We start from the raw sequence: 143,299 nt of genomic DNA, 5'->3' as shown, positions 1-143,299 counted from the left end.
TCTGGAGACCAACTTCCAGGAGATCTGGAAGTCTGTCAAAATGCTTTCATGGTCCCCAGGCGCTTTGACCTACTTGTTCCTCTTGCAAGGCAAACTGCGGAGACGTGCAGAAACAGAAAATAGTTCACAGCTATAAAGCATCCAATCATCACCGCCAGCACGGAAAAGTGAGTTCACCAAAATCAAGTTAAGGCAACGCACAACATATTGGTGTAAAACGTGCTGTAGGTTACTAAACCAACCTTTTCTTACTAGCTTTTCCATTCTGCTCTTTTGTTTTTGAAAGTGAGATAAAAGATGCATGTTCATTTAGATTTGATATAAGATAATACCAGGAGAATAAGATCTGCAAAATCACATCAGATAAGGCTCTGCTGCTGTTTTTGCCAGGCATACAGTGATTGTAAGATTAAATAAAATAAAAAATAAAACCTAGGAATTCTGGCATCTTTGTTTTAGCCAATAAGCCAATTTCTGACATTTTGCAAATCATACATTACATTCATTACAAAAGCATGAAATATTTTTTGCTTTCGCCATTTTTATTGAGGGGATCTCGGAACGGAACTGGAACACAAATAAAAAATGAATAAGTGCTGATTAGAGTCTAAGATGATCCATAAAGGCACATTACTATACAGCTCCATAACAAGGAAAAACGACTGCAGTTTCATTTTTTTTCTCCACTAAAGTTTGCACCACTTCCAGGAAAAAAAAGCTAAACTGCTCCCATCCAGCCTTACTTACAAATGGCTGTGATTGGGGACGAAATGTAAAGGTCACATTTCAAACTTTGAAAGGCCACAGCTGCTGCACCCTTGGGTCTCATTGTGATGAAGCTCGGAGGGATGATGAGTCTTGTTACAGACTGGCTCGAGCAAGGCCTGCATTATACAGATAAAAAAAAATTAAAAACATTAATTTACGTAAAGACCCTGCCTGTATATAACGTAAAATATATAGTATATATATGCCACGCTAGCAGCTAGATGAGCATTATAACGTGTGTTCCAAAGTGACCACGTTTGTCTCTGAAGTAAAGGCTGGACTACAATAGAGCTGTTTGGAGCAGTTTGTGAACAGTGTTTTCTGTTGGAGATGGTAAGTCCCTTTGGGGGGGACTTTGGGCTTTTTCACTTTGTAAACCTAGAACATGCACAAAAAGATAGAGAGAGATATATATATATATATATATATATATATATATATATATATATATATATATATATATATATATATATATATATATATATATATATATATATATATATATATATATATAACACAAAGGAAAGGGAAAAAGCCAAAAAGCATAATATGGGCACTTTAATCAATATAGTGCCTTATAGAGTCTACTAATTAATAATTAATACACTATCGTGGCTTTACTTTACAGTGAGACACTTGGATTTTAATATTGTTTTCCAATTATGGAGTTGCCACGTGACACGTAGCCACAAGCAATATTTAGTAAAGGTTAGTCTCACGTTGGGTGGATCACCCGCCGCATTTCATCTAAATGTCACACCTTTCAAAAGGAGGAAGAGTAGCGCCTGACGGATCCTCGGGGGTGATCTTTCAATGTCAAAACATTTAATTGCATCACACGTTCTGATGGTGGTTTTGTGCTTGTTTAAATCAGTGGCTATGATTTTTTATTTTTTTTTTAATCTCTTTTCACAATCCTTTTGTAGACACACGCAAGCATAGGCGGAAATCGCGCGGGGGGTGGTCAAAGGGGTCAGGAGTTTACCCCCGTCTTCAGTTTTAGAAACATTTTGAGTCCCCCCTCCCTTGCCTCATAGTGGTTTGGTCCGCTGCCTGCTTTCCCCCAAAACGTCCAAGGTGGTAAGCGAGCATCCGCAAAGCGTACCTCCTATGGACCTATGCCATTACCTCCCGTTAGCATCCCATTGACTGCCATTCATTTTGACAGTGAATAACTTGACATCTGAAGCGTGTAAAGACTCGATTTGTCCATTGTTTATTTCTAAAGAAACACGACAATGTATAAAAGGCTCCATTACCTTGTACCTCACGTTATGGCTCCGTAGCAGACGTTTTTGTAAAAATAGGCTAACGATTGTGTCATAACCACACGACTTACTGTCGCACAGTAGAGAAATTACCGTATAGTACAGGAGAAGTGCGCAGGCAGTTTGGACTTACATTAGCTGTTTCGTTTAATTACTAATGTTAACTAGCATTTTAGTTAGCAGTAATTAGCCTGTGTCCATGTTATCTCCTTACATATACCTACGCTCTCAGTCTCTGCAAGATTGGGAATGATTGAGATTTCTCTTGGCACAGCTACCAGAAGACTTCCAACTTTCAGACAGGTTGCTCACGTCACATCTACGTCGGCAAGCTCAGTTTGAGGCTGCGCAGTAACGCTCAGCCATCACCGGAAAAGTGACTTCACTGGTCTCCGTGGAAGTCTACGGCGTCGCTTTGTCCATTCATTTTACTGTCTTATGTTTACGTCCCCCTTCAGCGGCCTCAGTTGAGTTTAGCCGACAAAAGGTGACTGTCCTGCAGCGAAGTTTAGGCACCAAAACGACTAGTTAAGATTTGTCTCGCATTGCCAGACCTTCTTCCACAGCGCTGCGGAGGAAGGATGGAGAGCAGAGACCCCCTCAGTCCCATATACTGTAAATACACACACAGATGTCTTGCTTCAAGCCATGTCACTCACTCACTCACACACACACACACACACACACACACACACACACACACACACATGCACGAAATCGGACAAATACTAGCATTAATGCCAACAGACAGAAAGGGGAAGTGCAGGGTGTTCATGGGGTATGATGGAAAAGGCTGGGAGCTAAACGGGAGCAGTGAAAAGGTAAAGTGGAATAAGAGAGTGATAGAGAAAGGAAGGGCGACGGGAGGAGAGTAGAACAGAGGGAGGGAGGGGTTGAGTGCCAAATAAGCTGCCCTCTCTTCTCCCATGCACATCTCAGTCTGTGAGCACTGGAGCACAGCGTGAGCTCTGGAGCGCATTCTCGACATGTACACCTGTAAGCCCTATTCATTCAGTCATTCAGGGACGCAGTGTTCATGTGTGAGTGGCAGCCACAGCGTTGAGACGTTAACGGCAGCACAGAGTGTTTTAAATCTGTTTTGATGAAATCATCTGAGCTGGGAGGCAGAGGCAGCGGAGGAGAAGGCGACATGCGGAGAAGTGGATGCTGAGCTCCTCCACTCTACAATTAAGGTCTGGATCCTTTTCTCTCCTTTTATCTGTCAGCCTTTTGAAATACGGACAGGAGGAACATGCTCTGTGTATGAATGTTTTTGTTTGTTTTTTCTGGGTCATGTTGACCAAGATGGGCTACAACGGAGATGAGTTTGTCAGACCCCCCCCGCTATCTTCCTGGCTGAATTACTGAGAACTTTCATGTTGATAAAAGTCATTTTGACTGTTGATAATCTTCAGATCAGAGCGCAGATTTGTTAAGGATCTGTGCTTATTTCTTGGTTCCTTTGTTGTCACGCCAGCATGGAGTCTCATCTAATTGTGAAATACTGTCACTACGGTAACATGAATCATCCAGTTAAAAAGACCACTATGATCTGTGTTTTGTGTAGTCACGGTCAGACTTAAATTTTCTGGGATGTGTAATCCTTGGCTCTGCTCAGCATCTTTTAATTAGACTTTGGATGATCTTCAAGAGGTCTTTTTTTGGCATCTTGCTGCCAAACTGTCTGGAGTGAACTGTGATTTATCTCACACTGCTTTCCCAAAAATACTGACACTAATGAACTTGAATACATATTAACTCTTCTGCATAATGTTTTGCCACAAAAAGTCCATCTTTCTTTTACAAAAGCTTACATTTATTTAGATAATAATAAAATAGAATATAACTTTATTGAGCATGGTATTGGTCTTGGTCTCACCCTTAAAAACAGCACAATAATTTTTTTGTTTAATCATCAGCAGTACTACTAATATATTTATATTATATTTATTATATACTAATATATTTGCAGTAGTTGATACAACCTAATGAGCCCTCCCAACATGGGGATATTCTAGAGATGTTGTTTCAGAGTATTAATGACAAGCACTCACAAATGTGGTGCAAATCAATTGCTAGCCAGAAATACCAGCATTATAAAAATGTGGCCAGAGTGATATATTATTACAGATATTACACACTTTGCAGTTCGGTAAACTGACTTTTGCATCCTTGATTCAGACCTCAGCAGCAGCATGAATTGTGCTGTTGTAACCACTTCTTTGGTTTGCAAAGTTGAATCCAGTGTAAAGCCTTGTCGGTCCAAATTATCAGCACAGAAAAAAAGCCAGGGTTTAACTCCTTAAGCTGTTCTTTAAATGCTCCTCGAGTCTCACTGTTGACTTACACAGGGATGCATGAGTTCACATGGAGTAAAATAAAACCCTCAGACTAGACCAGAGAGAGTAACTAGAAGGAGATTCTTTTTTTCATTGAAATGTGTTGCAAAAAGTGAAAGTGTTTTTCACGCTTTACAAGCAGTTTAGAAAGTGAGAGAAGTCCTGACAATCTTTCTTTGTGCAGGGTGTAAAACACACTCTCGTCTGTTGCCGGTGGAAAATGTGCAAAGTCTCCCATTGCCAGACCCTCCTCCACAGCGCTGCGGAGGAGGGTCTGGCTAGTCCACACAGCATTCCGAGGTAGCTGAAAAACGTGCTCTGGTTTATTGGCATTTCTTTAAACCAATCACAATCGTCTTGGGCGCGGCTAAGCGCCGGACGGAGCCACGGTGCCTCTGGAAAATAGCCTCAGGGAAGGAATTTGTTTTGGTGTGTTCGTTCAAAGGTTGTTTTAGTCGTGCGACAGAAAACTCAGATTGGACAGATAGTCTAGCTAGCTGTCTGGATTTACCCTGCAGAGATCTGAGGAGCAGTTAACCATAGTCCTCAGAAATCCACCAGAGTTTAGAACGCCAACACAAAGGAAGTGGAAAGGGACGGACATCCGGCCAAAAAGAGGGACATCCAGCAAAATTTCCAGGGGCAACGGAGTAATCCCTGGAGTGGAACGTCGTGGATATAGACTATATCCAGTGTAAAGCCTTGTCGGTCTAAATTATCAGCACAGAAAAAAAGCCAGGGTTTAACTCTTTAAGCTGTTGCCGGTGTAAAACATGAACCTGTGCTGCAGGCACCTCAGTATTCCACAGCTATGTGTTCCATGGCTGCATCAGCTGTGGATCCTAACCATGTTATCTTTTAAAGACATTTGTAATGAAGGCCAAAGATTTCACGTTCAGATTAGTCCCCCGCTTACTGGTCCGTCCATTAACAAATTGCTCCCAAACAGTCCTTTGCTGAAATAGTTTGATGTAGAATTAGGAGCTGCTTACGGAATTCATCAGGGGGCCTATTTCGTGAAGCATTTGAAACCCTTCCCAACAATTTTGATTCTGCATCAGTTCCTGTGTAATCGACATTGAATGCATCTCAGCAGAATTGAGAGTGGCTCAGAAGGATAGTCAGGAGAAAATCATTACGCTTTGAACTAGCTCTGCAGGCTTGCCTTTTTTTTTTTTTTTAAATCTGCATACTCTGCTGTGCTCTTGATGTACATTACAAAAAATGCCTTTGAGTCAGATTGTTTGAGGTTGTTTTTGCCCACTTGAAAGCTGGTTCAGATCAGAGACAAATTCTCACTTCAAGCGGAGGGAACGCTGCATGAGCAGATCAATACACAGAGCGGGTCCTAAAACAAGCTCTATCATCCTACGAAGCAGGATGCTGACTCCTCTGATGTTCCCCCTCAACTGTAATCTTTCATGCCAGATGTACAGGAGGGGATCTGTAGACTTAAGTCGAACAGGAATAGTATCATTAATGCTAACCGTGGCAGTGTTCTCTGTGCAATGACTGACTGACAGTTAGTTTCATATTAATTTGAAGTACACTCTAAGGAATAACTGTATTAACAGTTGTGTGTCTGCGTATTTTAACAGAAATTGTTCATAGAACTTGATTCACAGTTGTATTATTTAGTTTTTTTTACATTTCGAATTGCATTATTTGTGGTCCGACAACTTTTGCCGGCCACTGAGGTTGGTTTTAGGAGTTTAAAGTGTCCATATTATGAGAAATCACTTTTTCTGATTTGGGGTGTTTTTGTGTCTCTGGTGCTTCCACGCACATACAAACTTTGAAAAAATCCATCCATGCTGTTTTGAGTGAGATACGGTTTCTGAATGTATCCTGCCTTCAGTCTCCGGGTGAGCTGTTCAAAATCAACAGGGCCGTCTACGTCATTGGCCGAAACATTTGGTGTGTGCTAACCGCTTTAGCTAATACCACATCAGCTAGCTGTTTCTTCAACTTCGGTCAGTACAAGGCAGGATTAGCCGGGAGACTTCTTCTAAATGAGGGCGCACTTCCAACTTTGCATTGAATACCTGCAGAACAGGGACATGGAAGTAGTTCTATAGTGTTGTAGCAGTGTTTTGCCATTGAGAACGAGGTGGCTAACCGCTAGCAGCGCTAGCTTCTAACTAGTAGTCCTTACCTAGCTACTACGCATGTGCGACTCCCAACAAAGATGGGATAGAAGTGAGATGTCACACTCTGTAGCTAAAACAGAGAGCTCAACACACAGGGTGAAGAGGAGCTGCAGCAATGTGCAGTACAACAAAAATATGGTGTTTTTTGAAAATAAAACCATGTAAACCTATTCTGATACAACCTCTAAATACAATTATGAACCTGAAAATGAGCACAATATGAGCACTTTAATGAAGTCCACGGTGTCACTTTTTTTCCAACGTTTTTGACACTTTTTCCTTCGTTTGTCATTATTTCGACATTTTGGGCAATATTTTTGACGTTTTTGTCGCTTATTTCGACTGAGACTTGTTCCGACGTTTTTGATGCTTTTTGACATTTTTTTTTTTCTTCGTTTTCAGAACTTTACTAACTGAGCAGCTTTGTATGATAATTGTTTTTACAGGGCCATCAGAAAATGTTCTCTATTTTAACTGTAGCTACAAACTTTCCTGTTTTTTTTTATTACGGCGGGGGGGGGCAACGTCCGGGTAATGAGATACCAGAACTTTTTTATTTGGGTACTTTACAGATTTATTTCTTAGAGTGTAACCAGTCCACAGATAAGCATGGATTTGGCTTAAGTGGTTGTAGATGTACAATAATGTATTTTCTTTCTACTTTCTTAGAACTTGTCAGGCAAAGTTGTCAAATGAAGTAGGCATCAGCAGCAGCCCACATTGTGTAATTCAGTATCAATTGTGCAGCATTTCCCACCTGTATGGAAACCTCTGTGACTCAGCTTTGGCAACTGCCAAGGAGATGCAGACTCAGAATGGGCTATGGGCTAATGAGATCCACACTCCTCTCAAAGTGAGACACACATTGAACCTCTGCATGCATGGGAGTAACTTGTAACGGGAGTGAGGAGTGAGTTTTTAACACACTTTGACTTCATTGCACCGAGGACACACAGTAGGTGCAGACAAAGAACAGGCTTGTCTTCAAATAGAAGTCTTGCAGGCATTCATTGATGCCAGGAAGAGTCCTGAGACAGGCACTAAAGCTGTAAGATTTTAATGCAAAAATACACCTTTTTATTAGCATATATATATATATATATATATATAGTTCAGTTATTGTGGGGTTGCATGAGCTACTTCTCCATAGTCAGAGTGTTAGCTACAGTAGATGTCGGTCGGCGCACCCCCAGTTTGGAGAAGCAGGCAGGAGTACCAACACAGAAGCTATAATGTACTGCTGACGGGGGCAGCAGCTAAACACATTTTAGACACCTACAAAATGGCCCACCAATGTAAATCAATTTTAGTTTAAGGAACTGAAGCCGTGAAGCCACCAGACTCCTTTGACAGTAATTTACCTCACAGAACACAGAAGTTGCTGATCTACCACTGCCTTGATCGGTTAGTTTGTTTTGTGTTATTGTGACTTTGGTGAATCCGAACTAACCCTTTAAAACACCAAAGTCACACAATAACACTAACTAACTAACTGATCGAGGCAGTGGTATAGCAGTAACTCCCATGTTCTGCGAGGTAAAAATGACTTTTGTTTTTGTCAATGGAGTCTGGTGGCTTTGAAGAGAGCAGAGATAACAGCTTAGCTAAACTGGCTTAGACTTAAACATTGCTTAGCTTCTGTCTCGGTACTCCTGCTACAGGAAGTGATGAACAGTTGGTAAGTTAGTATGTTAAATACATAGATCGCTAATATATACATAACGGTATGGTGTAGTATCATAAAACACAATATGTGGTGCATTTTTATTCAAGAAATGTTGTGGGCAGATATGTCCTAGTTGATGATGCCAATTAGGACGGTTGAATTCAGCAAACCATTTCACACATGTATTTTTACGTATCATAATTAACGTAAGCACAACAGAAGTACAGTGGTATCACCCTTTACTGCTGGCGCATTTCCTGAGTTTGGCCTCACTTTATTCGAACACACTGCAGGCTCCCACACAACCTTCCATAACAACTCTTCGCTGTAGACCTCCAACCACGCACTGATAAATAAAACGGACCAGTCATAAAAACATAAAGACAATTTGGTGTACAAAAGCCATTGTAGGTAGGAATAGTAAAAAAACATTTTTAAACGAAATAAGACAGTTGTGTCTCTACTGCTTTATCTTATACTCGCATGCAGCGGTGGACTTCTTGGACGTCATTCTGTTAACGAGGAGTGAATAAACACCTGGTGCAGCCCTGATATAGTGCAATTATATGAAGCGTTACTAACTCAGCATAGAAACAAAAGCAACAAATCGATCACTGTCTTCCTCCATTAGTGTCAGTGGGCTGGAGCTTCAGATAGTGGAGGACATAAAATGAAAGAGCAGCCGTGTGTGTTTTTTTTTTTAACTAAATGAGCTCTTCTGATGATGATTGGACTAGTCCCCTTCCCAAGATAAACATCCTTAACAACTGAATAACTAGTAAGCAAGTTAGTGTGTGCGTGCGTGCGTCAGTAATCAGCATGCGTGGTGTGCTGTATAATATGGTTGTATGGAAGCCGCTCTGCCTGTGTGTGCCGTGCATTCACATCATTACTGATTGTGGTTGCTGATTGTATACGTGGCTGTGATTGTACTTGTGGGGGTGTAAAATACGTTCAATCAGTGAAGTGTGATTGAATGCTGATTTACTCAAATTTAACAAGGAGGTTTGTACGCATGCATGAATATATACATTTCGCCTTTAGTTTCACTTTAAAGTCTGCATTTAAAGCAATACTCTCGATCGCACCAGTACGTTTTGTAGGTTATTGCAAAGTCTCAAAATTAAACCATCTGCTACCTTGAATCATACACAAAAGACACTAGTGTTTGCTTTGATTTCCCACTAGTCTCACATTGCCAACTCTATCTGCACAGCACTGTGGAGTAACGTCTGGCTACACCACACATACATTCTGGAATAGTAGAAAATAAACGCTCTGGGTTGTTTGCATTTCTTTAAACTAATCACAATCGTCCTGGGCGTTGCTAAGCTCCGGACACAGCAGCGGTGGCTCTGTCTCGGGAAGGAACTTGTTTTGGTGGAACATTTGCACCCCGCAAAAGAAAACGCCACATATAATATTAAATGAAGTTAACTGTTGACACAATACAGTAACGTAAGCTATTTAAATTAGCTGGATACATGGTTAAAGGTAATTTGATCTTACCAGTGTATCTCTGTGTGTACTTCGTCCACAGCAATCCCACCAATCAATCCCCAAACATCATCATGGGGTATACTCGCCACAGTCGACCTGTCGAGCGCCAGTGTGACGTCATGGGAGCGCCGTAACTATTTATACGCGCGACACTATTTGCAGTCTTCTCCTGAACAGAGGTGGCACTAATGAGGAAAGGCTAAAGACTTTGCTATTTCTATGGACTAGAAGAAGAAGAAAAAGGTAAACAACAATAGAACTAGCAGCAGCATTGACGTCAATGCTTCGATTTGATTCGATGACCTACTTCGTCGGATCAAGCCTTTAGTTTGCCATAAAAGAACTCATCTTAACCCAGTAAGTTTACAAGAGAGACTTGCAGTCACTCTGAGTCCTGGCATCTGGTTGCCCGCGATCTCGCCCATGCTTCTGGTTCGCCCTCTGGTCGCGCACTCAAAATCCTGGCGCGCCAGCGAGATCTACATCATTTTGACGTCACATTGGCGTGCGCCAGCTCGGCTATGGCCACTGTAAAACGGCCTTTAGAGAGGAAAGGCCGTAAACATATTCTTTGTAAATCTTTACAATCATTCCCCGAAAGAACCAAGCAGGCCTGTCTTGTTGCACCATCCAAATTGTCTTCAAAACTTGCCATTTTCAGCGCGTAGCTCGCTTGCTGGAAGTTTGTTGTTGTTTCCCGAAGCGAACAGAGTTTGAGAACGGAATCGCCACTTTTAAGATTTACCTTATTTTCGTCTTTCGGTCAAATGGCCTTTTGAATGGGAGTGTTAGGGACACTTCTATGCTAGCCTCAAAATAGCTATTTTTAAACACTAAAAAGGCTCGACACAACATGAAACTTTGCTCGAAGTATCACCAGGGGCTCTACACATGAACGCAAGCATTGACAACATTGTGTACCCAGAGTTTACTAAAAAAGGTTTTGAACAACTCACCGTAGCTCTTGTTGTTTCCGGCCGCTACCACCTCGGCAGTCAAAACGAGTCGATATGCGAATGAACAGACTCCGTATGAGGCCCCTTTTTCAACTACGAGGTCAATATTGTTTTTCAATAACGACAAAACAAGAAATAATCCGTGCATTTATATGGAACTAAGCTTTAGGAGCTTTCCATCTTTACTCTCCTTCCTGTTATGTTGCATTCGGAAATCGATTGTTTTTGACTGATAAAATGGCTGCGGCCGGAAACAAGACCTACGGTGAGTTCTTCTTTTTAGTAAGCTCTGGGTACACAAACAATGTTGTCAATGCTTTCGTTAAGGTGTAGAACCCCTGGTGATACGTCGAGCAAAGTCTCATGTTGTGTCGAGCCTTCTTAGTGTTTTTAAAAATAGCTATTTTGAGGCTAGCATTGTAGTGCCCCTAGCACTCCCATTCAAAAGGCCATTTGACTGAAAAACGAAAACACGGTCAATCTTAAAAGTGACGCTTCCATCCTAAATATGCTTTTAAACAAAAGTTTGACTCGGGTACATTCACAAAAAGACCCTAGGTTGCATTTTGGCGAGAGTTACGCTTTAATTTCCCACCAACTACATACATTTCGTATTTGTGAACATTACCACTTTTCTTTTAAATGTAGAGACCAGACTATTGTGACACCACTTCAAGGCAAAATGAGAAGCAGTTGTTGCTTCTCGCTTTGATCATGAGAATAATTGGATTAAGCTCATTACATGCCCAGCTGAATGTGACTCGTGCTCAGCGGCCGTGTATACACTGAGTTTGGATGAATTGAACTGATTGTCATTTGCCTCTGGCTGCTGATTTGAATTCAATTACAAGAATGCCTCAATTACGACATGGTCATGTAAGCATCTTGACATAATTATTGCTTTGATTATGGTCATATTTGGTGAATTGATATTGTGAGAAGACATGCATTTTGATGAATGCTGATTGCCTCAAGGAAAACAAGCACATCATTATTTACCTCAACAAATGTAATATGCAAAATGGCAAGGGAATATTAAACTGAGGGAACAGCGTGATCAAATTCTTCTCAAACTCTGAGTACATGCAGTAATAAGATTATAGTGTGCCCATAACCAAAGCTAGTGAATGATAATGGGTGCAGACAGGACACGTGGTTTGGGGATATATTGGTTCATGTTTCCGAAAAGTTATAAAAGTTTGAAATAAGTGATGTGAGTGTGACATAAAGTTCAAAACTGTACTGAATTAGCCTCCAGTGCAGCAGTGTTTAGGAGCATGTTTAGGATACAGTATGATTCTCACCTGGGAGCACAATATGGAAAATTGCAAAATATTCAACAACAAAGTGTCAATTTATTTGTTATATATATATATGTGTGTGTGTGTGTGGGGGGGGTTATGTTATCCTCAAGTGTAAATGTATATTTTATTTTGGATACAATTGTATGTTGTCTGCATCTTTCACGTTAGGATATTCTTGTTTTGATTTTTCTTTTTCTTTTTTGTCTTTTACACTCCAACTGGTCTGTACGAACTGTCTTGTTTTGTTTCAAATATGAATAAAAATTGGATCACAAACAAACAGTGTAAATTTGAACGTGATATAACTTTGACAATGAAAGTGGATTTTATTTTTGTGAGATGGGACTCCTCGTGCATGAAGAGAGTCGCGGCGGTTTATTGCGACACTGCTTACTATAAACGTCAGTGAGCTGAATTTGATTGGGTCCTATGACTTTAACGGCCAGCACAGTCTCATCCAAACCAGACCACGAGCTAGATGCACATTTCATTGATGATCTCAAATCACTGAGACATATTATGTTTTCATACTGCATTATATGTAAAGATGTTACACTGTCATCTTCCTCCCAATATTCTGCTGTTTTATTGCTCCTATCTCTCTTCAAGTCTGAAAAACGGCCCTGTTTGTGCTGGAATATATCTGCACATTACTGGAAGAATTCAAAACTAAGACAATAGTAAATCCATCAGCAACCACATGTCTTTCATCGTGAGTCAAATTTGAATATGTATGCTACTGTATCGGTTTTCAATCTACATAAATGCCAGCAAAATGAATACAATGGTTTTGTGGTATCTTCATGCACAAACATTTGGGTAATTGAGCTGACATAATTGATTTCTGTCCTCGAGTGTATAGGGCTTAATTGATCCAAATATGGTTTCACCGTGCTAGTATTCACTTTTTCATTTATTAATTAGTTAGTTAATTAAAAAGGAAAACTTACTTAAAAGGAAACGGACACTGCTGCTCTGTCATATTTTTACGGAGCTTTATTTTTCTGTTCTTTTCTGTTTATTGAACACATTTGTGTTTAAAGTGAGACTGTGTAGCTTTTGCTGAGCAGCTACAACTGACAGTTAAGGGATGACGATGATGCTTTTAATACTGAATTAGCATTTAGCTCAAATGCTAAGCTATTGTAATATTGCAAATAGAGAGGAGTCATTAAGTCAGCAAACTGACCCAGTAATGTCTCTTATAGAGCAATATTTAGTATTATATATATATATATACTTAATATGTAAGTTTTCTAACATGATCTACTGGTACTGGACCAAGTAAGTCTGTAGCAGCAAAGCCCCTGAGTGTATTACTGTAATTTGAGCAGTGTTATTGCTTATGAATTTAACTTTTCATTTGTAAGAGGAATCATGTTCTTTCTTATCTCAAAGGTTACATAGTCTCACTTTAGGTTATTGTTATTACCACTTTTCCAAAAAAAAAGGTTACTGCTCATTCTCAATCTCATAAACTAAGAATAGAATAGAATTTTAAAAAAGCCTGTATTGTCATTGTACAGAATATAGTCTATATCCACGACGTTCCACTTCCATGATTGCTCCAGTGTCGCCGGAAACTCGGCCGTATGTTCTTTTCGCACGGATGTCCATTACCTTCCTCTTTCTTTGTGTTGGCGTTCTAACCTCCGGTGGATTTCTGAGGACTATGGTTAACTGCTCCTCAGGTCTCTGCAGGGTAAATCCAGACAGCTAGCTAGACTCTGTCCAATCTGAGTTTTCTGTTGTACGACTAAATCTACTTTTGAACATGAACATGTTCCTTCCTGAAACTATTTTACAGCGGCACCATGACTCCATCCGGCACTTAGCGCCACCCAAGACAATTGTGATTGGTTTAAAGAAATGCCAATAAACCAGAGCACGTTTTTCTCCCATCCCGGAATGCTGTGTGGACTAGCCAGACCCTCCTCTGCAGCGCTGTGGAGGAAGGTCTGGCAGAATACAACTAAGTTAGGAGAGCTACTGCTGATCAGTGAAATAAAAAGAAAAACGCCACAAACGCAAAACTACTAGAGCATACAAGCATTTACAGCCGACAACACAGGTTCAAAAATAAGTAAAATACATAAATGCAATGTCATGTTGCAGTAGAATAAGAGTATTTATTGTACTAGTATGAATCTAATTATTGCAATAGAGTTTTTTTTATTGCACAAGATCCAGTAGGTTTGTCATAAGATTTTGTTGTGGTGTATCCCAGCTGCAGTTTATTGGGTTTGGGTTTAGAGTGGTTTCTTTATCAAGCCAATATATACAAGAAGATCCTAATTGCAAATGCAAACTGTGCAGTAAGTGGGAACATTTTCCCTGTCAGAGCTGTGAAATGCACTGTTGGCACAGCGCTATGTGGTTCTCATTAACACTTTCTCTGAGATGTTAGACTTCACACCGTCTTTACTTGCAAACACTCACAGTAGAAAGCTGTGATTGCACATCAATTTGTAATGAATCTTTCACTCACTATACTTTTTTTTTTAACTAACTCAACTTCTAAAGAACATTCGTGAAATTAAATGTCTTCATATCGGCAGATACTTTTTGAAACAGACTTTGCTCAACCCATATTTCATCCAGAAGCGATGAGAGTGTAAATTTAAACACCAAATATCACATTGCCTGATATGAGTTTAGTTTTAATGATTTTATATTGACATGCTCTGCTGAGTGCATGCTGGGAACAAATCAAATAGATTCATTCTGGAGCTTCCTCTTGACAATAAAGGACATGCTGGGAATACAAGCTAATCTTATTGTGTGTGTGTGTGTGTGTGTGTGTGTGTGTGTGTGTGAGGACAAAATATGTTCTTCTTTCAAAAAGTCACAGTCTCGCTTAAAGTTTTAAGACTTAAACAGAAGTTTGGCAATGTCACAAAATGTAGAAGTCCATACTTGGTAACACTTTACTTGAAGGTATCTACATAAGAGTGACATGACACTGTCATGAACACATGACACTGTCATGACACATGAACCCTAACGCCCTTTAACTAAACGCACTTGGTCGGGACTATTGGCGTCCCTTTTCACGCAGTTATGTTAATGAAAAGGTCGTGGGTGGGCGTACGTTTCCGTGACACGTGGGAAGAACGGGGTGGTTGGGTTTAGGAAAAGAAGAAAGTGACTTTAGGAAACGTGACACGCGGGACACAAACCCCGGTCTCCTGGGTGAAAGTCTTGTGTTTGACCCATCCACCACCCCAACCAACCTCTCTATGCTGAATTTCGGCCTTACATACTACTCGCTACTGTAGTTGCTCTTAGTGTTACATCATCTTCAAACCCTGTGTAGATGCTGCTCTCCCCGGTCCGTTATACAAACACGCCGAAGAGCGCTTTTTTCGTCACTTCAGACGCTGACAGCCACTGTCCAAACGTCCGTATTTTACGAGTTCGGAGTGAGAAGAGGTTGAGCCCTAACCCTAACTTGTTATGACAAAAACCGAATGACACTTAATGACAGAAGCGTTATGTCAAAAATGTTTATGACTTGTTTATAATTATAAATAATAATAATAATCTTATGTAGATACTAGTGCCTTCAGTTAAACGCGTTATTAACGGCGTTAACGCAAACCCATTTCAACTGCGTCAATTTTTTTATCACAAGATTAACGTTCTTTTTGGCCTAGCAAACTTTGTAGTTTTTTTCACATGCTGTTGCAACAACTAGTAATGTTAGAAAAACTACAACACCACACCGGATCGAGCTAGACCGGAAACAAAACAGGCGCGCCACACACACTTGTTTGGGCTTGCGAGCCGGCCAAAGAGTAGTAGGCTAACGTTACGTTTTGAGTGGATGGCGAGCACGAGATGCCAAAATGGATGCCAATAAGATTCTGAATGGAAAGTTTACTTTTAAAAAGTTGCCAAATGGTCCCATTGACAAGACCAAAGTGATCTGTGTGTTTTGTCGTTGTGAACTGAGCTATCATCGCAGCACGTCCAGTCTGAAATACCACTTGATGGCCAAGCACACAGCTGATGCCAATTCTCCGCCCCCTCGTCAAAGCCGTTACATTGTGTGAGAGATTATTTGCTCCAAGTGAGAATGTTAGTGTGAAATTGAACACTACAGTATGCCAAAGTTGTTTTCAATAAAAAAACATTTGCACAAAGCAAGCCGATCCACTTTTCCATGTTGATAAGCGCATTAAAATGAGAAAAAATAATGGGACAAAAAGAAATCAAGGGACATTTAGAATAGATAAAAATGTGCGATTAATTGAGAGCTAACTGACATTAATGCGATTAATCGCGATTAAATATTTTAATCGTTTGACAGCACTAGTAGATACCTTCAAGTAAAGTGTAACCCCATACTTTACGCGTCATCTCTGTGTTGTGGTGGCAGTTTTGATCGTGTTAGGAAGTATAGATCTCATCAGAGCTCACACTGAAGAATGTCAAGGCAAAAGAAAGAAAGCCAAAACTAATGAAGCACGCATGAGAGGTGCACTCTCGATGCCCCTCCGCGGTCCAGAATAACACTGAGGCCAGGTTTCAAAAGCAACACTTATTGGTCCATGAGGTGTCATATTGTGTGTAAACCAGGATGTGAGAAATGACACACCAGTGATAGAGCTGTTTAATTAATTATCACCAAGATGATTTTCAAAGAACCCACCACACTGGAAAATAAAGGAGTTATGCTTCACATTGTTTTTATCACATACACATCCATGTTGCCACAGCCATCTTTAGAAGCTATTAATTAATTTGAATGATTTGCATTTTAAAAGCACACTATACACTTCTCTCTGTATGTGACACCTTTGAAACTGCATCACGGACATTAATCACCCATCTGTCAAACACTGAATGGCATTTCTCTGAGCCTTAGCACATAAACAGATGCAGACCGAATATTGATAGAATGATGGAAGTGATTAAGAGGAGAGTGAGAGCACATGGAGAACTATCAGTGGATCGTTTGGAGTCCAAACTTCTAGGTTATTTCACTCAAAAGTTACCCTTGTCAACAGATTTATTTCTTGCTGTGTCTTTTCTCTGTCGCGTCATGTGAGGACAAGGCAGGTTTAGAAAGGATTCCTGTTGGGTTGATAGTGGGTTTTTGGGGGTTTCTGCTGGATACAACACCAGTCAGAAAAGAGGTGTTGAGCTGAGAGCAGTTATTCTTTTACAATGAATCTGTTTACATGCACAAATAATTTCTAATAGCACCGCAGATCATAATGCAGCTAATATGCTTGGTCATGAAAGCACCAACTTATTTGGCTCCCTAATAATATACAGTATGCATGAATAAACTGTCTATTTCCTGAGGAAAATAAGGCAGACTCAGACTATGAAAACTCAGAGGTGGTCAGGTGGATATATCTCCAAATAGTCTAGAAATGTCATATATCGATGACTGATTTAAATTACTAGGAGAATGATAACACACCATTTTGCTTGCGATCAAAGAAATAAAATAGGAAATTGAGGTTAGGACAGTTCGAACGTGATCGGAAGCAGGAATAGGAAAGTAAACAGAGGAGGGAGGCTGAAAGTTAAAGCTTTAGTGCGTAACTTTTTGATATTAATGAACGTCCGTTACATTCAAGCCATTGCCAAATGAGTTGCTACAAAGCTAATTAAGACTATCAGCTCCACACAACTCTCTCTGGATTTCTCAGTATGGCTATGTTCAGAAGATTGTGGCGTCCGGGGACTTTCACGCGCAGAAACATCATGTTTTTTTTAATCCTCCGTGTCCTCCCTGGCTACTAGCAACTGCATTGCGCGGTCACGGAAGGCTTATATCATGTGGACACGCCAACAGTGTTGTTGTCATTACTTAGAATTCCTCATGGGGGAGACAGAAAAACTCACTATAGCTTTAAAGACGAATACTGATTCACGTCTGGCTGTTTCCTGACCACTTTAGAAAGATGCAGAATTTCAGTCCATTTGAGATACAAGCTAAGTAATGTATAGAATATGTGATAAATCAGCATATTGATGATACTGTTGGTTAGCAAAAGACTGCAGATATGCTGTGTACTGAGCAGTCATGGACATTTTATAGATTTAAACAGGAAGCAACATGGCCTATCAAGACTCTAGCAGCGACCTCTTTAACACTACACCTACAGGGCCGCCCTGAAGAAAAGTGCTCATGATATTTCAATAATGGTATACTGTTCATTTAAAATTAGTCAATTTGTCTCTCCTTAAAGGAATAGTTTGACATTTTGGGGAAACGCGTTTATTTCGTTTTCTTGCCAGGACTTGATGAAGATGAGTTTGATACTCTGTTGTCTATAAAATAAATATGCGGTTATAGTCAGCAGCCAGTTAGAACAGCTTAGCACAAAGACTGGAAACAGCTAGCCTGGCTCTGTCCAGAGGTAACAAAATCTAGCAGCCAGTGCTTGAATCCCAGACTCTGACTCAAGTCCAACTTATGTCACTATTCTCTGGACTCATGACTCGACTTGGACTCGAAACTGATGACGCTCGGACTGGAGGATGAAATCGGACTCGGAAGTTGGATGAAAGTTCTGACTACTTTTTTGTGTAATAGGCAGTGATGGAGTACTCGAGTCCTGGACTCAGACTCGAGCTCGAGTCGCTATTCTCTGGACATGTGACTCGACTCGGACTCACACTCAGGTAATGGGGACTCAACTCAGATTTGACTCTTCTTTGGTGACTCGGACTCAAACACTTGGGACTCGAGACTTGACTCAGACTTGACCGTTGACTCGACACTGCTACGAGCACCTGTAAAGCTCACTTAATAACATTACACTGCTCCAAACAGGCCACACATACCATATCTCACAATTCCCTCTTTTTTTTTTATTTATTTATGTTTTAACCTTTATTTATCCAGGTAAGTCGAATGAGAACAATTTCTCATTTGCAACGACGACCTGTCACATTCACACAGTTACACATTCATACCTGGAAGCTTTAAAGATGCATCAATGTGTGCAATATCAATGTCAATATAATAATAATAATAATAATGTGTGTTTACTTATTATATTTAGCTTTTTTACTGTTTTACTTTCCTTTTTCTACTGTTTACGTATTTATAATATCTTTTAACTGATGCTTCTTGTCATTCCCCTATGTTGCTGTAACACTGCACATGTCCCCGCTGTGGGTTTAATAAAGGATTATCTCATCTTATCTTACTTTTTCACCAGGCTGGCTGTTTCCCCATATTTGCAGTGTTTGTGCTTAGCTCCTTTTAGAATGAGCCGGAATGAATTTATTAGTGCTAATATTGGATTTTATTCAGATATAACTTCCAGAAATTGTGGTATGTTGACACTTTCGTACTTCTTTTTGCCAAGTGGGAGATGTATCGCTGGGATATCGCTGTCAGAAATTCACAATATCTCTGATTCGGAATTACAAGTCGGACAGTGGCATGAAAGGTTTCCCCCTCTCAGCTGCTGAACGATATGATGTGAACGTGGCATTACACGTTATTTTCCTGCTATAAGTCATGTCTGACAATTTGCTATTTGCTACCCTCAGAATGCCTTCATGCTAGTGGAAAATTTATCTTTTCCTTGACTGTAATACAGTAGGTGTGATTTCAACTGACCTAATCTTCCACAAGCTTGAAAGGTCACAGTCACTCATCTAAACCGCCCCTCTCTGAGCAGTATACAGCCACTGCACTTTGTCATGCACTCCTTTCATAATATGCCTGTCAGGAAATGAAAGCAAAATGAATAGAAATACCCTTACTGTCTGACTGGTGGACCATGTGAGTATAGCTGTTTATGCCTCAGATAAACAACACCCACGTTATGCATGGCTCTCTCAATTTTTCAAATCCCCCCAGTAAGAATTCCATTTGTGCGGCTGTGACATTTTTCATGTGATTTATTCTATTGTCCTAAGTCCGCCGGCCATAGCTGCCCCTCCACCCCGTCCCCTTGCCATCAGCTTTGACAATCCCAGCCTTTGTTTTTGCAATGAGAAGCAGCATTCTTCCAGAGGGATGACCTCCTCTGTCTCTACAGGGGCTGGCACTGAGGACGCGACCCTACCCGAGGATTGGATAGCACCCGCCGGATGCTGTGAACCAAATCCGCTAGTTGTCACCCCGACTCTGGTGCTCATATGTGCAGCAAACGCGCTCTCCATTCCCAGGAAGAGAACTTGATGGATGCCTCTGTTCATCACAGCTGGCACATCAGGGCCCAGCTCCATTATTAGCACCTTCATCATTAACACAGCACAACGGGAGTAGACTGTGACCAAAGTGGATCATTACTTATTTCTGTAAGTATTTATCACTTACACTTAATTATTCTTATTGTATTATTGAATTAACATTGTATCGCGGTTAATTCAATGGACTGTCAATGCTCAGTTATATCATTATTGTTAAACAATGGTCAAACAGGGGGAACTAAACAACTTTCCCTTGGCCACAAAAGCACAACAGCAAAACACACAAGTTGAGCAGCACCAGAAGGAGAGAAGCCGAGACGAAAGGTACTGAAGTGAAAAACTATTTCCGAGAGACTCATCCCTAAAATCCCACAGCACCTGAATATTAGAATTCCAAACCATCCGTTCACCAAGGCACCAGGCTCAACTTTTAGATCTAGCACCTGTTGAAAGGGATAGCACAAACATCCGAACATCAAACACCAGAAACCTTGATACATCAGATTACCTGCAGCTGTCTAACGTACTGTATACTGTACACACACACATGCACGGGCCACATTAGGATTTAAGGGATTAACAACAGCTGGCTGGTTTCAGATTGCAGTAATGAGGACTTAATGACATAAAAACACTGTCCTGATCATCTCTCTCTCTCTGCTGTGAATTTATTTGCAACTAAATATGATATTTCTATCACTGACAATGCTATTAAATGAACTGCAAAAAGGATGCTTTTTTATTTTTTGTGACTCTGTCTGCCACCTGGAGGACTAGAGGATGTGCGTGGAACTGCTCTAATGGCTTTTATTGGGGAGACTGTGCAATATTTTCGTGTAGGGCATCATGCAATATGGTATAATGTCTGCTCTGGTGTATATGGATCTCTGTGTGTGTGTGTTACTGAATATTAACTGAGAGGCTTTGTGCTGCTATGTTACCCGTGTTCTCTCGAATGCCAAAGACAAATGTATCCTTTAAGGGAAACTATACAGGTTCATCCTTTCTTACACTGTAAAAACAAAAAACACGAAAATATAAAAGAATTACAAAAATAGACTGAATTTGCATGTCTATGGTAAAAGAACATTGAAAGCATGTAAATGTGAATAACCATAACATTTCCTTCTAAAGAAAATGTATTTGTGGTCACGTTACATGCGAAATACATAAGCAAATGTATCATAATTTCACCAGTATTTATCAAATTATCTGTTAAATATTTCTTTTATTTAGTAGATTAAACTGTTAAATTCAAGTGTAACGCTGTAAATGCATTTCTTAAATTAGATGAATGTAGTGAATAGAGAAAATGATATTTTTCAGGTATAAATATCCTTTATTAATAAACATTAAAAAGCCATAAATAAAAACACAAGATTGCATGTCAAATTAAAGCTTCAAACTGTCTTTTAATTAGGAAAAATTACTGTATTATTACAAGAAAGTTATTTTAAAGTGTTTTTGGCATTCCAGCAGCTGAAATAGCACCCTTTTTTTTTGTACATGTTTTCTTTTTTTTACAGTGTAAATATTATCTCTTTTCTATCTATCAGCACATCTGTCTTTGTGCACAGTGCTCTCCAGGAAGACTCATGAATATTCATTAGGGAACTCATTCCTGAATGGCTAGTACTCGTTATCTGCTCTGGTTGGGTTGGTTAGGTTTAGGCAAGAGGAGTGGGATTGGTTAGGGTAAGAATGTCAGGGCGAGCCAATCAGGGATGAGTCTTCCACCAACCATCCTGCAACAAAACCAAATTCACCTCCAGGCAGGGTACCCTTTACATGGAGGACCTGTCATGATGCAGCCTGCCTTCAGTTGGTATCTGCATCACAGCTATTTGACTGCCATTAGCAGAGACAACATTAGCATAGATTTCCCAGCTGAGACCGGATTTCAAAGACACACATCTCTGAGACGTTTGATATCAAGAGAAACCTATTTATAGTTTTCATGAGCTGTGCCATATATTTTAAACGCACAGTGAGAAGACTTTGATCTTTGTAAGTGCTGAGTAAGGCTGGAACCATCTTCCACTCGTGGCTCTTTGATCCAGCAGACGTCTCTGTCATTAGTGAGCTCTGGGTTGGGACCTGCCAGGTTAACGCTGTATGTGTACCTGTACTGATTGGTTATTTATGACCGTTTAGTTGTTTCTTATGAAGCCATTTAAAAAAGCCACAACGATAGACAGCCTTCGTATTAGAGAAAGCAGCTTTGGAGAGCACAATCACAGCATTGTACACAAAGAGAGAAAATGAAGACAAAACCAAGAGTTAATGCCGTGGAAATGTGTATAGGTTTGTTTTGTGTCTTTTAAGGAAATGATTCCTCTAATGGGCTTAAAGGTATAGTAAGTGATGTTAAAGGGATATTTCACCGTTGGAAAGATGAATATATCTTTAAATTGGGTCACTTCTGTAGTAGAAATGTGAAAAGAATTAGCGTCTACTCCCAAGCCACGCCTACTGTTACAGACAGACAGTGAGACAGTCAACTCAACTTTAGTGTGTTTTATTGTCATTTCAACCATATACACGAAACAACGTTTCACCGTGGCTCAATTGGTTACACAATTAAAATATATGAAAACGACATACGAAACGGGCTACATTTAGTGCACACACATGATATGCTCCGTGAAGTTCAGCTAACACATAGCTAGCTACTAGCATTAGTGCTTGGTGGGCTGTATCAGAGTATACAAATTTGCGTGTAATGTAGAATGGTCGGCATTTAACAGTTACAAACTCCACCAGCAGTTAGTTGGATACAAGCACCCCCATTTCTGCTCCAGGCAGTCCGTGTTAACACAGCTCACTTCCATTAGCTAGTCTTACCCGGCGACAGAGCAGCCTGTCTGGTAGCTAGCTGGATAGTCCGATACAGCAATTGTTTCCACAACAAAAACACAGCAGTCTCTGAACTCGCGTTGGGAGTTTCGTTGAAGTTGGATGTAGTCCAGTTTGTTGTCTAATGAGCAGACACTCGCAGGCAGGATTGATGGAACAGGTGGCCGGCTAGCGTTAGCTTTCCACCCGCAAACTCGTTCAACGTTCCCCGCTGATGATGTCCCTTTATCGGCTAGAGGCTTCGAGCAACACCGCTGGTCTCCATAGCAGGCGGGCGAAGCTGCGTCGAGTATTCGGTCTGTAATAAATTTTCCAGCATATTCTCCGATCTGTACCAATGTATCCCGGTGGTACACGTGTGCAGTAGCTTGAATGCACATAATTGTTCTTCTAAAATTTACTTTGGGATGAATAAATCTGTTTCTGCTGAGAAGCTAAGCAATGATTCAAGATGGCTGACACTCGTTTTTACCTTGGCAATCTCCGGAAAAAGCCGAGGTCCAAAACCCTGTGGGCTATGCGGAAGTACTGGCTGTAGTCCTTTGCCTCTGGAAAAATGTATACCAATGACGTAAAATGACGATTTTTGCGTCATCGGTATATTTTTCCAGACCCACAATACAGAGATCTCCCCTCTCAGGGGGACATGAGGGAGGGAAGCACGGTCATTCAAAAATACTACCATGTTTCTGCTGATACAAAGCTTAACGCTAAATCGGTGAAGTATCCCTTTAATCCAATACACGTTTTGTCAAAATCAGTGAATATCTCCTCACGGTTTAGGTTTATTGGTTTGCACACATTCATGGAAAAAAATAACTATACAACATAAATCACAACATATCTCTTTCACATAGAAAGAGAGAGTGTGTGCTGGTCACCTAGTTCTGTTTTCTGTGTGCGTGAAAAAAATCCAGTGTTAAAAAAACAAGCAGAAGGAGTTCAAGACCCACAAAACACTGTTCCAGCCAATCCGTAACAGGCGGCGTCAGTTGATGGTAGGGGCGGGATGGGGGGGAGGACAGCTGTTACTGCCCGATGTTTATCGAGTACAGATGTGAGTTGCGCATGCTCAGATTTAAATGGTTTACGGCATAACGTGTCATACCAGCCCAGTCTCATGGCAGTTCGTGAAATGGTTACGTTATTGAATCTATTGATTCGTGAACAGGACACGATTATGTTGTTTTTTTCGTGTGGTGATTATGAATTTTAATTTAATGTATTTAAATGGGAAGCATATTTCGTAATCACAGCACAAAAACAGTAGGGAGTAGTATGAAAAGCAGAAAATCCACGTAGGGAGGTTGGTCGGGGTGGTGGATGGGTCAAACAATACAGGACTTTCACCCTGGAGACCGGGGATCGTGTCCGGTGTGTTGCAGTTCCTTTCCGCGTTATTCTCTTCCTAACCACAACCGTCCCGTTGTTGTCGGCGTGTCCTGCGTGTGACGGTTCCTTTCCCAGTATCTTCTTTTCCTAACCACAACCGTCCCGTTGTTTTGGCATGTCATGTCCCCGTTCTGCGCCTGGGAGAAACGAGAAAATCGTGACCTGTACACAAATCAATAAATCAAAATAACGTGACCATTTCATGAACTGGCGTGAGACCGGGTTGGTCATACTGAAATTTGTGAAATCCATAAAATAATAAACTTTTCTCATTACAAACAATAACAGAAGATGGAGATCATTTCAAAAACGTTTAAGCTATCTATGATTGTTTGATTGCTTACGTTAGCTCAAAACACCACTCAAGTGACAGCCCTTGTGTTTGATTGCTAACTTGTAGCCGGCAGTGAACGAACTTCGTTACGTAGGTCCATTTTTATTGTATTGACATTACAGAAGTCTCTCATTAGCAGGTTCCTGTAGGCTACTTGTCGCAAAGTGACGCATGCGCAACTCACATCTGCATTCGACTCACATCGGGCATAGACACAGCATTTGAATGTTGCGGCCAGAAGTTATCTCTGTGAATCTGGAGGGGCGGAGCTTATGAAGCTTAGATTTGTTTGGCAGTTGCGTTCAAATATCAACAATTTTTGCGAAGCACCTTTTCAAAATGTTTGATAGGTGTTTTAAAATGCAACTCTTATATTGGCTTCATGGTTCAGTGCTTGCACAAAATAAAATTGCCAGCAGAAGAAAAAAATTGCTTTGTAATGCAGATGCATCATAATTAATTTAATAATGATCAAATATAAGAAAATCTCTTCGCATTGCAGTTGTACTGGATGCTGGTGTTCCAGTTTTTGTGTGCCCCCTCCAGAGGTCAGTGACACGTAACAGGCCCCCTGTTTGATGCTTATGGAAACAGGCTTCTGTGAAATTTCATTGTGTGCCAAAGTGAAGTCTAATAAACAATCAACACCAGATCTTACCTTTTAAAATTCATCATCAGGCAAACAAATGACACCAAACAGGCTTTCAGTTGAAGTTTTCACTTTGTCAGCTATTTGGGCTACAAATAATGTTTCAGAGGGTTATAGTCCAGAATGCTAACGGTGAAACATGACATTACATTTATTTAGCTTGTATCCAAAGTGATTTACAATAAGTGCATTTGAATATAACCCAAACATTAGAAGAAAGTGCTACTTTTAAAGGTCCAGTGTGTAACGTGTTTAGTTGTTCATTATCAAAATCTGTGTTGCCCGTTCACAAACTTGTCCTTTTTCATGAATATTTACCACCACCATCAATTCCAAGTATTCCTTTTGGCTTGAAATTTTACATTTGCATTCACATGAACTGCGGTAGACGCTCCATATTCATGCTCCATCTTGAAATACATTAGCCGTTAAGGGACATACAGGACATACTGCTCCTCCTTTCACGTTTTCACTGTCACATGATAAACTCACAGGTGCTGCTAATGCTGCTAATGGGTATCGTAGCTTCCCGGCCCCGGCAAGTTTGAAGAAGGAAACGTGGAGGACTTCTTTTTCGCCCAGAAAAAGAGAAAGGATATTGAAAAGAGCAAGAGACCGGCTTTTTGAAGCGTGAAGGCTACCGTAGCTGTAATACGTACTTTGAACTGCGTGGTGCGAGAGAGTGGATTGATATCTGATCTCAAAGCTAGATGGGAGAAATTCCTACACATTGGACCTTTAAAAACGTTTTTATGGGCCAACGTGTAGTGTAATGTTAAGTCTGCCTCCTTCTTTCCATAATGCATGAGAAACAAAATGTAGTTGTTTTTTGTGTTGTGCAGAAATTCTCTAAATATGTGATGTGATATGTTTTGGAGAAAATCCAGTATTTGTTGCCTGCCAACTTTGTGCAGGTTGTGTGGGTAGAGTTCCTCACTGGGTGGCTGACTGCAATGCTGTCTTCATGTAAAGATGAAGGTGAACCAAAGATTTGCCAATGGACAGTGTAATCCTCAGCATTGATAGACACCATATTGGTATTCACAATATTGTAATCTAAACCATCAGACGTAACAGTCTATTTGCAATTATTGTAATTCATAATGACACAAACGCAGTTTTGGGACTTTTTTGGGACGTTATAAAGTTGTGTCAAGCATAACACTCGTGACTGAATGAATGTCATGTCTTTGCTGCCCACCAGATATCCAGACAGCTGCTGCTCGTTGCAGTACAGCATGTGGCCCACAGTGAACCAATCGGCATGCTGACTGAGATCATGCACCTTCAGGACAGGAAGCTCACTGAATGTGACTGACAGGGAGAATTGTGTTTCATTGCGGAGCATCTGTCAGAAATACAGCCAAGAAGGTTTTGTTTTTGTTCCCATTTGTTTGTTTGTGTGTGTTTGTCTGTTAGCTACAGGATATCTGAAAGACTACTCAGCAGATTGTTGCTGCTTCTTAAAGGAGATGACATTTGGTGGAAATGGAAACCACACATTAGTTGAAAGAACTTTACATTTTTGCTCATAACTCCTCAGCTGTGAAGCACAGAAGTGTAGACACATTTTGTTTTCCTCAGTCCAACAATAACTATCCATATAGGCCATGCATATTTTAGCATAATTAGATTTTTCTGCCTTTTCATTTTGCAAAATATTTTTTTCAACACTTCATATCACCAAATTAGCTGCATTACATTTTTGGATGAGCCCAAAAATGTAGTTTATTTCATTAACTGGTTGCTAAATTCTTGCAGGCATGGCCTATTTGTCATAAATTACCATAAGTCTTGAAAGCATTGTGCAAGTGGAACCAAATTTAGATGACAGATGCAATGCACATATCATAGCATTGCTGCTGAATTTGCCCCAAAAAATCAACATGATTGTATGTGTATTTTGATGCAGATGCAAAAACTAAATGTCTGCAAAATACTTAGTAACACATTTCGATTGCTGTTTTATCAGGATCTGTGTATGAGAGTACATCATTTCAAACTGTTGTGGTTGCTTTCAGCCATGACACAATTCACCTTAAAATGGGAATGCAAAATGGTGAGGAGGTGGAGAGCGAGTCATCGCTTTTCAACATGATGCGCAAAGATAATTGGCTTGTCTAAAGCAATGACATGCTGTTCATACATGACCCTATCAAACCAACCCTGCTATGTTAATTAGCTAGCACAACCTCTGATCTCCGACTGGGGCCGCTCCTTTTTAATCAAGGGTTCGTTTTGTCTAAAGACTTGAGAGTGATTAACCACCAGGGGATCATTCTCATGGAGAGACTCATGAAGAGAAAGAAAAGCACACAGAGTGGATGGAGCTGTATCATTGTGATCACATACCGTATGTATGAGCTGCAGGAAAACAGCTGACCAGCACCGTCGTGACAAATTTGTAATCCCAGTCTGACAACGAAGAACGAGACAAAAATCTCTCACAGCAATCACACTGTCCCGGCTTAAGCTAAAAGGTGAAAGAGCCTTTTCTGTTGCTGGCCCTCAGCTGTGGAACCAACTGCCACCTGACATCAGAAATGCCCCTTCAATTACAGTATTCAAAACCGGGCTCAAAACTCACCTATTTACATTGGCCTTCCCTGGGTTTTAATTGTCTTACCCTGTTATGTTCTGTCGCGTTAGCTGAAATCACTGATCTGTAAGTGTATTTATTTTATTTTATTATTCTGTGGTTAATGCGCTTTGGTCAGTGCAAGCTGTTTTTAAATGTGCTATAAAAATTTATTTTACTTACTTACTTACTAATGCTCAGAGCATGCTGCACAAGACAATTTATCTATTTTCATTGGTATTAGTCAAACCGTCACGTGTTACCAGGAAAACTGAGTTGTTGTTGTTTGAAAAATCTTTAGATTTTGATTGCAAAACGCATGAAGATATAAATGAATGGTCTTAAAAAAAAAATCTTTAGCAATTGAGCATAGTATAGGCGGGTTCAGTCAGGAACACTCTCGTCATAGATTTAACCATGTATTGCAACAAATGGAAATACAGTTACGCTTGGCGCTGATGGCTGCGCTCTTGATAATGCTCCCTGGACCAGCCAAGCAGCATGCTAAGCTGAAATAGGGAGCACCATGCAGAAACCCCCCCCTGGGTATAAAAAAAGAGTGAGCCAACTGCAGCTAGTCCGCACAGACTAGTCCGCACAGCATTCCGGGATGGGAGAAAAACGTGCTCTGGTTTATTGGCATTTCTTTAAACCAATCATAATCGTCTTGGGCGGGGCTAAGCACCAGGCAGAGCCACAGTGCCTCTGCAAAATAGCCTCGGGAAGGAACTTGTTTTGGTGGAACATGTGTACGTTCAAAAGTAGTTTTAGTCGTGCGAGAGAAAACTCAGATTGAACAGATAGTCTAGCTAGCTGTCTGGATTTACCCTGCAGAGATCTGAGGAGCAGTTAACCATAGTCCTCACAAATCCACCAGAGGTTAGAACGCCAACACAAAGAAAGAGGAAGGTAACCGACATCTCGCTGAAAAGAGTGCAATCCGGCAGAATTTCCGATGGCAACGGAGCAATCCCTGAAGTGGAACGTCGTGGATATAGTCTAGGAATGAATCAATTTGGCCAGAGGCAACCGTCCAATGGCCTCCCCGTCGTCCATTAATTCCTGATAATGGACGCTTCGTCGGACTTTAACCCTCATGGTGCGAACGCGGCAAGCGTCATTTCCACGCTTTCCATTCATTGTTTATGTGAGCAGCCGTGCAATGCATTCTTCACTGCTCATTTGCATAAAGTTGGTATCCAAGCTATTTTATGCAAATCAGGGGCATCCAGCCTCTCAAAAACTCCCGGATTCAGCAGCTGCATAACTTGTTTCTCGCATAAAATGTCAGAAACACATTTCGGTAAACTATTTTCGTAAAATAAGAGTTTACAAATGAGCCAAATTGGTCTGTTTTGAAATTCGGGAGCAGAAAGCCCCCCGTGAAGCGTTCATCCGTTCAGGTGCTGCCATTGCGGTTGTAGGAGGTTTTCTTTGCTTGTCAGTGGACATTGAAGATAAACTGATAACTGCTAGTGGTAAGCCCATGAAGCATTCAATGCTGGGAAACGGTCCCTACTGTCAACAAACGCCACAGTGGACACATACCATTATTTTCCAATCTTCATCAGCTGAACCAGGTATAAGCTGCCTGGCTGTAAATTGCCTGAAACGCGCTGCTACATGAATGACTTTTGGTAATAAATTATACCAAAAGCACACAAACAATGTAGATGAAACGGTAAATAAATGATTTGCCCCACATATTCTGCACGTCCAGAGGGAGCCAATCATAGACTCATTGTTTACACTGTAACCTCAATACCAGGCAGGTCAAACGACCAAGAAAACAAATTCAACAGATTTTAACGCAGAAAATATTCCCGAGACACATGACAAGCTGTCAAACAGATTCTAATCATACGCATGTTGCAGGGATAATCGACTGAACCGAACCACTGAGACACAGTCTCCTCCTTCTCCAGTCCTCTCCATACAGAGCCGACAGGATCCATCCTTGAACTGACCATGTGTATTGGCTAGAAACATAGGTAAGGATTGCATTTCTATAGCACTTTTGTCCAAAGCCTTTTTACAGTTCGCTTCTTATTCATCCACACACACACAAACCAGTGACAGTGAGTTTACATGCAAAGCAGCAGCCAAACCATCAGCAGAAATTTGGGGTTCAGTTTCTTGCTCAGAAACACTCGGACATGGGAACAGAATGAGCCGAAGATGGAGTTTGCATTAACTATGGAACAGGGGGAATTAGAAATAAAGGCCTGTCTGTAATATAAGCCCAAATAAAGGCATGGCTATCTCTGCCCATGAGGTAAATAAATTCTCTTTGATAATTTACGGTATATAACTATAAAGAACATATAGACTAGTTGTGTCATTCTACTTGTGAATCTATATCTGTGAATCGGTGTCAACTGCTTACAGGCAAGAAAGGGACTGACCCTCACTATAGCCCGCTTCAAATCATTAAGTTGGTATTACACCAGTATGCTTTCAAATGAGACAAAAAAGAAAGCTTTGACCTATTTTCTGCAGCCTGAGACTGCTTCTTAACTCAATGTCTCTTCCCTTGTAGTTTGTGCCTTGCAGCCACAGTATGTTGATGTTCAATAGAGAGCCACCATATATGGACTTCAAAATGTAATTCACATTTAGCAATGGGCCATTAGATTGGGAAACTCAGTCAACCAGCTCATACATTCAAAGACAGCTTACAACAGTATGCTAAATATAACTCTTAAAGCAGCGAATGTTTGCTTTAAAAAGATGTGATGACTGAATGGATTCTGGTGAAAGGCACTTTTATTTATTTCATTTTCTGAACCCTAGATATGTGTCTGTCTGACAGCCTCAAAAACAAAATATTTAAAAAAAGAAAATGTTACAGCACTCTGTTCCATTGATATAAATGATAAACAAAATGCTTTAAATGGAATGTATTCAATCTAAATAAATTGAATACACTCAGAAGATTATGAGAAAATGTGAACAATTTAAGTAAAAAAACAAATGAATTGGATATGATAGGATATACAATCTAGAATAATTGAAGAAATTCTAACAACACTTTAAATAATATTTCCAAAAGACACTTATTTTGTTAGCTTGTTATCTTGGGTGAGATGTAAAGATGGTCATTTCACAGCTTTCTGCTTCTTTTGATTGTGCACCATATCACGTGTTGTATGCAGGTAGTGACATGACTCAGGTCTGACCCTGGAGATGCCGAAGAGACGAGATATCGTCGCCATTGTGTTGATCGTGTTGCCTTGGACACTGCTCATCACTGTTTGGCACCAGAACGCCATCACTCCTCTGCTTGCTACCCGGAAAGGTAAGTAAAGGGTCAAAGAAGTTAAGAGTAAGATCAGGAACATTTTTGCCATTAATATTTATCATAGCAACAAAGGTGCTTGTGTTACTTATATGGAGTTAGATTTGTGTCTTTATTACATGTGAGAAAATAAATTATCTGAGAGAAAAAAAAATGTTTGAGAGAAAAAGTTATCACACGGATAGCAAAAAAACATTTTATGAGAGAAAATGGCAGTGGCCCTTCCCCACTGCATGTGTAGCTTCCAACTCCTTTTTTGGACCTCGGGGACCCGACTGATCAGTCCGACTGCCTTTTCTGCCGACGGTCAGCCGTCTGGTTGGTGTATAACAGGCCTATGCCGGTGAATCGACAATGGTGTAATGATTCAGTTCGACTCCCATGACAAGACGATGCTCACCCGACTGGCCAATAGGAACGTGGCCCCGCCCATGATATTATTTTCACAGCGAGAGCAAAATCCTGACACGAGAGCAAGAAATTGTTTTGAGAGCGAGAAGAAAAACGTTTTGAGAGAAAATGTTTTCACACTGATAGCAAAAAATATATATATTTGAGAGTTTAAAAAAGTATTTTGAGAGAGATTTTATTTTCTCAGAAATAATTTAAAAAATTTCAAATTTATATTTTTTTATGTTCTATGAGAAAATACTTTCTCTCAAAACTTTTTTTAGTCTGAAATATTATTTTTTGCTATTAGTATGAAAACATTTTTTTTTTCTCTCAGATCATTTATTTTCTCGCATGTAATAAAGACACAAATCTAGCTCCATATACTTACAGCATTAAAGGGGTGATAGAATGCAAAACCGATTTTACCTTGTCATAGTTGAATAACGACAGTTCGGTGGGTAAATAGGACATACATAGAAGCTCAAAATCCCATTGATACCCCTTTCCTCTGCAAATCTCACATTTTGAAACTGCCACTGAAAACGGGCGAATCTGAACAAAGCTAAAAGTTGACGTCAGCATCTCAACTCCTAGTTTTTGTCACGCCCCAACATTTGCATTGGCTACACCACTGACCTGAGGTCAGCTTAGTCTTCTGAATCTAGCTAGGTCATGCAGATCTCCAGAGGTCCGCTATTTAATTACTAAATTCACTTCTGAGACTTTTTTATGCGAGAAATCAACTATGTAGAGGTCAAATATGGGCCGTTTTACGAAAATTGATGGCTAATTGCAAATTTTGTCCGACTGTGTGTCGCAGTTCAGCAGGAGCTCAGCAGGCTACGTGGTGCCGGTGCTGCCTCGCCGCCCAGTGTGTCCTACTTCATAGACCTCCGGCTCGCTGTGAGCTAGCTGGATCTCCGTCACGAAGGGAAGCTCCATACCCGTGCAAAGTCACCGTTTCTGGGTTACTGGACTATAAAAAGAAATCGGACACCATTGTTAGCTTTATAAGACCTTGGGGTAGATGTTATATAAGTGGTGTGATGAAATTCAAACTGTAAATATACTTGAATTATGCCGAAAGTGAAGCGAACTAGTCGCGATCTGTACACACAGGATTGAAGGGACAGTAGCAGCTAACGAAATCCCTAGCTAATGTTCACAAAAATGCATTCAATTGAAATCGGACCCCATTGTTAGCTTTATAAGACCTTGGAGTAGATGTTATACAAGTGGCGTGACGAAATTCAAACTGTAAATATACTCTAGTTATGCCAGCAGTTGGCAGCCAGCCCTGGTAGTCCAGTAGCCGAGAAACGGTGACTTTCACTGGGTGTGGAGGTTGCCGTTTTCTCATCCGACTATGTGGAGCTCCTAAAGTCCGACACATCTTACCAAATTTGCAATTAGCCATCAATTTTCGTAAAACGGTCCATATTTGAGCTATATATAGTTGATTCCTCGCATAAAAATGTCTCAGAAGTGAATTTAATAACAAAATAGCCCGACAAACAATGTATAACTTTGCAGTGTCTGAAATATGAGACCTGTTGTCTTGTCTCCAATGTGTTTCTATGGGGTTCGCTCAAACCAATCAGCGCGCAGCTCATCTAAATATTCATGAGTATACCATATTTGGGAGAAAAGCTCTTGTTCCAAATAGAGCCATATTCACAGGGTAGTTAAGGGCCTAATAAAATAGCATTCGGGCAATAAAATACCCTATATAATCATTCTATCACCCCTTTAATCTTTGTTTATGTGAATCGGTTAAAATATATAGATTTGTAACGATTGCAAGCAGCTGTGATAAAAAATTGAATCGCGATGTTTTAAAAATCGAATTATTCATGTTTTATTCATTTTTTGTTATTTAAGAAAAAATACAATTTCAGTTGCACTTTCAATAAGAAGACACATCAGTTTTTTTGCACAGTTTATATAAATAAAGAAATATTTTTTCTTCATTTGTCTACAGCTCATTCTGTTAACCAAATCATAAGAAAATCGTATTGTGAACTTAAAATAGTGAATCGTATGGAATTGTTGGTTGAGTGTATCGTTACGTCCTGTGTGTGTTCTAACCTCAGGGAACAATGTCACATTGAATCGATGCCATGAAGCCAGGGTGAGGATTGGGTCTGTTTACTGACATGATACGTGTTTAGCATAAAATTATCTACAGATTAAAGAGAGTCCACACTGTCTCGTATAAGACAAACTGTCAAGAAGAAACATAAATTCGGAATATACAATGTTTTCATGTAGGGGCATAGCACAAAATTCTCAAAATGCCTTCTCTATGGGCCCTTCCCCACATCCACAGCTGTTCATTCTAGTATCTTTTTGGGCCTTCCTCAGATGAGGGCCCTGGGTACTAAGTCCCATTTCCACCACCAGTCCAACACCCCTGGCTTCATGTAGCACAAGGTCCCATCTGTATTTGGAAGCACACAGAGGCTCACTGTAATCATGTGCCCTAGATGACAGACGAGACGGTCGCTCCAAATCCAGGAATACTTTTGCTTTCAAGGAGTCCTGCTCCCTTCAGAACCGGGACATCGTGGAGGTGGTGCGCACCGAGTATGTCTACAGCAGGCCTCCACCCTGGTCTGACACCTTGCCCACCATCCACGTTGTTACTCCCACCTACAGCCGGCCGGTGCAGAAGGCCGAGCTGACACGTCTGGCCAACACTTTGCTGCATGTGCCCAACCTGCACTGGATCCTGGTGGAGGACTCCCAGAGGAGGAGCACTCTGGTCAGCCGTCTCCTACAGGAGACAGCAGTCAACTACACCCACCTAAACGTGGAGACGCCTAGGAACTATAAGGTACGCGGGGACACAAGGGACCCCCGAATACCCCGGGGTACCATACAGAGAAACCTGGCCCTGCGGTGGCTCCGAGAGAGCTTCAGAGTAAACAGCAGCCAGCCCGGGATTGTCTACTTTGCAGACGATGACAACACATACAGTCTGGAGCTGTTTGAGGAGGTAAGGAGATGTATTGCAGAGCAAAACAAACAGGATGTAGAGCTGAATTTCTCGCTAAGAATGCAATGTCTCCTCCTCATCCTTTTACAAACATCTTACTTGTGTTGTGTAAAGATAATGGACGTAGCAGCAGTGTCATCACCCATTGGTTTGTGGACTAATGTTTTGAAGCCTCAAATTTGGCTATTTGGCCGTCGCCATCTTGGTTTTTTGAAACCGCCCGTGGCGATTTTTGGACAAGATGAGCCAGTGTTGTCCTGTTGTCTATATGGTTGCAATGGCGCTGCGTTAAGCTAAACACTAAAGAGGGGAAGTCATTAATTTTCAGCCGGCTGACTTGAGTCAACTAGCAGAGTTTTACCAGCGGGTAAACGAGGACCGTCGGGTAGGCTGTTGGCGGCATTCATCTGTATGTACGGCAGTACAGAAAATCTGCAAACTTTCTATAAGTTACCAGCTAGCTTGGTTGGCTAGGTGCCACAGAACACTGAACAAGACATTGTATGGCGACCAAAATGTTCCAATCAACTTTAATGACGTGAAAACAGACAAGGGTCAAAGTTTAAGATGAACAGGGACAACACCCAAAAACAAGTTCAAGGCTATTTTAATGTTCACAGAACCATGGTTAGCATTGCTAAGCCTCCGTCCTGATTGACAGGTCCTAAAGCATCCCCTGCTTTATCCTCTATTTTAAATAAATGGGACCATAATTTACTAAACGAACATCATGCTGTATTGAGGAAGACTCGAAACTAGGGATTGAGACCATAAACTCATTATGTAAATGCTTACTGAATTAATAAGTCAGGTGAGAAGTTGGGTCATTTTCTTGTAGATTTATATACAAGACAGTGTTCTTTTGGAACCAGTGGAGTCGGCGCCTGCTGGAAATTAGATAGAATGCAAGTTTAAGGCACATTGGCTTCACTTTTCAGACCTGGAAGTCCGTCCATTATTTTTACAGTCTATTGGGTGCCTTTAGCTAAATCGACATATAGTAGGGATTTATAGAAATTAAAATTACTCACATGGATGATCTCTGTCTCTGTTTAAACTACCAGATGCGTTCCACCAAAAAGGTGTCTGTGTGGCCCGTGGCCTTTGTGGGTGGCCTACGATACGAGTCGCCCAAAGTAAACACCTTGGGCAAGGTGTACGGATGGAAGACTGTATTCGACCCACACCGGCCCTTTGCCATCGACATGGCTGGGTTTGCAGTGAACCTGCGCCTCATTCTGTCTAAACCTCAGGCTTATTTCAAGTTACGTGGGGTGAAGGGAGGTTATCAGGAGAGCAGTTTATTAAAGGAGCTGGTCACTCTCAGCGATTTGGAGCCTAAAGCTGCTAACTGCACTAAGGTAAGAGAAGGAGGCTCTCTGAATAGGCAATAAAACAAGCTGTTTCTGTAAATGCTGCTTATGTAAGATGATGTGTCTTGAGATCCCTGGCTGTCATTACAATTTGTTCTTAAAGTCAATAAAGCTTACAGCCAACTCTCATACGCTTATAGCCCATTTAAAATATGCTACATTCTGCCTCTAGACATTGTGTAGCAAGTATGATGTAGTATATTACAACTGCACAGCATTGCGAGACAACATTTCTGTTTTAGTATTTTTATCATAGTGGCTGTATTTCTGCTTGTCTTCATCCCTTTCTTCTTACCCGCAGGTATTAGTATGGCACACACGAACAGAGAAGCCTGTGCTAGTAAATGAGGGCAAGAAGGGATTTACAGACTCTAATGTGGAGATATGACATATTTCATCTGACACAGGTAACAGCAGAGATTTAGAAATGCAAATTACAGCATTTACACACTGATTATTTTGGGGGATGGGCTAAAAGGGAGCATCTTAACTCATATGTGCACCATGAGATATGGACCTTACTTGAAGTAGCCTAGATGTCTGACCTTTCTATAACACATTTCAAGGTTTTTCTGATTAGTTATAAATATAAGTATTTTTAGCCACACTAACGGCGTGGCAATTTTGGTCTGCGAGTCGGTCCACCACATTGGTCAAAACTGAAATAGCTCAATGACTATTGGATGTATTGCCATGAACGTTTGTACAGACATTCACTGTCCCCAGAGGATGAATCATATGGACTTTGGTGACCCCCTGAGCTTTCATTTCAAGGTTCAAAGTCTTTATTTATCATGTACACAACAATAACAGGAAGTCATTGACAAGAAAATTGTAGGCACCAGGCTCCCTCCAACAATACTAATAAAACATGTCAATATGTGTATCTAACACAAGGTAGTGCAAGTTAAAATAATGAATAAAATATAACATAATATAAAAAATAAAGTATTATAAAGTAGACAATAATTGCGATGAATATAGTGTAAACAGGAATGTAGCATAATGAGGGTATTAAATATATACAGATGTAAACAGAATATTTTGTACAGACGTTCATGGTCCCCAGAGAATACATTTTATGACTATGGTGATCTTCGTATTTTTCCTTTAGTCAAAATCATAGCCATCCTCACGTCAAAATTTGAATTTGTCCAATACTTTGGTTTGTGACCAAATACCTGCAAAACTAATGATATTCCCATCAGCCTCAGTTTACTTGGTTAGTGCTAACTAGCATATGTTGCATGCAAACGTGCTAATATACTAAGATGACGAGCATGGTAAACAATATGCCTACTTAGCATTAGCATGTTAGCATTGTCATTGTGAGCATGCTGAAGTTAGCGTGGCTGTAGACTCTTAAAAGTACTGCTTCTAACATGGGTCTTGTTTCCTTGTTGTCTGTCCTTTCAGGGGCATTTCATACATTTGGATTCTACCTGGATTCAAACCAACCTCAGAGCTCCTTAAATAGCAACAGCCAGGGTCAGAAATATTATCACAGCACAGTAGGGTGCACTTCACCACCGCTTTGAAATGGAGGCACACCTGTCCACCCCAGGAGGCAGCACGAGCCATGTGCTTGAACGGACTACAGAGTATCAAAGCACAACTGCACAAAAGCCAGCCGCCCCGTTCTGCTCAGAGCACTGGCTAATGCGAGACACTGGTGGGAGTTGCCAAAAGGAGCTTGCTCACTGAGGTCTCCTCGGAGGGCTAAGACAAAGGATGATACGCGATTTAAACTGCAGGAAGAGATGGCACTGCACGCAATAAAGAGCCCTCTGAGCGCAGACAACACCAGCCAACCATCCAATCAGCATTAAATAGGGCCCTTTTGTTCTGAAAGTCTGGCTGTCCGGCACAGGGCTGCACAGAGGAATAAAAGGGGCCCTTGTCTTACGTGAGTCAGCACTGACTGACAGACTGCACTGAGGGGATCTGAGCCCTCCCCGCTTGTACTGTACAACACTGAGCTATTTAGATAGCCCCCCGAACCCAGCATTAATTGGAGGTCTTGTAACGCCTTTACACACATTCACACATTCTCAACTGTCAAACTGCACATGGTGAGCACACGGACACACATGCACTCAAAAAACGCGGAGCAATGATTTATTACAGTTTAACAGCAATGTCCTCTCTTACAGTCATTTACTCCAAGCTCTTGTTTATTCCTGTTATGCTGTAACACTACTGAGGTCTACTCACATTTAAGAGAAGATTCAGTATTCCTAGGGTCCTGTCTACTTCATAGACATCTTTGTAAGCTAATTAAGATCCCACTGAGTGAACAGAATGTTTCTACGCAGAGTTATTTATTGTTTCAGAGTAGCTGGTGGTACCGTTCACTTCGAACCGTCGTGAGCTATGCATGTGCGAATCAATGGGATATGAAGCCAATACTCTGGATGTGCATCCTTTCACATGTGCTGTATGCCGTATTACACAACCTAATTATTTCCACCATGGATGGCTGGCTTGCAAGTGCTGATTTCATACCCCATTGACTTGCAGTGGCACTGCTTACAAATGCGAATGTTCCCAGACTCTGTTACTGTTAGGAGTTTTCTCAGTTATCGACGTGTCAGGCATCTGAAACCTTGCACGTTCCCTCAAAGATAAGGGTCTGATGTTGCTACAATGCTGCTTGTGTTTCATATGAAACACTCCTGCTCAGATTTTCCCATAAGCCTAGTTTTTGTTTTACCTGTCCATTTCAATAACTGCATTATGCAGAATATTCACACAAGCAATACAAATCTAACAACAATATCAAATATAACTGTCATCCCAAACAGGATCTTAAGAGAAAATGTATGGGTGAGAGAATATACTTGGTAATTGAGCTCTATGTGTAAAGAGTCACTGTAACTAAAGGTACTGTATGTATATAGCTATAAACTGCTCCCATACGAACATGCCTGTCTTTGTTTTTCATATTGGTCTGTGTGTATGTATGAAGATTTTATGGTATTATATCATACAGTGACCATGATATTAACAATACGCTATCCCTGAATTTGAAGTTTTGACCTGATGTTATAAGCACTTTGTAAATCTATGTCAATAGAGGTGATGACAGTCACTGGATGTCTGCTGCCATGCCAAGATCATGAGTGTCCTCAAATTGGACCTTGTAGTCACCCTCCTGCTCTTCAAACACAATGACCTTATTCATTTAAACAGAAGAAAGTGAGAGACAAAGAAGAGAGAGTTAGAGCTTTGAGACATGACTCTGACTTGCTGTTTTTACACATTGTAATTAAAATAAAATGATCTCTGAAGTCTAATATAATGCAAAAGGAATAGATTTGGGAAACGTGTTTATTCATTTTGCCGAGAGTGACTTTAGGAAGATCGATACCACTCATGTCTGTATGCTAACGATGAAGCTAGAGCCAGTGGCCGGTTAGCTTAGCTTAGCATAAAGACTGGGAACAAATGGAAAGAGCTAGCCTGGTTCTGTCCAAAGGTTAAAATGTTTTGCCTACTAGCACCTCTAGCAGCTTCCTAATTAACATGTGATATTGTGTTTGTTTAAACCAGACAAAAAGTGTAACAACACATTGTAGACTATTTCTCAGGCAGACTATGGATGATCCAAATGACATGTGACGTGTTAATTAGTGAGCTTTAGATGGGCTCTTAGGAAGATTTTGTTACCAGACAGCATCAGGCTAAGCCTGGTTGACACCAGACCCTTCTCAGTTGTAACTGAGAGTGGGTCTGGGCAAGCTTCATTCACAGCTCATTTCCAAAGGGGCGTCACCAACGGACGCCGCTCAAATGCCTCTGGGCGCAATTGGATAGTCCTTCAACCAATCAGAACGATGATCCGGGTGATGTTGCAGCGACAGCGGCATCAACAGGTTGCTGCGCTTCGGTGCAGTAGCCGTCATGTTGAATGTAAAGAAAAAGCTGCTTTCCATCGCTGCGCTATCGTCATCGTGTAAAGCCCGCTTCACCGGTTACGATTGGTGTAAAGCCTGCCTCAGCGGTTGCGATTGGTGTAAAGCCTGCCTCAGCGGTTGTGATTGGTGCCTCGATTTGGAAATGGGCTTGAATGGGCTCTTGGCCAGGCTGACTTGCAGAGCAAATCTCAAATTTGTCGGAAGTTCGTCAGGGTTTTCCCAGGCTACATCAGGCTAGCTGTTCACCCCTGTTTCTAGTCTTTATGTTAAGCTAAGCTAATGGTAGCTTTGAGTACAGACCATAGACTGTATAAAATGTGGATGTAGTCTCTGTGACACCACGCATAGGTTTCTGAAGAGCCAAAATGAAGGTTAAAGTGGCCACACCCGATGCCGCCGGCCTTTGACATCATTTCAATACAGTTGTCATGCTGGGAGAAATTAACAATACAGACCAAAACCATTTTTTTGTACCAGGCTGTAAACATGTTTATTTCTGCTGTAAAGTTAGGCATTTTAACATGGAGGTCTGTGGGGATTGACTCCCTTGCCATCTTTGAATGGCCCTTTGGAGGAAGTGCAGTTTTTGGCAGTTCCGCATTGGCTTCATTTTTCAGCACCGGAGGTTGCCGCTTGATACAGACATGAGAGTGGTATCAATCTTCTCATCCAACTCAGCAAGAAGGCAAAGCATATTTCTAAAAAATGTTGAACTATTCCTCTAACAAATGGCAGTTTGTGCACAACTGTACCTGATTATGTCCACTGTTGAGAAAGGGACCGGGGAGATAGAGAGTCTGCTGGGGACCAATTGACCAGTAGCGGCCCAGATTCAGCCCATTGATAAATACAACACCTTTCTCCCATCCCTGCGGACCCAAAGACAATTCCATGATTTCACATTTTAGTTTTCATACAAACACACACACAAAAATGTACATAGCATAACAATTATTTGTTTCATTTAACTTACTGGCAGCCTCATAAATGTGTCACTCGGATACCCGTATGCAAACAGCCTCCCCATGAAAAATCCAGGGAAGCTCGGAGTTTTAGGGAGAGTTTTCCAAGGTGCCTGATAAAGACTGAAATAAGGCATCCACTTCAAACACACTATAAGATCATAATGAAAGTGATATGCAATGCTTTAGATTCAATAAAGCGTACAAACCTATCAATAAAGCTGGGTTTCATATCCAGGCTGTATATTGTGAATTCCCGCAAGGGGATATTGTTTAATAAAATGTCTCCCACAAGGCCTGCAAGAACACAAATCAAAATTGGCTTGTACACTACCCACTGAGTGCTTGAGTGATTTAATAGCAGGCATAGCAAGGTACTGCATATTGTCGATCACCTTTATGTTGTTTGTCAAGGTCCCTTCCATGGTGAACTCGCCCACAGTTTTCCACCAATAAACTTAAGGTACGCTGTCCCTGTAGGGATTGATTGCCTTTATGTCTTTTGTAAGTTTTAACAGCCAACACTTCAGCATCCATCACATCTGATAACTGTGAATGATGTTTATTGGACATTTGCCTTCAAGGTCCAACTTGATGCCATACCTTACCATCAGGAACCGCCAGCTCCAGGCTTTGGCGCTTGAAAAGACCAATGTAGCTTCTGTCGACAAACACCTAGGAAGAAAAATATGGCCGTCACATACATTATATTACAGTGCATACCACATAAAGTCTTCTTCACTTGAATGAAATATCTCAAAAGTGGCTTCAAGTTTGCCAACTACTATCACCACTAGTCATCGCCTTTAAACAACTTCTATGTGCTGTATTTCGTCATTGTTGTGAAATGTGTACTGTAGGCTTACCAACAACATGCACTGACTCCTAAAAGCCCTGACTGTTAAAGGAACAATTCAACATTTTGTGAAATGCACTTGCTGTCTTGCTGTAGGTTAGATAAGATTATTACAGCCAGGCGACAGTTAGCTTAGCATAAAGAATAAAAACAGGGGGAACAGCTAGCCTGACTCTGTCAACCTGTAACGAAACCCACCCACCAGCACATCTGTGATATATCTCATATCTTACATCTGAAGTCTCCGCCAATATCTCACGGTGACAACAAGTCTCTCGGAAGTCACTGCACCTGGCCAAGAAATGATCTGACACATAAGTCCCTGTAAAACCACAATTTGTCACTTCCTTTTTTTTGCGGACAAGATATATAAGTAGTGCATAATTAGTGAGTTTACGAAGTGATGGTACAACCTTTTTTTCGGAAAGAGTCAGGTGAGCTCTTTACCCCTGCTTCCAGTTTTTATGCTAAGCTAACAGCTGCTGGCTCTAGCTTAATGTTTTGTGTAAATATATAAGAGTTGTATCGATGTAACATCTAACTTGCGGTAAGAAAGCATATTTCAAGAAATGTCAAACTTTTCCTTTAAGTTTTGTTTCAGCAACTACAAACACATCAAGGATCATGTTTAATGGCAATCACATGTATTATACACGTATATTGCGTAATGTCAGTGCGAGTGAGAGCATGCCATCATGTAGGCTACAATGAGGACTCACTAAGGCGCGGTCTCGGACGTTGTCTCCCGACTTCAATGATCCTCCACTGGAGATGGATGTCTCATACAGCGTGTATCCATAGGACTGGCCATTCCTGTTGTTCACAGGCAGATTCTCCATGCTTAATGGCTTTAGTGACTTAATTGGCTGCAAAAAAAAAAATAAAAAATGAAAACAAAAATAAATTCATCTCCTTGATTATAAAGCACAATTCTTTTCTTTACACATATAGGTACAGGATAAAACATACCCCCTCAGTGAAGCGCAAAGCATCCCATAATGACAGATGCTGGTACATGATAGCTGGTTCATAAGCCTCCCTGTAATGCAGGGCTGGCATGTCAGGGAAACTGTCTCCACCTGCACAGAAAGGACAAAGACAACATCAGGCACATCATGTACTCACAAACTTCATTCTCATTTCAATTTAGTGTTTAACTTACTGTTGTATCGAGAAAGCAAATCCCTAAGGAGGTGGTACTTTGGAGTGTACTCCCCAGCTTCAGACAAGGGAGCGTCATAATCTGAAAAGCATCATAGTGTAACAGATTAACTATCATCTGCTGCCACCTGCTGGGTGTTGAGGTCAATGCTGTTCTGTACATGGAACATATTCTCCAGTTCTGAATTGGCAGTGTTTTGTCAATAAAATAAAATCTTTGTAAATTTGCATTAAAGACACCTCTAGTTTGCATTGCAAGACCTTCCTCCACAGCGCTGCGGAAGAGGGTCTGGCTAGTCCACACAGCATTTCGGGATGGGAGAAAAACGTACTCTGGTTTATTGGCATTTCTTTGAACCAATCACAATCGTCTTGGGCGGTGGCAACGGTGCCTCTGCAAAATAGCCTCTGGAAGGAACTTGTTTTGGTGGAACGTGTACGTTCTAAAATTGTTTTAGTCGTGTAACAGAAAACTCAGATTGGACAGATAGTCTAGCTGGCTGTCTAGATTTACCCTGCAGAGATCTGAGAAGCAGTTAACCATAGTCCTCAGAAATCCACCAGAGTTTAAAATGCCACTCAAAGGAAGCGGAAAAGACCGGCCGAAAAGAGGGACATCCGGCGACGGCAACGGAGCAATCCCGGAAGTGGAACGTCATGAATATAGACTAGTTTGTTTGTGATACAGCACACACACAGAGGAACTAACCATAGCTAGGGACCAATGCTTTGTAGGAAGGATCAGCAAGGGCACCGCTCATGAAGCCAAAACTGGAGCCTCCATGGAACATGTAGAGGTTAACAGACATGCCTCGCCTCAGGATTTCTCTCACGGTGGACACCATATCTGACAAGAAGTTCAAAATGTTCACTGTTCAACAAATTGACTCCTTAAAAACATAAAGTTCATAAATCACTGCTGACCTCTGCGTCAGAGGCTACAATAACCAATAATACCAAAGTAGGTTGGCCCTGACTTTCACATTTGCATTTACAAAGAACACTGTTGGCGTGTAGCTGGCGTTCCTCATGCAAAAAGCAAAGCAGTAGGAACAGAAAGCATTTCTTTACAGTGGTTAAAAGTGACATGACATTAAATATTGCTGGTGAGATACAAAGAAATGTTTTATTAGATTAGATTAGGTTAAATTCAACTTTGTCATCGTGCAGTGTACGAGAGACAGCGAAATGCAGTATTAAGTGGCCTACTGTATGACAAAGGACAGAAAGTGACTTATCTGTTTTGATGGGTGTAAGAAACTAAAAGCTAAGTGAGCGTTTAGACCAAAAACATCCTTGCGTTGAGTAGGTTTTAGTGCAGGATTGGGTTTTACCAATGTGTGCTTTTTGTGCTTTTTCTGATACCAGTTTTTCTGTAAGTACATCTGCAGATTGTTTGTGTCAAAAATTGCTTTAAAAAGTGGTGGCAGTCAAAAAGCCACAAACAGCATTTAGACTAAGGATAACTTTATATTCTCCAGGGAATTCCATCAACCCCAAATACTATCCAATTATGTTTGCTTCAATATAAACCTCCATTATATCTACTGTATGTAAGAGCCATTTCTTTACAAAGAAGTTGTATCCCAATGTGTTTTTTTAGTTCTATTTCATTAGATACAGTAGTTGATGGCGAGGAAACAGGAAGTGAGGGAAGAGAGAAAGGGGTATGTCATGCAACAAAAGCTCCATAGCAGTTATATGGTCTGCACATTAACCATTCAGCTCCCAAGGTACACCCCAGTAGCAGATACTGCAACACTTATCCCAAGATTTAGCTTGATCTTGGGCCAAACAGTGCAGTATGAAAACAAAATTTCCCTTCAGACAACAATCAGTCCAGGGATGACCCAGGCGAATTAAGAGTAAGAGGTAAGCACTGATAGAAATGTGTCTTTTTCATCTCTAAAGCCACTGAAAACAAGGAGAGCCTTCCTTACCCTCTGAGGGAAGCACATGGTGGAGGTCACCCCACACATCATACCAGCCGGTCCAGTAGTCCATCACCAGGATGGGGCTGTTGGGCTGACAAACAGCACAGAAAAGGCCCACACTATTATACCATTAACTCACTGTCCCTTGTTTTCATAGACTGTATAATAATAATGGACAGAGCGTGTGTGACGTCACCCATTGGTTTGTGGAGATCTGCTAGGAGTCGTTGAGTTTGCCGTTACGGGCGCAGCCACCCTGGTTGAGGATGTGACGATTTTAGACGAGAGGGAGGAGTGAGGGAGGAGCCACGTTACGTTACACACTTTCACTGGCAATCACATCATAGCCATGTCCTAAAACACCCCCTGCTTTATCGCCGATTTTAAAATCAACGAGAGCATAATTCAAAACATGAACATCATTCCGTGTTGCAGAAGACTTAAAAATAGCGATGGATACCATAAACTCATTTTGAAAATGTTTACTGAGGTAATAAATCAGGTGAGAAGTGGGTCGTTTCTCATAGACTTCTACAGAAACCGACCTTCTTTTGCAACCGCACGTGTCGCCCCCTGCTGGAATTCAGATAGAAAGCAGGTTTAAGGAGTCTCCCCCTGCTGGAATTCAGACAGAAAGCAGGTTTAAGGAGTCTCCCCCTGCTGGAATTCAGATAGAAAGCAGGTTTAAGGAGTCTCCCCCTGCTGGAATTCAGATAGAAAGCAGGTTTAAGGAGTCTCCCCCTGCTGGAATTCAGATAGAAAGCAGGTTTAAGGAGTCTCCCCTGCTGGAATTCAGATAGAAAGCAGGTTTAAGGAGTCTCCCCCTGCTGGAATTCAGATAGAAAGCAGGTTTAAGGAGTCTCCCCCTGCTGGAATTCAGATAGAATACAGGTTTAAGGAGTCTCCCCCTGCTGGAATTCAGATGGAATGCAGGTTTAAGGCATTTGCAGCACTTCGCCGAACCGGATGCATTGTCCATTAATATTATACAGTCTATGCATGTTTCATTAACTGTATATTTGGCGTCTTTAGTGCCAGACAGTGAAGTGATGTGTAAAGGTAAGATACACACCTGGATAGCATTCAGATCCTGGATGTCTCTCTGATTAAGCTTCTGCAGCTTCAATGATCTGATGGCTACAAGATGGGAGATCACAAGGTGAGCTGTGTGTGTGTGTGTGTGTGTGTGTGTGTGTGCGTGCGTGCATGCGCGTGTGCGTGTGTATTAGGGCTGAACGATTAATCGTTTTCAAATCAAATTCGCTACTTAAAAGAATGCGATTAGCTAATCGTGAAGATTGAATTGAATGTTCGGTTTTGTATTGCTCTTTTTTATTATTATATTTACTGTTATTTCATAAGATAAATGCTGGATAATGTTACATATCACCGATTCAATGTTCCTTGCTTATTAAAAGAAAAACACTTTTTGCGGGCAATTCTTATCTATGTTCTCATCCTTGCATAAGAATATAGAGCCGTTTTGGTGGCGTCTCATGTTATAATGCTCCGTGACATGTTGTATCTGTTACACAGGGAATATTGAACTTTAGCTAAACTTAAAAAAGAAAAATCGCAAATTGAATCGCAATATCTGGCAGAAAAATCGCACTTCGAGTGTGTATGTTTGTATGTTTTTGTGTGTATTATTGAAAGACTGTACCTCCATCCACACCCCCCGAATTTATTGTGTTGTGGTTGTCTGACGTGAGCAAGAGCTCGCTGATCCCTCTGGACTCTAAGGCCTTTCGAATTCAAACAAAAATATCACAAAAGAAGGTACTTACAGAACATCATCCAATTAATCCATTCTATCAGTATCAGTCTCTATTCATGCATGTGTGTTTTAATGTAGAGTTATGGGAGCATTTTAATTAAGCAAGCCTGTCACATCACCTCTTTAATAAACAGCATGTAACTGTCATCCTTTGCAAAGGATCCATACTCGTTTTCCACCTGCACTGCAATAATGGGACCTCCTTTCTTGAACTACAAAACATAAACACATTTTTTTTATTCTTCTTAAGGATGACAAGTTAAACAATCTGGAGCTATAACGGATTTGTTTTCAGCTTTAGAGACAAAAAGTAACCTGCAGTGGAACCACTTTTGGTATAAGTTTGTCGAAAAAAGCATTGACAGCCTGAGCAAAGCCTGGGTGAGTCGTCCTCAGTCTCATGCTGCCATCACGGAGGAGCCAGCTGCAAAGAGACGGAAAATAAGATGCTTAGTTAGGATTAAAGCCACGGAGATGCGAGAATAGCAAAGGCACAGAGGACAAAGCATCACACACTGGTCAAGTCTTCCCAGCGATGGAATGTAACTAAATACATTTACTCAAGTGCTGTACTTTAAGCTATAGTGCGTAGTTTCTGTCGACCCCCATGAGGAATTCTAATGGCCCTGACACACCAACCCGATTTTCGGCAGTCGGACAGTCTGGCGTGGTCAGTGAGACCCGCATCTGTTCGTTGTGTTCCGTGCCGTCGTCATTTTGGGCGACCTGACTCGCTGGGTCGGAAGGCGGGCAGTCGGACTCAATGGCCAATCTGATTGGTAGAGTGCTAACCCGGAAATGACGAGCGGGATGAGCCTGATGAACGCCTCTCAAAATCTGACGAAAATCTTTTCAACTGACCTTTGTCGATCTGAAATGAAGACAGATTCAGCAACTGCACGGCCTATTTCTCTCTTAAAATGTTTTCAGAAACACGTTTCGGTGAACTATCTTCGTATAATATGAGATCGTATTCTGAACGAAGCCGCCATTATGCCCGGTTGTAAAATCCAGGAGAAGCCAGACCCACGTGATGCGTTTGTCAGCTGCTGGTTTAAATTTTTTGGCCGACAATACAGATTAGCGGCGCCTGCTTTTATGGAGACGTATTACGTCTCGCGCACACGCAGCGCGTACTCTCAAGTCGGCGTCGCTTCGGTGTGTTCCGAGGCACTTTTTTTGACCAACTCGGGGAGGCAGCCAGTCAGGTTGGTGTGTCAGGGGCTTAAGAAATGACAACAAAACTTTGGCACGTCCACATGATACAAGCCTTCCGTGGTCGCGTACCGCCCACCACCCCTCCTCCATGCTAGTAGCCAAGGTGGACACGGAGGATTAAAAAAAGCTGATAGTCTTAATTAGCTTTGTAGCAGCTCAATTGGCAATGGCTTGAATGTAACGGACGTTCATTAATATCAAAAAGTTACACACTAAAGCTTTAAGGACAAATTGGAGGTACTTGTACTTTACTTGAGTCTTTCCTTTTCATGCCACTTTCTACTTCTACTCCGCTACTTCTACTCCGAGAAATATTGTACTTTTTACTCCACTACATTCATCTGACAGCTTTAGTCACTAGTTACTTTACACATTAAGATTGTTGCACATAAAACACATGTAGTTTATAAAATATGATGTTTTATTATAAATTAAAGTACCCAACAATATAACGGCCTACAAGTCCAGCTGAAATGATTAGACCATTAAACACACAACTGTTTGGATCCTTTACACTCTCTACAATGGGAGGATTTTTCTGCATTGAGTACTTTTACTTGTAATACTTTAAGTACATTTTCCTGATGATACTTACATACTTTTACTTAAGTAACATTTTCAATGCAGGACTTTTACTTGTAACAGAGTATTTTTTTACAGTGTGGTATTAGTACTTTTACTTAAGTACAGGATCTGAATATTTCGTCCATCACTGAGTCTTCTCTTACAGAAAGATGTGACTTTTTCAGCCTGATTGTACTCAACAAAAAAAGATATCAATTTGTGGTTCAGATCAAGTTGCTTTTGTGCTGTCGAGGTGAATTCACTTACAAATTGCATTTCTTATACTGGGACATGAACTAGTAAGAGCTTTTTGAACAAACATTGGACAGACTTTGGGCAATCCTTCTTTAATACATACACAGGAAATCGGGATTTCTATATGCAAGCAATACTTAATACATTTTTCCTCAAATAGTCATTTGTAAAGAATACTAACATTACCTTGGCAGTCCTCCTAGGTCCAGCTCAGAGGAAATGTATGGGCCTGGGCGTAAAATCACCCACAATCCCAATTCAGCAGCAAGACTGATATAGCCTCTGAAACTCAGACGGAGAAGATAATGAATAAGCTTTTTTTCTTTTATATCTGCGCAAACATAAAGTTTTGACCCCAAGTAGGACCTCATATCTCGTTGTTTGAGGAGAGTGAAATGTGCTTGGCAACAACAGCGGCAGTACGGATGCGTCACATCGCTCCTCACTTATCACCTCTGTGTCATTATTGCTTGATATGCTGCTGCTGTTGTTGGGGAGAAGCTGCTGTTGTCAGGTGGGACCTCTCTGCCTCTAGCATGTCCCCTGAGCACCCGGGCTTAGACTATGAGAAGAGTATTCTCAACACACCTTAGAGCAGGTAATGTTAGAAAAGCTATGTGTAGAGTAGGGCTGCACGATATGAGGAAAATATTCAAAGCGTGATAACATTGTTGAATATTGCGATAACAATATTACTTGTGTTTATTGAGCAAGTTCATATCGCAATGATGATTAAAAAACTGATATATTGTGCAACCCTAGTGTAGATGGGATAGGGGTTTTCATTATGATTATGGACATGTCTAAGTTGCATATTTGGTTTAATGAGAGCGTGGGCTGTACTCCCATACGCAATGCACTGTATGTCGATTCATCATGAGTGTGTTTTGTATTCAGGTCAAGCAAGAGTCACACTCCTGCTTACATTAAATCCAGCTGTGTGTGGAAGTTGAAGATCCCTCTCTCCGGCTGGTGCAGACTCCACGGCACGTACCTGCAAGGATGCAGGACGTTCTCTGTTAACATTTAAGCGGTGACCAGACGTGAGAACCAAAACACAGAACCATAGCAGGTTTTCCTACGTAGTGAGGGTGTTGATGCCGCAGGCCTTCATTTTCATCAGGCGGTCCCTCCAGTAGGCCCTGGGCACACGGAAATAGTGGATGGACCCCCCGAGGATGCGGAAGGGCTCTCCCCCCAGGGTGAACTGGGACGAGTTGGCACTCAGACCCACCTTCCTGCTCATTCTTCGTCCCCCTGCTGGCATGCTGGGACAGGGGTTTTATTGTGTCACACTCACATAATATTGCACATAGGCTATTGTGCTTGAATAGACCACATGACATGTTGCTAGGAATTTGCAGACGTCTTGTGTTGGAAAACACAAGCACAAAGGAGCAGGAACGTATTCGGATTTAGAGGCAAGATAGACTTCAACAGATGATTAGCACTCCATATTCACTTTTTAAAATGATATATAGCTTATGCTACTTTTACTTTATATATTTTTCTATAACAACCTTTTATCCTGTGAAGTCCCCAGAGTTCACCAGAGAAATCTGTGACTTATGTACCTACTTATGTGAGGTATAGTGAAAATTGTTTCACTTCATAGTAGCTTTACCTAATATTATGGCCCCACTATGATATTCCTATTTGCTGTGCAGTTTCTGTGACAATAGGCTATAGGATGATGACACTTAATTGTCTCGAACCAGATCCATACAGAGACTTTACAGCATTGCTATTTTAATTTAGCGGATCATTAATTCACTGCATTAGGTACAAGCACTCGCAAAGTAGTGAGAACTTTCACTTACCCAAGATATCTGTACATGATGAAGCCGACAATGCACAGGCATATGAGTGCATATTTCCTTTTGTGCGCATTTCTTATCCTCCAGACAACCATCGAGAGGATGTGCGATCTCCTCCCGTGATACACACAGGCAGCGGTCGAGTTGAGTTTACAGCCGCTTTTAGAGCACAGACGAACGCATGATGCTGCTGCCATGAACAACGCACCGCCTCGTGGGTGTGCCCCTGTGCAGAGCCACGGAAATCAAACACACCTCATAACATAACACACTTTGCATGTATGTCTGTATTGCATTACTCTTTGGTTTGTAAATATAGGTGAGGATGACGAAATAAGTACATCCAATATAATTATTTTTTGATTAGTATATTGCTTTAATAAAACATAACACTTTTAAACTTTGTTCAAAATATAAACATATTTATTATGGACACATTTTGTATATTATATCAACATCTCTGAAGTTAAGAATAATGGGTGACACACACATATATATATATATATATATATATATATATATATATATATATATATATATATATATTACACACTTATTCTATATAGGCTGCAAAGATCAGAAAAGACAACGAAGATTATTTAATGGTGGTGAATAGGAATAGGTGAATAGAGTATTACTAAAGCCTTATTAATGCATTATTTTCAACTGAATGCATATCGAATAGTGTAATACAATCATACACACATACACAAACGTTTACAATTATTATTTCAGGGCGTTATTTCCAATTTTGTAACAGTTATGTGTGGTAAATGCTGCGTTACCTACATCTCCCTTCGTCCTGCAATAAGGACTACACTTCCCATGTTCCTTAGAAGTCGGAGCTTGCGCAATATGTTTTCCATGGCCCTGCCTGCTTGTAGGGTCTGTTTGGTTTTGTTGTTGACACGTTAAGTGGGCGAAAGAAAGAGTTCAAGAAGTTAATATAACCCTGTGTATGTCGCATGAGGTAAGAAGATACCACGGCTAACTGTGTTCTCCGTCTGACTTTACAGGCTTTTTGAGGTGTTGTCTTGACGAAAACATATACAGATATAGCTAAATTAGTTGTTGAGCGTTAACAGTTAGCTAGCTAGCAACACAGGCAGGCAAGCTAGTAGAGCACTAAACAAACCAACGAAACCAACGCTGACCAGTCTAGCTACATAATGAATGTGGGTCTTCACATAGCTTAACGTAATTTTTTTTTAATGGCGAGCCAGACAGAGCCAGCAAACACTGACAGTTCGCTATCACCTATTTGAGCTAGCTACCGTTAACCCACTGAGTCAGCTGCTAATGTTAACTTGGACAAATAGTAACGTTCTTGTCAAGAGAGACACCGGCTAAATTAACGTTTCACTTTCACCTTGTTACAAAACGTGTATAACTGACCGACACCCAGTCCGTTTGAGAAGAGGTGACGTTGCTGTTTTATAACGTTAACATTGGGGTTGGGCATCTTTTGATTTTAACAATTCAGATTCAAATTCAGATCCTTATTTTCGATTCCGGTTCTTGTTGATTCCGATTCTTTGAGGGGTGGCGTCGAAACGGGTCTCATGACATAACATCAGCTAATAACATCAGATCAGTTAGTCCCCCTTTTTACACTATTTGTGAAAGTTAGTGTACTGTTTTTTTTTTCCTCTTGTGATCTACATTAAACTTGTTTAAATTCTAAAGGGCCCTGATATGTTTTCATAGTATAGTGTCCAGCACAAAGGAAATACTTAGCTATTATTAAAACAAATAAGAAACATTTTAGAGAGAAGTGACAAATCACACATTACCTTACACGCCCATTACACCCATTCTTTTAGAAACAAAGTTATATCAGATGTCAAATTATATGTGTGTATATATAATATGGAAAAGGTGGTAAACAGCTGTTTATTATTGAACTGTCTCAAGACAAGAATTGTTTTTGTCATGCGTGTAATTACTGTCATTATTCTCTGAAGTAAAGTAATAGCAATGTAATACTGGCAAGTTTGATTTGTATCATGTATGCACATGAAAAACTACCAAATTTGGAAATGCCAAAAGCACAGGTGATTATTTATTTTTTATAAATTATAGAATTCTATTAATTCTCTTGGAAAAAACTGACATGGGTGGAAAAAGTAAGTGAACAAAGTCCACCTTATATTAAATTGCAAGTTAATACACTACATAATGTGCCTCTAGCAACTGTATCTCAGCATACCAAAGTGAGTCTTCTGCTGGTTAGATCTGCATTTGTTTTTAAGGTTATTGTAAATTCCTAGGAAGAGTTCCACGCGCTAGCTCTCTTGTCCATATTTAATTTCCTTGGTTTTGGGTTGTGGCAGGTAACTGGGTGAGCCCCTCCCTGCAATGAGAGCTGACGACCAGGTCACCAGCCCCCCCTCCTTCTGCAGTTGATGGATCTGCAGCTGGTTCAGAGATGACAGACAGCGTCAGGGCCTTCCTCCGCAATGTTGCGACGGTCAGCAGACGCGCACACACACACACACACACACACACACACACACACACACACACACACACACGCTAGCTCAAGCTATGATAAGAGGCACAAAGGTGCAGTACATTGAAAGTGATACAGATTCATGAATTCAAACCAATGGACCTATTCAGCGTTGTATTCAGAGACATACACTCACTGGCCACTTTATTAGGTGCACCTGTATTAGGTGTGTTTGTGATATTTTGCTGCCTTCATGTATGTAAATGAAGGCGGACAAAATATTACAGACATCTTTCAGTATAATGCAGGACAGTACAACACCATCACCCACTACGACCTCAGTAGTAAACATAGTAGTAGAATTGTCAAATTTCTAATAGTCTCAACAAAAGCTGCAACATTCTGAGCTTCATAAATGCGTCATGGCTGAGATGTTGCATAGGATTGCATCATATTGTACAGGTATACCTAATGAAGTGGCTATTGAGTGTAGTAGGTCTGTAGGGCATGTATTTACTAGCAAATATAATGAAGAAAGATAGAAAAAAAAAAAAAAAATTGTGTTCCAAAAACATTCAATCCACACAGTCAAGAAAACAGGTGGCGTATGTCCAGAACTAAAGGAGGGCAATTACAAAAAAAGAGCAACATTTGCATGTTATAAATCACTTGTATATAATAACCCTGAAGTAAATAACAATTGATGTAGCCGAGGTAACTCTGAATAATCCAGTTCGCTGCTGCTGTTGCAACTGTCTCTGTCACTGCCCGATGTGAGTCGAGTGCAGATGTGAGTTGCGCATACTCAGATTTAAAGGAACACGCCGACTTATTGAGACTTTAGCTTATTCACCGTATCCCCCAGAGTTAGATAAGTCCATACATACCCTTCTCATCTCCGTCCGTGTTGTAACTCTGTCTGATGCCCCCACCGCTAGCCTAGCTTAGCACAGATCCTGGAGGTAATCGGTTCCATCTAGCCTACTGCTCCCAATAAGTGACAACATAACGCCAACATGTTCCTATTTACATGTTGTGATTTGTATAGTCACAGCTTGTACAAATAACAAGGTCACATGAGACACAGCCATCTTCTAACCGTATATATACTGGGGACTATATTCTCAGAAAGGCGAAGCACTGCTACTTGGGCGGAGTGATTTGCTAGCAGCACCTAAAGCCCCGTGAGGAGGAGCAGAGAGTTCGCCTGGAGTTGGCTCAGAGTTGGAGTAATAGAGTCAACAATTACTAGATAGTAAAAGTAGTGACCTTGTTATTTGTACACGCTGTGACTATACAAATCACAACATCTAAACAGGAACACGTTGGCGTTATTTTGTCACTTATTTGGAGCAGTAGGCTAGATGGAACCGGTTACCTCCAGGATCTGTGCTAGGCTAAGCTAGCAGTGGGTGCGTCAGGCTAATGTTAGCTCAAAACGCCACTCAAGTGACAGCCTTTGTTGTGTTTGATTGCTAACTTGTAGCCGGCGGTGAACGAACTTCGTCATGTAGGTCCATTTTTCTTGTATTGACATTACAGAAGTCTCTCGTTAGCAGGTTCTCGTGGCTACTTCAGCCTCTAATCTAGCGTGTAGATGTCGCCGCGTCATTGTCACAAAGTGACGCATGCGCAACTCACATCTGCACTCGACTCACATCGGGCAGTGACAGTGTCTTCTGTTTGGTGCTGAGTAACAAACCAGGCACCCAGCCCAACCTAGCTAGTTAGCCAGCTAGGTAAGGTAGCATGTGCACCTTGTTAAGCTCAATAACTTAGAGGAGATGTTAGTTTCTGTCTCTGTGTACTGTGTTTATTCACAGCAGCTGCCTCTAGTTGGTTGATTCATAATAACTTTAGCATTTTTGTTGCTCTAGCTAACAGAAGCTAACTGCCTAAATCGGGTAGCAGTTGTTGAGCTAGTTGCTTAATTTAAAAGAGTGACATCATGAAATAAAAAGTGACATAAACAAATAAATAAAATATAGTCCTATAAAACTCTATTATGAAAATAAGAATGATGAAATAGCATTCTGTAATAATAAAAAAAAAGGGTTTCAATACTTTCTTAAATTATTGTGTTAGACCTGTCATGAAATGTGTCTGACCCTGAAAGAACTTCAGTTAGAACGAGTCATTTGGAGCAAAGCCCTGCCTGCTGGCACCAAGAAAAAGTGTGAGTAAGAAATGCAATAATTCTGGATTAATGCATGACAAAAAACATCCTTGGAACCACCAAGTCCTAAAATATTGTTAATGAGCTCTGCCTTTACATACCTGTATCGGCCTAATTCTTGTGTTCAACAAGCCCTTATTGAGACATTTTAATGCTCCATTACAGCGGCCAATTTTACAAGTTAGAAACAAACACAGTATGTGTATTCTCTCTTGCTCTGGGTTCTCTAGGGGATTAAAGACTCCATATTGGGGATTGGAACAATTTCCAAGCTGGATGCCCGCATCCAGCAGAAAAGGGAAGAGCAGCGGAGGAGAAGGGCCAGCGGGGCGCTGGCACAGAGACGGGCACAGAGTGAGGAGCGTAAACCGGACAAGTAAGCCCAAAAAAATGCTGCACAATGGTTGCAATGATTATTGATTTTCTTACTTAGCCAGAGTCAGATATGTTCATGGGTATATTTGTATGTGTATGCAAGCGGCATTGCTGTTTATGGCATTTATTAGCAGCTATTCTTCTAAAAAAAACTCCCCCTGACATGTTCCTCTCAAGTAGGACTTCCTGTGCACCTCCCATGCTTTGCACCATTTCCCACAAGCTCCACCGGTTCAATGCCTATATTAACCTTAACACAAGCAATGGCTAGGTTTTTCTGGCATTCCTTGCAAAACAGCAGGAGTTTGAACAGCTTGAAAGTAAGTGCTGAACTCACCGGAAACACCGGAGCATGTGTCGTGGCTCTTTGCACAATTAGTTCTGTATTCTCAAGTCACTGTCAACAATGCAAATAACTTTATAATTGTGTAAATGCAAGCTGTTGTTTAATTGGAGCAGTCATGGATCGATGCAGCTCAGATATTCTCCTCATTCTCCATCTGTTACCATACATTCATATCTGTAAGTAATACCTTCAGTCTGCAAACAGAGACATGGTAATGGCATGTATCTGTCTAGTTAAGTAAGAAAAGGCAAACTGAAGTGAAACCAAACTATCCCTATAACCTTCAACAGTGATGGACATTGTCCTTATTTTATTTTCTCTTTCAGTGACCCCAAAGTAGCCAGCAGGATTTTTCAGTGCTGTGCCTGGAATGGAGGAGTGTTCTGGGTAAGATTTTTAACCTGCTGTTTAGGGCTGCACAATGAATCGCAATTTTATCCAAATCGCAATATGGACTAGTGCAATATCCAAATCGCATATTTATTAAAGGCAAAATATGTGTCAAACCACTCTGAATAAAGTGTTGTGGTGCTGCAGAGACGTCCCGGCCTACAAATCCTATCCTACAGACTACAGAAAACATCTTTGTTTGGTACAGATCCTCGCAAAAATCCCACTATGATCACTTTGTTTTTTAAAGATTTAATATTAGTCAATGAAAATGAGAATTATGATACAAAAATGATCATTCCTTCCATCATCGTGAATCTCATATCAATCGCAATATCAGTCAAAATAATCGCCCTCCTGCTGTTACAATACAGCCTCGTCACACACACTACTGAATACTTTGGTGCAACGTGTTGTCCAAAACTCAACTTTTAGCTTCTTTAAACTAAGAACTAAAGTCATTCTTGTAATTTTCAGCTAAGAGAAATTGTTTCTCAGATAACCCATCCTGCTACACCCATGTTATGATAATCTCTGTCCCCTTAAGTGCTGTGTGCAGCTCCCAAAAAGTATTTAAATGTCTTAAATGTCATTATATAAAGGGAAAGCCTAAATAGATTTTTCAATTTATTTTTAGTTTCCCTGATGCAACCTTTAAATGTCCATGGAACTATTTAAGTAAAACGCTACTTTTTGAAAGTTCATTTGGGGGGAGTTTGAAGAGCAACTATTGTTCAATTATAGTAGTTTTAATTTCTCTCTGCAGCTCAGTCTGTTTCTCTTCTACCGGGTGTTTATACCACTGCTGCAGACTCTCACAGCAAAAATCATCGGTATGTATGGCTGCTAGTAAATCTGGGGCATGTTCTCAGTCTCCGGGCAGGAACCAGTCAGTCAACAAGCTTCTTTTCTGCTCCAGGTGACCCCTCCCTCCATGGCAGTGTGTGGTCCTGGTTAGAGTTCATCCTGACCTCCGTCTTCAGTGCTCTCTGGGTTCTCCCTCTGTTCGTCCTCAGCAAGATAGTCAACGCCATCTGGTTCCAGGTTAGGCCCTGCTTTGCTAGGATGTAATGATGTGATAACGGATACGCATACATAGATCCCATTACACAGTCTGACATGCCATATCCACAAAGTTGCATCCTTTTCGAGGGTCTTAAATGTTTGTTTTTTTATGACATGCTGCCTTAGGCTGCATAATATATCATATGTTATTGTCACTGGAATATGAGTTTTTAGAATGGAGTTACAGGAAAATACAGCTGACTTCACTTCTAACTTGTTGCCTGATGCACGTTTGTTGGAGAACTATTTTGGACTTTTCTCAGCACTTGATCAGATATACGGTATACATCAGGGTGTTATTCTCTGTTGCAGGATATAGCGGACCTAGCGTTTGAAGTGTCTGGATGTAAAGCGCAGTCGTTCCCCAGCGTCAGTAAGATCATCGCAGACATGCTCTTTAACCTTCTCCTCCAGGCCCTCTTCCTCATTCAGGTACAGTTTTGTAAAACTGATCTCTTGGTTTTCTTCCTTTTTAAAAGTAATGTCCCTGTCTGTGCTCCTCTGTTTATCAGTACTATAAAGTCACACCGTAGTGCATATACACAGAACGTCTGCGTCTGATTCTCTTCAGTCGTCTCACAGGAAATGTTGAACGGTTCCAGTAAAGCTGCTGTTGTGGTCCGTCACTGTAAGAACGGATTCACTAATAATGTTTGCTCGGTGCGCAAATGATATCACTCTTCTGACTGAGTCCCAAAGTCATGAGCCAGAGTTCTCCAGCTTGTAAGGCAAACAATTCCATTCTTCTAGATTCAGAGAATTGCCTAAATTTACAAAAGCTTTGTTGCGTCACACTTGTTGGAGTTGTTTTATTCTGAAACCAAGGCCTTTGCACCACAACTTGACCTACATTCATGTCTAACAAATACCACACAAATTCAAATCTCTACTCTCTAAGCTAAAACAAATGAGATGAAAATGCACACATTCCTCTCCTTGGTGAATGTAATTGTGTTGTGTATTTCCGTGGTCCTGCAGGGCATGTTTGTCAGCCTCTTCCCCATCGATGCCATTGGACAGATGGTTAGCCTCCTCCACATGTCTCTGCTCTACTCCCTGTACTGCTTTGAGTATCGCTGGTTCAACCATGGTGAGATACTCCCGTTTCATTCTACACCCAAATCGTCTGGATTGAATTAAGAACTCAAACAAAACTGAGGCTGTTTTATGTTTGTTTAAGGCGTTGAGATGCACCAACGGCTGTCCAATATCGAGAGGAACTGGCCCTATTACTTTGGCTTTGGTTTACCCATGGCGCTGCTGACCTCCCTGCCCTCCTCATACATCATCAGGTAAAACTCCTAATTCTGGATTAATCAAGAAAAGAACCCAGAGGTTGATTGATATTGAAAAGAAGCATTATTTGCAGCCTTACTTTTGACATTTTTTTTTTTTAAATTAAAGTGTGATTGTGTGTGTCGGGTCCATTGTCCAGCTGCCCTACCGATGGTTTTTACACATGATTATGATATGGTGTTTTTCCACTACATGGTACCTGCTCGACTCGGCTCGGCTTGACCGCGGTGCCCCGTCCTCCTTTTTCCATTGCAGATTTTAGTACCGCCTCATGCGTGAGGCGAGCGTGGCTCGTCGTCATAGCTACGCTGCAGGAAACTGCTGCGACCTAACGCGACCCACACACAGAACGTCGAAGGTGTGTTGTTTTTGACTCTCGGCGCGTGGCTGTTGCCACAGCCAGAAGACCCATTTTAGTTTCAAAAGAAGCTGGAGGCAGCAAAAAAAAACAAAAAAAAAACACCGCTGGCTAAACTATTTAAAAATGGCGGGTTTGTTTAGAAACAGTTATCAAGTTACTTTGTGACCTACTGTACTTTTTCAGCTCCTGTCAACTCCAAATAATGTTTGTTTACATAATGTATAGAGACGTGTTGATGAATACTTTGATAGACCTAGATATTACTTGTTCAAAGTCATATGTAGTGTCCGTCCCCTCAGTAAGAAATCCCTATTAGACAACTAGTGAAAGAGAGGGAATTTTCCTAATCTGGAAGTTCATTCTTGACCATTGGGAACAGTATATGTAACAAAATGATCTAGGCGCAAATATCTTTTGAAATGTCGATGAATGACTTCAGACCCATGGGATTCTAAGGCTACATCTACATTGCTACATTTTGGTTTGAAAATGAATATCTTTTGCTACGTTTACACCTCGCATCCCCCCCTGCTCTGGCGTTTCCGAGCCCCTAAACCGGAGACATGTGAAAACACGTCTGACCCCGTTCTGGTTTGGAATCTGCGGGGTCGTGTTGCAATCTCAACGGCCGCAAACGGAGGACTTTGGCGACACCGACACTGACGCCAACGTTTCGCCGCCTGATTGGGTCTTATCGGTCATGACGTCTCGTTCTCTGAGACTAAGCTACTAACGTTACCATGGCAACTACCAGCAACGGGCTCGCGCATGCCCAGTATACAAGAATGTTGATGAGATATGCGGTTTAGGCGTGTTAGTTTAAACGGAGATTAGTTCTTCTACTGGTGCTAAAAGTGATCGCTTTTGGCTCAAAACTCCAAAACGTACCAATGTCAACGTAGCCTAAAAAGAACCACAACCACAAAAAGCCTGTCATTGATTAGTCCTTGGATTTGACGTTTAAGAAGGTGTGGGAACCCTGTCTATAAATCCCAGAGGACAGCACATCTGGAGAATCACCAACGTCCTCCAGGATCACGTCCTTTTTCTCATATCAAAAAGGTTTCCCGCCTGAAAACAAATCATGAAATGGATTAAAATATGTTTGATAGAGTTGTTTTAGAGTTTGGAAAACACATTGAAATGTAGAATATTTCCAAAATGCCACAAAAAAAGAAAAAGTGATTGAAAGAGCGGGGGGTACACTCATGTTCTGCATTTACTGAATGTGATGTTTCTTGTTCTTTCTTTTCTACCTAGTGGCTGCTTGTTCTCCATCCTCTTCCCTCTATTCATCATCAGCGCTAATGAGGCCAAGACGCCAACAAAGCTGTAGTGAGTGGGAAACAAAGACAAAAAAACAAACATTTCTTGTATATGCACGAGCCACCGATCACGGTTGTGTTTTCCACTCTTTCAGCCACTTCCAGCTGCGCCTCTTCTCCCTGGTTGTGCTGATCAGCAACAAGCTTTTCCACAAGACGGTCCACCTGCAGTCCTCCCTGACGTCGTCCACCTCCTCAGAGAGGCTGTCGTCCCCCCACACCTCCCCGACCCGCCAGAGACCGCTCCCCACCCACTGATGGATCCACAAGAAAAGGAGATAGGAGAGCAGTTGATGAGTGGCTTCGCTCAATGTCAAACAGTGATTCTTCAAAGATGGATTTCATTTATTGAAGATGATATGTGGTGTAGGACAAAGGGTTTACATTTTTTTTTGTGTTTTTATCTGAACCCTGTCCCTTTGGTTATTCATATGCCCACCAGACACATTTTTTAGTGTGACACAAAAATCAACTGCCCTTGTGCCTCACACTCAAAACACATTATATACTCAGCTCTTGATTTTTTTTTTTTTTCTTTTGTGAATTTTCTTTCACTCTTTTTTTTGTATAATGTGCCATTTGAGTGACTCTCCTTTTAATAAATTACAGCACAAGAAATCATGTAGTTTTTTTAAGCAAACTTGTGACGAAAGGATTTTTTAACTGAAAGGGCTCGTTTGCCTTCAGAAGCAAAGCACAGTCTTGTTTTGCCTAAAGTACATGTTTTCTTGATGTTGCAAGTCACGTTCCTTCCTTACAGATCGAATGTGTTGAACGATGTCCCGGAATAACCTTGTATAGTTAAAAGGCAGGCTTAATCCTGTAAGAGCTTTGTTTTAGTAGAATATACAGATCAGTTCAGGAGCTGCTACAAAAAAAAAGGATTGGAGACCTTTGTAACGGAAACCAGTAACAAAGTCACTCTTGTCGTGTGTCGATGAAAAGGTTAGCTTGGTGTCTGATCCCAAATGAAATCTCACTCCACTGTCTGAGGAGATGTACACGTTGTGCTTTTAGTCTGTGTGAATTTAGTAGGTCGTAGGTGAGATGACACTGCCAAACTGTTGCATCTATATTTTGTTTATTTCACTTCAACCACTACAATGCTAGGCTCTGTAATAAATAAGGTTGGGCATCGTTTTGATTTGAACAATTTCGGATTCTTTCTTTCTAATCCGGTTCGCATCGATTCCGATTTTTTTTTTTTGAGGGGTGGAGTTGGAACTGGTCACATGCTTATTTGATGCTTATTTGATGATATTGGTGCTTATTTTATTTGGTGATCTACAGTTTGGGCTTACTCACACCAACACAACAAGCGCCTGGAAGTACGGTGGCTGCCGTGGAAACCAAAACTCGAGCGTGTTAAATTTGGAACCTGTGATCGGATTCCAAACCAAATGATCCAAACGGGATGGAATTGTTTTTTTTTTTTTTTTTTTTTTTTTTTTTGGAACAGTTTTGTAATTTTTAAAACGATTCCCTGTTTGAACCGGTACTCGATGCCCAATCCTAGTAATAATGGAGTCACATAGTTAAAGTCTTTATATCTTAACAGAATGGGTGATCAGCCTTGACCCGCTCGCTCTAGTTTTCCCCTAGAGAGCTGAAGCGAATATGATTGGTCCCTACAGACCATGGGCTGTTTGATTTCTGTGCTGTATATAATGTCAATACATCCTGAATGTGCAAACAGAAGCCCACCACCATGCAGCTACCCAGTCACCCAGTTCTCTCACTCAGTCGTCACAGCTCACGGCCATGAGGCGGGCGGGGGGGGTATTCTTTTGAAATGGTGTGCAATTATTGTAAGAAGAGCATAGTGTTTGTGCAGACTGATGTATGTGAGTGAGGTTTTGTAAAAGTAATACGTCTAATTTCAATAAAATTGGTCAGTATTCAATATTTTGATCACTGTGTTCAGGGTTTTGCTGCCATGGTGAGGACTAGACAGGCCACGTCAGACTCAACAGTGAATCAGATCAGGATGAAAATTAGACAATTTTGGGGACCGTCAGAGACCTCACAGAGATAGTGGTCACACTGAAAAGATATTAAAACCCCAAAACATGGCGATTCATGTTTTAACTGCAGAGGAAAGTGGATCTGGCATGTGCATGTCCCTGGTTTCAAATAAGATAAGATAGACTTTATTAATCCCACACTGGGGAAATTCCTGTGCTACAGCAGCTCAAAAGAAAAACATTTACACACGTCAGAATAACACAAATACACATTAAGTAGACATAGGAGGAAAAAATATACATGAAGTATAAGAAATAGAAAAATAGAATTAGTTATAATAGTAATAAAACAAACATTTACACAATAAACACCCTTATATAAACAGACAGTATATAAACAGATATACAGATGAATAGAAACGAAATATTGCACAGTTGGAGGTAACAGAGTGATAAATAAATATGCAGAGTGCAGAATATTGTATGCCATTCAGTATAATAACAGAGCAAGGGGAATATAAGTAGATATTGTGGGAATGCAATCCACAATATATAGAAAATGTTCAGAAGTAGTAAATCTGCATCATTAAAAAATTAATTAAAACAAAAAAAGCCATGTGATCTGAACCATAGGCTGAACTGAATCTGAACACAATGAGAAACGGACAGCTTCCAGATTGTAAATGATTGATTTTATACAATTGAACTAATTGTTAACGGGTATATTTATATAGAGTTAACAGTTAATATTTACTATTTTGGGCTTTGGTTGGTTTCACCACTGAAATTGTATTGTCTTGAGAGTTGTGTACCAGTAGGGGGCGACATGTCTCTCCTCACTAAGGACACGTCACTACACTACAGCGGCAATGTAGGAAACCAAATTTGAATGACAGCCAGCGAACCAATCAGTTTTGTGTGGGATTACTGTTGACTGACGTTTAACCAATAAACGCGCAGCATGGCGTGGGTGGGGCGGGACTCGGTCACGGTGAAGGTTGTGTGTGAATAGTGTGAGTAACAGGAACGGAGCGGGTGAGTCTTACTGAACATTAAATCTCATTTAGGAGCACCGATTTTTTTTTATTTTAGGCTATTGTCCTGCAGCCATATGTGCAGTTATCGCTGATATTTTTAAAAATAAGTCAGGGAAAAGGGGCAGGGCTAGGCTGTGAATTATACAGCAGCTATCAGGTTAGCCTCGCTAGCTAGCTAGCTGCTCACACACTTTTAACTGGATGAAAGCAGCATCAACATTAGCCGGCCTGATGTTGAGCAGCTTTAAGATGCTGTCTATGCTAAAACAATGCTTGCTTTCATTTTAAATGTGCGCATAATGCGTGTTAGTAGTTAACTCAGTGAGCAAATATTAGCTGGTGTTCATTTCCTTGCTCTGTGTTGAAAAGGTTGGTTAACTGCCAGTTAACAGTCCGCATAAGGCTAGCTAGGTCCTAAAGTTAGCATTATTTAGAGCTCTGTTGAGCTTGTTGACTTGTGTTTTCGCTTTGCAAAAACTTCCAAATACAATAAGAAGAAGACGGGCACAAATCCCTGCAGAAGTTTTCCAGAGTGGGTGCTTCCTGGTTCCTGACGCCACATCTTAGTGCGTGGCCTTATCTGGTTGGACTGGATATGGAAGTTGACTCTTTACAGATGAAAGACTTTGATTTTATGAATATCTGGCTTGCTTAAAACCTGACACTGAAAGGATTATTTAGCAGGATTTTTTTCTTTTTAAAAATGAAACTTATATTTGGCAACATTGGGCTTTTCTACACAGTCCTCCTATTTGTACCTGTTAGGTGTAACAGTGCTTGTCTTCCTCCCATTAGGTAGTACGGTGAGCTGTCCTAACCTCGCCAAAATGTCCAAAATGGGCTTCCTCCGTTTGTCCTATGAGAAACAGGACACGCTGCTGAAGCTGCTCATCCTGTCTATGGCTGCCATTCTCTGTGAGTCCTCTACTTTCACCCATACACCAGAGCAGCATGGTCTCGCTGATACTAAAAAAACCAAACAAACGGGACACATTGATCCATGTGCTTTTCTTTCTCTGCAGCATTCTCCACCAGACTCTTTTCCGTCTTGAGGTTTGAAAGTGTCATCCACGAGTTTGATCCGTAAGCGCTACTTCTGTCGCGGCGTTTATTTCCGAGGATTGTTAATAGATGTTCCACCTCCAAAGTAATGCCTCACCTTCACCTTCCTCTTCCCTTCAGGTACTTTAACTACCGTACCACCCGCTTCCTGGCAGAAGAAGGATTTTATAAGTTTCACAACTGGTTTGATGACAGGGCATGGTACCCTCTGGGGAGGATCATCGGTGGCACCATTTATCCAGGTAGGAATCGGAAAAGAAATGATTAGAGAGCACAGTACAAGTAGATTAATGTGGGCATATCAACTTTATTTAGGGTTGTTTGATGTGAAAAGGAGAGCAGGGCCTTGGCAGTGCCCAGGAGGTGAACTGGCACCTCTCCAGCTACCAGTCTACCACCATACTTTGGTCCTTGAATGGGGACTTGAACCAGTAACCCTCCAGTTCCCAACCCAAGGCCCTGCTGACTGAGCTACTGCCACCCCCCACTTCTCTCTCTCTCTCTCTCTCTCCAGGACTGATGATCACCTCTGCTGTCCTGTACCACACCCTACATTTCTTCCACATCACCATTGACATCCGTAATGTCTGTGTCTTCCTGGCTCCCCTGTTCTCCTCCTTCACCGCCATAGTCACCTACCACTTCACCAAGGAGTTGAAGGTAGAAAACGCATCATAAGATACAAGAAAAACTGTTATTTACTCTTAATACTGTCATAAACTCTTCAGAAAATGCAAACTTTTTTTTTTTTTTTCCTTTTTAAGGTGACTTCTGTGATTTAGCTTTGCACTTGGAGTAAATGTAATGGACTCAAAAGAGTGGTCAAAATCAAAGCAGCAGAGATATCATGAGTAGTTTTTACTAGTATGGGTTCAACTCTGGATCCTACAATGGATCCTACAATTTCCATAATGCAACTCAAAAGTGACTTTCGTTTGGCCCTTCTTGCCCACCATCTTTTGAGCGACACACCAACTGTTGATAACGGCGGCTTACTGTAAAATATTTGGCGTCTTAAGCCCAAAATAAGATAAATATGACATCATCAGGGTTATTTTCTCAGACATAAGAATGTTACGAGCTACAGAGGACATTGTACAACAGATTGCAGGTTGACTAGTACTCCTTGTGACAGGTAAACGGAGCTTGTCGAGTGGAGTACCCCTTTTACAATCCTATCAGTCATATTAATACACTTTTATTTACATAGCACTTGTCTTAACATGGCTACAAAGTATGGTAACCCTTTACTTGAAGGTATCTTCATAAGAGTGACATGAACCCTAACTTGTCATAACAAAAACAGAATGACCCTTAATGACAGAAGCGTTAAGTCATAAACGTTTATGACTTGTTTATAATGTTTATGAAACATTCATGACAGTGTCATGTCACTCTTATGTAGATACCTTCAAGTAAAGTGTAACTGAACGTGCTTTACAGAAGAATAAAAAACAGCAGATAAAAACAAATTTGGTTCAATAAGCTTTAATTGATATAATGATGTACCCCTTATTAGGGCTGCACAATATATCGTTTTTTTATCGACCTTGCAATATCAACTGTTACAATATATACAGTATCTCACAAAAGTGAGTACACCCCTCACATTTTAGTAAATATTTCATTATATCTTTTAATGGGACAACACTGAAGAAATTACACTTTGCTACAATGTAAAGTATTAAGTGTACAGCTTGTGCATGGTTCTATTTCAGTTGGCCTAAGCTGGTTTGATTTGCATTGAGAGATGATTTTATGGAAAGTACCCCATGCCAATCTCTAGGTATGGTGAAGGGTATGTGATGATGTGGGGGGGCTATTTTAATTCCAAAGGCCAAGGGAACTTTATCAGGATCATAGTATCCTGGATCCATGAAATAACTGGCCTTTAAAAATAAACATCTGCCTGCCTCTATGGGAATTTAACATAGGGGTGTACTCACTTTTGTTGCCAGCGGTTTAGACATTAATGGCTGTGTGTTGAGTTATTTTGAGGGGACAGCACATTGACACTGTTATACAAGCTGTACACTTAATACTTTACATTGTAGCAAAGTGTAATTTCTTCAGTGTTGTCCCATTAAAAGATATAATGAAATATTTACTAAAATGTGAGGGGTGTACTCACTTTTGTGAGATACTGTACATATCGTGAAAGTTTGGGACATATCACGAAAGACACTTGGAGAATACTGAAAGCAGCAGAAATGCATAGCTGAGTACACTTTAATATCTGTTTATTTATCACAAGTAATATTGTTCTTGCTATATTCAACAATGATATTGCATATTTTCCTCATATTGTGCAGCCCTACACCCTCTTGGCACTAAAAAGCCTTTTGTCTGTGTAGGATGCAGGCGCTGGGCTCCTGGCTGCTGCCATGATTGCAGTGGTGCCTGGTTATATCTCTCGCTCTGTTGCTGGCTCCTATGATAACGAAGGTAAACGCCTGCCGTGCACTACGCTGCTATTTGAATAAATCCTCCCGGAAAGATTGTAAATGGCATCCCTCTGTGCTATCCTACGTCAGGTATTGCCATCTTCTGCATGCTGTTGACCTATTACATGTGGATCAAGGCTGTGAAAACGGGCTCGGTGTACTGGTCGTCCATGTGCGCGCTGGCCTACTTCTACATGGTGAGGAGACCTAAAACTGCATATTGTTTTTATTGCGTGAATTCCGAGTTGATGGAGGTCCTGATAAGGTGCTTGTGTGTGTCTAGGTTTCCTCATGGGGTGGCTACGTGTTCCTGATCAACCTCATCCCCCTCCACGTGCTGGTTCTGATGCTCACGGGCCGATTCTCTCACCGAATCTACGTGGCTTACTGCACAGTCTACTGCCTGGGCACCATCCTCTCCATGCAGATCTCTTTTGTTGGTTTCCAGGTAAGGTCAAAAGGTTACTATCTTATTACGCATGTTCAGGGTTCATAAGTTTTTTTTAAAAACCTGGAAAAGTTATGGAATTTAAAAAATCCAAATTCCAGGCCTGGAATGGTTTTGGAAACATAAAAAGACCCAGAAAGTTTTGGAAAAGTCATGGAATTCTTTTTTTAACACAGCATAATAATATGTGATTAATAAATGTATTTCACTTCGTCCTAACCTCACCGTTCTATTCGGGGTACGATATTACGAATCCACACATGAACCACATAAATTGTCATTCATTTCATTGTTAAACCTCTGAGGGTGAACTTAACACAGACTTTTATTCTTATTGTATAATGTCGACTGACATTTTCAGGAATACATAGGCATGGAAATTTGCCAAAAAGTCATGGAATAGTATTGGTTAAAATGCGTATGAACCCTGCATCTTACTATGGTCTAGGGCTGCACAATAAATCGCAAGAAAGGATTTTAGGCTATAAAAAGAATCAATATAACATTTGATTGTAGTACTCAGTACCTACTGTACGTGCTTTGTGTTGTTTTAATCTTGTGAAAGGACAATACAAATGTTTGAGCTTTTGTGAATGAAATGTAAGACTTTCTAAAGAAATGTAAGACTTTTAAGGCCTTATTTTTCGAATAATATATGTAAGACATTTTCAAGACCCCGCAGGTACCCCGAATGGGGCTGTGCAATTCATTCAAAATAATCGGGGGAAAAACGATTATTTCGCACGTTAAATTTGGCAAGTAAACTCTTATTTTGTTTTTTGAAGTTCAATCAATGCAACATCTTTCCAAAAGTCAATGAGTAATTGTGTTAAATCATTGTAGTTTCAATATTGACCAACATAATTGATTCTGAATTGTTTTATTTCTCCCCCCCAAAATAATCGAGCAGCCCTACAATACAAAAGTCAGTGTTTGACTCTGTTCTGTGCCTCTCCTCTCTCACGTTCCAGCCGGTGCAGTCATCGGAGCACATGGCAGCCTTCGGTGTGTTTGGCTTGTGCCAAATTCACGCCTTTGTGGACTACCTGCGCAGCAAACTCAGCGCCCAGCAATTTGAGGTGCTGTTCAAGAGCGTCATCTCCCTGGTGGGCTTCATGCTGCTGTCAGTGGGCACTGTTCTCATGCTGACTGGTAAGAAGGGTTGACAAGGTGCACCAGTAGATCCACTGGCAAAGGTAGTGGAGGGGGGAAATGTTTGCTTCACTCCTTCCCCACCTTCTCCTTTGCTCTTGTGAAAAACTGATTTGAAGTTCTTTTGCTTTAGAGTAGGGATGTCCCGCCAGACTGCCTGGACGCCGGCACTTTCAAACCAAGATGGCGCGCAGTAGGGGTGCACGATATTGACAATGTGATATTGCGATATTGATTATGAATATTGCGATATCGATATTCATTTCGAGCTTTTTAAACGTATGTAAAATTACAAAAGTTATGGGAAAACAAAATAGATTCATAACAAATGAAACACGTTTTCTTACAACACAAGGTTTATTTCAACTGACGGTCATATTGGACTGGTCCAACATGAATAAATAAATAAGGACCATGTCTACAGAACAGGACATGTTCTACTGGTTGGACAGTATGAAATATATAAATAAGGATCATGTCTACAGAACAGGACATGTTCTACTGGTTGGACAGTATGAAATATATAAATAAGGACCATGTCTACAGAACAGGACATGTTCTACTGGTTGGACAGTATGAAATATATAAATAAGGACCATGTCTACAGAACAGGACATGTTCTACTGGTTGGACAGTATGAAATATATAAAGGGAACAGGACACAACTTTTCTTTTGCTTCTCTGATTGCTGACACTTTCGATATACAGTATTGCAATATTGAGTCGATATATCTTGCACCCCTAGCGCGCGGCCACTCACCAGTGTCTGTCCACAGAGTGTCTCGTAGCTTGTCAGCCCTTGCCAACGAGAAGAAAAAAAAAAAGTCTCTTTCTTAGTCATCTGTTTTTTTCAGAAGTGGATTACTCCAATTCACCGCACTTCATCCTTGATTCCACCAGGAAATCACGCCCACAGGTTGCCGACAGCAGAGTTGAGAAGAGAATCAAAGATTGACTATTAAGCGCGAGAGGCATCACTAACTTTAGTTTCCGTTGTCCAGCGGGGAACTTATTCTTTGGTTGGGGGTTTGCTGGGATCCTAAAGACAACTGTTGTTGGTGTTGAGAGAAAAGACTCACTTGCTGCACTAAGTTAAATGTATTAAGCTTAAGACTTCTTTTAGTTAGTTTGTTTACTTTAGTTATTTTTGTAAACAAAAAAAAAAAACCGGTGTGCAACTCTGTTACCTTAACAACTACAAGTATCTGATCGGGACTCGCAGATATTCAATATTTAAAAAATCGGATCAAGGGCCAAAAAAGCTGGTTGGGACATCCCTACTTTAGACCGTGACTGACCCAAAGTATATTTCCCCCTAGGGAAGATCTCTCCATGGACCGGTCGTTTCTACTCCCTGCTGGATCCCTCCTATGCCAAGAACAACATCCCCATCATCGCCTCCGTCTCTGAGCACCAGCCCACAACCTGGTCCTCGTACTACTTTGACCTGCAGCTGCTGGTCTTCATGTTCCCAGGCGAGTGCACACTCAGAAACACAACTAGCAACAAGGGGGTTTGTAATGTAGGATCACTCCATCTTTCATGCAAATGAGGCACATAGCTTGGTGTATTCTTTGTTGGGTTTTGACTAGTCTCGCAATGCCAGACCTATCTGCACAGCTCCGTGGAGTAATGTCTTGCTACGCCACACATACATTCTGGGATAGGTGAAAAAAAAAAAAAAAAAAAACGCTCTGGGATGTTTGTATTTCTTTAAACCAATCACAATCGTCTTGGGCGCTGCTAAGCTCCGGATGCAGCGACGGTGGCTCTGCTGAATAGTCTCTGGAAGGAACTTGTTCTGGTGGAACATTTGCACCCCAAAAAACGCCACATATAATTTTAAATGAAGCTAACTGTTGATACAATACAGTAACGTGAGCTATTTAAATTAGCTGGATACTGTACATGGTTAAACTTCATTGTCTCTTACCAGTGTATCTCCGTGTGTACTTGGTCCACAGCAATCCCACCAATCGGTCCCAAAACCTCCCAGTTTGAGAGGAAATTACCTAAACATTTTTTGTAAATCTTTACAATCATTCCCTGAAAGAACCAAGCAGGCCTGTCTTGTTGCACCATCCAAATGTTCTTAAAAACTTGCCATTTTCAGCGTGTAGCTCGCTAGCTGGAAGGTTGTTGTTGTTTCCCGAAGCGAACAGAGTTTGAGAACGGCGACGCACATCCCGGCAATTATCCTGGAAATGAACTGTCGTCGATCTAGACTATGTTGTGACTGACCGTTACCTTCCCTTTCCTTACAGTTGGTCTTTACTACTGTTTCAACAACCTGTCTGACGCCAGGATCTTCATCATCATGTATGGAGTCACCAGCATGTACTTCTCGGCTGTCATGGTACGTCCTGTATAGAGCCCCGTGTTCGTCTCCAAGGACTCTCCAGAGAGCCGTTGATCAGTTTGCTTTTGGGATGTGTGACATTTCAACAGTGTCACCAGAAGATGGCACACTCGCATCATTAAACGCAACGCAGGGAAATGGGGGGAAAAAACATGTATTTAGGAAAGTGATTCCTTGATGTACTGTATATTTTGAACTTTATACCTCACCTACTTGCCTGTCTGTTGCCTCCTCAGGTGCGTCTGATGTTGGTTCTGGCTCCCGTCATGTGCATCCTGTCAGGCATCGGTGTGTCCCAGGTGCTAACCACTTACATGAAGAATTTGGATGTCAGCAGGCCAGACAAGAAGAGCAAGAAGCAGCAGGATGCCACCTACCCCATCAAAAATGAGGTAGGAGGCCTGAGGGACTGACGAACAATCGACATACTTTAAAAGAAAGAAAATCAAATAAGACACAATCATATACTGTGTATATATAATAAATATTAGTCACAGAAGCTATTTTGCAGAACAAGTACTTTTATTCTAATACTTTAAGCACTTTTAGTTTTTGTGTATTTTTAGAATTATAAATAGAGGACTTTTACTTGTAATGGAGTGGTTTTGCATTGTGGTAATAGTACTTTTTATAAAAGTTGAAAATCTCTCCTGAACAGATGTGTACTCTGACTGATATAGTGCAATTCCATTCTAAAGAGAGGCATAGCATATTATATATATTTCAGTCTGGGTCACTTTCAGCCCCAACAAAACGTAGCAACACGTTTTATTTTAACTGAAACGGGGGTGCGTTGAACACCCTGTTGTGTGCGCAATTGCTCTGCCTTTTTTTTTTTATTTTTTTTTTTATCACCACTGGTTTACAGACACGTCTCTGCTGATTGGGTATCACCTGGGACACAGCCAATAAACAAGAGGCACGCCCACCAAACGAGAGAACACATTAGGGGGTGTGAATCTTCAGTTACGATAATCCTGTCAACGATTCAAATTGATTCGATATCATCGCGACGCGTCACCTCCTCAATATCATGATATATTACTACACATGGCTTTCATTAACACATTCCGGCAGTCAGATATATATATGAACTCCTCTTTTTTATTGTATCTGCTCTTAATAAAGACACTTCCTGAGTCAGAACACAGCAGACAACAGGCAAAAACAAAAAAGAAAGCAGCGACCGGAAAATCAACGAGTAACATCAGTAGGCAATAATCGATTATGGTTAGGGTGGGGTACCGTTTGGATTTTTATGATTCCGATGTACTTTTAAAACGATTCCGATTCCTAAACCGATTCTTGAAAAACTGAAAAATGCCATCAAAGAAAGGCTCTTTTATAGAGGTTTTTTATTTTTTTAATTGAAAATTATTTGAATTTACCAATATATTAACATTTACGGTAGCTAGCTAACGGTAGACTACAGAGAGTGTGATATTTTTACGTCTGTTTTCGGAGCGACGGAGGGAAAATATTTTAGTCGACACATTAAGCGGAACCAAAATTTGCGTTCTAATCTGGTCCGATTCCTACCGGTTGCGTAGGAACCGGTTCCATAGTGGAACCGGGTTTCGGTACCCAACCCTAATTATGGTCTGTCACTGCATCAATGCAGAATCGTCCAGGTCCGCATCGCCATGCGTCGATTGCAGTGATTAATTTCAACGCACCTAGAAAACCCATCTCGAAGCCCGTTCCGCACCATTCCGCACCGTTCCACACCGTTCCACACCATTCCACACCGTTCCGAGGAAACATGTCATTCAACCAGGGGACCGTAGCAACATAGTGCACGCCGTTCTGAGAGTGAACGTGCCCCTGATGACTTCCTGTGTTGCACGTTCATACCAGGTTGCCAGCGGGATGATTCTGGTCATGGCCTTCTTCCTCATCACATACACCTTCCACTCGACCTGGGTGACCAGCGAAGCCTACTCCTCTCCCTCCATCGTCCTGTCGGCGCGCGGCGGTGACGGCAGCCGGATCATCTTCGACGACTTCAGAGAGGCCTACTACTGGCTCCGCCACAACACTCCTGAGGTCAGTCCGAGCCGAAGAGATAACGAATGAGTCAGCAAGGAGTTCTTAACTGGGGGGGGTTGGGCTCAACTATTTGGAGAGAGAAAAATCTAATTGCAATTGTTCTTCCAGATATTGCGATTACAATTTGAATTTGCGATTTTTTTATTTTATTTTTTTTTTTTTTTTTTTTTTAGCTAAAGTTCAATATTCCCTGTGTCACAGGTACAACATGTCACGGAGCATTATAACATGAGACGCCATCAAAACTGCTGCTATATTCTTATGCAAGGATGAGAACATAGATAGAAGTGTTTTTCTTTTAATGTGCGTGGAACATTGAAGTCAAACACAGAACATTTATCAGAAAAGCTAAAGGTATTAACTATTCCAATAAAAACTAGTACTGTCAGTTAAATGCGTTATTTACGGCGTTAACGCGAGATTAACGGCGTTAACGCGAGATTAACGTTCTTTTTGGCTTAGCAAACTTTGTAGTTTTTTTCACATGCTGTTGCAACAACTAGTAACGTTAGAAAAACTACACCACCACACCGGATCGAGCTAGACCGGAAACAAAACAGGCGCGCCACACACACTTGTTTGGGCTTGCGAGCCGGCCAAAGAGTAGTAGGCTAACGGTCAGGAGTAAACCGATCAGGAGTTATGCACCATCATAGCCATTAGATTAAAGGGTCTCCCCTCCATGGTTTTGAGTTATTGTTTTGTTTCCAGGATGCCAAAGTCATGTCATGGTGGGATTATGGCTATCAGATAACCGCCATGGCAAACCGAACCATTCTAGTGGACAACAACACGTGGAACAACACACACATCTCCAGAGTTGGACAGGTGAGCTGGGTAACCTTCGGGGGGAATCATGTGTATGAAGTAGGCCTGTAACCAGTATTTAAAAAGTGTCTAATTGCAAATTCTTTTACATAATTGCTTTTTTTTTTGTTTAACCGTAATGAATTGCTAACATTAGCTAAAGTCCTAAAGGGTATGACTGTTGATGGTAATTGTTGATTTTGTTTAGATGTTGTTTTTTTTATTTTTTTATTATTATAACATGAGACGCCATCAAAACTGCTGCTATATTCTTATGCAAGGATGAGAACATAGATAGAAGTGTTTTTCTTTTAATGTGCGTGGAACATTGAAGTCAAACACAGAACATTTATCAGAAAAGCTAAAGGTATTAACTATTCCAATAAAAACTAGTACTGTCAGTTAAATGCGTTATTTACGGCGTTAACGCGAGATTAACGGCGTTAACGCGAGATTAACGTTCTTTTTGGCTTAGCAAACTTTGTAGTTTTTTTCACATGCTGTTGCAACAACTAGTAACGTTAGAAAAACTACACCACCACACCGGATCTAGCTAGACCGGAAACAAAACAGGCGCGCCACACACACTTGTTTGGGCTTGCGAGCCGGCCAAAGAGTAGTAGGCTAACGGTCAGGAGTAAACCGATCAGGAGTTATGCACCATCATAGCCATTAGATTAAAGGGTCTCCCCTCCATGGTTTTGAGTTATTGTTTTGTTTCCAGGATGCCAAAGTCATGTCATGGTGGGATTATGGCTATCAGATAACCGCCATGGCAAACCGAACCATTCTAGTGGACAACAACACGTGGAACAACACACACATCTCCAGAGTTGGACAGGTGAGCTGGGTAACCTTCGGGGGAATCATGTGTATGAAGTAGGCCTGTAACCAGTATTTAAAAAAAAAAAAAAATAAAAAAGTGTCTAATCGCAAATTCTTTTACATAATTGCTTTTTTTTTTGTTTTAACCGTAATGAATTGCTAACATTAGCTAAAGTCCTAAAGGGTATGACTGTTGATGGTAATTGTTGATTTTGTTTAGATGTTGTTTTTTTTATTTTTTTTATTGATGAGCATAAATGTTCTACTTTATGTTAATTTAAGAAAATATACAGTGTTTTATGATAATAAAGAGGCGTGGTATACTACATAGGCTGTGTAATTACATTATCTGGGTCACATAAGATATAACCAAAAGATGTATACTGGGATCCATTTATTTCTGAGACAATTTAATTGTACAGCAAAAAGTGGACTGGTTTTAGCTCTAGTATGAAGTGCTGCTGTGTTGACTGGGCTGCTGTCTGTTCTGTAGGCCATGGCGTCCACAGAAGAGAGGGCCTATGAGATCATGAGGGAGCTGGATGTCAGTTACGTCCTGGTCATCTTTGGAGGACTGACGGGCTATTCCTCAGATGGTACGTCCCACTTTTCAGTAGATCAGAGTCCGTAACAGCTGTGTTATTAAATCTGTCTACCTCATTCCCTCTGTTCTCATTTTGACCACGTAATCTTGTAGAGAGGAATCCTCAGGTGTATTTTGGGAATTGAATTGAACTGGGAAGTTTTCAGTGCAACAGGAATTGGATTTTTTTCCTCTTGATTAACTGAGTGGCTGTAAGTACTGTAAAGGGGCATTACTTGAAGACTTTACTTCATTGAAATATGTTCTTCAACTTATTAAATGTCATTAAAAATGTATCCGTAATCATTTGTAATACAAGTCTAAAACTAAGGATTTGTAATAGTGCTGAGAAGCACTTACAGCGCTGTGGCTTTTAAGGCCGCAATCAGACAGCCTGTGTCGGCCGTCTGCCGGTCCGGCAAAGACTCAGGTCTTTCCATTCATGTTGAATGGGGGTAGTGTGTTTAGGCTGCAGCGGGGGTTGCCGCAGGGGTGGGGTACTCAAAAAAACACAGCGGGCCTGCAGCGAATAGTTGAGACATGTAACAGAGATCAGACTTATCAGTGTTGTGAGCTGTGGTTTGAGGCGGTGTGAGAGTCCCGTACAGGAAACGGGAAACATCACTGCCTCTATCGCTGCCACAAGAACATTTTAAAACACTATGGAGGGCAAAACACGAAACACAAGCACTGAACTGAATGAGTTTGTGTTATAGCTGAAAATCAGCCTATACTCATACCTGGAACACCTCTCTTCTACACTCAGTTATGAGGAAGGCACCAGTCAAACAGGTAATGTCACCAGGAGGCAGCAGGTCTATACTTCCACCATCCTGACTCCACAGTTTAGGACACCTCCCTCTTTCTTTTTTACATTTTTTAATTTTTAATCTACAGTGTAATAAACAGGATGGTGGTCGAACATGCATTTTGGAATCTGGAGTTGCATTTCACTGATTTTTTTTTCTGTACACGAAAATATTTGACTCGCACATTCATTGCATAAAGTAATGGCATTGCTCGCTCCCTAAACGGCTGTTACTTTGTCATTGAACAAATGTGTCACTGAATGTGGCAGAAAAGTGCAGCTAAAAAAAAAATGAGCCATAATATTTCAGAAGGCATTTTTAGCACCACTTTGTCTAATTTATCCCTTTGTCTGCCTCAGACATCAACAAGTTTCTGTGGATGGTCCGTATCGGGGGAAGCACGGACACGGGCAAACACATCAAGGAGCACGACTACTACACTCCCACCGGAGAGTTCCGAGTGGACCGCGAGGGCTCGCCTGTCCTGCTCAACTGCCTCATGTACAAGATGTGCTACTACCGCTTCGGCCAGGTCTACACAGAGGCCAGTGAGTAACTCGACAGCATCGTATGACCCGCTTTTACCTTGCTTTAAGAGGCCTATTGGGAATGTAAGCATTTTTGAAAGGACTGTTTAGTTTAGCAGCTCCTTCCTTTTATATGCTACTCTATACTTTAACCACAGTTAGACATAGGGCTGGGCAATATAATGATTTCATATCGATATCGCGATATGAGGCTAAATATCGTCTTAGATTTTGGATATCAAAATATCGTTGTATGGCAAGTGGTGTCTTTTCCTGCTTTTAAGGCCGCATTACAGTAAAGTGATGCAATTTGTTCTAGCTGTTCTTATTATTTCTATTATTTGCCTTTTAACCACTTAGTCGTTATATCCACATTATTGATGGTTATTTATCTAAAATCTCATTGTGAAAATATTTTGTTAAAGCACCAATTGTCAGCCTTACAATATCGACATTGACGTATTTGGTCAAGAATATGGTGATATCAGATTTCCTCCCTATAGCCCAGCCCTAGATACACAGAACGCCCTGTGGAAACTCCTATGCCAAAACTTGAAGATGAGCTGGCGTATCTGCTTCTGAACCGGCTGCGCTGTCGGCAGACGAGACAAGAGCAGGCACGTCGGTGTTTCTGGTCCTCCTCATTAATATGAAACCGCTGTAATTCTGATGATCCCCCTGATCTTCTCTGCAGAGCGCCCGCCTGGTTATGACCGAGTGAGGAACGCTGAGATCGGGAACAAAGACTTTGAGCTGGATGTGTTGGAGGAGGCCTACACAACAGAGCACTGGCTGGTTAGGATATACAAGGTAAAACCACTCCCTTTTTCTCCTTACCCTGTCCTTTGACATAATATCATATTATCATATCGGTAATAATAATAACCGATATGATGATAATAATGACTGTTGGGAACCAAACGGGTTTACTGGCCACGGTCAGATCAGATGTTCTGAAGCCATCCCTCTGGGGAAATGTGAGAAATCAGGACACATGACACGTTAAGGGAAACTGATACAGAAGGGTGAATTACGTTTCTTTACAACCTAAACTTGGAGTTAAAGCTGTAACCATTAGTCAATTAGTAATTAGTCAGTTGACCAAAAACTAATAAAAAAAAACTGTTCTGATACTATTCCTTTTTTTTTTTTTTCAAGCAGTAACACCAAATGTATTTATTTTGTATGGTTCCATGTGAGAATTTGCAACTTATGAATAATAATGAATAATCTATCGATGCAGAGATCTTCAACAGGGGGTCCGGGGCATCTAGTGGGTCCTCAGATTTTGAAAGTTTGAAAAAACAACTAAAATGTCTTATCATGAATCCAACATATTAGCAAATATAAATCAGCCTACTTGTGAAAAACACACACACACACACCCACTGATGCTAGGCTTGATGGCCTATAGGTAAGATAATCACAAATATAGCCACCCACAGATACAGTTCATCCTGAAGATGTATGTTTAATAATAAAACCATGGTTTATAAAATCATGCCAACAAGTATTTGAATAGCTTACTATTCTATGCACTATAAAGGTATGAGTGAAGGCTTTAGGCCACCCTACATGTTATTGTAGGCTAGGCCTGCACGATTCGGGGGGAAAATATGAATCACAATTGTTTTAGCTTTAGAATTGATATCACGATGAACTCCTTGAACATGTCTTTACATAATTAAAACATGTCAATGTCAAATGCTTTCAATAAATAATTGAAGGAGAAAAGAAGTCATTTAAAAGTTATCAAGATCGCGATTTTTATAACGATTTAACGTGCAGGCCTATTGTAGGCCCAGTTTAATACACATCATTTTATACAACATATGTAGTAGGGGGTCCCTGCTCCGTCTCTCTCTCTGTTGAGGGGTCCTTGGCTTAAAAAATGTTGACGACCCCTGTATTAATGGACAAAATGAAATGGAAATGTTGCAGCTCTACCTGGAATACATTTCAAATCAGACTGGTGATAGATTAGATTAGTCTGTCTGAGGCCGGCTTCATCTTGTTTTAATGAAGTTTGACTTGTAGACCTTTCTGACCAAGTCTTGTTTTTTGATATTTTAGGTCAAAGATCTGGACAACCGGGGTCTTTCAAGGACATAAAACCTTCAGACGGCGGTGAAAACAGCCTTTTAGCACACAGCACTGAACACCTTCCCCTGTGGTCGGCAGATGAGAGCGAGAGAGGAGTACTTTTTTATACTTTTGTTTGGGGGTAGGAAGAAAATTGCATCAAAGAGATTTTGTTTTTGTGAATGAATTTCTTTTTTTCTTTTTTTTATTTTGTTATAATGAAATGTCTCATCTGGGATCAGAGGGAGCTGGTGTCAAAACGTCCAGTCCGTCAGGAAGCGTACTGTAATTCGCCATGAAGCGGTCAAAAGAAAGCTGCGGTCATGTATGCGCGCTCTGGGTTTTTACAATGTGGTCAATTAAAGTGGGATTAAACGTGATGAAATAGTGGTTTGTCTTTTTTTCCCCCCCTCTCACACAATTGCGCAGAATAGATTGAGACAATGAATATGGGAACTAAGGAAGGTAAACTAGTCTGAGCAGTTTGGGAATCTGAAATGATAGGATCTCATTATTTCCAGTCCTGAAGTATAGTCTGGCTACAGTGTTTATCCAGTCTGGGATTGCAAAGGAAAAATAGCTGTAGCTTGTTTTACTTTAAATTAGGGGTGCACTGATCAGATATTAAGATCGGATATCGGTCCCGATAGACAAAATAGCTGAATCGGGGGGGAAAAAGGAACAGATCCACGGGCCAATCCAGGTTTGTTTCCCTCTGTCACGTGTTGCATTCTGGAAGAGTTGTGTACAAGAATTCAATACATTACATGTTATGTCTTAGTTAAAGTAATGTTTAGTTGGAAAAGTCTGGTGCCTTTAGTGTCTTCCACATGGAAGGAAGGTATAAGGTGGAAGCTATACAGTGTATTAATTCAACATCGGTATCAACAGGAAGCCCAGGCATCAGTATCGGGACTGAGTCAGATCGGTGCATCCCTAGTTTAACCCAATGGCAAACATCCTAAAAATAAAGTTAAAGCCCTAGCTGCAGCAACATTGCCCTTGGAAAATTACTTGTCATCACGAGATCCAAAATGTAAAACAATATCTAGCCTCGTATTGATGTTGATACACTTAGTGATCACAATATTGTAATATGTACAGTGTGTAGGCTGAGTGATAAAGATGCATTTGAGACTGATGTTACATTTCTGGAATTAAAAAAAGCATAACTCTTTAGGATGAGTTAATATTCTTTATTGCAGTGCATTTGGCAATATTGTCAACATAAATACTATAATAAAACTAGTGTTAGGGGGATAATATTTTAAAATATAACAGCAATAATTCAATGATCAAACATTCAGCTGAGATTATTAAAACATTGTAAAAAAAAAAAGTGTCAGTACAGTGTCCATTTTATATATAATATTTTAAACAGCACATGTTTACAGAGCTCCTCACAGTCTGGGCTGATCTGGCAGATCTCCCAGGAGTGCGTGGTTTTTTCTGTAGATGTAGGCGTTGGCGGCGTTGGCGTCATCCAGCTGCACCAGCTCAGCCAGCGAGGACACGCAGGGGTCGTGATCGGCCAGCATCGCCGGCAGGCGGGACGCCGTGCGCTCGATGCGGCACGAACGGCGCACGGGGGTCAGAAACTTCACATCTTTGATGTTGCTCTTTCTCCTGGATGTACTCGCGCTGGCCTCATCTTCAATTGCCTTCTTCACACTACAGAGGGGACATTTCAAAATAAGGAAAAATACTGTATTACAAGTGTTGGAAGTGAAAATAAAATGGACCGTTGCCATTTAATTGATGGTTAAAGAAAAAAAAACGTTGAAAAGGGATTAATGCAGGGGTGTCAAACTCATTTTCACTAAGGGCCACACTGGAAAAAGAGAATCACACCAAGGGCCAGATGTGGAGTTTATGACGTGCTTTTCTTACTGTATGTCACTTCTCACATTTTGGTAGCTTTCCCCCCCCTCCCTCATTTTTGTTTTCTTTCTGACTTTTTTGTGGCTTTCTCAGACATTGGTCACCTTTTTGTAAATTTGTTGCTTTTCCCGACACTTTTTGTACGCTTTGTCGACATGAAGCCCTACAAAAGTCATCAAAAAAAAAAAAAAGAGTTCCTTAGCCATAGAATTTAGCAAATCAAGCAAAACAATGATAATTTGTTCATGTGTTTCACAGCCTGAATAGGAAAACTGCTTCTGGGGGAATTTCTGAGTCAGCAAATCTGCCACACGTCTGCTTTGAATGTCATGTAATTGCAGTTTAAAAACCCACTTTCCTGTGTTTTTGGTTTGGCGCACAACTAGGCGGGCCAAAATGTATTGTGAACCCAAATTGATATACGGGCCGTATCTAAATCTGCAAGGGGCCAGATTTGGCCCGCGGGCCTCGAGTTCGACACAAAAAAAAGTAGGGCTGGATACTGAATTCAATACTTTTTAGCCACCGACCAAATTGCCTACTTAGTGTCGAAAAATGCCTCGTCATTCAATACCAAATTCCAATACCTGAGGGGTAAATCTCGTCAGCGTCAGTGAGCCAATCAGCATGCAGCATGCTTCTACCAAGATCTGATAATGCTTGTTGTTGTCCAACATCACGTCGTAGAGGAACGCAGAAAAAAAAAACTCCATGTTACACAATGACAGTGCTCATGTAGTACGATTTGAAAAATAGATTTGTGCAGTAATGTATTTTTTGTTTTATAAAGCTGGTACTGTTTAGGAACCGGTATTGAAGGCACGGTAAGTTTTTTTTCACGATACCCAGCCCTAGGCAAAAGAAAGGTGACGGGCTGACCTTTGCAGGTATGGAGTGGTCTTCACGCTGTACTTTATTACTGAAGCATCCTCCACCTGTGGCACGGTCTCCATCGCACCACCATCATCATCATCACTTTCTACTTCATCTGCCTCCACTTTCTGGTCACTACTTTCTTCTACTCCATCCTTCACTTGCTCAACCTTTGGCTGCTCGCCCTCCTCCTCGTGCATTTCCTCCTTCCGCTCCTCCGTTTTACATTCATCCTTCCGTTTGCCGTCCTCCATTTCAACATTATTGGGCACATCCGTCACCTGTGGAAGCTCTAATGGAGACACAAATGACAGGGTGAGTGCGAGAAGCATCTGTACAGAGTGCTACGGCAACTACAGACACAATAACCCATTATTCATCTTTCTGGAATACCACCAGCAACAAGGTTGCTGGTGGTATTTGGCTAGTAGATCCATTTTATAAAAAAAAAAAAAAAAAAAAGGAACCAACCTAATAATTCCAACCCAAGATTTCCCAAATGCACCACTCTACTTCAAACAAATCATAGTGGACAGCCACTGGTGAACTTACCGTCCTCGTATGTTAAGGAATCCAAAGCGGCACACAGGTTCACCACAACCTGTCACAATGAAACAAAGAAAAGAACATGGTTCACTGCCCTAGGTCATATTGTTTTTTAAAAATCCAGCTAAAAAGCAGCAACAGAAAGCCTGCCTGTTTCCTTACTTCATCCATGCTGTCCTGTGGGCCAACAGGCAGATCGGCATCAGAGTTTTCGAGCAGGTCCAGCGTGGTGTTCGTGATCACTGGAGTTTGGCTGGGTGTTAACCCGGAACAGTGAGCAGCAGTAGCAGGGCCTGGCTTGTGTGCTTCCAGTCCGGTTTCGGGTTCAGGGTTGCACTGTGCAGTCGGCTGAGGCTCAACAGAAGACGTGGACCGCGGTTCGGGATCAGCTTCCGGTTTTGCAGAGACTTTGGTTTTAGAGGGTTCTGCTGTTGTCATGGCGGGTCTCTTGAAAGTCTTGCCCTTGGAGGCTAGCCACTCGGCCAGTTTCGCTCTGCAGAGGGAACACACACAAAAAAAAAAAACACACACAAACATTTGAGCATTTCAGACGTGCAGCAACATTGAGGCAAACGTGGTACACGTCAGAAAAATGTTACCTTCTTTCCTCGGCAGTCTCCATGGTGAATCTGTACTGACTGAGGGCATTTGACACAGGAGGTTTGGTGACCTTCTTGTCTGCTGCTGGAATCTTTGGCTTTGCGCTTCGAGTCCCACTTCCCTTGGCGGGAGCCACTTTGGCGTTTCTGGAGCTGGTACCGGCTAGCGTTGCTGGGACGGTTCTGGCAGCAGGGCGAGCATTGTACAACCCAGCGCGAGGACGGCTGGTGGCGGGAGGCTTGGACACACGAGCAGCTTCATCCGACACCGACTTGGTCCTCGTCGCCGCAGGTTTTTGTGAGACATGCACAGGCAGGTCAGCAACGGAGATGGACCTGCGTTTAGTCACGTTTCCAACCCTTTGGACCTCTGCTTTGGGTGCTGGTGGTTTGGGATCTGCCCCGCCCACGGTGGCCGTTGACTTCCACATGGATCCTATTTTTGACTGGACGATCTTGCCTTTGTACATGCCAGGAGCAGGTTTTGATGACGGCACAGCAGCCGGCGGCTTTGGAGCTTCTGCAACCATTTTCTTGGTTCTCACAGCCTGTTCCGTGAGGAAGCAGCGGCTATGCGTTTGTCGTAGTTTGACATCAGTAGCAGCTGCTCCTTTCCTATCTTTCTGTACAGTCTTTGCCTTTTTCAGAGCTGTTGTGTCCACCTTGGCTTTAAGAGAGCCGTTTCTTGCCAAGGTTTGCTCTTTTGTGTTACTTGCCAGCTGAAAGGGAGTAACTGACGTTTTCTCTCTTCTCGTTAAGGACTTACTGCCATATGCAGGCTGGGCATTTTCCTTGTTTCCCTAATAACATTAAAAACAATAAGACCATTAGGTAGATTGGACATGGGCCAAAAAAAACGCATTAGTAACGTTAGTGCATATGACAACTTACTTTCTTGTGGTTCCGTCTTGAAACTGCGACATTGTCCATTGTGAAGCCTCGACCAGGTTCAATCAATGAAGATTTCTGAAAGGCATCCAAACAATATAACGTTATACAAGCATGACATCTAGCATGCCGAGTGTCTTTATTTTCACGATGTTGCCCCTAAAACTCCCCACACACTGTCAAAACGTTACGATACTGCAGGAAACTAAATCTACTCTCCGTGCAAATTTGTAATATTAGCTTAGCAGCTGGGCGTGAAGTTAACAACTTCACTGACTTGAGGGATAAAAGCGAATAGACGTTAATATTAGCGGGACGTTAGATGGAGTTGAGGGGGGCTGACTGTATCTATATTAGAGTAAAGTTGTAAACAAACGTTAACTTACTCTGCTGTGGTCTCTGTTATATATTTCAACGCGAGGAGAATGCCCACCCGATCCGAAGCAGAACAACTCTGGACGCTTCACTACAAAATATTTGATTTGACTTGGTGCTGCTGTGCTGCGATTGGCCACACTAGTATCGCGACATCATAGAATTAACCAATAGGGTGTCTCAAAACTAAGAACGAGAACTGAAGAAGACTACTTTCTTTCATCCCACAAGTTTTCATCGTCCCTTCTGTTTGAATGTTTGAACGCAAATAGGATTCCAGTAGTACCGGACGGTCCATGCAAACAGCTACAACACGCCCAATGCATGACAGCTTCTGTAACAATGGTGATGAAGTAAAAAACAAACAGCTATTGCCTACAGTAGATAGCATGGCGGGGAAATAAGCTAACAAGAGCAGTTTTCAGGAAACATATTTACATCACGTTGCAATAATATAAATTGAGTGTAAAAAAAAAAGAAGAAAGAAATACTCCACTGGCGTATGAGGAGATGGGGTCTATAGCTTTAATTAAATATTTAAGACAATACTACTTCACAAGTAGAACAATGCAAATGCTTGTGTTTTAATGATAGTCAAAACAATAATAACTGATAGTCAACGACTGTATGTGTGTTATTCTTATGAACTGAACTTCACTTCACAAAACGCACAACAATACAATACCATGTTTTGAAGTATGCCATGGCATGTTTTCAACCAGAGGCGGTTTGTTTTGAAGACTGCTGAGGATTATGGGAAAGAAGCGCGGCGCGCGATTTGGTGCGCATGGCACAAGTTTTACAAAATTGTTTGAACAAGCAAGCGAATTTGCCTTCAAAATATAATCAAAATTACAATCAGAAACAAAACAAAAAACATACACTTCACCTACAAGTGTACTGAGGATAGAAAACAACAATATGAATCCTCTGGAGTTAGCACTATTGTTTTTTTTTTTTACATACATACATTTGTTTTTATATGAATACTATATACTATTATATGCAACATGTTCACCGTTTGACTTGACAACCTAAAATAGCCTAGTTGGCTTAGGGACATTTTTAGAGGGTTTATGGATAATAAAATGTCAGGCTTGAAAAAGAAAAAGAAAAAAAAAATCATAAAAAGAAAGTGCGTTTTTACATTAGGACGTTTTATTTGAGTTACCGTATTCAAACACAATGTACTTTATTTTGAAAGAAAAAAACGGAAATTAACTTGCTGCTCAACGAAGGTGCTTGACAGCTAACTAGCAACATAATTGGCTACCCACAAAAGGATTTCACACCGCAAAAAAAGAAGTAGGCCTATACAAACGAATAATGCAGAATCACTGCGCTGTGCCGAACTGTACAAGTGGCAAATCCGACCCTCTCTTCAGGTTTCCGTTTGATCCAGAAAGGTAACTTACAGATGCTAAAGCTAACAGGAAGCTCTCAAGCTAGCGTTAGCTAACTGTTCAGAACAGAAGAACCCAGAACAGTGTTTATTTTTACGTAAAAAACGACAAGATTTTGAAACGAGGGTAACTTTGGCTGAATTATTGAAGTTTTGTTTCAGCAACATTTGATATGTGTTCCGCCCTGTACCACGTCCTTTATTAAACCAGTTACGAAATATGTATTATATCTATTTACCGCTCAACACGCAAACTCCATTCAAACGTTCGACAGATTAACGTGCCCTTGCTTTTTGCTAAATGTAGACACACCTGGCACATCATTAGACCTTTTGCAGATTGTTAACATTTTTTGGCAAAGTCGGTGTTACACAATACAATACATACGTATAAAATAGCATTACTACAGTTGCATGTAGTTAAGGACGTTAGTTACGCAACTGCAGCGGATGCCGATTTAGTGTATTATTTCTAAAAGGGCAAGTCCATAACCTTGAATAGACCTTTTTTTTATAGCAGCGAAAGTGTAACGTTAACTCGTGAAATTGATGTGGAATTGATTGACAGTAAAATGGACGGCATTCCATTTAGGTGAGCTAGTTCCAGGTTGGTTGGATTTTGAATGCTGGCTCACTAGCATGGCTTGACGTTACTGTAGCAGTTGCAACGCAGGCTGCGTGACTTCACTTGTTGGTGTATAATGAACTGTACTATAAGCGTCTGTATCCATCCATACATTGCATCTTCAGGAGCATGCATTTGTGAATCAAACTAAAGAGAGTTACTTAATTGCTTTACCCATTTGAATTGCTGTGCTACATAATCAGAATCAGTTTTATTGGCCAAGTATACTTCCATACACAAGGAATTAGACTCAGGTAGGTGTTAACTCTCTCTATACATTCAACAAATGTGGTAGTAAACATTAAACGAAGATGTGGTAGTAAACATTCAGTAGACAAATAGTAATGTAGACACATACTGTACAATAGAGACAACAATATACATATAGGCACATATCAACATAATCTACAAATAAGACATAATATCAAGTCAAGTACACATGGAGTGGGATGTAAAGTGCAAAAAGTAATAGTGCAAAGTAGTGTGCAAGATGCATATTGGAATGATATGTAATGTGTAGAGAAGAGGGTGAGTGGCCAAAGTGGGGATGACCCCACTTATCAGTGTTCAGTAGAGTGATGGCAGTGGGAAAGAAGCTGTTCTTATGTCTGGTTGTTTTTGTGCGCAGGGATCTGTAGCGCCTGCCAGAAGGGAGGAGGTTAAATAATAATAATAATAATAACTTGTTAACAATTGTGGTTTATAATAGCTCATGCTATCCTCAGCTAAAGAAACATCATTGCCTTACTAATCTACACCAGAGATAAGTGTCACCTGCCATTCATTTATAGGGTTGTTTTATACATGCTTCTGTTTGTTGTATTGTTAACGATTAGATTGTCCGTCAATGTTACTAGTATTTAAAGATTGGGGGGGGAGGGCAGCTGTCACAGTTGTTAAATTGATATAGCACTGAACCATAACTAAATCTGAAATCCAAATTTTCCATTGACTATTAAACTTGTTCTCATTTTGGTTTAACTTCTCCTTTCAGGTCCAAGAAGTGGGTTGAAAAATGCCAGAGGCAAGATCTCATGGACAAATCACCAGGCCAGTTGTACAGATACTACAGACTTTGTGGGAAACATTTTGAAAAATCTTCGGTCGAGAGTGTAAGTTACAGTATGTTTTCAAGTTGCATATGGTTTTGGATCACAGGTTTTGGAGGACAATCTGAACTGTACAACCGCTCAGTGATTAGGAAGGCCACCCTAATCACAGAGGACCTCTCTCGCCCCCTCCACCACTCTTTCCAGTTATTACCATAAAGCTGCTTACACACCAACCAGACGGCCGACCGTCGGCAGAAAAGGCAGTTGGACTGATCAGTCTCCCCGAGTGTTCTGGTCAAAAAAGTGCCTCAGAACACACCAAAGCGACGAGACGTAAAACGTCTCCATAACAGCAGGCGGCGCTAATCTGTATTGTCGGCAATAATGAAAACCAGCAGCTGATAGGACGCGTCACGCGTCGTGTGGGTTTTGTTTCTCCGGAAATTCAAAGACAGACTGTCATGGCGGCTTGTTCAGAATACGATCTCATATTGTACTAAAATAGTTCACTGAAACGTGTTTCTGAAAACATTTTAAGTGAGAAATAGGCCGTGCAGTTGCTGAATCTGTCTTCATTTCAGATCGACAAAGGTCAGTTTAAAAGATTTCCGTCAGATTTTGAGAGACTCTAGTCACGCTCTTCCCGCTCCCTGTTTCTGGGTTAGCACTCTACCAATCAGATTGGTCATTTGTGTCCGACTGTCAGCAGTGCCCGCCCCGCCGATTGTACATGTGAAATCAGCCAAAATGAAGGCCGACGGCCCCTCGGACAGACCACGGCACGGAACGCACTGAACAGACTCGAGTCACCGACCTCGCCAGACTGTCCAACGGCCGATTAGCGGCTCTGTGTGTCCGGGCCTTTAGGCAGACGGTACAAAGTTCCACTTTCATTCCTTCTGAAGTAACCAATCTGAACAACATACAGTAAGCACTGTACAGACGCTGTTTTGATATGTTTTAGATGTGTGTTTTAAATGAGCCTTGTCGAAAGAGCATTTCTGTCACTGCTTTGGGACAGACAATAAAGCTCTCGCTGTATAATTTCTCCCTTGACTCTGTTTTCAGGACTCTCAGAGCACAGTGCTGAAGGATGATGCCATACCAACTATCTTTGATGTGCCAAGCCAACCTCAAAATGGGCAGGTGAAGCGCAGTAAACAGACGGTGGGTAAAAGAAATCTTAAATTCATTTAAATGGGTTTTTTTGTTTCTATGTCATCACATTTATAATTTGACTATTGGACTATTGTAGATCAAACCAGAAGAAACAGACAAAGAGGGGGGGAAAAGTAAGTAGTAAATATCAACACATTCACACGTTTATTACCTGATGTGATGGTGAAACAAAGGACTCCCACACCCACATTTGGTTTCTTTCTTGCAACTGTTTGTTTTTCCCTTCTTCTTCTTATTATTTTTTTTTTTTTTTTTTTTAGAAATCAAACTGTCTCCAGCAGAGACAGCTGAGAAAGATGCCAAGACTGTCCCAGATGAAGAGGAATACAAAGAGTATCTTAAGTCATTATTTGAAGTTCTTGTGCTGTTGGGAGAAAAGAGCATTCCTCCGACAGGGCCTGGTGATAATAAGCAGGATGGCCTCGGGTCAAGCAACTTTGAGTCATTGTTAGAATATCGCATGAATTGTGGCGATGAAGTCCTTAAGAAGAGGTACGACGTGAATAAGGAGTGCTGCTCCTCAGCTCAGCTAAATCAGTTGATTGAGGCGTGCGAGAAATTCATCCGCGGTAAGCTGATGGAGGAAGTTCAACAAAATGGCTATTTCTCATTACTTACTGATGACTTGGTGAGGATCTCAGGAGAATGGTACCTCCCCGTCTTTCTCCGTTATGTGGACCAGTCTAACTGCCAGCGGGAGAGGTTCGTTGGATGCTTGTCCTTTGAAGGCGATGGAGATGCCTTAGCAGAGAAACTTCTGTCTGAAATGACTGACAAATGGGGCTTGGATATGGAACAGTGTAGAGGTCAAGCCCACTCCTGCTCTGGGACACATTTTAGTCAAGTGAAAAGATTTGCTGCCAAACTGACGGAGAGGTATCCAACGGCAGTGCTTACGCTAAGATCTACTCGTCCATTGAACCTGTCGCTGGCAAATGGTATGGCTTTGTCAGGGGTCCAGCTTGTTATGTCCACCTTTAGGAAGATTGAGTCATTCTTCAGCCAGTCCCCTCTGCTGCAGTTGGAGTTGGAGCACGCCATTTCGATTTTCTACCCGGACAAAGAAGAGAAGGCCAAGGAACTGAAGGAGATCTGTAGAACAAGCTGGACCAGAGGAAATGATGCATTCGAGGTGGCAGGGGAACTCCTGGAGGCATTGCTGCTCTGCGTAGACAGCGTTCACGACAACGAGGACATGAGGTGGGACGATCAAGTCACACACAACGCCTTGGAGATTTCAAAAGCACTGGCTGATTTTGAATTTGTCATGGCGCTGGTCGTGCTGAAAAGCGTTCTGACGCTTACACAAGCGTTTGGGAAGAACATGCGAGGGAGGGCGGCGGACGCCCACTTTGCTGCAGCCAGCTTAAAAGCTGTATTTCACTCCCTGAAGGAAGTGTCCGACAACATCGACGTGTATCACGAGTTCTGGAACGACGAGGCCATGAACCTAGCTGCTGCAATGGAGATCCCAGTTAAGGTGCCTCGCTCCTTCTTGAGAAAGCACCAGTTGGACTCTGGAGCCATTCGGCCGGAGATTCACTACAAGGAGCACCTGTCTGTTCCCGTGGTGGAGCACATCACCAGAGAAATGAATGAACTCTTCTGTGAGGACCACGTGAAGGCTCTGAGATGCCTGTCACTGGTCCCTGCCGTCATAGAGCAGTATAAGTCTACTGAACCCGACGAGGAGAACGTGCAAGTGTTTAAAAACAACATCCCTAATGCAGGAACCCTCTCCGCTGAGCTGCACTGTTGGTGGGTTAAATGGAGCAAAAAGGGCAAAGGCGAGACTTTTCCGTCCAACCTCCATGACACACTGCAGCTGGCCGACGTGAAGTTCTTCCCAAACATGCTTGCCGTTCTGAGGCTGATCGGCATCCTGCCCACCTTGGCCCTGGAGGACAGCTGTGATGTGGCGTACAAGCGCTTCCAGATGTACATAGAGCACACACCTGACAAATTCAAATCAAAAAGTCTCGCTCTTCTGTATGTTAACAATGATGTTGAGTATGATCTGGATTCAATGGTTGAGGTCTACATGAGGACATACCCTGACAGAGAGGGGTTGTGATTATGGTAGTTAATCCTCTGGAGATCCACAGCTTTTTATTGAGTCAGGCAGCTTTTTATGTTGTTTTTTTTTTCTACTATCGAGCCCGCATACTGAAGTATGTAGAAGTAAGAAGATGAAATGTAGAATGTAAATGAATGAGACACTGGCTTGCAAAGTGTCATCAGTTGAGTGATAAATACCAGAAATTTTTGAATTTTCTTTTTGTAATGTTAATCCTTTTATGCTGTTTTCATGTTATATTTTGGGCAGCCAGTATTGGCCACTCTGTTACCACCCTGCAACCTTCCCAGGGTGAATAGGAATCCTGATTCCAGCTTTTCAAGTCCATTTTTCATGTGTAAGAGTGTGAGTTATTTACTCCTGTAAGCCTTATTAAAGTATTTTTGCTGTGTCACTCAGTGTATTGCTGACATGTAACAGTTGGATAACAGGGATCCACTATTAATCTCTCCCTAAACATGTTAATAAAGAGGTTGTCTCTTGGGTTTAATAACCTTTTGTGGTCCTCATTTGTGAGTATATTTTATTTTTCTCAACCTTTTTCTGAAACAAGGTCTGTTACAAACAACTTAAAAATACCTATGCAGAAATCACAAAGGCTTAATGCATTCACTTGAGAAAATAAATATCTGCCCTGTTTTTCTGAATTAATGAGATAATTACCTCAGAAATTCTGAGATAAGTTTATTTATATATATATATATATATATATATATATATATATACACACACACACAGTGGGTTGCATAAGTGTACACACCCGTGCTAAAGTTGACTAAAAAGAGGAATACAAAAATCATCATATGATCAACATCACATCCCCTTCACCATACCTAGAGATTGGCATGGTTTTATTTCAGTTAGCCTAACAGCTGGTTTGCTTTGCATTGAGAGATGATTTTATGGAAAGTACCCCATGCCAATCTCTAGGTATGGTGAAGGGGATGTGATGATGTGGGGGGGCTATTTTAATTCCAAAGGCCAAGGGAACTTTATCAGGATCATAGTATCCTGGATCCATGAAATAACTGGCCTTTAAAAATAAACATCTGCCTGCCTCTATGGGAATTTAACATAGGGGTGTACTGACATATGCCCCCTGTATTTTAAGGAAGAACATTTATTTATTTACGATACATTATTCATTCACAAAGAAAATTGGTGTCCTTAAAGGTTGGATTTTTCCTTTTTTTTTTTTTATTAAGGCATTAAGATCAATTAACCAAAAGATCTTTTTGTTTTTTTTTATTGCTCTTTTTATTCAACTTTAGCGTGGGTGTTTAAACTTATGCAAGCCACTGTATATATAATGTGATTGGGTTTTTAAAATAATCACATCTTCCTTTAAAACAACAAGAGCATGGCTATACTCTAATAATATATTACTCAATTGAAAAATAAATTGAAATGTATTCCAAGATAATTTATACGCAAATATAAAAGTATATATGGATACACCTGCAAGTTCCTTAGTTGATACTGTGCTTTAAGTGGTGCATACCACCAAGTTTTCAAAAGAAAAACTAGCACAAACCATTTGACACTATGTTTCGGGGCCCCTGGGATTCTGAGGCCCTTTCATGCTTTGCTCGGTTAGAACTAGAACAGGATGTGAATTATCTTGACAATGAAACTCTTTGGCCGGGCCTAACAGTGCCATTCTGCCCTCTGCTGGTAACATTATGTACAACACGGGTCTAGTTCCTGGTTGATGGGATAACACGCTTTCGGCGACTCTTGGCTCATCACGCAACATCAACTTTTGAAAGCATGGAATTAGTAGGTTCTTAGTTTACCAAAGAGACACAATCAAAAATAACGTTAAAACTCAACTGTGTCGGTTGTAGATTTTGCCCAAGGCATGGCTCTGTAGACTCCTGCAGGTTTGCTCACAGTAGGCTTGCCAGCTTGCAACCGCCAGCTAAGCTAGCTAGCTAACTTGCTAGCTAGCAACATTGCAGTCCAAAATGACTGACTGCTGCGCCGCAGCGAACTGTAATTACCAGCAAGGGGAATCCGAAAACTCCCCTCCACTTTTCAGCTTCCCTTTGGATCCAGAGCGGTAAGAGTTGTTCTTGTTTCATTGAATTGTGGGTTAAAAATAGCCACTGAGCATGCTAAATGAATGTGTTAGCTATCCAATGTTAGCACTGGCGTTAGCATTAACATCATGTTGGCTAACAGTGACACAACTCTGTCGAAAATGGCGCAGACTAACGTTAACGTACTCTTGAAAGAAAAGTCCATGTGAAATAGACTCCGTTCACTCATTCAGACTCGGAGACCAACACCAACGTATGGTATTGGCTTATATCAGTTCATCTTTGTGTTCAGTTAAGCCACAAACCAAAAGAAACCATAGTTTAAAACTTTTTGCGCTGTAATTTAAATAGCTATCGGTACACGACACCTACCGTCTCGACAGTGTGGTATCATTAGTAGAAGAACTGACGTTAGCTTAGCAACATGAAATACCTCATTGGTGGCATAATTGTGGCTATTTCCATCCAAACTGCGTTAATAATACACAGTAATCGTGCAGAACAGCTCACTGTGAACACTATCTGGTTAAACTTATATTTACGTAGTTTTAACAGGTTGTGTCCCAATGAATAAATTGCAGTGTAGCGCCCCCTGTTTTATACTGATATTATCACTTAACGAGCTGTTATTTGTTTGTTTTGAGATTCCGGTATTATTGTGCAATTATAAGAGTGTGTATATGTTACATAAAAATCTATTCGGTAGAACAGATTTAAGGACTGTGATTGAATGGCAGCTGCAGTTCAGCCGTCTGTATCGCAGCACTGTGTCTGTGGACAGGAAATGTAACCTCCAAGCCAAAGGAAAGACTGAAAAAGATTACGGGGTCTGAACATATTTCACGTCCAGCCCCGCAGTTTGTAGTCTGTCCTTTTGCTCTGTGTGCTCGTTTTTAATCTGCTACTCTAATCTAATATTGTGTTAAATTGAGAGAAGTAAATCTCATTTGCTTGTGGGTAAATCCATCCACACTTATTCTGTGCATGCATCAATACAATCCGTTGAGAGAGAGAGAGAGAGAGAGAGAGAGAGAGAGAGAAAGAGGAAGGATGAATTGTATTATAAAAGATGGAATGAAAGCAAAGAGCTCACGTAAAATTGATAGGCTTTTCAGCAAAAACGTATAACTTCGCTCTTTCTTTCTTTAATATCAGTGGTTGTACCAAATCCATGCAATTGTTGCAGACATGACCTCTTGTAGCATAACCGTGTGCATGTGCAATAAGCATCAACAGCGTCTCTAACAAACAGTTGTGCATGGATGTTATATTTGCCTAAAAATGTATTTGCCTAGTGATTAATCCTTTCAAGATAGCAATTGGCAGTTTTTTGTTAAAGCTAGCGTGCATACAGTCGTTTGGACAAATGTAATAATACTGTGTCTGGCTCTGCACAATGCATACACTTGTAATATTAATTTCAGTTCGCTATTTTTTCCCACTTCACTCAGTAAACACGTTGAACTCTCTGAAATAAGAACATAATGTCACCTTGTAATAATTAGTGAATACATTTTGTTTTAAGTTCTTGTGCTTTTATTGTTTCCCTATCTTACAAACTAGATCAAGGAAGTAGCCTAGCTCAAGCAGTCCTGTAGGGTCCCATTAAGACCTACTACTATGGTGACATGTAGTAATGCAAAGTCACCGTGCTCACCCATATTAAACGGGTGCATCACAATGAACAGTGTTGAAGACAGGCAAACCTCGAGGGTTTGTCTGTTAAGTCTTTATTTAATATTTTTAGAGTGCAGAATATTAATGCACAAGTGTTTTTGACTATGCTCAGTGTAATTCTTAAGTCTATGGCTGTGACCCCAACAATTTATGTCATTCTTCCCCTTGTGATTTTCAGATGCAAACAATGGTTGAACAACTGTCAACGCCCAGATTTGGAATCAGAACCACCTGAGCAGTTGCATAAGCTGTACAGACTTTGTGCAAAGCACTTTGAGCCCGCTGTGATCTCTCATCAGGTAAGATGCTAACCTGTTGCCCATTACCCTTTTGTGTTATTATAATAATATGATCATTTTGCTCCCTGTTTTGTTATTATAGTACCAGTGTTGTTATAAAAAGAACTAGCGTGTATAAATACTGCAGGCTAATAACACCTGTTGTGCTTCGAGGATAATCTGGATTACCATTTTATTAGAAACACCTGCACAATCTAATACACTTTAATACAACAGCCAAAACACACACAGGTGTTTTTGATGTTCCTTATTCATTTACACAAGGGGGGAAGAATAATAGAAACACATTTGTGCAATCAGTAATGTAATGCAAACACATCACATGTAACTCAATGGATTAACACAAGTTGGTGGGTTTTATATATATATATATATACATACATACATACATACATACATACATACATACAGTGGCTTGCATAAGTTTACACACCCATGCTAAAGTTGACTAAAAAGAGGAATAAAAAAAACATCTTTTGGAAATTGATCTTAATGCCTTAATTAAAAAAATGAGGAAAAGTCCAATCTTTAAGGACACAAATTTTCTTTGTGAATGAATAATGTATCGTAAATAAATAAATGTTCTTCCTTAAAATACAGGGGGCATAAGTCAGTACACCCCTATGTTAAATTCCCATAGAGGCAGGCAGATTTCTATTTTTAAAGGCCAGTTATTTCATGGATCCAGGATACTATGATCCTGATAAAGTTCCCTTGGCCTTTGGAATTAAAATAGCCCCCCCCACATCATCACATCCCCTTCACCATACCTAGAGATTGGCATGGGGTACTTTCCATAAAATCATCTCTCAATGCAAATCAAACCAGCTATTAGGCTAACTGAAATAAGACCATGCCAATCTCTAGGTATGGTGAAGGGGATGTGATGATGGGGGGCTATTTTAATTCCAAATTATTTTTAAATTTTAAAATCATATCTTCCTTTAAAACACTTTGGGTTATTAGACAGTTTAATGTAAAACTCCTATTTTCTTTTTTAAATAGTTGTACAACTACTCAACGTGTACCCAGTGATGTCCAGTGCTACTGTATATAGTTATATTTCAGCCCAATATCATATGGTATGAACTTGTTGATGGGAAATTGGCCGTTTCGCATAGAATATTGGGGATTAGCACACATGTAGGATCTCCTGCTTTTTGTTTTTCAGAGCTCCTCCAGTTTTGTGTTGACGGACGATGCTGTTCCAACAATATTTGACTCTACAATGCCTGTGGATAATCAATCAACCTACAACAGGAAAAGAGCTAGAGATCCTGTAAGTATTTTATTCAATCTTTAACGTTTCTCTTCTGAACATTTTTCATCAGACATTAAGACACTAAAAATGTAAACCTGTAATTATCCTTTCCATCTGCCTAGTCTGAAGAGGACCCTACCTCTGTGAAGAAAACAAAAGGTACAGTAACTTTTTCACTTCATTCCATAAAGCTTTAGTGCGTAACTTTTTGACATTAATGAACGTCCGTTACATTCGAGCCTTTGCCAAATGAGTTGCTACAAAGCTAATTAAGACTATCAGCTCCACACAACTCTCTCTGGATTTCTCAGTATGGCTATGTTCAGAAGATTGTGGCGTCCAGGGACTTTCCCGCGCAGAAACTCGAGTGAAGATAATTACCTCTTCTGAAGAGTCCATCATGTTTTTTTAATCCTCCGTGTCCTCCTTGGCTACTAGCAACTGCGTGGAGGAGGGGTGGGGATCACGGAAGGCTTGTATCATGTGGGCACGCTGACAGTTTTGCTGTCATTACTTAGAATTCCTCATGGGGTGACAGAAACTACGCACTATAGCTTCAATAAATCCCCTTATTTAAGGACCCTTGAGTTTTAGTCTATATTAGAATTTAATCGCCCCTTTTGTAAATGTTTATTCACTAATTGAATTAGCATTTTTAAAATCATCTCAGCATTTCAATACGATGTTTCTCTTTCCCATCAGAAAACACAGCAATAAATACAGATGGGACTGAGAAGAGTAGAGAGGTACCTGGAGAGAACAGTGCAGTGCCTGAACTGCAAAAAGAGAACCAAACCCAGGAGGATGGAGCCAGCTCTAACGCAAAAGAGACGCTGAAAGTCTATTTCAAGGAAATCCTGGCACTGACTGGATTCAGCATAAATGGTGCAAACATCAACACTGACGAGCCAATCGGAGGTGCGAGAGGACAGCAGGCTCTCAATCGTATCTGTGTGGAGAAAATTGACAAGAAAGAAATCCTCCAGTTCAGCGAAGACCTCATGCGGGAAGAGATCCAAAACAGCCTCCGACAGGCACGCTTCTTCTCCATTCTGCTTCAGGATGTGACACGCATTGAGGGAAAGGACCAGATCCCAGTTTTCATCAGGTCCGTTACGGTAGATGGGTTCCCACAAAAGCACCTCATTGGGTTCTTACCATGCGACATGGATGTAGAGAATCTGTTTTACATGCTTCTCTCAGAGTTGCGTAACAAGTGGGGGCTGAGGATGGAGCACTGCAGAGGACTGACTTATCTGATAACGGGCAGCATGTGTCAGAAAATGCGAGACCTTACCTCCAGGATTCTGCAGGAGTTCCCACAGGTAGTTCTGTCACCAAGTGACCCATATGCCTTCAACATATGGATTATCCGCTGCATGCCTGTGCCCTCCATTCAAATTGTGGCTAATGCTGTTGAGGAGGTGGCCTTGTTACTCAGGAGAACACCAGAGCTGTGCAAAAGATTGGAGGGAAAGATACAGATGGCGTATGGGCATATCAAAGGGGAGGTGGGCAGGATCAAGGCGTCCGTCAGTGAGAATTGGGAGTATGGCACTGACGCCTTCCAGACCATGTTAGACATTCTGGAGCCTTTCCTGAACTGCATCAATGAGATGATTTCAAAGGTAGATGAAAATACTGCTGAACAGATGGCCAAGCTCAAGCCAGTTTTGAAGAATTTCAACTTCATCATCACACTTGTTATTCTGAAGAACACCCTCTGTTGTGTTAGTATACTCAACTCGAGTCTCAGGGGAATAATTAGCATCAGCAGTACGTTGCAGTACACCATATCCAATGCCTTAAAGCTGGTAAGCAAATACCAACAGGAGCTTGCAATATTCCACAGGAAGTGGTTTTCAGATGCAGCTGGCAGAGCGAAGAAGCTGGGAGTGGAGGTCACTAAACCAGAGGGGGACCAAGGAGACACAACTGAAACCCCACTGGAGGACTTTTACAGGGAAACTATAAGCCGGCCCGTCTTGCTGTATCTCGTTGCAGAGGTGAAGAGAGTGTTCAGTACAGAGATGGTGAGGATTCTCCGATGGCTTTCGTTAGTGCCGTCTTACATGGCTGACCACAATTTCAGCATCCGCAGGGATAAAGTAGCAGATGCTAACTTGAACAACCTTGCCAGGCCTGACACATTCTACGAAGAGCTTGGTTGCTGGGAAGTGAAGTGGAGGCATGCGAGCAAGCGCCGGATCCTACCAACCACTGTGTTTGCTACACTCAAGATTCCAGATATTGGGTTTTACCCGAATGTGCAGAGCCTGCTGCGGGTGTTGGGCACTGTTCCATGTGTAAACGCAGAGACAGATGTGTACGGTCAATACCATATGGTACTGGAGCGGTGCCACTCGTACCTGAGAGCCACACCAGAGGACCAAAGACAATGCAGCATGGCGTATGTCTACGTGAACCAAGATGTGCACTTTAATGTTGAGCAAATGGTGGAGTCATACGCCCAGAAGCATCCAGACATCCTACAACTGCTGCAAACGGTCAGTAGATTTTCACAAGCAGAATACATTTGAAATTCCGTTGCCCTCTTTGGTGATGAAACAACTGTTCTACCTGGTATTGCATAATACTTTGTGTGTGTTTGTTGCAGGATGATGACACAAAGGCGAAGCCTCCCCAAGGTGAGATGGCTTTGAAATTATTTACCATTTCAGCGTGCAGAGATTTTGGTTTTTCATAGGCTAGTCTATCACATAATATACCAATTTAAGGGAAGTTGTTCTCGAAATAGAGCTACAGACCAAAATATGGGCAGGAGACACAATGATGGCTACATCTGAAAAGAGTTTTTGGAATTTAATGACTGCAGGCTTGAGTGAAAATAACGTGGGCAAGATGAACAATATTTTTGTTAAACTACAAATATGCAAATTTGCTTATTCACTAATGTGTTTAACTGTAATGTCAGTTTACAAGACCATTGCCACCTCTCATTTCAGTGGCATCCCATGAGAACCATGCAGAAAAGGACACTGAAGAAGAACTACAGTTTATAAACCTGGAGATGGATGCTGAAAGGCTTGTGGAGCTGAAGTGTGCAGAGACTGATAGAGACGCTCTTAAATCTGCTTTGCAGGCTGCAGTGACGGCTGCGTACAGCAGTCAAAGCAGGAAACGTTGCGACGCTTCCACTCAGGAAGGAGAGGTCGAGTATGTGACCAAGTCAGAAATGAAAGAAGTTCTCACTGTGTGCGAAAATGCCGTCAGGGAGGGAATCCTCTTGGAAGTGGGGACTTCGTTCTTTTCCTTGTTCATTGACAGTGTTGTGAAGTTTGGGGAGAAAGACTACCTCCCACTTTTCCTAAGGTTTGTGGACAGTTTTGATGTCATGCGATTGGAGTTGATGGGATTCCTTGAGGCAGATCTGGATTGTGACGCCATGGTACAGCGTCTCCTAGAAATAGTTACAGTTGAGTGGAATCTTGATTTGAACAACTGCAGAGGCCAAGCATACCTAGGCTCTGGTGATGTTTCCTACAAGCTGAAAGCCTTTGCCTGCAAAGTCCAGGAGACTCATCCTCTTGCTATCAGCACCCACTGCTCTTCCTACTCTTTCAACACGTGGTGGTCAAAATCAATCCCAGTGCCTGCTGTGAAGAGAGCCCTGGATACATTTGAAGAGGTTTTGATGTTTTTTGGCAGCAGTGCTACTCTGCAAAAACAGCTAGACCACGTGATAGCCTACGGTCTTAGAGAGAGCTATGAGAAGGTCCAAGAGTTTCAGGGGAAGTTCTGTGCCCTTTGGCAGGAGAAGCATGATTCTTACGAGGTGTTTGTGCAGATGCTGGAGCCCCTAGTTGAATGTCTGGAGAAAATCAAAAGTAACCCACAGAGATGGAAGGCCATTGTGTCCGACCAAGCTGGGGCACTCCTCCGCAATGTGATGGAATTTGATTTCATCATTGCTATGGTGGTCTTGAAGAATGCATCCTCTTTCACCAGAGAACTGAGTGCGGGTCTCCAAAAGGACCACTTCAGTGCCGCGTCCCAACTTTGCCAAATCAGTGGTATTGTGGCAACTCTGAACCGAGTAAAAACAAGTATGAAGGTGTTTCACCAGAACTGGTTTGACGAGGCCTGTGCAATGGCACAGAGTCTGAGAGTGCAGATCGAAGTGCCTGAAAATGCTTTGCAAAGAGACGGCATGATGAAGCCAGTCGGCTTTTACAAAGATGGCTTAAGTGTGCCCCTAGTAGATAACCTCATCAATGCTGTGAAGGATCATTTCTCAGAGGACCACAAAGAAGCTCTGAACTTCCTCTCCCTAGTTCCATGCTCAGTCACAGTGAGTTACATGTTTGAGAGCTTGAAGTCAAAGCCTCCACTCTACAGCAGTGATCTTCCTGATGCTGACAACTTCTTCACAGAGCTGTGCTGTTGGAGAGTCACATGGAAGACCAAAGTTGCGTCTGTGACCATCCCAGGCTCCATATTTCACACATTGCGCCTGCCACTAATGCAGTACTTTGGGAACATCAATGCACTGCTGAGGATAATGTCAGTGTTGCCCAGCACAGCACTGGAGGACTGTGGTGTCATAATGCGCCACAAGAGGTTCCAAGAGTACCTGAGAAATACAAATCCCAAAGACAGGTCCCCGGGCTTGGCTATGCTGCAGGTGGGCACAGACTTCAGCAGAGACCTGGACCGCATGGTGACCCAGTGTTTGAAGGTTACTCCCCAGGCCTTAGAGGGTATATGTCTGGTACGTGCTTGTATGTTTTCTCTAAAAATGGCAGGGTATTACATTTCTGGTTTATTAAGCTCCTTATATTTTATTGATTATATGAAAGCCAGACTAACTTTATTTACCTTGGTATATTCACAGGACAAGGAATCCAAAAGTATCATCAGAGACTCTGAAAATAATATGGAAGGTATGGTTGATTTTATTACATTTATTAACAACTCCTAAGTAATAAGACTACATGACTTAACAGTCCCATATTTACAAAAAGTGAGATTTCCATGTCTTGCTTGATTACAAAGCAGGTTGAGGTGCTGTATAAATACTGTGAAAGTATCAAAATGCTCAATCCACAGAGAAATGCAAACAGCCCGTATTCAGAAACTGTTCTTTGAAACGAGCCGTCAGAACTTATTTTTTTCGATTAGTCTACTAATCTAACGATACATTTTTCAGTTAGCGACTATTTCCCCATTGCTCAATTATTAACAATTTACACAAAACTAATTTCATTAAGGTTCAAATCTCTATTTATTAAAATTGTTTAACACTGCACTGTTCCAAGTTTTTAGTGCAACCTGAAGCCAGATGTAGGCTATCAATCCAACCACAAAATAAAGTCACTTTCAGGAGGAATACAAAAATAAAAACGTAAAGTAAACAGAGCAGGTGCAAAAAGAGGAGCCTGTATTTGCTTTTTTTAACAGTAGGTAAAATAATGAATAAGCTCTTGTTTAACATCCAAGCTCTTCTCCCTTTTAATTTAATTTTTTTAATTATTTCTATCTAAAGGCTGGTTAAGCATTGTAGGGAGGAGAAGTTGGACTGTTTTTTTTGTCTGGTTCCAGTGATTGGCACATCTGGGTGATGGGGTCGGATATGCGGTAGCATGTTAGATATGTATTTCCACTCACATACCCAACAACTGCTGAACAACGCCAACACACAGTCCTCGTCTTATCCACCACTCTCTCGCCTGTAGCCTACTAGTGGAACTGACCCGAAGACCAAAGTTTTTGAGGCGGGGACCGCACCAGGCGGGAGGACATGAGACGAGGGCACGAGACTGGTGGCTCCAGGCTGCAGCCATACAATCTCGAAGTTTTCCCAAACTTGCGATCAAAGAGGCCGGCGGGTCCTCTAACTCTTGTGGGTCGCCACCACTCGCCATACTCGTCCTTTAGTGCTGCTATCTCTGACTCACTCACTGGACCGTCGACCTGACAAAAAAATGAATGTAGGCGGGGAGCTCGGCGCAAATTATTTGTGTCAACACATTTACTTATTCGATGACGTCGACGAATCGTCCCAGCCCTAGTCACAACTATACTTTATATAGGTAGCAAGCTACTGTGCCATTATAGTCATTCCCCGACTGCAATGACGGGACAGAGAATCCGAGAGTTCAGATATGGAAGACCCGGAAACACTGACCAATCAGAGCAGACGGGGCTTTTTCGGGAGACGGGTGCTAAAATGCAGCGTTTCATACTGAAGGTGAATTATTCAGACAGACAGGATGAGAATAATAATGTGTTATAATAAGCATAAATAAGATATATAAATATCATTAGCATGATATGGGAACTTTAACTAATGTCCATATTAAGTTATTGAAAGAAGCTTCTTTTTTGCCATGACCATAACCACTGTCTTCTGTCTGTTCTCTCCCCTGATATATTTAGTTGATTGTGTCAAGGAGGACGGTGAAGAAGTTAGAATTCAGCAATCTCCTGACAGGATGGAGGACCAAAGCATGAACCCCGCAGAAGAGAATGGGCACTCTGGAGATAATCGTCAAGGCTTGACGACGGTATTCAAACTTGCCACATTACTGGGGAAGAAGAATATCAGTCTCTCAGACCTCTCAGAAGAGGACAGAGAGCTTTTCATCCAGGAGCTCAGCATGTGCCAATGGTCTAAAAATGAGAGCAAATGCACACCTTCAATAGGTGAGGATGAAATGGTGAACCTCCTCATAAATGGAATCAGAGATGTCATACTGAAGGAAATACAGGAATCGCCGTTCTTCTCGCTTATCACAGACAAACCTGTTAAAATTGCTGACAAGACCCACCTGCCTGTTTTTGTCAGGTATGTTGGAGAATCTGCTCCGAAAGTAGAGCTCATGGGTTTCTTACCATTTGATGAAAACTGTCATGTTGATACACAGGCAGAAAACCTTGCAAAGATTCTCACTGAAGACTGGGGCTTACCAATGTCTCAGTGTCGTGGACAAGCATTCATGCACTTGGGCTCAGGTTATCAAAGCCTGAAGAAAATGTCTTTGGATTTCCTCAGTAGCTATCCGCTCTCCGTCGTAACACCCAGTGAGTCTTGTGGCCTTGCCCATTGGCTGGCAGGAAGTGTGCCTTGCCCTTCAGTAGCAAAAATGTTGGCTATCACAGAAGACCTGCTGCTGTTCTTTGATGAATCTCCTTGTCTGGAGGGACAGCTAGCACAGGCTGTTGATGGGCTTTTGAATATGCCAAGAGAGGCCCTGGATGAAATGCCAGAAACCTGTTGCTCGAGGTGGAAAAAGAGAGAGGACTTCTTTGACATACTCGCTGACACATTAGAGGGCATCCTCAGCTGCCTAGATGCTGTTTGCTCTAGTGCCATAGGTGCCAAGTCGATGCATGCGCAAGTTCTCTCCACCGCTCTGAGAAATCTGGATTTCATTGTCACCCTTGTGATTTTGAAGAATGCTTGCGCTCCTCTCCGTAACAGTAGCACCGTCTTCCGCTGTGGAAACCCTGCTGATATTCTCTGTGAAGTGGAAAAAATCCCCTCGATCATAGAGACTCTTAGCAAAATGTTAGAAAATGTGAGCACACTGCACTCGACTTGGTTTGAGCAGGCGTTCCAGCTAGCAACCAGGGTAGCTCCTGAACAAGTGTGCTTCTCAGAGGAAGCCAACAGCTATGAATCTCCTGAGATATATTACCGAGAAAATCTGAGTGTTCCTCTCCTCAGAAGTCTCATTGACGAAATGAAGTACAGCTTCTCCGACAGCCACTTGAAGGCCCTGTCGGTCCTGTCGTTACTGCCCTCCTGCAATCCCCAGCCCATTTTGCCGGAGTCCACAGACAAGCCATTCAGCCTCTACCTTGCAGATCTTTTGGAGCCTGAAGCGGCCGAGCAGGAAATCAACGCATGGGCCGCTGTCTGGAGCGAAAAATACCAGGATGCTGCTCCTCCATCATCCATCGCTGAAACGTTGGTCCACCCCGAGTCAAAGAGCCACCCAACTGTTGCCTCAATGCTTAGGCTAGTAGCTGTCCTGCCTAGTGTCAGCATGGAGTGTGACCTGATGAAGACCACTCTGAATTCCATGAGGGATCTGTTAAAACACACTGTATGCAAAGGCAGCAGGAAGGATCATGTGTTGCTCCTCTTTCACTGCACAACACTGCAGAGACTGCCGGAGGTCATTGAGAGGTGTATGGACGTTGACCCAGAGAGCAGTCCATGTCTTTCCCAGGTACCTTTTTAAAATGGTTTTGAGATTGTTCTTAAATGACCATGTTGTATAAGAAATCAAGCATTTTTACGGCCATTCTAATGAGCACATATTTTTGTTTTTTTAAAGGTGATGGGAACTGTCCAAAGACTAAAGTTGGAGAGTGGTAAGTCCATTCATGGCAACATGATTATCATCAAGAATCACAATGGCTTTGATTGTAATTCTGATATGAGAAATAATCAATACAATTTGTACATGTGGCATTAACTTTATTTTATTTTTTTAATCAGGAGGCGCTAAAGTAAACCCGGCGGCACCAACAGAATCGCACGTCCCCATTGTAGCGGAGAAGCCTGCTGATGGCGAGGTGAAATCGGCTGACAATGAAGGGACACTGGAAGTCGCACAGGGACCGAGAAACGCAGTGTCTTTCTATGAGCCTCAACTGCGTGAACAAATCCTCAAAGAACTGTGGGACTCTCAGTTCTTTACAGTTATAACCGAGCGAGCTGTTGAAATCGACGGCGAGCTCTATGTCCCGTTGTGCATCAGGTACTTGAACAAAGAGGACATCCAGTGTGAGGAAACGCTGGCTTTCATCCCTTTCGTTGAAGACCCAGTTGTCCTTGCAGATGCTATTGAGACGGCCCTGTCTGAGAAGTGGGGGCTCAACATGGAGTACTGTAGAGGGCAGGCCTTCCTGAGTGTTGGTGGAGTAGGAGCTCAGATGAGGGCTGTAAGTTTAGCTATAGCGAAGAAATACCCCCAGGCTGTGAGATCGGTCAGCTCTGCTTTGTCTCTTAACGTATGGCTGGCTAAATCGTCTCCCGCCGAAGAAGCCGCGGACGGAGCAGTTCTCATAGGGAAAATATTACATTGGCTCACAGAGGATGTAGACCGCCAGAACAAACTGGAAGACGTGATCCTGCACGTGTTCCAGCACGATGAAGGCAAGGGCAACGAGCTGAGGGACAAACTCATCAAAAACTGGGAGAAGAGTCATGACATGCACGAGGTGATGGTAGACATTTTAGAAGCCGTCATGCTCTGTTTGAATGAGCTGAAAGGGGAGGGAAGTACTTCAAACCAGCAGCAAGCATCGCAGTTTTTCGATGCGATCCGGAACTTTGAGTTCATCCTGTCAACAGTGGTGCAGAAGAACATCCTGAGCGTAACTCAAAAGCTAAGTCAGTCTCTTCAGGGCAAACCCTTAGATATGTTACTCGCTGTGAATAATTTGCCCGATCTCAAAGCATCCCTCAGCAAACTGAAGAGTGATATTGACACCAATCACAAGGCCTGGTTCGAGGAGGCCACTGCGCTGGCTTGTAAACTCCACGTGACAATGTTGCATTCAGTGCTTCTGGAGCCATTGAGCGACTTTTACAAAGAGTCAGTCAGCATGAAGGTTGTAGAGCACTCAATAGCAGAAATTGACGACCTCTTCACAGAAAAGGTATTGGACACCCTGAGGTGTCTGGAGATTGTGCCTTACGCAATGTCCAAAGTAGAAACCAGCATTCTTAGTGGTCTTGTGTTCCGCCTGTACAAGGAGGACTTGCCAGATCAGGGCTCTCTTCACACCGAGATGAAGTCGTGGAAGGAGAAATGGTTGGATCCCCTGGCAGGCTATCTCCCCACCACTGTGCTTGATACGCTCAAGACGTCACAGATAAGAAGTTTTAGTAACATTGAAACTCTGCTCAGACTCCAGGTCATCTTGCCGTTTTCAAGGAGGGAGAGCAACTTCAGGCAGGGAAAGAGGAGCTTCCAGGAGTTCTATCTGCAGGAAAAGCGATCCCTCGCTGAGCTACATCCTCTGTAGGAGTTGCAGGTCTTCCGTCACGGCTGGTCGATTTCAGCAAAGTGTTTGAGATGTCACCGCCAATGTTACTCAACCCTAACTGAGGTCCCAAGTTCTGAGCTCAATATTTCTGTGTACATTATTGATCTAAATTCTGAGTTTTTTTTTGTTGTATCCTGCAAACCAAGCCCTGTTATGTATTTTTTTTTTTTTTACTATTATTCTGTAGTGTACAGTTGTACTGCCCAATGGGACCAATGTCTTGGCAAAAAAAAGCAATGCTTGTGTGCCTTGATGCGAAACTAATAAGTCACCCCATGTATCATGATAATTCGGATGTTGGAAAAATGTCCCATTGGCGTTGACAGAGTTCTGTATCGCTTTCATGGATTCATTATAATGATTAAATTGCACCCTTACCTTTCCTGGGCACAAATAGAAATGGTTAGTTCCATCATGTCTTCTGATGATTTCTCATGTTTCCTGTCTCTTTGCAGGAATGAATTTGCTGTAAACGTATCTTTTGAAAGAATGTTTCCTTAATAGGAAAACCTTCATATATATTTGTCAAAAAAGTAATAAAATGCTCCAAAAAGATGTTTTTGGCTTTTATGTTTCTCTTTTTTTAATTTTTTTATTTCAATCTAGATGTGCAGTAGGCTTTCATGTGTTGTCAAGTGTGCCGTCACATCTGTAACTCAACACAAGATGGCGCAGTGGGGCTGTCATTTGTCTTAAGGTGAAATAACCAAATCTGCTCAAAAGTGCCGCTCCACAGTAAATATGTGAATATACCTCTCAGTGTTATCACTAAATGTGATTTGTAAATGTTGACTAAAACCTACAGGGATGGTATAGTAATGAAGTCCATCTGGGCAGAAGGAAGTCCAGGGGGGTACTAGCTAAGTTAACTTATCCAGTTATACCTTTTAGCATGACTACTTTGGTAAATGAAAATGCACAACTGCCCAGAACCTGTATGATTATTATTATTATTATTTTTTTTTTTTTAAAGGTAAAGGAAGGGTGGAAAAAAAAACCAAACATAAATTAGCTGTTATATGCTAATGGGGCATTTCTGTTGTGCATACGGGCTGGCAGTGTTAATGATTGCTTACTGAAAATAGGCAGTTCACCCTCCAGGGTGTAATGTGTGAAATAAATTCTTGCATGATTCACTTATCTGATAATGAAGGATGTAGGTTTAGAGGGAGCTTTGTTAAGGTCATACAACCACTTCGTTATCTCAAGATACCTGGTAAATATTTATTTACAATTACCTTTTGTCTGCAAATAAAGAGTAAGATCTCTGCGATGCTGGGTATGTGAGAGACAGGTTGGACAAGCTTTTGTCAGTAATGCAAATCGTGGCGTTTGGGCTCCATTGTCGTTTGGTTAATATGTAACTTGTAAGAACAAGTGTTTGCTGCCTTTCTTGTAAATTATTTGCTATGACTTCCAACCTGGTGTATATGCCTTTATAAAAGGAATTTCAATAACTGCTACTGTACTGATACTTGGCAAGGCACTGTAGCTGTTATTGTGTTTGGCTTTATGTAAGCCATAAGTTATTACTTTTTTTATATAACCCGTTGGCCAATGGCAATGTCTCACCAAATGTACTGAATTTAAAGCTGACAAACATGTAACACACTGGATTGTTAAAGCAACTACAATAGGGTACACTTTGTTTTAGCCACCAACGTTAATTCATACGTACATGTAAAACTATGTCTCACAATGTATTTCATAAATGATAGCAGGCAGTGTTAGCCATAACCACAAAATAGAGCGTCAAAAATAAATCATTCTTTAAAGAAAAATCTTTGCCTGAGAAAATATAAACATATGCTCTTTCGGTCTGTGTGCCGTAAATCGTTTACTCTGGTTCGGCAGGGGGAATCAGACTTGGGGACAGGCATTAAGAAGAACTATTTAAAAATATCCTGATAGTCTCGTTTGCTCATGTAGGTCATATAAAGGCATCAGTGTGATATTGAAAATGTTTCATAACCAGTTAAAAACTTGCAACTGCTTTAAAAATCTATAGCTTTGAATTGCGTAATATTTGAATCCCTACCCTGGTTTATTCCCCCTTTTTTAATTTTTTTATAAAACAGCTGATAAACAGATGTTATAAACTTAAGTAATTAAGTAATTGTTGAAGCTATACTGACACAATACCCCAAGGCTTATGTAAGTCACTTTCAATTCCAGTCAAATACATGATCCCAGGGACTAAACTGGCATTTTTAGAAATATCCTACAGCTTTCATGAAAAATAAGACTGCTGCTGTTGAAAGCCTTCCACGTACTGTACACACACTTTGTGTTTGTTGACGGGAAGCCACTTTATCTTTAACACTGATAACCCCACTGAGTGCACTTTTTTTTTTTTGTTGTTGTTGAAAGAAACTTGTATTCATCCTGTGAGCTGTAACAGCAGATGCGTCCCTGACAAAGCCCCGATTGTCGGTGCTCAGCTTAGTGTGAAAGGAGCGTCTCCGTGTCCCCCCGCTCAGCTGCTGAGCAAACGGATCTGTCTCCGCTGCAGGCCTCACTGTAGCCATATGCAGCACAGCCAGGCGCACAGCAGCATCGTCTCATAACCTCATCGCTACACTCTCCGCCAAGAGGGCCTTATACCTCCTGCAAGCTGCGTTGTATTTATTTACACTTTGGATGTAAGAAGTCTCAGGTGCAGTCTGTGTGTTTGAGCATGAAGAACACATCCTCCATCTTTAAGCAAAACAAGGTATTGCCATAATTGACCCGTGCACCAGGTTTCCTGCTGGAAGTCAAGGTTCTGCACTGATGTAAGACCCGTGGCACTCTGTAATCATGTCCATACACAGCCAGGATATAACTACACTCTGGAGGGGAAGACACAGGGCTTAAGTGGATTTTATTTCAAGGTTCCTTTTCAGGGAAAATTGGCAGCACAGGCCTAGAAGTCAGATCCTCCTAGTATTACGAGCACGACTTTTGGTTTGAATTATTCAGATGTCAACTTGTTGATTGCACTCTTAAAGAGCACTTCATTTTTACTTGCCATTGCAAAGCTTAAGGATTTTAAACTGTAAGTGAAGTGTGAAGGATTGTCTTCCGTGAGTGTGTTTAACCAACACTGAAGTGTAGAAGAGATTATCCGATCATGAAGCAATAAAAATAATTTGTCGTACAATTCCTGACACACTTCATTGTCTGAGAAAAACTCAGTTCTCAGTAGGCTACCTGTTCTGGACCGGTGCAAAAGCATCCATTTAATTGTTTCTGGAACATTGCTCCCAGAGCAATGGGCATGCGGTTTGGAATTTCATTCTGCAATCATTAAAGAAGTGAGCTTTAAAACATTTATAAGGATGCTCTGGCGCTCTCACGCCTCCACCAACCACAATCTAAAGGACTATATTCATAAGAACCAGATGTATCTGCACAATTTATCTATTGTGCTGTTTAGAGGCCTGCAGCCGGGCCGGTGCCTGTCCTTCCTCAATCACTCTTCGGCTTTATGTTTACCAGGAGGCGTGAGCGGAGAGCGCCCCAGACTGCTGAAGTCATCCCCCTCCCACGTGTTTCACCTCCACCTCCCCTCTGCCCTCAACACCTTTTATCCTCTTCAGCACCACCTCTTCAGACGCAGTGACATGGCTCCATACAGTGTGATAAAGGGCCCGTGTGAGACAGTCCTGCCACCCTTGACGCTGGAAGCAATGTCTCTTTTATAAGTAAAATACACCCCCAAATATAATTCATGTGTTCATTTTGTAGTGCTGTACAGTATAGCTCGGTTTGAATTCATGACTTGGACCAGATCAAAGTACGGAGCCCCTAAAGGGACGTGGGGATTTTTTTTTCTTCCTCTCTCCTGCACACTAGAAACTTTCTCATGAGCACGAGATACACGAGAAACCATTATTAAAACCATTATAACCAATTATGCTAACAAAGATAAGACTTTATTGTCCGTAGGCATGGGCATTTGTCTCGCAAAACAAGCTCCAAAGACAACACAACAGCAACATGAAGACAAAAGTTAAAAACATATCAAGCATCATTAAAAACATAAGTAATTAATATGATAGGGACCAGCCATATATACGGGGGAATACTGCTAAAGTTATGTGGCAAAATATTTCACGTTCACAGCATGAAATCGGTTAACAGTTACCTTATCATCTATCACTTTGTCAATGACTCTATCAGGTACATTTTGTTGCGTTTTCAGGAAGATGAATACCTCCTCCTCGGCCACCATTCTGACCGACTGGTACTCAGATTGGTTTTGCGTGCTCACGAAAAAGTTTCTTGTGCGCACCAGAAACAATTCTCCCTTTAGGGCCTCCATATTAAAGAGACAGCCTACAGTGATGACGTCATGAGGCAAATATGCAGCTGCTCCATAGACAGTAAATAATAACAACAAAAAACAAGATATTTTAGTGGATTATAGACACGTCTTCTAATTCACAGCTGTGCATGCTGCACTTGCATTCAAATATAACTTATGACAAGACTTCCATCGGTGCAGTCACTGATTCTGTGTCAATGAAAGAAATCTAAACTTCGTTATCTTATCCCGCGACGATGTCTCATAACAACAACAACAACAACTCAAACAGTTCGACTTCACTATCGGCCCACACAAACGATTCTGGTTTCCTCGCACTAGCCATTTTTGTCGTTTGTATACAGCGTGCAAGCTTTATGCGCGTGCTCCGCCTCTTCTTCTGCGTTTTCCGGTGAACTTCTGTAGCAGAAACAGCGCCACCTACAGGCCTGGAACATGAAGTAGCGTGTTGAGTTGTTTACAAATGGATCCGTTTGGACGCAAACATTCTTGAAACGATGCCAGGGAAGACGGGGGGAAAAAAAGATCGTTTTGGTACGTGTGGACATGGCCTGAGGCACTTGGGAGGGTAAGTATATACTTACATACTTGCCTTGATGAAGGCCTCAACAGCCGAAACGCATTGCCTTGTTTTAGCGATTTAGCCAAGAAATATAATAAAGGCTTTTTAAACGTTACCCTCCCAAGTGCCTCAGTATCCTCAAACCCTTAAATAAATATGTAATCTATAATCTGTTTTTAGGTTGGGTTTTCCCTTTGTCGGAGCTTGTTTTCATGCAGTGAACGGACTCATTTAACCCAGATTTATGATGATCTGGTGATATGACAGGACCGTGATGTGATTAATTGGTTGTATTACTGGAATCCACTCCTCTCTTGGCTGGTTAACCCATAATGCAGGCAATGTTTATACCCTCAGCTCAAACCAGAACAGCCATGGAGGTTGAGGTTTTTTTTTTTGGGGGGGGTGACCCTCCAGTGCTGGTGAACTCCTGGGCTCCATGAACACTCGGCTCACGGTCTCCTGCAGGACCACATGACGTGTTCAAAAGTGCCACCCATCTGTCACTTGAAAGGGCTCTGTCCTTTGAGCACAATAGAGAAAGAGGTTATAAACAAATGGTGTACAAAAGACAGACAGACTGGACGGAGCTTGTTGTTTCTGAGGCGATCCCCACTGAGCTACGGCAGCTTTCACAGGAGGGACACCAGAGGGTGATTGCATTTTCACATGGCTCATCCCAAGCTGTCACGGTCCCTCTGAGGGTCTGACTTGACAGATGTACCCCTTGATACTGACTTGATATATACTTTGGACGATTATCCATAATGTTCTTGTTATTTTGTCAATAACGAGCTGGCAGCAGAGCCCTACGCCGTTCACCATTCGGTTGGAGATAAGAGGCTAAATATGAAAAAACCAATCGTTACAATATGGTTCACCAGTTGTTTCTATTTGAGAACTCCCTTTGAAGTTGTTGCTTTATTGTATCTATGATGGTTGTTAATCAAACTCCTGGTTTTAATTTTGGTTGGACATTTATCCACAGTTAAAAATAAATAGGTTTAGATGGTAATAGAGAACAGGCAGAAATGAACATACCTCATCAGAGAGTTAAACCTTTATTAGGTTATCATTGGGGTTTGCGTGTTCCATCATTTTATTGAAAATTTTCAAAATAAAAGAGATTATATTAAAAAAATCCAAACGTGGCAGTGTGCTTATGAGAATCTTTTTTTTTCGTGATGGTGTAATGATGGTTTGGCATTAAAGCCGAACTCAGTTAGGAACATTCCATCTACATTCATTTCCCTTTTAAATCATTGTGAAACATAGCAGCAAAGGAGGGGGGAAAAAAGTAAATTAACATTAAACATCTTATTTTGATTCATTTGCACGGTTCGTTGGAGGCCAGTTTGGGTTTATATGGATCCTGATGGGAGCATGGGAGTATTTTCCAGCGGCATAATAGAAACCCTGCACCCATTCAGGCTCTGATCCTCCTGGGTGAAAGTTGAGTGTCCTGAACCCCCCCCACCCCAACCTCGGTGAGCCTCCAGATTCGTAATATTGGCTCGACCCTCTTGAGATTCGAAGGACAATGGCTCAATGCTGTGAGCCTGAGGATTCCTTCCTCCCAAACATTAACGCTGTATTTAGCCAGAGCTGGGCTAAATCCATTCTTCATTCGGGCTATTTTGGAATTGCATATTTTTCTTAAACATTTAAACGGACAACATTTTGTACAACACAAGAATTGTGATATACAGTTTGCGCATGCACTGTTTCAGCAATAGCAATTACGTTACGGTTTCTATTTATGTACATTTACATTTTGGGCTCTTGGAATATGTCTTTGAGGTTATATGATATCCCATAATTTAAAGGGATTTATCTAATGTACTGATTGAAGCTCATTTGAAAATAAACTTCCAGCTCAGCCTCGACCACATCTGGATTAAACAAAAGCGTGTTGTAGAAAAAAATAAAAATAAATAGAACGCAAGTCCTGGAACCCTGGAAATGTTTTTATTGTAAATAAAACAGGACATCCTTTCATAGACACGTTGTAGGTTTTTGTCGGGTAATCGCACCATGTCCAAAGCTGATTAACGTGAAAGGACAATGGAACTGTAATGTTATCTCCGTAAAGCCAATGATCTGGATTACCTATCATAACTCATCTCTGAGTCCGCTGTTATGTGACATGAGTTATTTCATTATCATAGACTCCGGTGGAGCGCTTATCCCCCCTCAGTCTCCCTCAGAAGGTGTCCTCCCCCTCTGTGTTGCTTGGAAGGTGAGATGTGAAGATCAAGGGGCTGCGTGTTGATCCTAGCTCAGGAATGGAGAGCCTGAGTGTAAAAAGTCTCTCTGTAGACGGGCCCGGTCCTGCTAGAAGCTCCACGACTCCCACACACGCTCCGACCTGTGCCCATTCGCAGTTGACTGCCATGTAAAACACATTGACTGTCTGGAAACAGGATCACAGCGCCACTGTAAACATGGAGCTATCATACTGTGTGTGTAAAATGTATTGGTGGACCCTGTTTGGCCAACAGATGTATGCCTCATTTTCACTGCATGGTTCAGCTCGACTTAATTCACTTTTGGTACCAGGTGCTTTTGTTTCATTTCGTTTTCCTTTGATTGGCAACCAAACAAAGAAATGTCTGCACTTTGTCATTTGTACAGCATAGTGTGCAGATGAGTGTGCGGCCAAGTATGCGGCGTAGTGTGCGGCGAAGTGTGTGCTGTATAGTGTGCGGCGAAGTGTGTGAGGTATAGTGTGCAGCATATATAGTGTGCGACATACTGTAAAGTGTGCGGCGTACAGTGTGCTGTGCAGCGTACGTTGTGTACGCCATAGTGTATGGCGTAGATTTGCGGGCTGCCATTTAAAAAAAATCTGGATCGAGTGTATAAAAAAAAAACTTGCAGTTGCTATTGACGGTAGCTTGGCTTTTTTTTAAATGTCGGGTTTGCGCAGGATGTCCAGTGTCGCCACTGTCGCGTAGTGACGATTCTCTCAGACCAATCAGTGGCCTGCACTGGTTCAACTCCACCTGCTAGTATTGGCTCAGCTCGCTTGGAACCTCGACCAAAAAAAGTACCGGGTGCCAGGTACTATCCAGAACTTTTTCTCACGTAAAACATGAGTTGAGTAGAGCCGTGCCGTACCATGAGGTGGAAACAGAGCATACTGTAAGACACAAGATCTGGGTGTTTCCCAGAAGAAGAGGGCTTGTTGTGGTCTGTAAAAGTGTGTGTGCAGAGACAGCATGACAACACCTGATCTGCTGTTCCGAAGCAGAGCAGCTAGCAGTGCACGAGGCCAGACATGTTAGCTAATACCACATGCAAGGTCAAGGTCTGGACAACAGCTCACTATTGCTTTTGTCTGAGCGCTGGAGGTGCAGCAGATTCTCAGGGAAAACTATACATTACTCTCCCCCATCTGGCTCTGCACTGTATCACTTACAGTGTGCTTCACATTGAAGGAAATCAGCCGGTGCAGGAAAACTCTAACTTTAAGAAGGTTTATTTAAAAAAAACAAAAACACACACACAAGTTGGATAGCATTTGTGTGTGCATGTGTGTACTTAGAATACCATAATATCATGTCACATTGTGTTAAAATATACTGTAACTATTATATGGCATTCACACAAATTAATAAAATAAGTTATTGGTGTCGTAGTGAATTAAGAGCTTTTTTTTTTTTTTTTTTTTACATTTCAAATTGGAAATTATTCCAATGTCAAATCCACCTGTATCTAAAGGATACATTCTTTTCCAGTTCAGATAAAAGGGTGTGTCTGTGACTATGACATTTGCCTTAAACATTTTTTTTTTTTTAGAAACATATATAATGAAGGCAATGTGCTAACAAAGGACTGACTGTGCAGGGCAGAGTTTTACCACAGCCCTCGTTATTGAATTATTTTGTTGGTGTGAGCGTACAAAAGAAACAAAACGCAACAACGTCTGAATGTAAATCATTGTTTCTAAATGGATTCGGATGGAAAGCATGAGGACACTGACATTTTCAGTAATTGTAATAGAATGATTCAGTTATTCAATATGTTTCCATAAGGCTGTACATTTGAAATCAACAGATACGGTGCATGTTTAATTTCAGACAATTTTTGAACAATAAGGGCACTTTTGCCCTTCGTTTTGGACCAATACTCTAGGTATGTGGACCTTTGTATAGCTTCAGAATGAAATAAAGTCTAATATAAAATAACTTCTGATACACAAATGTCTCACAGTGGCATTTTAATGCTATTCTTACTTTAATTATAGCAATTGTTGTAGTGCTAAAACTGATATGGGATATTATTCTATAACAAATTAATATTGTATTATTACTATTTTAGTGTAAAAATAAATAAATAAAGAAAAGTTCTAAAGAAGATTGCAAAACTGTAATAACTGAGTGCCATTTGATTTTTGGCATACAAATATATCATTGTAAACCAGGGACACTTTGTACGGTTTATGGTTTTTGTAGCAGATTCATGTTTTACAGCCATGTGAACCCCTGTATAGAAAAATTGGCTTCATGGAACTTTTTGCAAAAAGATAAGGTCGCTACAAAGTGTCCTTTGAGAACTTCAGGAATCTTGAATGGCATTTTCTGGGAGCATGATACCAGAGCAGCTCTAAAAATGCCATTAAAATAAGGTCACTGTGTGGACTATTCATCACCACAGACACACTCACTCCCTCCACTTCCCTGTGGGAAGATTATGAGTCTATCCCAGAGTATGTTCTCTATGATATCAAACTGCAATACTTGTATTTTATATGATATGTTATATTATAGTCAGTGGAGGGAAGTATCCTTTAGCCTACTTCAGTAAAATTACTAATACCACCCTGTAAAAATACTCTATTACAAGTAAAAGCCCTGCATTGAAGATGTTACTTAAGTAAAAGTATGTGATTATCATCAGAAGAAAAAAAAATACTTCAAGTATTTAAAGTGAAAGTAGGCTACTCAAATGCAGAAAAAAACCCTCTCATTTTAGAAACTGGAAACGACCAAAACCGTTCTGTCAATCAACTAAGATTAATCGACTAATCATCTCAGCTGGACTTATAGGCCGTTATATTGTTGGGTAGTTTAATTTTTTTCAATAAAACATAAACTAGCTACATGTTCCATGTGCAGAAAGCTTAACTTGTAAAGTAACTAGTCAAGTAAAGCTGTAACAGATGAATGTAGTGGAGTACAAATTACAATATTTCTCTCTGAAATGTAGCGGAGTAGAAGTAGAAAGTGGCATGAAAAGAAAAGACTCAAGTAAAGGACAAGTACCTCAACATTAGTACTCGAGTAAATATACTTGGTTACATTCCACCACTGATGATATTGTATTATGTCCGAGTATCCCGGTGCAGCGTGCTTAGCCATATATGCTAATGCAGGTCTGACATCAGCAGTGAGATCAAAGCGGGGCAGCGGGGCTTTAAAACGGAGTCTGCCCCACTCAGACTCACTCTCTCTCCTCTCCTCGGACCTCTCTCTCGTTCTCTCTCTCGCTCTCTCTCTCTCTCTCTCTTCGTGTGTGTGTGTCTGTCCCACTCACACACACACACACACACACACACACACACACACACACACACACACACTCAACGACACCGCTGCGATACAACACCATGCGTACCTGTCCGGAGCTATTCTACCACCCCATGCTGGATTTTACCCACGCATCTGGCTGATACCGACACAGAAGACCACTCTGAAAGGATATTCCTACTGCTGACTTGATTTTTCTTCTTTCTTGTCCGTTTTTTGTTCAACGTGGAGAGCCGAGCGCCACGGCAAAGGTGAGTTCAACTAGTTAGTCTAGAGGAACAGCTTTATGTTACTGCGTGCTGTACGCCCATGTGTCCGTGTGCACACGTTTAGGATGATTTAAAGCTGATTGTCTGTCGCCCGAGTTTGGCTGTAGAGAAGTGTTTTTTTTTTTTTTTTTTTTTGGGGGGGTGGATGATTTATAACAAAGATTTAAGATAGGAGAAATCGGCTGTAGCTGCCTTTAGGCTACTGTATGATCCCACTTTAATTTCCAAAGATTCATGCTTGTTCAGAAGTTTTTTTTATTTCACTTCGGTGCAACCTGCTTCTTAAGACTTGTGTCTTTAAAGTGACTTTAGAGTCTCTCCTCATCTGTCTTCCCAAACGGCATTATTATTAGTAGTAGTATTATTATTATTGGAACTATCCTTGTGTGTCTGTCCCACTCACACATTTCCGCTAATTAGATCCCCATGATCGTTGGGAAATATGATGAATGGTTCACTTGGTGTGCCTTGCCCTAGCTTATCTCGGCTCGGTGTGAGAGACACACATCGGATGGTGTGTGTGTGTGTGTGTGTGTGTGTGTGTGTGTGTGTGTGTGTGTGTGTGTGTGTGTGACCCTATCAGCCTTTATCTTCCAGGGGGGGAAACAGGAGCTGCCATTCAGCCCGCTTTGGCCAAATGTAAATTTAAACAGGGAATTCACTTGAGGCCGCGTTTTATAGGCCAGTTTAAACACATAGACCTATAACACCAATAAGCGGCGAACAAAGACTGGAAATAGTTCGTTTTTACTCAATAGTAGGCTAGCCTAAAGGCTACTTTTTTTTTTTTTTTTTTTTATTTTAGCCTACAGGTCAGAATCCCAGTGCTTGGAAAGTAGTTGGCCGAGTGCAATGAGTTTCAGTGAGCTCATTTCAATAATTAATGGCACAGTTTCGACCGCGTCTCCGCCAATCAGCGACGAGCTGCGAAACTGGCGCTTTTTAAAAGAAAAAGAAAAAGGCCCATTATTCGGGTTGAGTCCGCTCAGTTTAAGCTCTCTTCAAAGAGATTGCTTATCATCGACAGCTCGCAGCTATCAGATAATATTCCTGATGCGCTGATTGAAGATTACTGCGCTGATCTGGGCTTTGATCCCACTGCTGTCAATCTATCCAAAATCCTTTACATTGTTCCAAGTGGAGCAGAGGTGACAACTGTAATGGAATTAAAGCTCGGCTACTAGAGACTTAAAAATCGGTGCAATAGAACCAATGAGTTTAATCACGGGGGGAATGGGACTCCTTTGTCTGAATGCTTCCGGCTTAAAGTTTAGCAAAAGCTCATGTGATTGTGTAGAACAGTATGATCTTAACCTCAGCGCCAAACAATGAGCTACTAAATCCAACTGTGTTACACTCAGATATGATATCATGACTCTATTGCGGTAAATTATAGAAACAATCAAGTCACTAAGAAAAGTCAGAGTTAGTGCCTATTGGCCCACAATCTGTACCCCCAGACACAGCACTGGTCCCTTCATGGACATGTAGGAGATGTCTTTGTCTCTAGGCTTGTCTTTGTCTTTAAGCTTTTAAAGCTTTTCTGATTCTGATTCGGATAACAATGTATTGTCCTTGTTTCTTGTGTAAATAGAATAAGGCATGTAGAAGGAGGCTGACTATTACCAGTGTGCTTACAATACTGTTAGTGAGCTGTCTACAGAGTATTTCTTGCAAACAGTTTTTCTCATTTCCATTTTTTTTTTCTTCCTATGGTGTAGTTATTCTTTATTGAAATGTGTGCATAATGTCTGAGATTTCTGACTAACTAAAATAACAGTCATCAGATTAAAACAATTTTTTTTTTTTCAAATGATTATTTCACAGTGGTTCTTAAAACAGTATGAATCAACGCATCTAGAAAAACCTTAAATCTGCATTTACAAGACATTAATATTGATATGACCAACTGCTATAATTATTATAAATCATATTTCTCCATATCTGTCTCTGTGTCCCACCAAGAGTCAGGGTCTGTCCGAGGTTTCTCTCTGTAAAAAAGGAAGTTTTCCTCGCCACTGTTGCACCAAATGCTTGCTCTTGGGGGGGGGAATTGTACTGTAAATTATAGTGTGGTCTAGACCTACTCTATCTGTAAAGTGTCCTGAGATAACTCCTGTTGTGATTTGACACTATAAACAAAATTGAATTGATGATTATTTATGTGCATTTATATTTTTATATGTTATTTATTACAGGGATTAGAAGAGGAGGCCGTGCCATGACAGTTGACTTTTGAGTCGGAGCCAGGAAGCCCAACAGCCCAACGTATTTGTGTCCTGTGTGAACCGGAGCCTCTGTCCAACCATGAGGAGCAGCTCTCATGTCCTGCCTCTGGGTGTGCTCACGGCTCTGCTGCTGTCGCAGGTCTGCTCGGGCATCAAATGGCTGTGAGTATTCTCAGGAGGGGCGCCATCTCATTCCTTAGGCCTTTCGCCATCATTACACATGCCTCACAGTCAAACAATGTCCACACGGGTGACGTCATGAAGATACAAGATATATTGTGCGCCTCTTTTTTTGCACGTTTCAGTGTTTTATGGAGTGGAGGGCCTGTGGCAGCTTTGCAATGGGCCCCCAACATTCCTCAAGTTGCTCCTGATCAAGGGAGAGGCTACATGTTCTGTGCATGTGTAGCTGATGAAGGGGACAGGAGATTAGCTGGCAGTTCTTCAAGTTATCAACGGAAACCCCTTTTTGTTTTATTAACTCTATTGCGGCTTCAGTAAAAGGAGACGGCGTGCATGTTTCAGTTCTAAGATCGCAGATGAAATGCATTCCCCCCCCGCGTGTGTCATAAGAAGATAAGAATAGAGACTAAGATGGTGATGACGGGGCGTCGTGGTGGCGCAACCATTGCCAGTGTGTGTAGTCTAGATAGGCCGCAATCAGAGTAAAAGTAGCGTGCGGAAGAGTGATGCTGCAATGGCATGACTGTTGACACAAATGTGGATTGCTCGTACTGAGCACCACGTAGTTTTTATGCTAGAGTAAAACTAAACAATCACTTTGGAAAGTCCATACAATTTCCAAGTTGCTATTTTTTGAATTTGTTTACGTTCCAATTGATTGTTTTGCATGCTGTTGTTTGGTATTCTCATAAAGGCTCTGGGGTTTTCTTCACAATTTGCGGGCTCTGTTTATCCCCGTGCCCTAAAAACACAACTTTCAGCGTTGGCTCGGCCCAAAGTATCCATGGCTTCTTATCAGAGAGAGTGGTTGTTACACTCACATTGGGACGACTTAAGCAGATGTGCCCATGAGAGCTGGGATGGCATGTGCTAAATCTAAGCTCTCTTACAGTCCTGATAGTGCGCAGCGGTGCAATGCAAAACAGATGCGGCTGTAAACACCTGTGAGTGCCGGGTTACCCCCAGCCCGGCGGAGTCACAGCTTATCATTGGGCACAGAGCGGCAGCCCCTCGGCCCCCTAATGCAAAACAGGCCAAGGTGCAGGCGGCGCTGCCTGGTTCTCACGAACTCTCAGCAGAGTGCGAGACACAGAAAGCAGAGATCCGAGCTAACCTGCTCCGCCTGTGTTTTCTCTCTTAAAGTTCATACTCAACGTGTTTACAATGTTTCAATCAAATGTGTGCAGCCCTTAATAGTCTGTAAACAGACGATTCATGTCAAACAGAGGCCGACACTTTCTGTGGTGGAAAATGCAAATGTGAGGGATCTGTGTAGTTTTTCATCTGTCCGTTGATCTGAATTCAGTGGGGGTTTTTTTTAGTTTAGTTTTTTGTCTTTTTTGGAATATTTTGAGGCCTCTTCTGTGTTTTAACAAAAGAAAAGCCCTGTGCCAAAATGTGTCACTTATATTTTATGCATCCTCGGCTGACTTTCCTTTGGGATTTCCACCGTGATAAGATGGTTCTTCTCTGCAACACATGCCAAACTATTTCCCTGCCTGAAAGCATTATCTGTTTCAATTTTTCAATTGTTTGCGCTGACGTGTCTCAGAGGCTTAAAATGGGTGTACACAAAGAAACGTAAATCACTAACACACCGCTGTAACTAAAACTCACAGCATTGGTATTCCTATAAACCTGATCATTTTACAACTCACGGAAACAAAACTCACGATTAAGCAATCGTGACATTGTCCTCACCACCGCAGTTAAGAGAATATGTATCGCAGGGCCGCAACTGACGATTATTTTCATTGTCCATTAATCTGTTAATTATTTTCTCGGTTAATTGAAAAGGCGTGTGGTCTTGTCTTCCCGTCGACCGTGCAACTTTTTATTTTCCTGGGTCAAACTTTATGTCGTGGTCGTCTTTTTCAACTTTTCCCCAAAGTTTTTATACATTTGTTTTTGTCACTTATTACCGATGTTTTTGTCCCATTTTTCCTGTGCTTTTTTTTGACGTTTTGTTGTTGTTTTCCCCCTACGTTTTTTGAAGCTATTTCCGACGTTTTTGTCACTCTTTTCAACGTTCTTTTATAAAAAAAAAAATTAAAAATTAAAATCTCCAAATGCTATAAAATTGAATAAAACAGCCACATTCAATGAAAGTACTGAGCTGATCTTTTATTTTACTTGAGTATAAAAGTAATGGTTGTATGGAACCATCCACGTTATTTTTTTTATTTTTTAAGATCAATTTTTTTATTGTTTTTTTTTAATCATTAGACATACAGAACAGAGAAACACAAATTGAACAAGAACAAAAAAACTCTCCCACCCACCACACAAAATGGTGTAAAATGTCGACCGGTGTTTCCCCAAAGATGACATTCTCAACCGTGTGAAGAAGAAAAACATGACAATTCAAAATATATCAAAAATATAATGTCGTTGCGTGTCACTGGGCATTTTTAAGAGGGTATATGGAAATCCTGGAGCTTTCTTAGTGGGTATACCTGCGTATACCTGCGTATCATGTAGACTACACCACTGTGTATTATATAATGCATACTGACCAATACGTCTTGTTTGTGTTCACCCCCCCCCCCCCCCAGGTCGATATCACACGCCCCTTCATCTTTACACATCAACCAGACCCAACACTGTAAGCTGCTGCCCGGCCTCGTGTCCTCCCAGGCTCAGCTGTGCCGCAGCAACCTGGAGCTCATGCAAACCATCATCACCGCTGCCCGCGAAGTCAAGAAAACATGTCAGAAGACCTTCTCTGACATGCGTTGGAACTGCTCATCCATCGACATCCCCGTTGATGCTCCCAAGTATCGGCCAGACCTCGACCGAGGTATGGCCATAAGCACTTTGGGATGACAGCGTGGACGCTTTAGTTTTCCAAAGAGCTGCTCCAAGTTGGTTTTTTTTTCACCCACAAGAATGTGATGTTTATAGTCATGCTTGCCATTCAACGAATATCTAAAACCGAGGTCATTAAGTGCTGCATTTATTGCAGTTGAGAGTTTACAGTAACTGGTGAAGCGATCCTCAGCCCTCTCAACGGTGTCAGAATGATGTTCTTTTCAAAATTGATTGAGGATACGTTGCCTCATCTTTCCACTTCTTTTGCTGCCAGCCAAATAATTCCACAATTTATTCCGGAGAAGCCTCCACCAGTCACTTTTACTGATGCTGTTATTTGAGACGACCCCCACACACACAACATGCGTTACAGCATTATGAGTGCCCGCCTGTTTGCGTTGCAGTCTTTCTCTGGCCAAAATGGAGTTTGAGTGTGCTAGGTTGTGGGTGGGGGTGGGGGTGGGGGGGCTGTGCAGCGCTCCCCACAAAGGACATGGCTGCCATTTGCCAAATGAACAGTCTGCACCGAACAGGAAATGGCTCATCTCTGTCCAGGGATGGCTTTGATCTAAGCAGCCTACGGTCATACATGATTTCTTCCTTTACTTCCAATTGCTTCCCGCCCTTTAACATATGTGCTTGCTTTGTGTGCGCGCACATCACCCCGAATTACATCAGAGCTCACTCTGCGTTACAGCAGGAGCAGTGATGGACTATGTCTGATAGTTTCATCTTGTGCGCACGGTGGAACACTGAGAGGGGAACAGGACAGATGGATAGCAGAGAAGTCGATTATACAGCACAAGTGGTTTGAGAACGTTCTATGGATGTTGCGATTTGGGTTTCTATTATTTGCTGTAATAACTTTTCATCATTGGAACCAACATTAATTCAAACTGACAGTTACACGCTTCATGCTAACACTTTAGCATGCATTATGACAAATGATAAACCAGCATAGAGTACACACAAAAACAACTAAATGAGACAAAATATTCAAAATTCAAAATATTGGCTCAATCCCAAAGTGAGCCCTGAGGACTACGGACTAAAGACTCACAGACTTAATCGATCTCAGGTGCTAAGTGGGTGAGTGTGTGAGGCCACATGGGCTCAGATAGGTATAAATGGGATTGGGACAGCGCTTCACGAGATCACGTTACCTTGGCGACGTTTAATAACAAAGATGTCGCTGACACTTTGTTGCACAAGTTTGTTGCTTTCCACACGGCCAAGGCCCAGGAGACGGCTGCCTGATTCCACATGTTTTCAAACTCTTGTTTTACAAGCTGGACTGTGTTGGTCTGTGCTCCGTGGTCGTGTGTCGTGCCGTTGTTTACCTTTTGTGATTTCCGGATTTCCCTCTGGTCTCCGCGGTAATCGTCACAACGCTTTGAACCGTGGGTAATTCCCTTTGGTGAAGTCTGCATCGATGCAGACTCACGGAAAGGGCTCGGTAGTGTGTACTCAAACCCTCACGCCCTTTGAAATTCGACATTGGGACAACCCTAAGCCCTTACGAATTCCGCGAGAACGCGCACCAAAGCCCGTGAGTCCGGACTTTGACATTGGGCCACTCTGTACTGGCAGCTCCCTATGTTGAGTAAATATTATTTAATGTATTACATTTCTGAATATACAGGTGCTTTGGTACTAATAACTACTAGAGCTGTAACGATTAGTCGATTAATCAATCAACAGGAAAACAATCTGAAAGTATTTTAAATAAAGGATTCATTGTTAAAGTCATTTTTCAAGCAACAATGCCAAACAGTCACTAGTTCCAGCTTGTAAATTGTAAGGATTTGCTATTTTTCTCTGTCTTGTGTGATAGTTTTGGATTATTGGTTGGACAAAACAAGACATCTGATGATGCCACCTTGGGCTTTAGGAAACTGTGACAGGAAACTTCACTATATTCTGACATTCAATAGTCCAAAAGAGTACTCTGTAAATAGAGAAAACAATTGATAATGAAATAATCGTTGCATTTGCATCCCTAAAAACTGCTAGTGACCGCTGACTATAAGTTGTGCTTAAGTGTTTGCATTGAACTTTAGAGGAAAACAAAAAGGCCTTTGATGTATGCATTGTCAGTTTACTTGTATCATTTGTGTTTCTTCTCTGTTTCGACAGGAACAAGAGAGGCTGCATTTGTGTACGCCCTGTCCGCAGCAACCATCAGCCACACCATAGCACGGGCGTGCACGTCTGGAGATTTGCGGCTGTGCTCGTGCGGTCCTATTCCTGCGGAGATCCCCGAGCCTGGCTACCGCTGGGGTGGCTGCGGCGACAACCTGCACTACGGTTTGATCATGGGCTCCAAGTTCTCTGATGCGCCCATGAAGATGAAACGCGCAGGCTCCCATGCCAACAAACTGATGCACCTACACAACAGTGAAGTCGGAAGACAAGTAAGCAATATGGCCATCTTTTTTGCTCGCCTTAAAACGTTAAAGCAACACTAGAGAACTTTTCCCGCTTCTGTCCCCCTACAGGTTGGAAGAGGAATTGTCCATCACATTACATTTTTGCAAGTTTGCCAGATCGGGTAGCGGATCTGTAGTTCGAATGAACTGGACAGTGTAATGTAATGGGCAATTCCGCCTCCAACCTGTAGGGGCACCGAAGCGGGAAAAGTTACATAGTGTTGCTTTTAGTGCAAAAATGCAAAGATGTTTCTAAATAAGTTTGAAATGACGCTAGTTTGAAAGTTTGAAATGGACACTATCATTTAAATTGTAAATGTATTTGTGTAAGTTTTATATGCTTGACCTATACTGTACCGTAATTGTATGCACAAAGATTGAGCCCTATCTAACGTCCATGTCCCCTGTCCTCATGTCCAGGCACTGAGAGACGCGCTGGTGATGAAATGTAAATGTCACGGTGTGTCCGGCTCCTGCTCCATAAGGACCTGCTGGAGAGGCCTGCAGGACCTGAGGGAGATCGCCATGGACCTGAAGACCAAATATCTGTCTGCCACCAAAGTTGTCCACCGGCCCATGGGGACACGCAAGCAGCTGGTGCCCAAAGACATCGACATCCGGCCGGTGAGGGAGAACGAGCTGGTCTACCTGCAGAGCTCCCCAGACTTCTGTGCTAAGAATGACAAACAGGGCTCTGTTGGCACACAGGACAGGTGAGATCATTGTGTATTGACTGTGAGCGTGCATGACAAAAGAAGAAGGGGGGATATTTGGCCGTCGTGATAGTTCTCTGTTGGATTTTTTTTGCTGTTAGATTAATAAGCACGGCTCATATCAGTAACAGACCCACACAGCTGACAAATAGGAAATGGCCGATCCTGAATGTCTGGTCATTCACGATGTTGACTCTAGTGCCTGGTGGCACCGTTTAGTTTGCAGGCTGGCTGATAACGCGCATCGGCCCCTGAGAGTGCTCTGTCTGTGGCCTGTCTGAGCATGTGTCACTGAAAAGGCCACTGAAAAGACTGGAGTGGTTGTCCCACTATCTAATGACTAATGCTGTTATTCTTAGGATTGAGTGCACTCCAGCTGATATCGATTGGAGAGGGCCAAGCAAATGGGTAAAATAGTCCCCCAAAGATAAAGGCTTATTTACACCGTTGAGCTCCAGTGTTTGTGTGGGGACAGTGTTACGTGCCGCCTGCTGGTGTGTGCTCTGTGAGAAGTTAGTGGGCAGCATGGAGCCCATTTGTCTGGGGGGGTCTGACTCAGGCTGAGATCTGGCTAACCAATATCCGAGAAATATGGCACAATGTTCCGTAACTGATTTGCAGAGACGGACAGAGTCTATCTCAGGCTTTACTATTTAGTTTTGAATTGCATGGCACTAGAGGCAAATTCTGAGCGTGACTAGTGTGGTTGCTGAAGTTGATCTTCATCGCATATAATTTCAACCACTGATCATCTGCTTGTTTAACCAGACATACCAGACACTCTTATAAGAATACATTCTATGTTTAGCGCATCCACATCGTACTTTACGCTCCCGTGTCAACAGCCAGCAGCCGTGGCTGAGTGAGCCACTGAGGATAAAAAAGCTCCACTAAATGGCATGCGATGTTGTATGTTAAAAATGGCATACATCATATGACTGTCATATCCAAGGGGGTAATCTTCGTTTCAGAGCTCGAACCTGCTATGGCGCCATTTTGATGCTACAAAGCCAAATCATTAGGCTCCCGCTTTGCTGGCGTCGTTACATGAACGTGTGACGCTGCTGCCTGTGTGTATGAGCGTCAGCGCTTCCCCTAGGTCGATTGCTTCAGCCTGGCGGGTGGCTTTTAAAGTTTCTTTAAATATTGATCAGTTACCTTTCTGAATATCCACACTGAACCACTCTTCACAACGGCATGAATTGGATCCACCGCACAGGCCTCATTTCAAAAGAAAACACGTTACACTTTTAAAAGCTGCTTCGTCTGTTACTGCCGTTATTTCCTTGCAAGTAATGTAGCATTTAAAAGGATGTTTTTTTAAGCGGAGTCTGGCGCTGTGCTCACTCCATGTGGAACGCTTCATCACTTCAGCAAACTTCACAGAGAGAGCAAACGAGGGCAAAACAGCAACACTTTAACGGGATATTCTCCGGTCCAGCTCAGTTAAAAACACACAAACACCGGACCCGTTAACCGTTACAGCGTTTCAACTGGTTTAGCATTTTATTATTATTTTTTTTTTTTATAAAAATAAATAAATACATAGCACACTGGACCTTACCTGCTGTTACAGACGTGAACTAACCACAGACAGTTCATGGAGCCACGGCGGTGCGTCGCTGCAGAATAAATACAGGGGAAACACAATGGATGTTTGGCGTTATTTTTGGCCTGCAGGGGTTTTCCTGTTGACCTGGCGGCGCACAAGGCTTGTACAATTATTGGGGAAACACTGAGTGTGGGCACTGATTATTGTAATAGGTGTGGATTCTGAGCCATCCGCAAGACCTGAGAGCGGCAGATATAACGAGGGAATCCGGGACCTACAGTAATGTTATCAGCAGTTCCTAATGGATAAAATGTGATCACTGGCTTCATAAAGAAAGTGTCCTGGCCCTGGGAATAGACATGCTATTGAAGCCTGTGCTTTAGTCTTAAATTACATTACTGTGCCTCTGCTTCAAACCAGCAGATGTGAACGACACAATGTACAGCGCTGTCCTCTTTCTCCACTTTCTTTCTCACTCCTGACTAAACATAATCGAGTGGGGTTTCTATCTACTTCCCAGCTCCCACCAACGTAATAAACCTGTCTTACGCCCCCCCCCACCCCCCTCCTCCTCCTTCGCTCCCGCAGCAGCCTCGGTGTCTCCCTCACCATGCTGGTCATTAACACTCTGCCATCATAAAACAATGCAATTATGTGGAGAAGACAAGCTGAAGAAAGGGAGGGCGGCCCTGTGTATTCAGTGTGATTTACGACGGGGGGGCTATTCTCTGCTCATTCAAGAGTCTTTAGGCTTCTGAAATGAGAGGCTCCCAAGCATCCACTGCTCAAAAGGTTAAGTAGGGCACACAGGACGGTCAAACACTATAAAAGGACTATTGTGGGCTCTTCGCAGGCTGCGGGATTATACAAAATATCTTAGAATGAAGCCGTAAACCTAATTGTCTCAGGAAGGAAACCAAGCGGAAAATATGTTAGCGTTCAAAGCTGGTTGTTCAGTCCAAACTTCACCTTCCCTTTTTCTCTATCTTGTTGAAGCAAAAATGCATAATTGTAACTAGGGCTGTCAAAACGGGTCTTACGGGTCTTATAACGCATCCAGTGGGTGGCTTGCAGAAACAAATCTCCTTGAGCAGAAATGGATACAGAAAAGGGTCTTTTGAATGGCAAGTTCAGTATCAAAGCCCTTCCACATGGTTCTCTAAAGTTATTTGTGTGTACTGTACTGTACTGTCGATGTGAACTGAGTTACCACGGAGTACGCCCAGTCTCAAATACCACTTGAGTATTACAAACTTGAAAACATATCACTTTTAAAGTACATTTAGAACAGATGAAAAAAGAATTCTGATTCATTTGCGATTAATCCCTAGTGGGGATTAAGCCCTATATCTGTGTATTGACAGTTTCTGTATTTTTTTTTAACAGAAATTGTCCGTAGAACGTGATTCACAGTTGTATTTTGTTGTTTTTTTTTTACATTTGAATTGTAAAATTTGTGCTCAGACAACTTTTATCAGCCACGGAGGTTGGTTTGACAGATTAAAGAAGTCCATGTTGTTTTCTCACCGTTTGACGCATTCTGGGCGTTCTTTCCTACATTTTTGTCGCTTTTTTTCGACCTTTGTGACACTTCTTACGACGTTTTCTTTATTTTTTTTACATGTGGAAGTTTGTTTCCACGTTTTCACAAATGTACTAACTGAGCACCTTTGTATGAGACAATTTTATAAAGGCCTAACAGAAAATGTTCTGTATTTTAACTACACATATCATATCCACTGAGCTGCCAGAACTTTTTCTTATTGTTATTTTATGGATTTATTTCTTAGACAATATACAGTCACACAACTGTTGATACACAGATATTTCTTAAGAGTGTAGCCTTAGTTGTTACACAATAATAAAATGTATAATTTAACGTTTCCCTCTTTCTTGTCTATGCTGATGTCAGGCAGTGCAACAAAACCTCCCTGGGCAGTGACAGCTGTGACCTGATGTGCTGCGGCCGCGGCTACAACCCGTACACGGAGAAGCTGGTGGAGCGCTGCCACTGCAAGTACCACTGGTGCTGCTACGTCACCTGCAAGAAGTGTGAGCGGATCGTGGAGCGATACGTGTGCAAATGAGTGTGTGCCGCTGCCGCGCCCCGCCAGCAGTCCCCTACGTGTACCCAGCCACAGATTAACCAAAGCACTACAATACCAAGAAAAGGCTTACTTTTGTCATAAGCTTTAGCATGTGTATCTCAACGAAAAAGGGGTCTGTTCTTGTGTCAGTATCATTTTTTGTATTTTGAATCTCCAAAGTGCCAATTGGGCTTCTAAGCTTTTTTTTTTTTACTCGCTTCACAAACCTGGACGTGGAGAGTGTGGCCACAGTGCCAGTTTACGTGAAGACCGCCGTCCTCCTGGGTATCTCCTTTTGTCTTGTTAATGATTATAAATCCTCCTAACAGGGATGTTGAAAGTCTATTTTATTATATCTCTAATAAAAAAAAAGAAATAATATTGGATTTTATGCTGGAGGAGAGGGATTGTCTTTTCCCCTCACTAGACTTACAGTATGTTTGCCTTTATTCCACGGAAATCCAATGGTTCTGATGGATCCGCGTGGTACTCTTTTTAGGTACTATTACAACATTTTTGTCCCTCTGAAGCAATGGACAATAGGTGGGGGAAAAGGAACACAAAAAAAGGGAACTTCAAGTACTTTTCAATCATGGAACATTTCTGTGGTTGACGTTTTGGACTCTCGCCATGTGTCCTGTGTGGATCTCGACATGCCTGCATCCCTGTGGATTGAGAGAAGAGCATTATCTCCTTCATGTCTGACATGCAGTTCAAAATATATTCTATTTTTCGGAGCATATGAGCTGAACTCGTGGATTTTTGTAAACCACTTTTGTGTGGATGTACATACTGTTATTTTGTATACTGAAATAAAGAAAGAAGTATTTATAAAATAGTGAAATGAGCTTCACCGTCATCTTTACATGGATATTGCATGTTTTACTCTTTCTCTGTGATCTGCACTTTTGAAAATGTAGTGTGTAGCTCATCTTACACCGTTTTGGCAAAGAAAAATCCATAACCACCCAGACTAATTCTTTTAAACTAAGCAACATTTACTGTAATTCACTGCAACGTATAGCACACAGTGATTGTAAATCAGCTCAGCACGGTCGGTAATGAGTTGCAGGGTTCAACCTAACAGCCTATTGGGATTGCTCTCTGAATTACCCGAACCCTGGGAAAGTGTTTGTTTGAACATTCCACCTCTGCACAAAGGCCATTGCAAAAGGGATTTGTGTCACTCCTATCAGGGCCTTCACACTCAAACAATCATCTGTCTGAGAGCCAGACCTCCATTGGACAAATTAAAAAAGAAGACAGAATTCTAATTGATCTCAAACATATAGCCAGACTGTTGGCCTGTCAGACGGAGCAGACTTGGCGTTGCATGGAGCCAGGATATTACCCTCTGGCCTGCCGTGTGTTGGTTAAAGTGGTTCTCATGACTTTACACTGACAGAAATAGCTGTGGACGATGTAGGCTCCATGCTGGGAGCTCACATGATTCATTGCAGCACCAGCCTGCACAGGCTGCACACTCACTGGGGCTGTAACACTGCTTGACCCTAGACTGTGGACACACACAGAAACTGGCAAAACAACCCTGCATACTCCGGAAAAAAAACAAGGCTGAGGGGAATATTATCACCAGTCATTTAGATTTGAGTGGCCATTTTATGATGCTGGACTTGTTTTGCAGCTCTCCGTTGCATTTCATTTCAAATTTTTGGATACAAACATAGGTTAAGAAGAGTTGATTAGACACGTCTATTTAAGGTAATGAGGAGAAATAGGACTCTAGATCCAAAGCCAAGACTCTGGTTACAAAAACCTCTTTAATGTTCCAACAGAAAACCAAAGATGGTAACAGTATGACCGAGGGGAGTAACGGAACAATGAAGTCTAAGAAGTCTTACATAGTCTTATATACATAAAGATTTGATCAGTGGATGTTGTTGTATAGCCGCAGTCTAAAAGCAGAAGCAGGCAGTGAGGACGGACACAGTGTACTGTGGTCTTTGGGTTTGGGGGCAGGGAGGGTCTGCTGTGTGCAGGTGAGCGGGGGTCTGCGCTGTCTGCACACAGGCCTGCTGTCGACAGCCTCAAGGACTCAGTCACTGGCATTCCTCAGCCTGGCAGTTGGAAAAAATAGGGTGTGTGTGTGTGTGCGTGTGTGTGCGTGTGTGTGTGTGTGTGTGTGTGTGTGTGTGTGTGTGTGTGTGTGCGAGTCTGTCACCGTTCACTGCCACAGAAATGTGAAGCCTCACATGCTGATTGAGGACTTGCACGCTGCCCTCAAATCCAGGTGGCTCAGCCAGAGTCAAAGCACTACCAGCGGATGAAAAAGAGCTAATGACGACACCAAAGTCACGTTAGTGTGCCCGAGTGTGTAAGTGGGTGTGTATGAAAGATGCATGGATATTACTCTTAACACATTTGGTAAATGTGCGTTCCATTTACCTCGGAACTCGGAAGCCAAAGCTGGGAATGACGTCCCACCTGAGATGAACGCGTCCCATTTATAAGTCAGATTTTCATTGTTTTCATTAGCTCTAGCCAGGTTAGCCATTGTTAAACAGCTTAACAACATGTCCACAGATGATGGACAGCACTGTGTGTACGACTGATTTAGTGAGACACAAGTGAGACACAAGTGCTTATGACTGTACTTACTAAAGCTTTCACAGCTGTTGATGCACGGAGCGGCCATGTTGGATTTTTAGCTTGGGGTACTCAGTGGTTGTCCAAGTTCCGAGCTCAGAAATCCGAAGGTCAGGGGGCGTTTTTAAAGTGTATTTTAAAGGAATACTACCCTCAAAATGACCATTGTTATATCAAAAACATTACTGAGTGTTCCCTTGAATTCATTAAGAAAACTTTTTGTTTTTGTTGCATTATCTCCATTATCTACTCATTCAACAGTGTAAATAGTAAGGTTTTAACAAAAATGCATGGGTTAGGGAAATACTGAGCATACGACTCGGATTATACTGCACGATTTGTGTGAGAGTTTGTAAACTGAAGTTTCGATATAGTTTTGCCCCCTATTACTTCAATGCATCAGGACATTTCTCCTGATTCTCCATTCACCATGAAGGTAAGGAATTCAAAGCAACACTCGGTGAGCAGTTGATATACAGATGATCATTTTGAGGGTGAGGTGTTCCATTATAATGGTATTGCATGTAAAATACTGTCTGGTATGTTCAAATCAGCTGAACTCTTGACCCTCTAAAGTACTGTGCTATGTCTCGGTTTATGTCTCACAAAATGACTTGTCAATGTTAATCTTCTGTCAGTTTTAGTCAGGTCTAGAACTTTACTAAATTGTGAAGGTGTGCTTATGGTTGAGAAACTCTTTGTCACACACCGATACCACGTGAAATTTTCAATACCAAAGCGTAAAGCATGACATTAGAGTAATTTCATCACGTCTCTGAAGATTAGAAAGGACCATAAGTCTGACCTGCTTCAGTCTGGCAATGCTGAACCTAGCCAACTGACCCTCTGAGCAACCCTTGTTATCATTAAGCCGTGCAACTATTCACCTGACCTCAGTCTAACCCTTCTGAAATATCTGACTTGGATAAAGTCCACCACACAGTAAAGGCCTGCATGTGCCAATAATATGAACCTGTTGTAACATTAATTTGGTCCACATTCTATCCATTCTTCTGTCAACACAAAGCTGTGGAAAATGGGACATCAATGGGCTGCCATTTTGGCAGGCATCAGGTAAAAACAATCGCTTAAGAGCGGCCCTTATCCAGGCCGTTAAGGACCTTTTGTGTCCGTAACGAAAGACAAAACAAAAGTAAAGACGACAACAAAACAGAACTAGTCGCCGCTGCAGTTTATGTTTCTTTTCTTTTCCGTCTGTCTTTGTCAGAACGTATCTTAAGTATCTCTCCATGGTTGGTGTGACCCCCTGCTCTGTGGGAATTGCCTAGTTATTGAGAAGGAAAAGAGGACTTAAAAAAAAAGGAGGAGCAGTGAAATTATCAGGGGTTAATGTTAGCCCGGACAATATAATACCAATTGCTTTTGTGGAGCCTGCGGTCAAGATAACTAGCTGTGAATGAGGGAGACAAAGAATTTGGCTGAAGTGGTAAAGGCTTTCAGATGTACTGACCCGTACTGTAAATTGACTTTTGTGTGTGTGTGTGTGTGTGTGTGTGTGTGTGTGTGTGTGTGTGTGTGTGTGCGTGTGTGTGTGTCCTCAGGCATGTTGCTGGGCGATAACAGATCATGCAAAGCATGCACCTTTCTAGATAAAGACAAACCAGCGGATGGTTGAGGAGCAGACAGCGACACCATTGGGAGTTTATGCTGTTCAGAAGGAAACAAAGTGAATACAAATAAAGATTTAAGAATTCCCAGTGGAAATAATTTACAGCTTCTTTTTTGTTTTAATTTTTTGTCTCTGCATGTCCAGGCCCATGTGTCCTCTGTTTAGGTTTCCTTTTTATCTTTTTTTTTTGTGAATATGTGGACACATGTTGTGTGTAGGATGTTAATGACAGAATAAAATTAAAACAAGTCACCTATATCTACTGTAAAATGTGTGTTTTTATTTTTTTATTCATTTGACTAAGACTAACCCATGTGAAAGCAGAGGTGAAATAATATTACACGTGAAACCTATGTCAACATGTGATTGGAATATTACAGTTTAAATGCCATTTGTTTTTGTAAACTTAATACGTTTACAAAAAGAAAGACAGTTTTATTGACATATTTTAATAACTTAAAAATGGAATCACTTGTATTACGACCACCATGGTCACACATTTCACACAGAAGCAGAGCTACGGCGCAGATTTTCTGTTTTTTTGTTGATTCACAGTGAGTCTCTGAGAATTTAATGTTCAAAACGAGATAGTATGTGTGTGACTAAGGTTGTAGACAGCTGAAAAGCTTGGCCATATATAGGCACATTAATCCCACTCAAGTTTAAAAGCTGAACATTAAAGCAAAACTAGAATTATTTTGGATAATTCCTTTAATTTATATATCTGCAGTTAAACATCTCTATCATATTCTTATTGTAGTGTTTGAGAACTCAATCAACGAAACTGATTTTCAGTTTTTGAGTTGAACATCTTCCATAAAAGTAAAAGCCCTTTTAGTTTATATAAGTGAAACGACATGCCACATCGTTTCGGATAAAAAAACAAATGTGTTCATCTTCAGACTAAACTTGTTTTTTAAACCGCTGCAGCAGATACATGAATACTTCCATAATCTTAACAGACAGTGAATCAGTGCCTATGTGGATGGCAGACCCTCAGTATAAGCTATCAGGGGAAGGATAGATGAAAAGAGCCGTGGAGAGAGAAAGAGCGAGACTGAATTAATATGAATAAAAGAAAACAGCGAGCTAAGTACGCTGGGAAAAGCAAACAGGGGTCAGTGTAATCACAGTAAATCTAGCCAGGGGGCCGACAGAGCGGGCTGCACCCTCAGTCGAGGAGTCAACAAATCCAGAGAGGAAAAGCAGCTAACTAACTACCATCACTGAGAGGGGTTAAAGAGGGCAGCGGCACGGCTTTATTCACATGAAGATCAATGAAACGCCGCCATGTTTACCCAGTGTCTGGCTGAGTTAAACTGTGTAAACCTCAGGGTATAATTCAATGTAAAGATGGCGTCAGTCAAAGTTTTAGAGGAGGTTCAACTAACACTAAAGTGTGTGTGTGTGTGTGTGTGTGTGGGCTTGTTTAACTATATTCGTGGGGTCTAACAACCGGGAGTCCAGTATACTTGTGGGGTCCCGACAGCTTTGTGGGGCCAAAATGCTGGAGCCTATAAGTTTAAAGGGCTGTTTAAGGGTTAAGACTTGGTTTTAGGATTAGGAATATAATTAGGTTACGGTTAAGGTGAGGGTAAGGGGCTAGGGAATGCATTATATCAATGACGGGTCCCCACAAAGATAGTGCCACAAACCTGTATGTGTGAATGTGTGTGTGTGTGTGTGTGTGTGTGTGTGTGTGTGTGTGTGTGTGTGTGTGCGTGTGTGTGTGTGCGCGCGCACATATCTTGAGAATATGGCGGATACTGTTTTAGCCACTTCTGACATGAAAACTGCCACTGTTTAAGTCCAGAGGAAAAACATTCACCTAGCCAGCGGCATTAAGATCAGCCGTGATGGTCGGATAAATGGCGCGGGCCCCGGCCGGCCCGACACACTGACCACAGATCAGTCAGGGCATCAGGCCAATTGGTTTTGCATTTCATCACACTGCATGCAGTATTTTTTCCCTGCTAATATCCTCATTATCTAACAGTCAGCTGTCATGTGCTGCCAAGTTGACTGATGTCATGCAAGCACATCAAAGAAACCTGGTTAATGGCAGATATGAAAGAAAAAAGAAAAAAATGGTGGGATATTAAGGAAAACATGAGAACAAAGAGGCGCTTTTACGCAAGACTTGGTATTATTAGTATAAGTATTAATGCTTGTCTTTTCCATCTGCCGATGCAAAGGAAACAGTGGGTGTTTGTTTTTAAATGCCTTCAGATGCCAATACAGTAACATTTTTATGAGTCACACATGTTTATTGTTAATTCATTTAATATTTATATGAACTGAGGAACATATTTTATGAGTTCATTGTTAAATAGGACAAAATGTAGACACATTTGGTATAAACTAAGTGTCCCGCTGCGTATTGATTTGTGATATTCATTTGAAGCACAGCACAGCTTGTGCGTTCCTTTGTTTCAGTGTCCAATTTGGGAAAATAAATGTGCAAGTGGATATTGTTGGGGAAAAAATTGTTTGTCATATATATATTGATATACTGAGAACAGATGTGGGTCCTGTTTATTTCTCATAAATATTCTATTCCCAAAGGTTAAACATGAGAATAATTTGTCTTTGGGGTTTTACATTTACATTTTTTTTTTTTACATTTTGCGTCAGTTCATTCAGGAGGCTGCTGATTCAGCTTTGTTTCAGTATTTTGTTAACCCAGACAACTCAGGTTGAACACTGGAACATGACGACAAGTTCAGGCCTAAGTGCTGAAATTGCTCGGCCACTTCCCTTCGACAGTCTCAGTTGTTGAGAGGCTGAAACATGCACGCAGCCTCGGCTTAGGGCAGACGGACCATATGGGCTCAGTGCACGGCTCAAACCCCCTCCGATTTGGCTTAACGCTGCTGTTCTCTCGTGTTGTCCAAATTAATGACTGAGGCCGAAAACTCAGACATTTCCTCTCTTGCTGCAACTCAAGCGCATCATAGTGACTCACTCGTTTGCCCTCGCAAATATTTCAACTTGAGCTCTCGTTTAAAAGAACCATTTTTTTATGGGAGGAAGCAGCAATGGATGTGAGGAGGGAATCGACTTTATACACACGCGCATATTTGTTTCAATCTCGCCGTCATTTGTAACATAAGGGCCATTTAGAGTGGTAGCCAGGTTACATCTTTCTATTTAATTGCTTCCATGTTTCTCAGCCTGAATGAGGTAATACCATTTATTTGGCAAAAATACTGAGTGGGAAGGGCAGCCAGCAAAGCCATTATGTGTGATTATCACTGTTTGTAGCACTGATTTGATTTGTGATTTGTCTGATTGGTGACATGGCCTGTGGGAAAAGAGTTTTTTTTTTGTTTTTTTTTCGATTTAAGAATAACCAACTGGAAACTGTGTGCCACCATCAATCATCAATAACCTGCTACTGAAAGTGAAACAGGTGCTGAAGTATTTAGGCCTCAACCAATTTTGAAAAGGCCAAATCAGCAAAGATTTATCTTGGCTGATATTTTGTGCTGACGTCGAGCAGCTTCTATTTTCTTGTCGTCTCCCACGCTAGGATTAAATTCTTTTAAAATAGAAAAAAAAACTGTGACTATTTAAACCTTGTGATGCTTGAAAAAGAAAAGGTTACATTACTGTATTTGGATTAAACAATGTCAGTTTACTACAACTTAAAACTGTAAAATCTGTTCATCTTACTTAAAAAAAAGATCTAGGAAACTGAAATAAAATAAAATTGAACTGATAGTTTTGAGGTATGTGTGTCTTGTGTCTACTGACAATCAACTTCACTTCTTCAGTTCCTTCACACTGCATCTGTTATGATAACATTGTCCTCACCAAGTTCATTGTTGAGATCTCCAGTAAGTCTAACTGGGCAAAAAACACTCTGTAGGACAGGTTGTAACTTTGCGTTTAAGTTGTTGTCATAACCAACAGAAATTATGCCAAAAATGATAAAATAAGACCCAAGATGTAATCAACCAAAAATATCCTTTAAGACCTTAGCCACAACAACAAAAACACAGAAAATAAAATGTATTTACTTGTATATATGTATTTCTAAAGGTCTTTTGTAACTCAAGTAACGAAGTAACAAGTACTAATCACCAGGGGAATGCTTCTGTGCACTTCTTTTTCACTGCAGAGTAGTGACTACACAAAATACATCAATGAATCATTTTATTATTGTGTCATGCATCAAAGAAAAAAAAGTATTGCCTATTGGCGATTATAGACCCTTTTTAGGGGGGCTCAAGCTAAAATCAATTTTAGTGCTTCAAGTGAGAGTCTGCGAAGTAGTCTGTTAGTGACAGAGGACCAACAATTACAGGTTCAAAGGGCTTGAAACAGGTTTAGTATCCTGTGTGGCTGTCGCCGATGCTATGCACCTATTACCGAGTCAAGAAAAGGGTTAACAGAAACGTAGTGTTGGCCAATCGGAGGTGGTTGTGCCAGACTCCCACCTTTGGCTGAGTCTCTACCTGATCTGTCAGAGGGAGAGCAGGAGTGTTAGCCTCGAAATCTAGACGCACCCTGGCAACAGCTAATTTAACTTGCAGCCAGGGTCGTCTAGCAACTCTCCGTTGGCTGGAAAAGCCAAACTCTAGCCGGGCCAATCACATTGTGTATAGAGTAGGTTGGCGGGCTTAACATAATGACGGCAGAGTTGCGACGGTTCCGCGTGAATTCCCTGCTACTTGAGAACAAAGAAGATGGCTGCTGCTGGCTAACAGCGGTCTTTGGAATCGGCTTTGGCCGCGACTCTGGAAGACTTGGAGTTAATCTTTTCTTTGAGAAAAGAACAAAGAACGGCACTGAAGTCATTCTTAAAAAAGGAAGATGTGTTCGGAGTTTTACGGATACGGCAAAGGTTTAATCTATCAACTAGCGTTGCTCTGCCTGGTTGTAGCACTATCCTATTGCGTGCAGAGGAAATTTGAAAGACAACCGTTAATCCCGCCCCTCGGATTGAGCCCTGCCAATGGTGAGTTCCCAGACCCAGCCAGCCTGATTTACTGGCCTTTATTAGAGCTGGAATGGACTCAACCCTCGGCTGAGCTGTTAAATCTGAGACTGATGGAGCCAAGAAGTGCAGCAGTCACTGTTGCTACACTGAGTCTTACCTCCTCCACTCCGACATACACCCTGCTTCATCCTTCTCCCAACACGGCTTTGCTGCAGGTCTCCCCCACTCTCCCCTGCCTTTCCTGTCTTTCTTACTGTGAAAAAAAAGCATTTGAAAAAACAGCAAAACAATCATATTTCTGGATCTGTGTCTCTTTGTCCCAACCAGCAGCGGCAGATGGTTCTGTCAGAGGTTTCTGCCTGTAAAAAGGGAGTTTTTCCTCGCCACTGTCGCACCAAATGCTTGCTCGTGGGAAATTGGAATTGTTTGGTCTTTTTTTTTAGGGGGGGTGGGGGCATTTTTAGGCCTTTATTTTCACAGGACAGATGAAGACATGAAAGGGGAGAGGGAGGGGAAATGACATGCAGCAAAGGGCCGCAGGGCGGAGTTGAGCTAACCCGGCCACAATAGTTGGGTCTCTGTAAAGTATAGAGTGTGGCCTAGACCTACTCTATCTGTAAAGTGTCCTGAGCGTGTGTTGTGATTTGACAATATAAATAAAACTGAATTGAATTTAATTTAATTAAAAATACAGGTGTGAACACATTCAAGATGCACTGAGAATCCGATCATACAAACCACATTTGTATGCAGTTGTGGACACATAAAACTACACTGATGTGAATGTATAGAGTCCTCCATGGCCACATTAGACACACATACACTATGCCATCTGTGTGAGTAGAAATATACTGCCAAAGCCACAATCAATGGCGTAACTACAGTGATTGCAAGAAATTGAGCAACAGTGGACCTTTACAAGAAAGGAAAGGAAAAGTCCATAATGCAACTAAATAAAAACAAGCCTTCCAGGTGGAGGACAACATGTTTGCTTTGAATCAATGAACATTATAGAGGTGCTCTATAGATGTTCCGTTGTATTGATTCAAGAGCAGGAAATCGATCAGAAGCAGACGCAGTATTTTGAGACACGTTGACGTTAACTGTGTGCAACCCATCTCCAACACAATATGAATACTGTTATCTGGATACAAGTAGCTGGCCAGATTGTGATGCAAATTCTTCAGGGAACACATTCGTGTAGGAATGCACAGTGATCCAACCTCCCAGGCAATAATCTGGGTGGAGGAGAGAGAGAGGAGAGAGAGAGAGAGAGGAGGGAAGGAGACAAGAAAACAAGAGAAAAACAATTGGTCATAGGTCTTCATCTCAATCTGTCAACTGTAATAAACACAACACATGACAAAACTGTTCACCATTTATGACAAGCTGGACAATAATAACGAGGCCTCTGTTTAATATTCTTATTAGCGTTATCATAGTCTCGCTTTGCCAGACCTTCCTCCACAGCGCTACGGAGGAGGGTCTGGCTAGTCCACACAGCATTCCGGGATGGGAGAAAAACGTGCTCTGGTTTATTGGCATTTCTTTAAACCAATCATAATCGTCTTGGGCGCCGCTAAGCTCCGGACGGAGCCACGGTGTCGCTGGAAAATATCCTCAGGGAAGGGACTTGTTTTGGTGGAACATGTGTACGTTCAAAAGTAGTTTTAGCCGTGCGACAGAAAACTCAGATTGGACAGATAGTCTAGCTAGCTGTCTGGATTTACCCTGCAGAGATCTGAGGAGCAGTTAACCATAGTCCTCACAAATCCACCGGAGGTTAGAACTCCAACACAAAGAATGCGGAAGGTTACGGACATCCGGACGAAAAGAGCGTGATCCGGCGGAATTTCCGGCAGCACTGGAGTAATCCTGGAAGTGGAACGTCCTGGATATAGACTAGAGATATCATTGTTCCTTGTCCTTCAGCAATGGGCTGTTTAGCTCGCTCTGATCAGAGAATAAGTTCACATGCAGGCTCCTTCACACACTACAATTTTGGCAGCTGCCCGGGGCGGCATTTTTTCATGACACATGGGGGGGCGGCACGAGCACAAAAATCCTCAAGCGGTTTTCTACTGTATTATCTATCATTGCACCGTGTGGGGAATTGGCAAATTGGCGCCCCTGCTTGCTGTGCACACTGCACAGAGAAGCTGTGTGAGAAGGAGAAAGGGGAGGGGGGAGCGGGGGACAGTTTACCTCTGAATTAGATTCTCTTTAGTGTGTTTTCACATTTGTGTGATGAAGGATTTGTGCTATTTAGAATATTTATTCTATATTTTATTTGCATATTATTCTTAATATTTAATATTATTGTTGCTCTCTGCTCTTGTTAAAAATGTTATATATCTGATTGTATATATTTTTGGCACATTTATATATATATATATATATATATATATTATTATTATAACAACATAAGTGAAAGAGAAAATTATATTTCTCAGTTGCACAAATCTTTCATTAGAACATTTGACAAACACACTTAAGAAAATACAGGAAACACACTTTTTAAGTTGCACAATCTCCACCTCCAACATTTTCAAAAGACAATATGGCAGTATAAGTAATCAGAACTTAAAATAAATATACACTATAATATAGTAATTTTGCAAAATTCTGCAATTGGTGTTTTTTTTTTAGGGGTGGGGGAGGGGTGGGGCTCAAAGGGGGTCTCGCCCTGGGTGTAATTCAATGTAGAACCGCCCCTGTCTGCAACTGTAGGAGTCCCATTACTTTACTAGACTAAACGTGTGAGCTGGCTGCCTACCAAACATTCCCACATTACTGCTCTGTTCTCAGAGTTACCCAGTCACTCTTATTAAAATGTAAAAAAAAAAAAAAAAACAAATGTAGTATGCATGTAGGTGAGGGGAGATTCATCTTTATTTGAAGAGGAATAGCTGGAGAGCCATTACAAGAAGCAAGTAGATGTGAAGGGTTAAAGCAATTAGTACAATCTCTGTCACATCTTGCTGGCGAACAGATTTCAGATGTTCTGCCAGTGGTTTCTCCTGCCGTCCCTCTCATGGCCCTGCTGTGGGCTTCACATTTCCAACTCTTTTCTAAATAGTCAAGTCCTAATATTTACTTCTCGCTTTCAAGCCCAAGCAGAGCGGTGGCCGGGCGCAGTCTGGTCGGTGCAGGAGAGCGGAGGTGGCAGGAACTGATGCCCTCATTAATTCTGCAGAGGGGAAACAAACATTTGTCCTTTCAGGGCCCTGTGTGACTTTGTGGAAGGGCGCAGCTGTAGACTGACAGGAGCGGCCTTGTTGGTCGGGTTCATGTTTGTCTTATAAAGCTGAGTGCGTGTGTGTGTGTGTGTGTGTGCGCGCGTGTGTGTGCGTGTGTGTGTGTCTGTGTTTGTGTGACCCGAGCTTGGGTGTTTTGACCCCCGAGGAACAGATTTTTGTGTTTCACAGTAGAATGACAATAACATGGAATAGAATAGAATTTCCACAACCAGCCATTTAGCCATTGGAGTCACATTTACTGTTTATCCTACGCAGAGTAAATGATTAAGGAAGCTTTTTTTCTCTCTCTGTCGGCATCAAAGTCTCACGAACAAACAAAGACAAAACATTAACCATCTGCTGAATGTTGTCTCGGGTTTCTCAGTAGAAGTGTGTGTGTGTGTGTGTGTGTGTGTGTGTGTGTGTGTGTGTGTGTGTGTGTGTGTGTTTGTGTCCAGCTTGTCATAAATGGTGAACAGTTTTGTCATGTGTTGTGTTTATTATTACAGTGGACAAATTGAGATGAAGACCTATGACAGATTTTCTCTTGTTTTCTTGTCTCCTTCCCTCTTCTCTCTCTCTCTCTCTCTCTCTCTCTCTCTCTCTCCCTCTCTCTCCCTCTCTCTGTCCCTCTTCTCTCTCTCTCTCTCTCTCTCTCTCTCTCTCTCTCCCTCTCTGTCCCTCTCTCTCTCTCTCTCCTCTGCGGTGGAACCAGATTATTGCCTGGGAGGTTGGATCACAGTACATTCCTACACAAATCTGTTCCCTGAAGTATTTTGCATCACAATCTTCGTTCCACATTGCACCACAATTCACAGCTGTGCTGGTTCAGCAGCCGTGCTCATAGATTCCAATGGCAGACACTTGGCTTGTCACAAAACATCCGTGATGACAGCTTTTTAAGTCGTGACAAACACATCGGAATCGGCTGCTCTGTTTTTCAAGAGAAGCATACATTCAAATTGTTTCATATTTCATTTAATTGCTTTGTATTAAACAGTATCAGCTAAATCTACTTGTAAAAGTCATGTGTTTTCATTCTTTTCATGAGTAAAAAAAGACTAAATGCACTAAATGACTTCCAGGATAAGGCTGCTTTGCAAAAAAAGCCGATTCCAGTTAAAAGGGCCATAGAAGGAGAAAAGAAGCAACTTCTCAAAAGTACAATTAGTTAGTATAAAAAAAAATCAAGCTTAAAGCTTTTCGAAATGATGTCAACTTGAAGCTTTCGACATCTAATAAAAAAAAGCACAGCTAATTTTCCCCTTTTAATGGGATTTTCCTTGACTTGCTGTTGAGTTGGACTAATCTGAAAGGACATGAGATTGATCCTAACCTCTCCATCAGTGGGCTTCTTGCCGTGTACCCCTCGCTCCCAGTATGTTTGACAGACTGGACACAGAGCACTTCACAGTGATGGACGGCCTCTTCAGCACAGAGGCCATAACACTTCTCTCCTCAGCCTGCCAACTGGGGATTTAGCACTACAGCCTCGGCTGCCGGCCCCAAATCCCCTCCCCAATTCCTCCACTAGCCTCGGCCATTCCCCACCACTATCCTGCAACCAACGGACCTCCGTCTCACCCCTCCGACCCAACGTCGGCCTCCAGCATTCCTCGCTGCATCACATGGCCCTCGAGCTTGGCCGGTGCTGCCCCGGGCCAAGAGATTCGAGTACCACAGGGTGCCAACATTCCAGCCTGACGGGCGTTTTGTTGGAGGGATTTCCTGTTGGCTTTCATGCCAGCGTGGAACAATTACTGCTGCTCAACAATCACTGGCTGTGACAGGTGGACACGGGGCCAGGGGCGCGTCCCACCTATCATCCGTCTCTGGCGTGGAGGTGCCACTTTGAGCTGAGTGCTCACTGGGAGACCGTCTATATTTGCATACAGTTTTTATTGAATTTGGTTAATCGGGGAAGGACGCATTTTATCCATGTTAGAGAGTAACGACTGAACAAAACTGAGAAAAAACAGAACAAACAAGCAGACAAACAGTTCTGGAGAAGCGGGTGCCAGGTAACGTGCAGGGCCAGATAATCATGAAAAAAGGAGGAACGCTGCCCTAAGGGGCCTTTCAACTAGTGCTGCACAATATATGGTTTGTGTAACGTAATCGCAATAAACGCATCGCGAAAGGCTATATGGCGATAGACACTCAGAGGTTTTTTGTGTTGGTTGAAAGAAAATATCAGTAGAAAACTGCACTTTATTCTTTTTTTTTTAGTGGTGCCTTTTATATTGAATTCAATGTTCAATTTGTTCAATAAAACAAAGTTAGGAATGATTTCCTTTTGTTTGTTTTAAATTCAACAAGCAATCTGTTTGTTCCGCATTTTAGCAGAATACTGAAAGCAGCAGAAATGCAGAGCTGAATACACTTTCTGTTTATTTATCGCAAGTAATATCGTTGATCGCATACTTCCCTCATACCGTGCAGCCTCTACTTTCAACAGAGGTCACTTCTTCTTATCAGTTTGATTGTCTGACCACACAAGGGCCGTATTAGCTTTAATTTAGATCATGTTTAGCACAGATTAAATCAGCCCAGCCCCTCAACGAGGTGCAGCTGTGTGTCCGGCTCTATTTTGGCTGGGGTACTTGAGGAGACTTTGATGAGAACTGTGGAATGAATCTTGGAATCATTCATCCTTGCAATATTTCACAGCTACGCCTTTGGTCTATCAGAGCCATTTAGCCAGGGCGTGTGTTGAGACATGAGAGGTGTTTAAAAGAAGAATGGAAAATTGTTAAAGGCTTGTACTTTGCATGTGCACTCTGAGTTCTCTTTGTCTCACACACACACACACACACACACACACACACACACACACACACACACACACACACACACACACACACACACACACACAAACACACGTGCACACACTTTCAGTTGGCTGGTTTCTATTGAGGTGAAGGTCAGAGCGCAGACTTTAATGAAGGCTGATTAAGAACGAACGGAGGGCTGGAGATCATTTGGAGTGACGGAGAAAGGGCTAGAAATTCTG

The 143,299-nt window shown here is 41.6% G+C and overlaps 8 protein-coding genes across 10 annotated transcripts; 6 read left to right on the top strand and 2 right to left on the bottom strand.

Annotated features, from left to right (window-relative positions):
• Window positions 1-31,118: 31,118 nt before the first annotated feature.
• b3gat1b (beta-1,3-glucuronyltransferase 1 (glucuronosyltransferase P) b) lies at window positions 31,119-36,382 on the top strand. The gene is made up of 4 exons (XM_078265988.1): window positions 31,119-31,230; window positions 34,110-34,621; window positions 35,686-35,982; window positions 36,296-36,382. Exons 1-4 carry the CDS (start codon window positions 31,119-31,121, stop codon window positions 36,380-36,382), a joined length of 1,008 nt encoding a protein of 335 aa, XP_078122114.1.
• A 963-nt stretch (window positions 36,383-37,345) lies between these two features.
• LOC144528155 (beta-galactosidase-1-like protein 2) lies at window positions 37,346-50,667 on the bottom strand. Its single transcript, XM_078266631.1, has 19 exons — window positions 50,459-50,667; window positions 49,721-49,906; window positions 49,564-49,632; window positions 48,825-48,920; window positions 46,917-47,025; window positions 46,721-46,813; window positions 46,488-46,569; window positions 45,897-45,961; window positions 44,831-44,915; window positions 43,600-43,737; window positions 42,892-42,972; window positions 42,699-42,808; window positions 42,449-42,595; window positions 41,477-41,548; window positions 41,269-41,347; window positions 41,083-41,170; window positions 40,885-40,996; window positions 40,664-40,780; window positions 37,346-39,169 (listed from the first exon to the last, which is right to left on the bottom strand). The coding sequence occupies exons 1-19, from the start codon at window positions 50,650-50,652 to the stop codon at window positions 39,083-39,085; spliced, it is 2,010 nt and encodes a 669-aa protein (XP_078122757.1). The 5' UTR covers window positions 50,653-50,667; the 3' UTR covers window positions 37,346-39,082.
• A 650-nt stretch (window positions 50,668-51,317) lies between these two features.
• Window positions 51,318-61,052, top strand: ei24 (EI24 autophagy associated transmembrane protein). Its single transcript, XM_078266166.1, has 11 exons — window positions 51,318-51,425; window positions 52,789-52,925; window positions 55,314-55,459; window positions 56,131-56,191; window positions 56,961-57,027; window positions 57,114-57,238; window positions 57,572-57,691; window positions 58,238-58,349; window positions 58,440-58,551; window positions 60,177-60,251; window positions 60,337-61,052. Exons 2-11 carry the CDS (start codon window positions 52,884-52,886, stop codon window positions 60,497-60,499), a joined length of 1,023 nt encoding a protein of 340 aa, XP_078122292.1. The 5' UTR covers window positions 51,318-51,425; window positions 52,789-52,883; the 3' UTR covers window positions 60,500-61,052.
• Window positions 61,053-63,133: 2,081 nt separating this feature from the next.
• On the top strand, window positions 63,134-78,774 carry stt3a (STT3 oligosaccharyltransferase complex catalytic subunit A). The gene is made up of 18 exons (XM_078265240.1): window positions 63,134-63,240; window positions 64,038-64,157; window positions 64,265-64,325; window positions 64,425-64,546; window positions 64,819-64,964; window positions 66,659-66,749; window positions 66,839-66,945; window positions 67,032-67,196; window positions 68,168-68,348; window positions 69,668-69,823; window positions 70,613-70,704; window positions 70,944-71,099; window positions 72,565-72,753; window positions 73,468-73,584; window positions 74,882-74,984; window positions 76,140-76,328; window positions 77,002-77,117; window positions 78,381-78,774. The coding sequence occupies exons 2-18, from the start codon at window positions 64,070-64,072 to the stop codon at window positions 78,417-78,419; spliced, it is 2,118 nt and encodes a 705-aa protein (XP_078121366.1). The 5' UTR covers window positions 63,134-63,240; window positions 64,038-64,069; the 3' UTR covers window positions 78,420-78,774.
• Window positions 78,775-79,570: 796 nt separating this feature from the next.
• LOC144527323 (cytoskeleton-associated protein 2) lies at window positions 79,571-84,299 on the bottom strand. 3 transcript variants are annotated; one of them, XR_013502813.1, is made up of 8 exons: window positions 84,237-84,299; window positions 83,180-83,254; window positions 82,289-83,088; window positions 81,852-82,182; window positions 81,696-81,744; window positions 81,150-81,435; window positions 80,858-80,929; window positions 79,971-80,060 (listed from the first exon to the last, which is right to left on the bottom strand). XR_013502813.1 is itself a non-coding variant. In XM_078265238.1 (7 exons), exons 1-7 carry the CDS (start codon window positions 84,237-84,239, stop codon window positions 79,790-79,792), a joined length of 1,815 nt encoding a protein of 604 aa, XP_078121364.1. In that variant the 5' UTR covers window positions 84,240-84,295; the 3' UTR covers window positions 79,571-79,789. The 3 variants fall into 3 exon arrangements, 2 of the variants coding, with proteins under 2 accessions (XP_078121364.1, XP_078121365.1); XM_078265238.1 differs by lacking the exon at window positions 80,858-80,929 and having other exon boundaries at window positions 79,571-80,060; window positions 84,237-84,295; XM_078265239.1 differs by lacking the exons at window positions 80,858-80,929; window positions 84,237-84,299 and adding an exon at window positions 83,563-83,666 and having other exon boundaries at window positions 79,571-80,060.
• A 451-nt stretch (window positions 84,300-84,750) lies between these two features.
• On the top strand, window positions 84,751-90,379 carry thap12a (THAP domain containing 12a). Its single transcript, XM_078266234.1, has 5 exons — window positions 84,751-84,957; window positions 86,573-86,690; window positions 87,699-87,797; window positions 87,886-87,922; window positions 88,070-90,379. Exons 1-5 carry the CDS (start codon window positions 84,878-84,880, stop codon window positions 89,881-89,883), a joined length of 2,148 nt encoding a protein of 715 aa, XP_078122360.1. The 5' UTR covers window positions 84,751-84,877; the 3' UTR covers window positions 89,884-90,379.
• Window positions 90,380-91,578: 1,199 nt separating this feature from the next.
• Window positions 91,579-105,746, top strand: LOC144527310 (uncharacterized). The gene is made up of 11 exons (XM_078265220.1): window positions 91,579-91,948; window positions 93,784-93,904; window positions 95,076-95,183; window positions 95,288-95,324; window positions 95,868-97,672; window positions 97,783-97,813; window positions 98,132-99,897; window positions 100,021-100,069; window positions 101,565-103,363; window positions 103,472-103,508; window positions 103,636-105,746. Exons 1-11 carry the CDS (start codon window positions 91,854-91,856, stop codon window positions 105,168-105,170), a joined length of 7,383 nt encoding a protein of 2,460 aa, XP_078121346.1. The 5' UTR covers window positions 91,579-91,853; the 3' UTR covers window positions 105,171-105,746.
• A 9,758-nt stretch (window positions 105,747-115,504) lies between these two features.
• wnt11 (wingless-type MMTV integration site family, member 11) lies at window positions 115,505-128,709 on the top strand. Its single transcript, XM_078266154.1, has 6 exons — window positions 115,505-115,844; window positions 118,061-118,252; window positions 120,829-121,073; window positions 123,221-123,498; window positions 123,934-124,226; window positions 127,691-128,709. Exons 2-6 carry the CDS (start codon window positions 118,170-118,172, stop codon window positions 127,863-127,865), a joined length of 1,074 nt encoding a protein of 357 aa, XP_078122280.1. The 5' UTR covers window positions 115,505-115,844; window positions 118,061-118,169; the 3' UTR covers window positions 127,866-128,709.
• Window positions 128,710-143,299: the final 14,590 nt, after the last annotated feature.

Source organism: Sander vitreus, chromosome 13 (assembly GCF_031162955.1).
Source record: "Sander vitreus isolate 19-12246 chromosome 13, sanVit1, whole genome shotgun sequence".
Lineage (NCBI taxonomy): Eukaryota > Metazoa > Chordata > Actinopteri > Perciformes > Percidae > Sander > Sander vitreus.
Note: the sequence above shows the minus strand (reverse complement) of the source record. Positions and strands in the feature narration are given on the sequence as shown.

Bases quoted from the DNA above. Each gene is read 5' to 3' on its own strand.
- wnt11 (XM_078266154.1), top strand. From the start codon at position 118,170: ATGAGGAGCAGCTCTCATGTCCTGCCTCTGGGTGTGCTCACGGCTCTG. The intron at 121,074-123,220 runs GTATGGCCATAA...CTGTTTCGACAG, and splicing joins TCGGCCAGACCTCGACCGAG to GAACAAGAGAGGCTGCATTT. The intron at 124,227-127,690 runs GTGAGATCATTG...TGCTGATGTCAG, and splicing joins TCTGTTGGCACACAGGACAG to GCAGTGCAACAAAACCTCCC.
- ei24 (XM_078266166.1), top strand. From the start codon at position 52,884: ATGACAGACAGCGTCAGGGCCTTCCTCCGCAATGTTGCGACG. The intron at 55,460-56,130 runs GTAAGCCCAAAA...TTTCTCTTTCAG, and splicing joins GAGGAGCGTAAACCGGACAA to TGACCCCAAAGTAGCCAGCA. The intron at 60,252-60,336 runs GTGAGTGGGAAA...CCACTCTTTCAG, and splicing joins AAGACGCCAACAAAGCTGTA to CCACTTCCAGCTGCGCCTCT.
- b3gat1b (XM_078265988.1), top strand. From the start codon at position 31,119: ATGCCGAAGAGACGAGATATCGTCGCCATTGTGTTGATCGTGTTGCCT. The intron at 31,231-34,109 runs GTAAGTAAAGGG...CATGTGCCCTAG, and splicing joins TCTGCTTGCTACCCGGAAAG to ATGACAGACGAGACGGTCGC. The intron at 34,622-35,685 runs GTAAGGAGATGT...TTAAACTACCAG, and splicing joins GTCTGGAGCTGTTTGAGGAG to ATGCGTTCCACCAAAAAGGT.
- stt3a (XM_078265240.1), top strand. From the start codon at position 64,070: ATGTCCAAAATGGGCTTCCTCCGTTTGTCCTATGAGAAACAGGACACG. The intron at 72,754-73,467 runs GTCAGTCCGAGC...TTTTGTTTCCAG, and splicing joins TCCGCCACAACACTCCTGAG to GATGCCAAAGTCATGTCATG. The intron at 76,329-77,001 runs GTGAGTAACTCG...TCTTCTCTGCAG, and splicing joins CCAGGTCTACACAGAGGCCA to AGCGCCCGCCTGGTTATGAC.
- LOC144527323 (XM_078265238.1), bottom strand. The intron at 83,089-83,179 runs GTAAGTTGTCAT...TAATGTTATTAG, and splicing joins CAAGACGGAACCACAAGAAA to GGAAACAAGGAAAATGCCCA. The intron at 81,745-81,851 runs GTAAGGAAACAG...TCATTGTGACAG, and splicing joins CACAGGACAGCATGGATGAA to GTTGTGGTGAACCTGTGTGC.
- LOC144528155 (XM_078266631.1), bottom strand. From the start codon at position 50,652: ATGGCAGCAGCATCATGCGTTCGTCTGTGCTCTAAAAGCGGCTGTAAA. The intron at 41,549-42,448 runs GTGAGTCCTCAT...TTTTCTTCCTAG, and splicing joins ACGTCCGAGACCGCGCCTTA to GTGTTTGTCGACAGAAGCTA. The intron at 39,170-40,663 runs GTACAGTTGTGC...TAAATGAATAAG, and splicing joins TCAACAGTGGACATAATCAG to GTCATTGTGTTTGAAGAGCA.
- thap12a (XM_078266234.1), top strand. From the start codon at position 84,878: ATGCAGAATCACTGCGCTGTGCCGAACTGTACAAGTGGCAAATCCGAC. The intron at 84,958-86,572 runs GTAACTTACAGA...TTCTCCTTTCAG, and splicing joins TTTCCGTTTGATCCAGAAAG to GTCCAAGAAGTGGGTTGAAA. The intron at 86,691-87,698 runs GTAAGTTACAGT...CTCTGTTTTCAG, and splicing joins AAAAATCTTCGGTCGAGAGT to GACTCTCAGAGCACAGTGCT.
- LOC144527310 (XM_078265220.1), top strand. From the start codon at position 91,854: ATGACTGACTGCTGCGCCGCAGCGAACTGTAATTACCAGCAAGGGGAA. The intron at 91,949-93,783 runs GTAAGAGTTGTT...TGTGATTTTCAG, and splicing joins TTCCCTTTGGATCCAGAGCG to ATGCAAACAATGGTTGAACA. The intron at 95,325-95,867 runs GTACAGTAACTT...CTTTCCCATCAG, and splicing joins CTCTGTGAAGAAAACAAAAG to AAAACACAGCAATAAATACA.